Here is a 144,179-nt window from a genome sequence, read left to right as displayed (position 1 = left end):
CTTTGTCAACGTATCCATCGCATTCTCGGAAGTGTGAACTTAGACTTTGTCAACATATCAATCGCATTCTCGGAAGTGTGAACTTTCTCAAGCAGTAGTTTAACAGAAGAAACCAATTCCCTGATCCTGTGGAGCCTCACATTTATGTGTTTGGTCCTTGTATGATACACCTGGTTCTTTGCCAAATAAATGACACTCTAACTATCACAATGAAACTAAACTCCACCTTATTGAATACCCAACTCCTTTACCAATTATGTAAGCCACAAAACTTCCTTGGCAACCTCAATCACTACCATATATTCTGACTCAATAGTAGATAGTGCAACTAGAGATTGAACCATGGACCTCTAACAAATAGCTCCCCTCCCCACATGAGTGAATACATACCCTGTGATAGACCTCTTGTCATCCAAGTCTCCTGTATAATATGCATCCACGTATACCACAACTAAAGGATCACCCTATTGTCTGCTAAACATGATGTCATATTCTGTAGTACCCCTCAAGTATCTGAAAATCCATTTGATTATATCCCAATGGTGTCATTCTGGATTTAACAAAAACTTGCTCACCACACCAACAACTTGTACTAGATCCGGTCTTGTACAAACCATAACATACATCAAGCACCCTACTGCACTAGCATATGGAACCTTTGACATGACTTGAACTTCATCATCTGTCTTTATGCACTGGGTGGTAGACAATTTAAAATGATTCGTTAACGTGGTACTCACTAGTTTTACATTATCCATGCTAAACCTCTCCAAGTCCCTCTCAACATAGCTATGTTGAGTTAACCACAATCTCCTGGAAGCTCTGTCTCTGCAAATCCCCATCCTAAGAATCTTCATGGCCGCACCTAACCACAATCTCCTGGAAGCTCTGTCTCTGCAAATCCCCATCCCAAGAATCTTCATGGCCGCACCCAAATCTTTTATGTCAAATTCTTTGCTTAACAGAGTTTTCAACTTATTGACCACACTCATACTCTTCGCAACAATCAACATATCATCCACATAAAGCAATAGAAAAAATAAATGAACATTCATCAAGGCTCTTCACATAGACACAACAATTATACTCACATTTCTTGTAGCAAATCCTGATCATGTAGGAGTTAAATCGCTTTTACCACTACCTCGGAGATTGATTCAGTCCATAAAGTGATTTTCTTAATTTACAAACTAAGTGTTCCTGTCCATGCTGACTGAACCCTTCTGGTTGTACCATGTAAATCAGCTCCTCCAAATCACCATGAAGAAACACTATCTTTACATTCATATGCTCCAAATGCATATCAAAATGCACTACCAATTCCAATACTACCCTGCTAGAAGTGTGTCTGACCACAGGGGAGAAGATCTCATCATAGTCAACCCCTTTCCTTTTTGAGTAACCCTTTGCTACTAGGCAAGCCTTGAATTTTTCTCCTTCTTTTTCTAATACTGCTTCTTTCTTCCTATACACTTATTTGCATCCTATCGCTCTCTTTCCCCTTGGAAGTTCCGCCAATTCCTATGTCTGGTTCTTATGCAGAGACCCCATCTCCTCCACCATAGCACTCATTCATCTACTTTTCTCTTGGCTGTGCACTGCCTCTTGAAAAGTAGTAGGATCCCTCTACTAGTAATGAGTGCATAAGAAACTAGATCATCAAAGTCATACTTTGTGGGTGGCCTTATAGTGCGTTTGTGCCTGTCTATAACTATATTGTGATGCTACTAATCTCTTGAGCTATAACTCGTTGCATTATGAACATTGTCTTCTCTGCCACGAATCTCTAGCTCCACCTGCACTACATGCTCATTGTTGCTGCAATTTTTTAGTACCTATTTCTCTTCTTCATGAGTATGTTGCAAAATGACTTTCTCATAAAAAATCACATCTCTACTGATCACCACCTTGTTTGCTTTTGGTCCCTAAAACTTGAAACCTTTCACCCCTTTTTGATACCCCAAAAAGATACACTGTCTATACTTTGCATCAAGTTTCGATCTCTCCTTGCTTGAAACATGCACATAGGTTGGACATCCAAACACTCTCAAACTAGAGTAGTATACCGCGTTGCGTGTCCACACATCCTCTACTACTTTCCCATCTAGTGTTGCCCTTGGTGAACTGTTAATCAAGAAACACACATATTCACTGCTTCTACCCAGAGGTTCTTTGCAAGCCCTACATTCAACCTGAGACACTAAACTCTTTTAGCTATTGTTCTGTTCAACCTTTCTATCAAACCATTTTATTGTGGTGTCTTGTGTATTGTGAAATTTCTCTTAATACCATGTTGCTCAAACAACTCCATAAACCTTGAATCTGCGTACTCAAAACCATTATCTAACCTGAGGCATTTGATCTTCCTCCCTGTCTGGTTTTCCACTTCAGTTTTCCATAACTTGAACTTAGCAAACGTTTCTGACTTGTGCCGCATGAAGTACACCAAGACCTTTCAAGAATAATCATCGATAAAACTCATGAAATATGTATGTCCTCTCCATGATGCTACCCTAACTAGCCCTCAAACATTTGTATGAACATATTCAAGAATTCCCTTCGTCTTATGTGTGGTTGTCTTAAACTGCACCCTATTTTGTTTCCCAAGAATACAATACCTGTAGAAATTCAACTTGCATGTTTTGACACCCTTCAAAATCTTTCTTTTATGAAACTCTGTCATCCTATGCTCACCCATAGGACCTAATTGCATATGGCCACAAAACTGTAGTATTTGACTCACACTTTGCAACTGCAGCTCCACCTATAACTATGGTACCTAGTAGTGTACAAATATTTCCTGCTAATTTTTGCCTCTTTATTATTGTTAAGATACATTCACTCACCTTCATTACTCCACTTGCAAACTTGTGATCAAACCCATTACAATCTAAAGTACCCAATGAAATCAGATTTTTCTTGAATCCGATATATGCCTATCATCACACGACATTCTAACAACACTATCAAACATTTTAATTATGATATTCCCTATTCCGACAACTTTGCATGATGCATCGTTACCCATCAGAACAAAACCAGAATTTACTAACTTGTAGGTGTCAAACTAATTTTTATTGGGTGTCATGTGATAAGAGCACGTTAAATCCAGGATCCAAGAATCCCTAAGATAATCTGAACTAGATGAAACTAAAAACATACTCTCGTCACCGCTCTTTGAGTCTCCTTCTTTCTCTATATTCATAGATTTTGATGAACCCTCTTTATTCTTTGCATTTCCCTTCTTTTTCTCTAGATAATCTTGTTTTATGTGCCCCTTTCCCCCGCACTAAAAACACCGTATATCCTTCCTTCACCTTGTGAATTCTCATCACTAGCTTTCTTTCTCTGATGAAAACCTAATAGAGCACTTGTGATCTCCTCCAATTCGAGAGTTTCTTTTCCCCATATTAAAGTTGTAACCAAATTTTCGTACGTAGGAGACGTAGGTAGGGAGTTTAGTAGCATCAACGCGTTGTCTTCATCTTCGAACTTCACATCAACTAGCTTCAAATGACAGATGATCTAATAGAACGCGTTGATGTGCTAGTTTAGATCTAAACTTTCTGACATCCCGAGACCATACATTTTCTACTTAAGATAAAGCTTGTTCATCAACAAATTAGACATATACCGACTTTCTAGTTTCAGTCAAATTGCTGCCGGTGATTCCTCATCCATGACGTGATACATCACGTCATCAACCAGACAAAGTCTAATAATTGTCGCAGCCTTCGCTCCTAGTTCCTTCCAATCAATGTCGTCCATACCTTCTGGTTGCCTTCCGTATAACGCCTTCACCATGCCCTGTTGCACTAACAAATCCTTGACCCTCCTCTGCCATAGTTCGAAATTTCCCGATCCATCGAACTTGACAATGTCGTACTTTGTAGAAGAAATCTCAGTCATCGTAACCTATGACTCTAATACCAATTATTGCGCGAATGAATGCGAAAATGATCATGCAGTGCATCAATCACTATGGATAATATGGAAACATACACAGATTAAGGAAAGCAATAAAACACACACAGTTTAACGTGGTTCAGCATAATGCCTATGTCCGCGGGAGCAAGCAGCCATAGAAATTCACTATCTATCAAAACCATGGTTACAACATTATATTTATACTAACCCTACACATATAGAGGGATTAGAAAATTTTTAAAATGCCCCTGTATCAATTTTCGGAGGATTTGCCTTCGTATCTCTAACCTATTGATCTTCCCAATTCAAATTTCAAAAATAACGCCGAACAAAACCATTAACGTTTTCATCAAACCATTGACAATTTCTTTCCTAATTAGCTTCTGCCTGAAACTCATCAATGTATGATGCAAATCGTCGACCTTTTTTTTTTTTTTTTAACCTATTTTAACTTCCAGAAGAAATCGTCGACGTAGACGTCAACGTACTATGCAAATCGCCGACGATTATTCTTTAGATCAACTTCCTTATTTTTCCACAGTCTACTTTATCTACATATGTGTTCCACTCAATATAAGTTACATACTACAACAATACACTTATCTACCAATTCCTATTATTCTTTAAAATTGAAAGCCAAATCAAAGCGTAAGCCAATTTCATTGAAATGGCAGCCTTTATTGAAGCTTGAAAGCAGAAAACTTAAGTGGATCAAAATTTAAAATCTTGGCCATAATATTTCTTAAGAAATGGGTAAACCAAAAACACACGTCTCTTGCTTTTCATTTTCATTTCCATTTTCACCTATCCCATCCATGCCTCGCATGAACTGTACCTGTGCATGCCCCAAAGGATGGGGACAGCTTGACCAAGCCAATCCTTACAAATTTGGGCGCATTCTCTGAAGCCATTTGTACCTAGGACATGACCCCCACCCGACTGCCCATTCTTTTTCTCCTAATCAATTAAAGCCTTCGACGACCATTCCTTGTACAAGCCCATCCTTTATTTTGGGTTGTTGTAGTGTCACCACTTGTGCGTAGGTAGCCCGCCATTCGCCTATTATGGCGCATTTAATTCGTGATGTCCTTTCACATTCATAATATTTTATTATCAGTCCCTTTCTCTGAAGAAAAACAAAATTGTTTTTTTCATTTTTGGCTTTTCATATAAAATAAATTTATAAACGTTCATGTTTCCACAAATTAGGGAATCGAATACAGTAAACACCTTCACTAGTTTCAAATATAAATCAATGTGCATAAATGAATTGAATAAATAGAGCCCTAATTTAAAGGCAAGTCATATGGTCTTCCTTCTCTAGAATTCTGACTCATTGTTGTAGTAAATAATTATTTTTTCTTTTGTAGTAATTTTAAAAATGGCCTTTTCATTTTTTACAAGTGGAAGATTAAAAGAAAATTTTTCATAAAATTGTAAAATTATATTAAATTTTATTCAAATTCATTTAAATTCAAATCCAAGATCTTCAATTTATGCACCCAAACATGGATTTTAAGATATTTACATAAATTTAAATAAAATATAATGTAAAAACATGTTAAATTTTGTTCAAATTTATAAAAAATTAAATTCAAGGCACAAAATTCAAACTCCCATACTTCACATGCCGCAGAGAAATAGTTTGCCACCATAATATAATGCTTCACTATCACCGACAAATAAACACTTACAATAGAACATTTCACAATGGGGATCTCTCGCTCTAGGGTATTTATTAATTAATCCCCAACAATTTGCTTATTTTCACCAGGCACTCCACAAATTAAAGCCCATCCCAATCAAAATAACTCAACAATTAAAGAAGATAGCTGCAGCGCATGCAGAACCCATTAATGGTAATGGTTGACTACCCCATTTTTAAAAAGCAAAAAATATAGAGAAGAATATTTGTGGTAAATGTAAAATAATATGGTTGAAGCTTAGGCATCTGATCATGAATAGGAATGTAAAGTGTTCATCTGAGGTTGGAGCAGACTTGGCCATGGAGGGGTGCGTTCCTGAATGCGGCGGGCGGCGGAGGAGAAAGAGGAGGAGCTGGGTTGGCAGCAGCGGCAGAGTCGGGGATCTTAAAGGCGAAGTCATCAAAGCACTCGTCCATTGTGCGAAAGGGGTCATCAGGGTAGAGAGAGGTCACCTCCACCTCGCTCTCCCCATCTATTGTAAAATTAATTTGGCACCCTCTTATGAATATTTCGTGCGTGAATGATGCCACTATGCTCTCCGGGATCCGATTCTCTGCATATGTACATAAAACATATATATATATATATATATATATAGAGAGAGAGAGAGAGAGAGAGAGAGAGAGAGAGAGAGAGAGAGAGACACATTCATTTTAAAAGAGATAAAAAAAAAAAAGTGAAAATTTTAGAGAGAATTTTTTGAATATTATACTGTATACTTGAATTTATGACAATTATCAAATTTCATTGAAATAATTCGTAGAATGAAAAAATTAAGTGGAGGGGTTTTTCTGTCAATAAAATCTAACTTTAGGGCATTTTTTATGGTTAATAAAAATTCAAGGAATAATAAAAGCTTAGAGATAAATAAATAAATAAGAAGGGACAACAAAAAAAATGGATAAAGTTTAGAAAGATTTTTATGAATATGATATATTACCCTTCAAGTTTCTAGCAACTACCAAAATTTTCTATCGAAATAATTTGTATCACAAGAAAGGTTGTTTTGGCAATTAAATCTAATCTTAGGGTTTATTTGGTAATTGTTAGACACTCAAGGGTTGGATATTGAGTAGTTGTCAAAAACTTGAGAGATGGGTGTCATATTCAAAAATTTTAAGAAGTGTAAAATATTTAAAACACTCAAAAGCGTAATCTTTAAATTTTATTCAAAAAAAAAGAAATTTGTTACGTATTTCCAGTTTTGTATATTGGTCTCTACGTCGATCCCATGCAGATGGGATCCTCATTAGAGTGCATGGTTCATTGTTGCATTTATCAAGCTTAAGGGACAAGATACAACAAAAATAACGAATGTCACGACCCTTGATGTCGCAAGCCGACATGTCGTCATTGTTATTGTTTATTTATATGTAAGAAAATTATTTAATATTACGATGTAGAAATAATAATTGATTAAACCTTTAGCTATAGCTAGCAAGTCATCTTCCTCGATGGTGACTCTGGGGAGGGTTCGCCTTATTTTCTTTTCCCATAAAGACGCAAGCTCGTTCATGTTAAGAAAGTTGGACGATGGCCGAAAATGAACAATTTTATTCCGTGTTCGAACGTCATCTACCACTTTCATTGTGAATTTTCCAATATCAGTCCCCGCAACAAAGTATGCTGCATGTCATAGGTCAATTATGTCATGATACAGTGTCATGTTGACACTTGAATTCAACAAGCAATAAATGTACTTACCCTTCTTTGAGAGCATACGAACTTTAGGTGTAAGATTTGTGCAAATTTGGATAAAACGTTTATAGAATTTCTTTCAAATTTAAATACAAACCTTAAAATTCATGCTCTCAAACACTGGGTGTAAATTTTTTTTCTTGAATGACGATTAGGATCCCACATGAAGGGACCATATATCCATCCTCCTAAATATTCCTCATTACACTCCCAATTAATATGAGGCCCAAGGCACATACAAGCACACAAAATACTACTGAATTAGGACAAGCATACATATGGGGAGATAGACATAGTTGTGATTTGAATTTCTATGCAGATGTTTCATCTAAATCTGCTATAAGAGTTCTTTTTATGTTGAGGCAGGTTTATTTAACTTTATTTCAGAACTTGTGTCCTTTCTTAATATCATAATTTATTATTTTATTTATTGATTATTTTAAAATATTATTCAATTCACATATAAAAATCTGCACACTATCCAATAGCTTAATTTTCAGGAACTATTTTTGTTTTCCCAACCCTTATTGCCTTAGTTGTTTCACATAAGACAGATTGTAAAATATACAATATTACACTAATTTTATTATGTCATAATGCTATTTTTTTCACAAAACTTATACTCTTAGTTTGTATAGTAATACATATATATATATATATATATATATATATTGTCATTCACTAATGTCGCACTTACTTACTAAACTTCATAATTTTTCTTACATACTACTTCAAATAGTTGTACCATATATAAACTCACTGTTTTATGGGTATTGTATAGTATAATTATTTAAAATAACGAGTAAAAAAAAGTGTAATATTTGATTGGTAGGTGTACCAATTAGAAATATTCCTCCCTCACACGAAAATTAATGATCGCTGGTGAATTTATTCTCTTGCGAAAAAGACCTGAGCATTGTGTATTATATGTTGGAGGAGCGCACAACACCCACCTTGTCCTCCCCAAATGAAGGGTAGGAATTCAAAAGTCGGCATGTGTACGTATCCTAGAGAAAGATATAATATTTTAATTTCCTGGAATGTCTTTTCCTTGGGATGGGTGCGCGCATATGATTTATTATTAGGGTGAAGGTCAGCAGAAAGTCCAAGTAACTTGCCTATCGTGTTCGTACAATAATAGGTGGCTGTCATAATTGAAAGGGGCTGCTCAGTCTCACTACCATTTCTCAGGCTCATGGCTAGCATTAGAAACTCCAAATAACTTGTCAATTGTGTATGCACAGTACAATAATATCAATTGTGTATTGTACAGTACAATAATATCAATTGAAATGGGCTCAATCTCACTATCTTTTGTCAAAAAGAGAGGAGGATGTGAAAGCCAATCCATGTGGAATCACTGAAATTATTTTGTCCTCTGCTCCCCATTCCATAATTAAATACCCAAAAAAAAATATCTAAAGAAATCTTGAATTGTTAAGAATGAAAGGCTCAATATTTAACTTTTAAACATTGAAATTGAGGGTATATGTTAGGTTTGAATTTTAAACTAGTGTTTAGAGCATATTTTTGAGGCTTTAATTTTAAATTTATGAAAATTTTAATGAAAATTAGGAGAGATTTTTTTCACTTTTGTTGTACAATTCAGACTCCATAGACTTTTAAATAATTATTATAATAATAAAAATAATAAGCAGAAGAAGAAGAAGTACCTTTGATGCAGCCATCACCATAAATCTGGAAGCAATCGAGGGGAGGGAGGAGGTGGGAGGGGTGGGTGTTGTCGAAGTAGGGCCAGGAAGCAATGGAGTTGCAGCACACATAGGTGTAGGGCACCCCACACTCCTCTATGCATCGTCGGACCCGGCGCTTCTCCTTGTACATGGTCAGCCCTGGCTCCACTGGGTCTGCTCTGTCCACATCGTGCCCAAACTCCGATGGTACAAATCTCTGCTCCATTATTTATTCTATTTTCATATATATACTACTCATACTTTTCAACACACACACACACACACACACACACGCACGCACACTATTTTGAATACCGTGGCGCAGCGCCAAATCGGGAATGAAAGTGCTTGTCCATTGACGCACCATTGGTAATTCACGAACGTAATGCCTCAAGAGGAAATCGAACCTGTAACCTTGGAATCACCAAAGTTACAAGTGATTCTTACCAATTGAACTGACTCGACTAGACCTTTTTTATTTTTTGATAACAGAAAGAATTGATCGACCTACTATATATGTGCTTAACCATAGGATTTTAGTTTTCCCACTATTAACCAATCTCAAAATGTCCAAAAATCCAAAATGTCTGAATTAAAGACTCGTCTGAGAATTGGGAAGGAAGTGATTAAACATGTCATCAAATACAAGTACAGGGTACGTACCTTGATGGTACCAACAGCTCGAATGGCATGCACAAGGGGAAGCTGGTCCAGTATGTTTTCACCACCCACAGCTGCGATCACGGTATCTATCTCATTCTCTTTTAGCACCTTCTCCATGAATTCTTGGTCTTTTATCGATCCCTAAGCCAAATTCTCCATCACTTAATCATTAATAATTAAATTTCTTCACCTCTTAAAAAATAATTAAATTTCTTCCTTTAACAACATATGAGTATGTGTGTGTGTGTGTGTGTGAGAGAGAGAGAGAGAGAGAGAGAGAGAGAATTATATATAAGGATACTTACATGGATGATGATGGCGCCTTTGTGTTGGAGAGCTTTGATCGTGTTGGACTTGGAGGTGTGGCGATCGACGGCGGAGGGTGGGCGGAGGATGAGAAAGGTGGGTTGTGCGGCATTGAGACTGGCCTCCGCCACGAACTGCCCGATGAAACCGGTGGCTCCGGCGATCAGGACCCGTCCCTTCCCCGCAGCAGACGATCCATTACTGCAAGGCGATGACGACAGTACAGTCATGCTTCTTTACTTTTTCACAGTACGCACGTACCAGCCAAGACGCTCGATCGATTGCCTTTTCTTTATTGTCCTATTCTTCCTAATTGCTAGCTTCTTAATTTTCTTCTATTCAAGCCTTCAAGGGTTTGGGGGGTAACTGTAGGGTTGGCTCCCTACTTACTTTGGGAAAATGAACCGTTTTGAATTCGTAGAGAGAGAGAGAGAGAGAGAGAGAGAGACGATCGAGCTAGGAAGGCAGCTGTGAGGGTTGAAATATGCATATGACTAATGTATATATAAAAGATTAAGAGGGAGTGGAGAAAGGGATATGATGATGTTATAATTTCATCTAACTTTCCACTCCGAAAGCTCATACAATTAATTGGCCGTTCGTTTCCCCCTTTGACTAACAGCTGAAATAAGGCAGCCCCGTTCTCTCTCCATTAAACAGCCGCGCGCCGCCCTCTCCAAGCCCCTTATTATTATTATTATTATAAAAATGTAAAAAATAAATAAATAAATAGAGACGATACAGAAATTGACGTGGTTCGACTATGTCTATGTCTACTCCACGGACGGATGGAATCAAAATTTTACTATCACTGGAGAAATTATAATATGATATGAAACCAGTCTTATACAAAATATTTCTATCTTCTTTTTATCTCTCCTCATCTTTTTATATACCATACTTACTTCAAGCATACAAGTGAGTATTCAAGCATGCAATAATATATGTCACAAATGTGAGGGGTAGGGTGCCCTTTTATAGGGCTATATAGATAACAATACATTTATTGGGGTGAAAACCAAAGTGGTGGAAGATGGGGTGACATCCACTTTTCCCATAATCTTATTTTTCATAACACCCCCCCTTAGATGTCACTCATATATCAACTACTTTTGTTAAGATCTTTAATGTATTTCATTCCGATGAGATGAACCAATTTTTGAATGTTGTAGTAGGCAAAGTTTTAGTGAACAAATCTACTAGATTATCACTTTATCGGATCTATTGAACATCTATACCACCATTCTTTTGGAGTTCATGTGTATAGAAGAATTATGGAGAGATATGTTTTGTTCTATCACCCTTTATATATCCTCCTTTTAGTTGAATTATACATGCAGCGTTGTCTTCATATAAAATTGTTGGAATATTCTTGATTGATTGAAGACTACAATTTGTTTGGATATGAGAAATCATTAATCTCAGCCACATGCATTCTCTACTAGCTTCATAGATAGCTAGTGTAAGAACCTGACCCGGGAATTTTGAATTTAATAAATAAGAAAAGGGGAAGAAAATTTAAAAGGGAAAATCAGTAAGGCTTGTCGACGAGGCTCCTTCTCTCGTTGACAAAGTCTCTTCTACAGCTCAGCGACGAAATTCAGAGGTCCATCGACGAGTGAATAACGAGAGATTTTGGGAAATCTGAAATCTCAGGCTCATCGATGAGGACACGCCATCGTCGATGAGCTACCTTGTCACGCCCCGAACCGGAAAATGGGACCCGAGGGTGAGAATGTAATCTAACATGTCCCTGTATCTGATAAAACATCCAAAGATACAGTACAATGGATGAGAGTCCGACCCCGTGGGGTTCCCAGGCACCCTAAACACATCCAATCACAACATATACGCAGCGGAAAAACCATATATACATATGCAGTACCATACCAGAGTCTATACAAGAGCAGAACATGGCTCTATCAAAATGTACAAACTGGGTGCCCAAATACAACTCAAAATGGCAACCCAACCAAAAATACAGTCCTAACACTTACCCAAGTGCTAAACGCAGTACACCGGCCACTACGCTCGATACACTAGGACACTAGTTCTGGTTACTCGAAAGACTTGTAAAAATGTATGTACAGCAGGAGTGAGACACCTCTCAGTAAGGAAGAACACAGGTTATATTGGTGTGTGGCATTTAAGTGTTATCATGATACAACATACACGCTGTTGAATGCAATCCAGTACTAGTTCACACAGTGCATACACGCACACACGCACACATATTATCAACAACCCGGTGTCGTCACACCCTTCGGCCCGAAGCCAGTCCGCGACATCCGGCTTTGGACCGGCCAGCCCTCGAAGCACGGCACCACCAGCACATGGCTAGTCCCCGACTCCCATGGCATCGTACCAGCGCTAGCTGGTGGATCCACACCCTTCGGCCTGATCTTTCAGTATAGGCTCACGCCCTCGGATATAGAGTCGGACACTCTTGCCTACGTGGCAGGCGATAAATACACACCCTCGAATATAGAGCCAGACACTCTCAGTACCTGGAACAATTTCAGAACCTAGTTCCTACTAACATTTCAACATATCACACACACATGCATGTTCATATAACCAAACAAACCACACCCATTTGGTAATCTAAATCATGGTTTTTCAAATAAATACAGTTTAAACAAGTCAAAGCACGGTCATCCTAATCACGCAGTATAAATCAACATATACATAGGTTTTCATCAAAACCCGGGATTCAGCCCGTCGCCCCCTTTTCCCAAAACTGTAATAATAAAAAATCCATAGTTTTCCTCGTTAGATCCCCTCAAATAAGTAATCAAAACACACACAGGACCGTGCACCATAGTTCCATCGAGTTCGATTTCAAAAATAACCAATATAAACATAGTTCCCCTTACCTTTTCCCCAAAAAGCAATCTTGAACTCCAAGGCCCCTAAACAGCGAACCGAGTTCCAAAACCTACAAATCACAATACAGAATATGCTCACAAGACCATTACCTACAAAACTATCGGATCAGAATTGAAAACCGAGCCTTATCTCAATTTTTTGCCGGAACCCGAAAATCCCTGAAACGAGATTTCGATCCGTAGAAGTTGTAGAAAATCCTTCCACGATCCTCATGATAACTTCAGATTTCTGATTCCATCAACGATCGGCGAAGAAATCTAGAGAGAGAGAGAGAGAGAGAGAGAGTAGGAAGAGGTTTAGAGAGAGAGAGAGAGAGATAAAATCTAAGTTTCTTAATGGTTAAACAATGAAATTTCTATTTACAGCACCTTTGACCCGGGCAATTTCATCTACGAAATAGTGTTCTCGTCGACGAATCTTTCACAAACTTCGTCGACGAATCGATAGCCTCGTCGACGAATTTGAGATCACCGGTTTTTCCGAGACTCCTCGGCTTCTCCTCGTCAATGAGTTTCTAAATTTCATCGACGAGAAGAACAAAGGCTTCGTCGACGAAATCTGGCTTCGTCGACGAAATCTTCCAAATTCCCAATTTGTCCCTCTCTTATTTATTTTACCCATTTATCAGGATCCGGGTTCTTACATACCTTCTTCTACTCGTCAACGACTCTGGCCGAGCCAAAGGTCTATAAGTTGAATTTTTGGTTGCTTCATTGCTAAGAAACAAAAAAATCCTCTCTCTCTCTCTCTCTCTCTCTCTCTCTCTAGAACTCGAACCACTCTCTCTCTTTCTCTAGGGTTTCGGGCCGTCTGTTACCCGAATCAACAATTTGACGATACCACGTGGATCAAGAGGAGAATCTCTACGTTTATAATGGATCGAAATTTCGTTTCGAGAATTTTCAAATTTTATCCCAAAATCGAGGTAAGGGTTCGATTTCATTTTTGGTTCGGTAGATATGTAGTAGATAGAATTATATTGAAGTTGTGTTCTCTAATTATTAGGTTTTGGGAACTCAGTTCGTTGTTTTGGAGCCGTTTAGTTCGTGTTTTGGTTTTTGGGGAAAGGTAAGGGGTTTTTGTTTATATTAGTTATTTTTGTAATCTGAATCGGTAAAACTATGATTTACTATTCTGCGGATGTTTTGGTTACTTATTTTGGAAAATCTATCAAGTGAAATTATGGAATTTTCGGGTTTACAATTTTTGAAAAATTGGGAGTTTCGGGTATCATCTCCGTTTCTGTTGGAAAACTATATAATTGGTTAAACTGTAATATAGAGATGATCGTAACTTTGATTATTTTAAATTGTATTTTTGGAATACCTGATATGAGATTGTTTGTTTACCCAAATAAAAGTGGAATGAGCTGGTATATATTGAATGATATGTTTTGTGGAAAAGCATGTCGGTTAACTACCGTAAGTTGTGAATGATTTATTTTGTAGAAAAGTGTGTCAATTAACTACCGTAGGCTGTGTGTAATTGAAATGAAATATAGGAACGTGAGTTCCAAAATGTTCCAGGTTTTGTGAAAATGCCAAATCGGGATAAAACCAAAGGCCTAGGACAATCGAAGCATGCTGGTTAACAACCGAAGGCTGAGATATAAGGCGTGCCAGAATAATACCGTAGGCGAAGATGTCCGGCTTGAGGTTAAGGGTGTGCAATACCACCTATGATTCTGGTTGGTCACCGAAGGGTATGAGTTTGTACCATGTTTGCACCGGTTGAACGTTGTGGGGCTTAGGCTACGCCAGGTTACCGGGGGCGCTGTGTCGAGCGGGCGGCTTTGGCCAAATAGTGTGATGACACAAGACCGAGGTGTTTTGTGAGATGTATACTGGAACTGTTTTTTGAAAATACTGGAATTGTGAAATACTTATGTTTTACTATTGAAATAAAACTTATATGTCACACACTGATATAATATGTTTCTCCTTTACTAAGAGGTGTCTCACCCCTATCATATAAATGTTTTTCAAGTCCTTCAATTAGCTGACACTAGCGTCCTAGTGGTTCAAGAGCGTGGTGGTTGGTTAGTTGTATAGAAGTACTCGTGTAAGTACTGGTCCTTTACCAGGTTGTCATTTTGGGTTATGTAGACACCCAGGATATGTTATGTATTTTGGGGAACTAGATCATGTTTTGTATAGACTCTGGTATGGTTTTATGGATGTATTAGGTTGGTTTTTTCCCTATGTATATACTATGTATACGATGATGGATAAGGTATACATGAACCCTACAGGGTCGGACCCTTATGTTATATAGTATCATGGACTATTGTATGATGTAGGGATAAATTAGGTTACTAAATCACACTCTGGGACCCATTTCCGGGCTCGGGGCATGACAGCTTGGTATCAAAGCTAACCAGGTTGTTAGGTCTTGTAGACTTGGTTAGGCGTGATTCTGTGAACATACCAAAGTATAGGATGCAAGGAATGTGTAGAGTAGGTCGAGGGTTGTCTTGTAGCTAGACAGGGATTCATTGACGGTGTTTTGTATTTTTTCCTAGAGTGAAAATTTCAGTAAAATCACGACAAACCATTGATAATTTTGTGTTTATATGGTAAGGCAGACCTGGACCTGAGTGTCTAGAAGTTAACATGATTATCCTACAATGATTGTGTTAATTGTGCTATGATATAGGAATGCTAACTTATTCCTATACTATTTTCAGAATGGAGCCCAAGGATAGCAACTAGGATAGTAGTGTTAGCTTTACCGTGATCCCAAGAGGGAGGGTGAATTGGTATTTTAAAATTTATCTCCTAGGTATTCCTCCTAACAGCAGTATGTTCACAAGCCTATGGTCAATCTAGTGCAAGTAATATAAATATATCATAAATTAAGCAAAGTGGTTTAATTACTCACACAAGCACCAAAAAGCAATAAAGAGAGTGTGACACGCAAACATGTTATCGAGGTTCGGCCAACTGCCTACGTCCCTGCCTTGGCTAACCAGCACAAGGATTACAACAATAACTTGCTCATTTAAACAAGTGGAGCGGCACCTATACAAACTAGGTCAAATTAACACAGGGCTAACCTCAACCTTTACACCAATCCTTACCGGGCTAGATTACCACCCCCTCAGGCCACGCCTAAAATTTGAACGCCTAAAATCACTCAGATATACAATCAAAAGGTACAATATAGGTGTGCTTTTACGTAAAGCAGATTTGTACCCCAAATGCTCACAATCATAAACACCACAGATGATTTAAAATGTAAGCTCAGTGTGGTCTAAATAGTTCAACTCACAAATGTATTTTCTATCAGTGTAATATGTACGTGAGAGTGTCAACGACAATCTGTGTATTTCAAGGTATTCAATCAAACGTGTTAGAATTGGTGTATTCCCAAGAGGGGGGGTAAATTGTAATTTTCAAATTTATCACCTAGGTTAAATAAAATACTCGTATAAAACAACCTAGGGTTGGTCTATATAATTCCAAATGCGCAGATATAAGAGATATGTGGAAATTTAAGTTAAGAGCATCATTCACATAATAACATACGCGTGCGGTAAATGTAAAGCGCAGAAATGTAAATAAACACACGATATGTTATCGAGGTTCGGCCAACAGTGCCTACGTCCCCGCCTCAAGCTCGCAAGCTAGAGGATTCCACTAATAGCTCACTTAAGGGTGGAGCGGCACCGTTTACAACCAGGTCAAATTAACACAGGGCTGACCTCAACCTTAACCAGATCAATTAGTTGGACTGACCTCAACCTACACGTCTTAACAGGACAACGCACCTAGCTTTCCTAACCGGGTCTAAGCCAATCCGGGACTATTCCAGGGCTAGTCTCCCTCTTCAAGCCCGTGCCTGGAAATACAACCAAAGTGTATTACAATCAAATGGTACAGTGATTGTGCTTTCGTGTAAAGCAGATATGTACTCGGATGCACGCAATAACAAACACCACAGTATGATTCAATATGTAAGCTCAGTGTGGTTTATGATGTCTACTCTCAAATAAATTTACTATCATGTAATGCGTACGTGAAAGTGTCAATCAAGCAGTCTTTGTATCACAAGATATTCAGGCAAGATGTTCATATAAAGATACTAGCCAAACAAAATATATATGTATTACAATGAGCGGATTTTCTCAATCGTATTATGCTCTAGTAATGTATATGTTTGGTTTGCAAAAGATATCTAATCTTTGTATCCAGCAAATAATATGTAGGTCAATGAATATTGCAACAAAGATCAATATCAGATAAACAAATATCTTTTCAAAGTTATATCAAGATAAATCCCACAAGATATTTGGAAATGTTTTGAAGAGATTTTGCAATCCAAAAACAAATACAAACTATTCAAGATATTGCAATGAGTGTGCAATACTTGGAAGTTTAATATAAGTCTTCTTAGGAGAGACTTATTAACAAAGTCACCTAAGAATACTTGGGTTGGCTCTCAATTAAAATCGTTACAAACAACTACCACACTTGGGAGAGCAACCCTAGAAAACAACAACACTTAAATCACACTTACAAAGTATATTTGAGTGGAAGATCTGGTAAGAATAAGTATTGGAGACTCAATAAATGAGTATTATAAACTTTGGGATTTTCAGAGAATTTTTCTTAATTAGATATCCTAATCTCTTATTAATTTTCTCAAATGAACTTGTATATATAGGCAAGGGAGAAAATATGACCGTTGGGGACCTATTGGGTATTATTAGAGAAGTTTAATGGTGTTTAAGGCATTTTAACCCTGTTTAAAAAAATATTAACCACGGTAAAAATTGGACCAACCCGAGAGGTCCGGTCGACCAGAAATGGTTCGATCGACCAGGACTCAAGTGGCTCGGTCGACCAGGGGCATTTTGAACTGAGTGGCCGGTCGACCGGGCAAGGGCGATTTTCTAAAACTCCGAGGTTCGGTCAACCGGCCCTTTTTGAACTACATGGCTCGGTCGACCAGACCGTTGGGAATCCTCCCAAGACCCCTCGGTCGACCAGGTAGTTGGAGTACAAATCTGGTCGGTCGACCGGGAGGTCAAACTGTTGACTCCCAGGTGGTTCGGTCGATCGGGCCTGGGTCAAACAGTTGACCCGGACCGGTTTCGGTCGACCGGCGTTCAATTTGGCCCGGTCGACCGAAAGTGCACCAAGTGTGCATTTCGGTCCCGTATCGACCCAAACAATCCCTATTCAAGTGCCTAACAAATATATGTGAATATGTGTGTGTCCTAAGGTCACTTTGGGTCCAATTTGAGAACACTGAAAAAATTCGGTGTCGGTCGACCACCCTAAGGTCTTTCTACAGTCCTCTCTTATTCATGGTTCGGTTTGAGCTTTCGTAGTAAATCATACATTTGATGTGCGTGAGCTTATTACAAACCGAATGCCCTAATTACTATTACAGACCAATATAAATATATTACAAAGAATATGATTTGGTCTTCAAGCTTTTCTTGCTTTGTGCACATCTTGATCTTATCATTTTTGATTCCTGCACAAAACCTCAAACGTTCATTAGATACAATGAGTATTTGTCATAATCAAAACCGGGCGTGACCAATCAGGTCAACAAAACGTGCTCACACAAAATATCAAACAAGCCTCAAGAGTATCGATCAGCAGAATATCTCAATCACATAAATATGTATATGCTTGGACTTGCAAAATATATATGATCTTTGTTTTCAGCAAAAAGATATGAGTGAATAAATATTGCAACAAAGATGTTTCACTTCAAAAACAAATGTCTCCTCAAATGATTTTCAAAATAAAGAGCAATAGATATTTGAAAATGATTTTAAAAATATTTCGCAACCAAAAGCAAATACGAGCTTCTCAAGATGTTGCAATGAATATGCAATCTCAGAAGATCTAGTAAAGTCTTCTTAGGATGAACTTATCAGCAAAGTCCCTTAAGAATCATTTAGGTTTGGCTCTTAATAAAAATGGGTCAATCTCACAACAACGAGAGAGCAAACCTTCCTATCTAAACACTCAAGAACACTTACAGATGATTTAATGAGTTTTGAATGTAAGCTAGAGTGTATTTGGAAGAGTATGAGCAATGAGAAATATTTTGCTTGAGAGAGAATTTGATTTTCTATTTTTTCTAATCCACGCTTAATTCTCCCAAATGAAAGAGTATATATAGAAATACCAAATTTTTTTATCGTTGGGGACCTATTAGAGATTGTTAGAAAAGATTAATGACATTTAAAATAATTTAACCCCGTTTAAGACTTTTAACCGCGGTAAAAAATTAGGTGCAACCCGAGAGGTCCGGTCGACCAGGGAACTTTTGAACTAAGGGCTCGGTCGACCAGGAGAGGGCGATTTGTCAATTCTCTGAGGTTCGGTCAACCAGACCATTTTGAACTGGCTGGTTCAATCGACCAGACCGCTAGGATTTCTCCCAAGGACTCTTGGTCGACTAGGTAGTTGGAGTACAAAAAGGGTCAGTCGACCAGATGGTCAAAATGTTGACCCAGGGAGGTTTCGATCAACCAAGGCCTTGGTCAACTATTGACCCAGGCCTGGTTCGGTCGACCAGGGCAGAATGAACTGCCTAGTTCAGTTGACCGAAAGTACATCAAGTGTGCATTTCGGTCCCGTTTTGAGACATTCAAACCCTAATGAAGTGCCTAATAAACATATATGCAAATGTGTGGGTCTTAGGGTCACTTGGGGTTCAATTTGAAAACACTGAAAAAGTCCGGTGTCAGTCGACCGAAGAATACACCCTAAGGTCTCTTTGTGGTCACTTTTAGTTCGTATTTGGTTTTAAGCTAACAAAATAAATCATGCATGTGTTGTGGGTGCTTATTACAAACCAAATATCCTAATTAATATTACAAACCAAATAGATATAAAATGCATTACAAAAAGAGAATTGGTCTTCAACTCTTCATTTTCTCCATGTGCATGTGCATTATGATTTTGATAGTTTTGGTTCCTGCACATAATCTCAAATACCCATTAGATATATAATGAGTATTTGTCATTATCAAAACCGGGCGTGACCTATAAGGTCAACAAGTAGCTCGGAGGGGATTTTGAGTGAAGGGTCACCCTTCGTGCTTCGAGGCTTGACCAGGCATATTATACAAGAGATCAAGAGAAGTGTTAGGGGACGGGAGTGTTCACTTACGGCTGCAGGCTGCACCATTGAGAAGTTCACTTGCATGCATCCTCCGACATTTATTGGGGGATTCGACCCGATTGTAGTGGAGAACTGGGTGCAAAAGATAGAAAAGATACTGAAAATTCTGCATTGCACCGACGAGCAGAAAGTTCTCTGTGCTACATTTTAGCTGGCAGGAGAAGCTGAGAGGTGGTGGATGGCAGTGAGTCTGCTTAAGGAGCAGAGAACTAATTCATTGGGGATGACGTGGGACCGCTTTAAGGAGGTATTCTTCGAGAGAAACTTCCCGGCTTCCTCCTACCATACAATGTCTCGTAAGGTGTCATCCTGATGCTGGCCTGATAGCTATTATTATACGCAAACTCAACCAGCAGCATATACTTAATCTAACTACCCCCAAAATCCAGCACACATGCTCGAAGCATATCCTCAAGTACCCAAATAGTCCTCTTTTTCTACCCATCAGTCTGAGGATGAAAAGTTATGTTGAATGATAACTGAGACCCTAAAGCCTCCTATAAGCTTCTCCAAAATCGTGATGTGAAACGCAGGTCTCGGTCTGAAACTATAGATACTGGCACTCCATGAGGTCGAACTATCTCCGGAATATATATCTCTGTCAGTCTGTTCATAGGGTAGCTGACTTTACTAGGTAGGAAGTGGGCAATATTCATCAGCCGATCTACAATTACCCAAATGGCGTTCTAGCCATGCAGTGTTGGCGGCAAACCTGTGATAAAATTCATAGATATATGGTCCCACTTCCACTCGGGGATGTGGAGTGGTTGCAATTGTCCTTCCAGCCTCTGGTGCTCAGCCTTTACCTTCTAGCACGTTAAACACTGCTCCACAAATTTTGCTATCTCTCTCTTCATTCCACTCCACCAGAAGGATTCCCGAAGATCCCGATACATTTTAGTACTGTCAAGATGAACTGTGTATAGGGATCTATGTGCCTTCTCTAAGATAGCTCTCATAATCTCAGCAACTGTAGGAACGCATAGTCTGGTATAAAACCATAGGACCCCATCATCTGATATATTGAACTCCTCTCCCTGTTCGTCCTACAGCTTTTCTATCAACTCTACTAACTCTGCATCATTTATCTGAGCAGCTTTAATTCTTTCTTACAAGGTAGGTTGTATCACCAAATTGGCAATAAATGCTTGGTGACCACCCTTTACTAACTCTACACCGAGCCTTTCCAGGTCCATTCGAATTGGATGTTGAATCTCCACTATTGACAATGTTGCTCCCACTGACTTTCGGCTCAGTGCATTAGCTACCGCATTTGCTTTCCCTGGATAGTAGCTGATAGTACAATCATAATCCTTAATGAGCTCTAATCATCTTCTTTGCCTCATATTCAATTCTTTTTGGGTAAAGAAATATTTCAGACTTTTATGGTCGGTGAAGATTTCGCATTCCCCACCATAAAGATATTGCCTCTAGATCTTTAGAGCATACGCTACGGAAGCTAACTCTAAATCATGTACTAGGTAGTTCTTTTCATACTCTTTAAGCTGCCAGGAAGAGTAGGCAGTAACCTTTCCACGCTGCATCAATACGCATCCAAGTCCCTTCTGGGATGGATCACTATATATAACAAACTCATCCTCTCCTGATGGTATAGATAACACAAGTGTCGTGATCAATCACAACTTTAACTCCTGGAAGCTCTAATCACAATCATCTGTCCATTCAAACCTCACATTCTTCCTCGTAAGTCACGTCAATGGACAAGATAATCTGGAGACGTCATCCACAAAACGCCGGTAATACCCTGCCAAACCTAGAAAGCTCCTAACCTCCTAAACATTCATTGGTCTCACCAAACTCACTACTGCTTCAATTTTACTCAAATCAACTAATATGTCATCCCCAAAGATCACATGCCCGAGGAAAGTGACATGCCTCAACCAGAATTCACATTTCTTGAATTTTGCATATAATTTCTTTTCCCTTAACACCTGTAAGACCAGTCTCAGGTGACCCTCATGCTCCTCAAAACTCTTCGAATAGACCAGTATATCATCAATAAATACTACAACAAACTAGTCTAAGTACTAATGAAACACTTGATTCATTAGGTCCATAAACACTGCATGCGCATTAGTCAATCCAAACCACATTACTAAGAACTCGTAGTGCCCATACCTGATTTGAAAAGTTGTCTTCAAAATGTCATCTGCTCTAACTTTCACCTGGTGGTATCCCGTTCGAAGGTCAATCTTGGAGTAGACCTAGGTCCTCTGGAGCTAATCAAATAGATCGTCAATTCTGGGAAGAGAATATTTATTCTTGACTGTCAGTTTATTTATTTCTCTATAATCTATACACATCATCATAGTCCCATCTTTCTTATTCACAAACAAGACAGGTGCTCCCTAAGGCGACATGCTGGGCCTGATAAATCCTTTATCCATCAACTCTTGTAGATGGTATTTCAAATCTTTCAGTTCAGCTGGAACCATTCTGTACGGCACTTTAAATACCGGTGTCGACCCTAGTAAAAGATCCACAATAAATTCAATCTCCCGATCTGGTGGTAAACCAAGTAATTCCTCTAAAAAGACATCTGGAAAATCTTTGACTACCTAAATATCATACTGTTTTAGTTCTTCTTCTGGCATCTCCTTTATATATGCAATATAACCCTGGCAACCACCCAGAAGCAGCTTCATCGCCTGAATTACCGATACTAACTGTGGCAAGGCGTGCACCCGTGAACCCATAAATCTGAATTCTTGCTCACCTGGGGGTCTGAAAATCACTTCCTTCGATCACAATCTATGCTGGCGTGATTAGCTATCAGTCAATCCATACCTAATATCACATCAAACCCCTGCATGTCTAATACCACAAGATCGGCTGATAGTGCTTTCTCCTAAATGCCTACTAAAAAAATTTTAAACACTCTCCTACACCTCATTACTGATCCAGTCAGTATGGCTACTAACAATTCAACATCTAACTGTTGTGCCTCAATCCCAGATAACTTAGCATACCCCGACGACACAAAAGAATGGTGATTAAGCGCTTAAATTGTGTAATTAGGTGTTTTAATTCATACATTGAGACTTATATTTTTAATTAAATACCTAATTACTCTCAATATTTTAGCACAGTGTCCTATTTATAACATTTTGGTTTTATTGAGTAAATTATGAATTTTTGATATTTTTTTGAGTTCTTTAGGAGTGGCTTTTTTAGGGAGGGGCGTAGGGGCAGCAGCTGGGCTACCACTTCTACACAGCCAGCACTCTCCTCTATCTTTTCTCTCTCTCTCTCCCTCCCTCTCTCTCTCTCTCTCTCTCTAAATTTAATAGTGTAGAATTAATTTTTGTTAAGAATTTAGTTTATTTCAATTCTAAGCAGAGATTAAATTTTTGTTTAAGTTCGTTCTTTAATTTAAGAATATTATTATTAGATAAATCTTTACTCCATCTCTCTCCTTTTCTCTCTCTTTCATTCCCTCTTTTCCTTTAAATAATCGTTTAAGTTCATCTTACTTATTTAAGTTGTATTTTAATTTAAGTCTTGAAATTTTTAATTTCTGTCTGGTTATTATTAAAGTTCAGTTTTAAATTTACGTTTTGTTAAGATTTTGATTGTATTAAAAAATTTATTTTTGGTTGTGTTAGTAGTTGATTGAAGATTTTAAGGTTAAATATTTCATTTGCGTAATAAAGTTTTTATTTTTAGGCTTTTGTTCGAAATTTCAATCGTAGGTTTTATTCCCTGTCTGAATGGTTAGATGTAGGATTATTTTTCCAGAGTTAATTTGTTACCACCTATTTTATTGTGCTTTTCTTGTCGTTAATTTAGTGCATGTTAGGTTCATAAATTAAATTTCATGTTGTTTTAATTTCGTTTCAAAATCTCAAAAATTTCAGGAAACTGAATCTAAATTATGTTCAGTAAATTCTTCTTTTCTTAATTTCTTTTGGAATTACACGAGTGTGGAATTAAATTGTATTCCCTGATGAGACGATTTGACCTTTGGGGTGAATATTACATGACAGAACTCCTATACTTGGGATAGCTTTCAAGCTGCTCATTTTTTGAGTTAGTCAAATGGGTGGCACCTGTGTCAAACAAAATAACAACTTTATATGGTAAAGCAATAAATATACCTGTCACGACGTCTCCAGCAACCTCAGCGTCTCCCAGCATAAATGCATAGACCCTCACCGGTGCTGTATTCTTCAGCATTTTAACCGAAGTGGATTCGTTGTTTGGGCATCGTAGGCACCATTCTAGGATTAAGGTAAGGGGAATAAATTATGTCAACTTATTTTTTAAATTTAACCAATTAAAATTGAGATTATAAGTACAGAAATATTGTATATATGATTTTCTGAATGATTTAGGCATATGGAAATTGATTTTTATATATGTATTTGGGAAAAACCAAGTAAGTAGGGTAATCATCTCATTTTTCCTGAAAAATGTATATTATGGGTTAAAGTAAAATAGTGGAGATGATCATACCCTTGTTGTTAGAATTGGTGTATTCCCAAAAGGGGGGATGAATTGGAATTTTAAAACTTTTTCACCTAGGTTGATCTATGCAACAACAGTATATACACAACCTAGGGTCAGTCTATACAATTTCCAAACACGTAGATAAATATAATGTGGAAATTAAGTTATACGCATCATTCACCCATAACATACATGTGCAATAAATATAAAATGCAGAAATATAAGCAAATACACGATATGTTATCGGGGTTCGGCCAACTGTGCCTACGTCCCCACCTCTAGCTCGCAAGTTAGAGGATTCCACTAATAGCTCACTTAAGGGTGGAGCGGCACCGTTTACAACCAAGTCAAATTAACATAGGGCTAACCTCAAGCTTAACCAGGTCAATTAGCGGGGCTGACCTCAACCTACACACCTTAACAGGATGACGCACCTAGCTTTCCTAACCGGGTCTAAGCCAATCCGGGACTATTCTAGGGCTAGTCTCCCTCTTCAGGCCCGTGCCTGGATATACAATAGATGTGTATATAAACAGATGGTACAGTGATTGTGCTTTCGTGTAAAGCAAAAATGTACCCAAATGCGCGCAATAACATACACCACAATATGATTCAATATGTAAGCTCAGTGTGGTCCAATATTTCAACTCTCAGATATATATATATATATATATATATATATATATATATATATATATATATATATATATTTACTATCAGTGTAATGAGTGCGTGAAAGTAACAATCAAGCAATCTTTGTTTCACAAGATATTCAGGCAAGATGTTCACACAAAGATGCTAGCCAAACAATATATATATATATATATATATATATATATATATATATATATATGTATGTATATTTCAATGAGCGGGTTTTTTCAATCATATGATGTTCTAGTAATGTATATGTTTGGTTTGCAAAGAGATATTCAATCTTTGTATTCAACAAATAATATGTAGGTCAATGAATATTGCAACAAAGATCAATATCACATAAACAAATATCTTTTCAAAGTTATATCAAGATAAATCCCACAAGATATTTGGAAATGTTTGAAGAGATTTTGCAATCCAAAAACAAATACAACCTTCACAAGATATTGCAATGAATGTGCAATACTTGAAAGTTTAATATAAGTATTCTTAGGAGAGACTTATTAACAAAGTCCCCTAAGAATACTCGGGTTGGCTCTCAATTAAAATCGTCACAAACAATTAACACACTTGGGAGAGCAACCCTAGAAAGCAACAACACTTAAATCACACTTACAAAATATGTTTGAGTGGAAGATCTAGTAAGAATTAGTGTTCGAGGCTCAATAAATGAGTATTATAAACTTTGGAATTTTCAGAGAATTTTCCCTAATCAAAGTGGCTAATTACCCATAATTTTCTCAAATGAACTCATATATATAGACATGGGAGAAAATATGACCATTGAGGACCTATTGGGTATTATTAGGAAAGTTTAATGATGTTTAAAACATTTAAACCCTGTTTAAAAAATATTAATTGCGGTAAAAATTCAGGGCAATCCAAGACGTCTGGTCGACCAGAACAAGTTCGATCGACCAAGTCTCATATGGTTTGGTCGACTAGGGAAATATTGAACTAAGGGCTCGATCAACAAAGAGAGGGCGATTTCCCAATTTTTCGAGTTTCAGTCGACCAGGCCATTTTGAACTGGCTGGTTCGGTCGACTAGACCACTGGGAATTCTCTCAAGGACCCTCCGGTCGACTAGGTAGTTGTAGTACAAAACTGGTCAGTCGACTAGATGGTCAAATTTTTGACCCAAGAAGGTTTCGGTCGACTAGGGCCTTTTGAACTACTTGGTTCGGTCGACCAGGTGGTCAAACTTTTGACCCAAGGAGGTCTCGGTCGACTAGGGCCTTTTGAACTACCTGGTTCGGTCGACCAGGTGGTCAAACTTTTGACCCAGGAAGGTTTCGGTCGACCAGTGCCTTTTGAACTACCTGGTTTGGTCGACCAGATGGTCAAACTTTGACCTAGGGAGGTTTCGGTCGACCAGGCCAAAATGAACTGACTTTGCTGGTTGACCGAAAGTGCACCATGTGTGCATTTCGGTCCCGTTTCAAAACAAACAAGCCCTATTCAAGTGCCTAACAAACATATGTGTAAATGTGTGTGTCCTAGGGTCACTTGGGGTCCAATTTGAAGACACCAAAAAAGTCTAGTATCGGTCGACCGAAGGGTACACCCTAAGGTCTTTCTGAAGTCATTTCTCATTTACGGTTTGTTTGAGCTTACGTAATAAATCATACATGTGATGTGTGTGAGCTTATTACAAACCAATCCATATTTACTATTACAGACCTTTCCGACTTAAATATTACAGACCTGAATATAAATTACAACAAATAAATTATATCTAGGGTCTTTAAAGTCTTTGTTTTCCTCCGGGTCTTCGAGTGTCATCATAGGATACTACCAACATAAACCTGCACATCAACTCGGCAGTCATTAAATACCTGAGTATTTGTCATAATCAAAACAGGGTATGACCCTATAGGGTCAACACTTGTTTTCACCAAAATATATTTTCTTGGGCAATTTATCGGATTATAATTTAAGCATTTAAATTGTGTGGCATGAGAATAAATGGTTATAATTGTAGAAATAAATTGGTTGGAATCTTTTGTGATATTGTATAGAGAAATTGTGATTTTATGCAGAAATGTGATTTTATACTAAGTTATGTTTCTATGCAAAGTTGAGATTTTATACTGAGTTGTAATTACACACAGAAATGTGAATTTATACCGAGTTATAAAAATGACGGTTTAATACTGAGTTATGGATATGATGTTTTGATACCAAGTTGCGAATTTGATAGTTTGATACGATCTCGTGAATGATTGGAAATTGTAGACATACTGATGTTTGTTAAAGTAATTGCGGAGAAAGGCAAAGAGAGACGGTGATACAAAATGCCCCGATTCTCAGGATTTTAGCCCCGAGGGCTTGCTGAATTGGGGGACGGCGATACAAAATGCCTCAATCTCAATGAGTGCTTGATATGAATTGCTGAATTGGGGGACGACGATACGAAATGTCTCAATCTCAGCGAGTACTTGATATGAATTGTTGAATTGGGGGATGGCGATACGAAATGCCTCAATCACAACGAGTGCTTGATATGAATTTCTGAATTGGGGGATAGCTATACGAAACGCCTCAATCTCAGCAAGTGCTTGATATGAATTGCTGAATTCGGGGACGGCGATATGAAACGCCTCAATCTCAGCAAGGGCTTGATATGTACGGATCACGGAAATTGTTACGGTGATGTACGAATCATGTCATTTGTAGATTTATATAAATGGGGTCAAGTATGGGCTAGTTTTTACAAATGGAAAAGAAAATATGTGTTTTTCCAATTATATAGGTGTGAATATAGTTTATAAATGCTATTCATTTAAAGTTAATTAATGGATTTATTATGCTTATAATAAAATTCTTTTTCCGTGCACTGATAATAATTTATTTCATCTTACTGAGAGGTGTCTCACCCTAATAAATATTTCAACATTTCAGGATCACCAGGAAAGCAAGCCTAGGAGCTCAGAGTCGGGGTGTAGATATTACAAATAGGGTAAGCGCTTATACTAAAATTCTTTTGCCACGCACTGATAATAATTTATTCCATCATACTGAGAGGTGTCTCACCCCAATAAATATTTCAGTATTTCAGAATCACCAGGAAAGCAAGCCTAAGAGCTCAAAGTCGGGGTGTAAATATTACAAATAAGGTAAGCGCTGATATGAATTGGCGTATATAAATATTTTTGGTAATTTTTGGGTTATAGTTCTGGCTTAGGAAATGGTATAGTAATGGTTGGGAGGTAGTACTCTAGTATGTATAGTTTTGGAAAGGTCTATTTTTGCTTCCGCAGGCAATGGATGGATACAGATGTAATATTTGAAATATTATAAATGTATGTTTTATGATTTTTATGAAAAATGAAAAAGAAAAAAAATGGGGACATGACAGTATGGTACTAGAGATGTCATGTGATGACGTTATTGTTATTATTATTATTATTATTATTATTATTATTATTATTATTATTATTATTAGTATTATTATTATTATTATTATTATATCAGAGCATATTTTGGGAGGAGTGCATCAAGTGTGTTGTATGATCTTAGAATATCCTTAAAATTAAAAGGAAAAGTTTTATAAAATAGTCATAAGGTCGGCTATGCTTTATGGTTCAAAATGTTGGGCAATTAAGAAATAACTTGTACAAAAATTGAAAGTTGCTAAAATGAAAATATTAAGGTGGATGAGTGGTATAACATTAAAAGATCAAGTAAAAATTTAACATATACGCAACAATTTAGGCATAGCAACAGTTGAAGACAAGATATGAAAGGGGCGGCTTAGATAGTTTCAGCATTTAAAACGCAAACCTTGTAAAGCACTTGTGAGGAGGAGTGAGTTAGTTATTATTTTTGGAATGAAAGAGATAGTAGTAGATCTAAAATAACTTGGAATGAGATAGTAAAGAAGGATTTAATAGGCTTTAATCTAATAGATCGAGGAAAATACCCTTAATCGGGTGAAGTACTGGCATAAAAGAATTCATGTAATCGGCCCCTACATAGTGGGACTTAAGGCTTGGGGTTATTGACATTCTGTTTGGGTTAACCAAGTTGTGTTGTTCTTCTCTCCCGATTGGTAAGTGCACACCAACTAGAAGAATTGTTGTATCATGGAAGTAGACGCCAACGAGTCTTCTACACCGTACTAAAGAGGAAAAATCTTACCTAAAGGCAGTATTACACACATCTTAATCAATATTCTTTCTATAATTTATTTTTTGCATCCTATTTTCAAATACAAATTTATATAAATTCAAATCTAAGACTTCTACCACAAGGTAAAATTTTTGAAAATTCAAGATGCTTTGAATAGCAACTTTAACGATACAAAAGGTGACATTGTACGCTAGGACCTCACTCTTCTGGAGTATTCTCTTCCTATATAGCCTTGAATTATATTTGAGAGCAGTAAAAATCTTGTTAATTGGGAAAACAACATATGGTTCAAGTACAATACAGACAAGTAATTTTCATGACTTTGCTGGCGGTGAAAGATTGGTTTAACTTTGTCAAAAGTCAAACAATCTAAAGGAAGAACACTAGATTTCCCGTGGAATTCAGCGTTATAGCCTCTGGAGAGGCCGATTTTACAATAATAGCGAACGGAGTTTGGTCGCCATCGCCATCGCCGACTGCAACCCACGGCCCTTCGCTGATTCAGCATCACTGTCTGCCTGCCCAGATCTAGTCACTCGCTCGCTCGAGTCGCTAGAGCCACTCAGAAGCACCGAAGCAAAGGTTGCAGAGGGTTGTCTGTGACGTTTTCGGGATTTGCAAAGGAGGTTTTCTTGTGACAATGGTGGCGAGACGATGGAGAGTTTGGGAACTCTAGATCTCGCGACGACGACAATGGGACCCTCAACCCTTGCGACGACGGCGACTAGGTGCTGTTTGGGGTTTCGTAGAAGCGAGTCAGATGGTGCCATTTTTTAGATTTGCAGAGGAGAAATCCCTAGCCTACTCCTGCTATGAGAGTTTCGCTAGAGAGAAGAGTCATCAGCTGCAACTACGGTACCCACTTCGCCGCCTGCTGGTTTTCCAGGGCTTTGAATTTCGGCAAGCTTTCTTCTGCCGATATCATTCTAAATCAGGTATGTCTCTCTTCAATTCTCGTTGAAGTAAGATGCCTACTGTATAGGAGTCAATGGAAGCGCCTACCAGCCCTCTAGGTGATCCTCCACTAGTGGGGCCTCTTTCAAAAGGTTGTTCGGGACCTTTGTCGTATGCCCATGTAGTATCACGTTCTAATGCTAATGTTGTTAACCCATCGTCTTCCTTTTTCAAACTAGCCATGAAATATCCAGTTGATGTTGATGGAGATATTGGTTTTATATTCTCGAAGGCTGAGAAGAACAAAGTGACAAAAGATTTTTGGTTTGCATTGGTTTTAAAATTTTTGCGATCTAGACCATCTATTGACGTTATCCGTTTGAATATCATAAATTCGTAGGGCCTTTCGGAGATCTCTTATGTTAGTTTGATGGATGATTTTCACATACTGGTTCATATGAATAATGAACAAGATTTTCTTCATGGATGGTCTCGTGAAGGAAGGATTTTGGCTGGATTTCCGTTTTGTCTTTTTCGATGGACAAAGGATTTCAACCTGAACCAAGAACCATCCTTGGCCCCTCAATGGTTATTTCTCCTTGGTATTCCGATGCACATTTACAGGCCTGATTGCTTGCAAATTCTAGCCACGAGGTTTGGTCGATACCTAGGAACTGACAATGCTACGCTTAATCGAACTAGGGCTACGGGTGCGATAATGTGTGTGGAGGTGGATTTATTGGCAGATCGAGTGGATGTTTTCCCGAATGTTGTTTCTGAAAATCAGAAAAATTTGGCAGGAAGTGAGGTATGAAAAGTAAGGATTTTATTGTGAGAAATGTCATAGACAGGGGCATTCAAAGGTGGTATGCCGAGGGGTGAAAGGAAACAGAAAATTAGGGATAGAAGTAAGGATACGGAAAATGGTAGACAAGAAAATCGACAAAAAGTTTGGCATGTAAAGAAATTGGATAAAGGGAAGGAAGTTCAGAGAGAATTGATAGATCCATGCATTGTGAAAGAACCTGTAGAGGGGGCTCAGGCTCAAGACGGTGCAACGACATCACAAATTTTTCCAGTGGTTGAGACAATTCTGCAACGTGAGATAGAATAGGGGGAGTTTGTTCCTCAAGATCCAAGGCCTAAAGTGGAGACTTTGCAGCGAAATACAAATCAGTATGAGATTGTGCAGAGGGAGGAGAGTGTTGAACCAGTCTTGGGTGCTCCTGACACTGATATTCTGATAGTGGAAGATGGCATAGTAGTGCGTGATCAGTTGATGACATCTAGTAATATGGTTACAGAAATTATGGAACAAGAGTGTACCTTCATGGCCAAGTGTGTTCCACATAATTGTGAATTGGATAGGGAGATGGAGACAAATACTTTAAAGAAACTCCCACTGGAAAAAGGTTTTTGTTCGGATGATGATTTACATGTTCCGATTATTAAGTTGAAGGATATTAATGGACAAATTGAAAAGAAGTCTCAATGAGTTATTACCCACCCAAAGAAACTTGATTTATGATTAATACAATTCCAATGTGGAACGCGCGGGGTTTAGGCACGTCGAAAAATCGTTTACATAAGTTAATAAGGAATTTTTCGCCTTCTATTTTGGTTCTTTCAGAGCCATTTTCTAATGAAAGTCTGATGTTGCAATGGGCTGACTTTCTAAATTTTTTGAATTTTTGTGCGAATGCTTCAGTGGGGGGTAAAATTTAGATGTTTTGGGAAGAGGAAGTGCACTTTGAGTTACAACATATGTCTGATCAAGTTATTTCGGGTATTTTTAGTTATGTGGATCAGATTTTCTTGACTTCATTTGTTTATGCTCAATGTCATCAAACAGATCGCCGGGAACTTTAGAATGATTTGGAGTTTGTAAAGAGGGATGATTTCCCTTGGTTAGTGGAGATTTTAATATCATCTGTTCATATTCAAAACGTATTGGTGATCATATGAGGCCGTTATTGGCTATGGAGGAATTTAATACTTGCTTGAACAATTGTGGTTTTATGGATTTGGTTGGTATTGGCAACAACATGTCTTGGTGTAATGGTCACAGTGGTAAGTATCGAAGTTGGGCAAAACTGAATAGGGTGCTCTATAATTCGAATCTTCTCCAAGTTTTTCCAAATATTTATTTTGAGTATGAAAGGAGGAGGACTTCAGATCATAACCCATTGATTATTCAATTTCATAGAAATCTGCATCGGTATGGTCCTTCTCCCTTCAGGTATCAGAATATGTGAAGCACGCACCAGTTTTTTAAGTTTTGCGTGGAGGAAGCCTGGAGGGAGGAGTCTCATGGTTCGGGCTTAGTTAGACTTTCTGGTAAATTGAAACATACGAAAGTTGCAATTCGAAACTGGAACAAATAGGTTTTTGGACATGTACAGCAGAACATTAAAAAATTGGAGGAAAGTATGGAGGCTCTAGAGGCTCAGCTTCAGGAAGGGTATTCGCTAGAAATGGAGGAAGATTTTTTCCTTACTAAACTCGAGTTGGAAGCATGGGAAAATAGGGAGGTGATTTGTATTTCTCAGCTAGCCAAAAAGAAATGGTTGGAGGCGAGGGATAACAATACAAAGTTCTTTCATGCATTTTTGAGCCAAAAAGGGAAAAAGACTATGATTCATTCATTGAAACTTCCAAATAGATAAGTGTTGGATTCTATGGAGGCTATTCATGAGGGTTCAGTAAGGTATTTTCGAGCTTTCTTAACAGGTGTAGGCCCCAGCCGAACAGCTAACCTTCTTGATATAATATCTCTTATGGTTTCCGAAGACGAGAATATTGATCTTTGTCATGAACCTTCTGAGGTAGAGGTAAGGGATGCTATTCTTTCTATCCCGAGAAATAGTAGCCCAGATCCGGATGGTTTTGGTTTGGCTTTTTTCCAAGATTGTTGGGATATTATAAAAAAAGACGTGATCGATGTAGCTAGAGATTTTTTTTGCTAGGTCTCCTCTTCCTATATTTTATTCTGCATCTTACATTGTTCTAATCCCAAAAGTTCAGAATCCTCAAGGTTTTGACAAGTTTAGGCCTATTAGTCTTTGTAGTTATCTACAAAAATTTTTCAAAAATTATTGTTACAAGGATGACAGGTTTATTGTCTGCATTAATTTCTCTGGAACAGGGAGCTTTCATTTCTCGTAGAAGTATATTTGAAAATATTTCTTTGGCACAAGAAATGGTTCATTCTCTACATAAGAAGTCTAATGGTGGAAATGTAATGATCAAAGTGGACATGGCTAAGGCATATGATAGGGTCGATTGGAATTTTTTTAACTTGGTTCTGAAAAGTTTTGGTTTCTCACGAAGATTCTACAGTTTAGTGGCGGAATGTGTTTCTTCTCCTTGGTTCTCCATTATGATGAATGACACTTATAAAGGTTTCTTTAAACCTTCTCGAGGGCTTCGCCAAGGAGATCCTCTATCTCCTTATCTATTTATTATTTTATAGGAAGTTCTCTCTCGTCTTCTAAAGAAAAATTTTATGGAGAATAAGATAGGGCTTACTATCATCCTCGTGGGGCGCCTTTGGTATCTCACCTTCTCTATGAGGACGACATTCTTATTTTTGCCAATGGCAAGAGAAGCTCCGTTCGAATGCTTATTAAGACTCTAAAGAAGTATGAGGATTGGTTTGGTTAATTGATAAATAAAGAAAAGTCAAGTATTTTTTTGTTAAAGAGAATTGTTTTTGCTCAGAAGAGATCTCTGTTAAGGACGACTGGCTTTGCGGAAGGAGGTTTCCCTGCTACATACTTGGGTGTTCCTTTGGTATCAGGACGTCTTATGGCCCGTATTTTAGAGCCCCTAGTTGATAAATTAAGGAAAAAGATAGCAGGTTGGAAAATTAAGCTTTTATCTCAAGGGACCCGCCTAATTTTAATTAAGCATGTATTATCATCAATGGTGGTTCATCAATTGGCGGTATTGGACATTCCTAATACTGTCTTCACAAAGATAAATTCTATGTTATCGAATTTTTTTTGGAGTGAAGTAAATGACAAAAGGAAAAAGAATTGGCGTTCCTAGTCTAATATATGTAAGTCTGTTTGTGAGGGTGGTTTGGGTGTTAGGGATTTGGAGGAGGTAAAAAAATCATTGCATATGAAGTTTGTGTGGAGATTGTTAACTATGGATAATTTGTGGACTCAATTCTTTAAATTCAAGTATTTGTATAAGAAACATCACTTGAGAGAAATGAAACTAGATAAAGGAACCAGATTTTGGAGATCGATTGTTCGTGTGATTCCTGAAGTTTTAGAGCATGTCCGTGTTCGAATTAAAGAAGGGTCGGCTTCTTTTTGATTTGACCGTTAGTTAGCCTCTGGTCCCCTTTGTGCTAAGGTTCAAGAAATCAGTAACCATAAACTACGAACTTGAGATTGTTGGGATAGAGATGGGTGGAATGTTGATTTATTAGTGGATCTATTGGGTGAAGATCGAGCTGAGGAAGTAATGAACTCTGCTATTTCTTGCAAGGAGGGTCCAGATACAGTAATTTGGGAACCTTCAACATATGTGAAATTCACCACGGCAAGTCCTTGGGAAATTATAAGGGAGCATAAAGAGGAATTCTCAGTTGCAAAATGGATCTGGCATCCTATGTTGCCAAAAAGGGTGTCAATTTGTATGTGGAAGTTTTAGTTCTCTTGTCTTCCGGTTGATACTCATATTAAAGAAGTAGGTGTTCACATGGCCTCTCGATGTGATTGTTGTTCAAATGACAAGATTGAATCTCTAGACCATGTGTTTTGCACAGGATCTTTTGCTTAGGAGGTATGGAAAAAAGTAGCAGTGGCGTTGGGTGTTAGTTGTATGGCAACGAGTACTTGGAAAGGTAGAGTTAATGTCTAGTTTAGTTGTGCAAAACAGGTCTCACAATTAGGCATTTTGGTAGGTCTTATACCTAATCTCATCATTTGGAGACTCTGGACTCGTCGATGTAGGGCCAGAATGGAATCAATTCATGATTCGGTGAGAACTGTGTGGTTTGATATTAAATATTGGTTGAGATCCATTTCAGACAAGTAAAATAAATGTGCACCTGCTTCTTGCACGGATATTGCAGTCTTTCATGCTTTGGATATTCAAGTAAAAAATGTGGGGGTTCGTCTTCCTCGTGTAGTCAGATGGTGTAAACCTAGGATAGGTTGGGTTAAGTTGAATGTGGATGGGAGCTGTAAAGGTAACCCAGGTAATTGTGGTGGTGGAAGCATGATAAAAGATGAAAAAAGTTTATTTAAAACAACTTTTTCCTCATTATTGGGTTATGGAACAAATAACATGACTGAATTGAAGGCGATTATTTTAGGGATTAATCTGTGTAAAGATCTCGGATTTGATCAAGTGGAGATTGCATGTGACTCTGCTTTGTTGGTTCAGTGAATAAATTCTAGGAAGTGCTCGGTTTGGAACTTATGGGAATTGTGGGAAGAGCTTATGCTAGCATTAAGAGGCATACAGTTCAAAGTGGAACATGTTTACAGAAAGGCAAATAAAAGTGCAGATTTCTTTGCCAAACAGGGTGAATCTGGTATTTCTCGATCATATAGTTGTCAGAATGATCTTCCTCAGCAAGTCAGGAGAATGATTCGATTGGATTTGTTGGATTTTCCCTCTTTGCGCTCATGATGTTATTGTGTTATCTTCTGGAGTTTTGTTTGTTTTCCACTTATAGTTGTTTAGTTCTTAATTTTTTTGTTTGGTTTATGTTGGTTAAGTTAGTTTTAAGGTCTTGGAGTTTGCTTTTGTTGTCCTAAAGTCTCAAGATTGGAATCACGATATTCCTCCGTCATGAGGGGTTTTCTAATAAAGCTAGTAGGTGCCGCCCTCTTTTACCAAAAAAAAAAACGTTGTCAAAAGTTGTCAACATGGGGCAAAATCTTTATTATCCTATGCAGAGCTTTGTGGGGCTAGTCTAGAAGATGGCAATCACCTCCTCTTCAATTGCTCAACCAGTAAACGGATGTATAAAAGAGTTTATGCAAATCTATAATCGCTCAACCGCTAAAGAGATCCATAAAAGAGTTTATGCAAATCTCCACAAACTGGGAGTAAAATATCATATGGTTTTCTTCTTTTGGAGATCTGATGAAGTATGCAAAGTGCTAGAAACAGTATTCTAATGTCAAACGAAAAAAAAAAAAAAAAATGATGAGGAACTCTCTTCTAAACTAATTAAGCAGATAGAATCTTGAAGGAAATATATGTACATATGGTGTGAATGGGCCATGGAATGGTTAGGTTTTCTAAAGTGGTTGCATGTTGACGACCAGATTATTGTTTCTTCAACAATAATTTGTCAATAAATTAATTAAATAAAACAAAAGATATGACAGCATAGCATAAAACGATGTGCAGGCGTGGCATCCAAAGCAGGACCACGCATGTACGCAAGTTAATTATTTCGTGAGGGTTTTATATATGTTTAAACAATTGTTTGGGCCACGCCGAGATCATATGTCGGTGATGTTTATGTTGTTTTCATCCATTACTTGTATTTCTCACACCCAAATGATAATGTGAGATCTAATAAATTGTACAGTACGTGTTCAACAACTACCAACAAGAAGCGAAGCAGGATTCTTTTCTTTTTCCTTTTTCTTTTTTTCTTTGCTTTGCATTATGGAGTCTTTTGGCATTGTTAAGGTGAGAAACTCGTGCATTTAACAAACTAATCCTGTAATAATTTAAAGAATGGCAGAGGGCCCCGCCTCGTACACCAGTATTTCCAAATTTAAAAAATGGCAGAGGCAAATTACCAAACAATTTTAAACTTTCAATGCTAAACATGTGTGTCTTAAGCAAGACACCAGCATTGCAGTAGCATGTACTTATGTTCAATACTGTACTAAGGTTCATTTATTTTGTAAGTGATTGTTCATTAAATTAATTAAATAATATCCAACTACGATAGTTACAATAGTTATCTTGCATTAATATAGAATAATTTCTAGACATTGTTTGATACAAATTACATACCTTGACACAAAATATGTAAATTTAAGAGAAGGAACAATAGAGATGTTAACCTTCCAAATTTATGTAATATTGTGCTCTCCGTTACAATTTCAATTTTTTATCCGTTAACAATTACAACTTACGCTCCAGACACTGGTCATTCATGCATTTTATTTACCATATTTTATTTCTAAAACATGCATTTTTACGTCTTCACAAATCAAATTGCTAATTTTGGGCCTCAAAATTCTAATCCAAATCCAAATCCACCCTTGATCCCCGCTTAAAGCTCCAAAGAATGTTTTCAATTGCGCTTTCATCCTAGTTCAAGCATCCCACAGCAATCTTCTTGTGTCCATTGGAGCATAAATGTTTGCTGGCAAACAATAGAAAATGTTGGAAACAAACCACAATGTGAGCCTTTGGATTATAGGAGTAGAATAAAATCGAATCACCTACATGATTTCTACGTGTTCTAGATTTAAGACAAAAATTTTTAACTCGACTACATTCTCTTAGGCAAACCAAGCCATGGCATACATCAAAGAGATCCCTCAAGCGACTGCCTACTGCCACACCGAAGCTACCTCCATCAACTTTGCAACAAATCATTTTCTTCAACCTTTTCATGTTCCAGTTCAGTGCAGCAACAAAATCTGGATTTTCTTACAAGCCAAATTTCTGATAGCCCTTCTCACTCTTGCCCACCCTCTAATATTCCAAACTGAGATACCAACCGAGACACTGCACAACTGATTGCAAGGGACTTGTAGAGCCCAAGATCCCATTAAGAGAACATCCCTAGAATTCCAATCTCTAATCTCCATATCGCCCAAGAAGATTGTCCCGCCTGTCCCACCTGAGATTAATTTCCCAGAAAATGATAATCCCGATATCTTTCACAACTTCCACGTGCAACTGGCTTCTAAATAAGTCTGCTTCTAATCTCGATATCCCACATGAACCTAAGTTTGGTTCACGACTATATTTGCACCTCTTGATTTTCTTCTTCATATTGTTTCCTCAAGAAGTCATTGGATGTGCTTTTTGAAACTGCAAAGCATCCCCTTTCTTCTCTCATATGTTTTTAACCTGATTCAAAGCAAGATTCCGACACCTCATCAGATAAAATTTTAGTCAATTAGATTCTCCTGGTCTTCAGAAATATCATTGCAATGCTGGATGTCAACTTCTTCAGGATAAGTTGAGAGGATACTAGCAACATGCCATGGTCTCGAATTTCAGGTAGGCCTCTCCGTTTTGAGGAAGATGGGCTTCAGCCATAATTTAGATGGTCTGCTTTTCAGGTCCACTTTTTGCTCTTCCATTTGAATTTATATTCAAACTTACCATTCCACACTGATCGACACATGAATTTTCAATCACCCCTCTGCTCTTGCAACAATTATAATGCACTTCCCATTGGAGTAGGTGGTCCAATGTGAGCCGTCTCCACTCAACTCCCCTCTTACACCAGATTTGGGAGGAGGGCTGTTCCATTGTTAAACTACCACGTTCAGACAGCCACTAATCAGATCAGAGTAGTTGGTAGCTTTTAGAATTCCATGCTCCGTAAAGCCTTAATTTCCTCCCATTACCATCATCAACTAAGATAAAATTCCCCCTCATTTCTTTTAAACTTCTATGAAACAACCAGGAATTCATGCATGAAGCAGAATCAAAGCAACCCATCCAACAAAATCTATATAGAAGACCACTTATGGATGCTGTGGCTCTACATCAACAGTATCCAGCCCTTGTCTACAGAGGTGAACACCTTTCTCCCCCAATGAATCTGACTTCCAGGATAGACACACCTTCCTTGAGAATATTCTCTAAGCTATTCAATTAAGCCAAAGGATGAGCTACTGATACTGCTGATTTACCGTTGCAACTCCAAATCTGACAAGTCAGGAGTAATGATATCTAGAGGTTGGGCTAGGGACCATCTCATTTGGCACTGCAGCAGACCCTACTTCTCAATATTCTAAAACAATAAATGCATAGTGGACCATCACTCAACCCCACATTAGTTGGGCTAATGGGATTTTATGAACAGCACCTGAGAAGCCTCGACTGTGTCAAATCTTTCTAATGAAATTCTCCCCCAGCCATATGTTGCAACACAGAAAGTTTACAGCCCAAGAGAGAAAACCCATAGCATTCGGATACTCATACAGCATTCTTTGTTCAACCGAAGACTTAAGCGCTAAAGTTGGACAAACCAAACTTGGTTTTCTTTCATCTTTTCTTGCCTGACCATTGAAAATATTCCTCAACAATCTGTAATCAACGATTCAAGGTTCTCAAGGGGGGTATCCACAAGCGCTGAAACCTAGTTATCATTTCTCTCCCTTCAATCAGCCATGAAGCAGCTTATAAACTTCTGATAGGCAAACAAAAAGTGCAGATTGAGGAAGCATTATCGATTGCTCGGCAGAAGTTAACCAAATAATCACCTAACTACCACCCCATAATTTTATAAAATTTCTTGAATTCCCAGAAAAGAAGACCCATAGCACCAGAAACAGTTTGAAGGCATCACAGATTACAGAGCTTCCTTCTGATGGACATGGCCCACCAAGCTTAGCCAGCATTTCTTCAATCCACAGGCAGATTGATATATATGGCCTAGTTTCTTTGACGTAGAACCACCACAAGCTTGCTACCTGAACTATTTTAGAGTGCCTCCCTGAGATGGAAGGTCCTAGATATATCCCTGGCTTTATCATATTCATTGAGCTCAACAAGCATCTTCTTCAATCGCCGAGCAAGTCCACTAGTTTCATTCTCAGTCATACCAGAGGCACCCTTTCTCTCCAAAGTCTTCCCAAGTAGTAGCACATAATCTACCAGCGGTTGCAACTTGTGACTGGGAAAAAAAAAAATCAAATGAAAAACACTAATTTAATAATAAGAAAAAAAAATCACATTAAATCAGAAGTGGGGGAATATGAAATTTCACTCATATAAATGATCATGTGCTGACAAAACTGCAGTCAAGATGAATGAATGTTAAGATGGGTGAACAACAAACACTGAAATATGAAATCATGTTTATATTGGAGAAAAAACAAAAGGTAGGGTAGAGAAGTAAGGGGAAATCAATTAAAAGTAGTTTAGGCACAAAGAGAGGGTGGGGGGATGAATGTAGCAGGAAGAAGTGCTTGATTACTTTAAGATCACAAAACAGCAAAGACCATGGGTTCAGGCAGTCAGAAAAAAGTTGATAGTCAAAAGTTTAACCAATAAAACTCCATTTGTTCAAGAGAAATGGGGGAAAAAAAAAAGTATTCATGCAACTGATGACAAGTACTTGGGCTTCAAATGTTTTATATATATAATTATATAAATATACATATGTGTGTGTATATTCTTATTTCTATTTTTTTTAATTCCTAATATATATCTTTTCTTCAATTAAAATGTCAAAAGGTTTGTTGTAGATTAGCATTTTGTTGTTAACTTAGTTGTTTTTCCTTTTCTAATTTCATTTTTTATCAATAAATAAATAAGTCATTCCACAATTAGAGAAATGTTTGAAAAAGTATCAAAGTGCCCTTAGAAGCATTGGAGAAGTGCCATACATGAAACATATATTTTTAAAATCTTGGACATGTTTAAGAAGCATTGTTTAGAAGTACTGGATGCATGTTAGAGAAGTGTCCAAAGAGTGTCTGTTTTTACAAATACAAATAAATATGACAGCTTCATTTAAGTGATGATACAATAATTAAAACATATGATACATATAACACAATACTGAAAACTTTTGTTTAAATCAAAATCTAAGAAAGATTAAACTTGCGTTCACCTAAATTTACAAGTTAAAAGTTTAATCCTTATTTTTATAAAATTATAATAGAGTTAATATCTAGCTAGTTTATGCACATTTTAAACCAACCGATAATACCTTATTGTAATTATACTTATACCTTATTGTAATTATACTTATTTTATATTTATAACATATATACTAATATATCACATTTTTTAAAAAATTAAATTTTTAAAAGGAAAAAATTATGTAATATTTTAGACAAATATATCATATGTAAGTCCTTTATAAACATGAAAAAATTCAAATGAAATTAGTAACAATATGTATAAATATAATAAGATATTAGAATAGGTGTGCACATACAATTTTTTAATACGTGCAAATATAATAAGTTGTTATATAAAAGGTATGTGTTGGAAAATTTATGGGTATTAGTCTAAATGATGTTAAAGAAAAAACATGTAATATATTTATACTTTTACAAACATTTTGGAGTTTTTTCTATGATACAAGTGTGCTACAAGTGAAATATTAGTGAATGAGAATTAATTTAAAATTTTTTGGATGGATAAGATGAAATTAATTTATTGTATAAAGTTAAATATTTTATAGGAAAAGTATTAACTTTTTTCCATCGTGTGTCTATTAGCCATGCTTTTGATCTACAAAATATTGAAATATTTTTTTACATGCTATAGTGGTATACAAATTGTCATTCATTTATTATAATATTTATAGCTCAATTAGTGAGTTTCTCATAATTTCAAATAAAATTAACTTTTATTATCTAGAGGGTACTTATGTGATCTTATTCCTACTATTTATATTTAAGAAGTTAACAATTATCTTATTTAAATTACAAGCTTCACAGTAGTTTGACAAGATGTTAGAAGAGTTTACCTATCCTACATGTATTTTAGTATATACTTCTTTGTTTAACATTTTTTTTTATTAATTTTTATTTTTCTTTTCAACCAAATGTTAAGTGCTCTTACATCAAGTACTTCTTATTTAAGTAATAATCAATTCATGAGTTTCCTCCAATTACAAATAGTTAGGCAATTTAGACCTTTGTTATCAGAAGGGTACTTCTAGGTGTATGATTTTATTCCTAATATTTATTTTAGTAAGTTATGTTAATATTCATCTTAATGATATTAGATAATAGTTTTAGATGCTACTAGAATGATTTTCTTATTCTTTATTTAGCATTTATAATATTATAATTCTCATATTTACTTCTAGATCAAATGGACATTGTTTTTTCTTAGGTTCAAATCAACCTATCTCAAATCAACCTTCTAAATACAGTTTTCTCTATAATATGAATGTAACTCTTATTAGGAATAAATTGTCTTCAAAAATAAAAACATGTTTTTAAGCAAAGGTCCATGGGTCCACATACAATACTAGGAAGGGATCTTGACTACGTTGGGAACATAATTTTTTTATATCCTATTTACTACTTGAATTTAGACTCCAATTTGATAATGGGTGGCACCCAATCAATGCAGCCAAAGCTAGAGTTCTTTTAAAATTGACCTTAATTCTCAAAAAGATACTCTAATTTCACTGTTTTGACTAGGCTTTACCTAGAATTGAATGGGAACTGAATTTAATACTTAAGATTTAAGTTACACTTTCAATCCAATAATGGGGATCCCTTTTTGTGGTTCCATGTGGACCTTATAAATATTTGTTCATATAAGAAGAATTGGCTACAAGATGAGCCTTGACCCAATGGTAAGGATGTTACATCCACAATGGTCAAAAGTTCAAGTCATGGGAACAATCTCACCAAATGTGGAGGCAAGACTGTACTAGGAAGCACTAATATTACACAAAACAAGGATACAACACGATGCTAACACGGTGATGCGACAATTTCAAACAAATGAGGATACAAAATCGCAGGATACATTAGTTAATATATTTAATATATTACATTAGTTAATATATTTAATATATATACATATATATATATATAGGCATGTATTTTCCTTTTAGATGACAAATATTGTGGCAATTTTGATTTAAAATGAAAAATAAGCACCATTCATGCAAAATTAGCAATTATGCCATTGTGACTTGGTCACCACAAAGGGCACAAACAGCCTTAAAATACTTTTCCATGTCCCAAAAGTCTTTGAGCCTTGCCATTTTGAATCCCATTGAAGAGCTGTGGTTCCAGGACTCAAATGCATCTGTAGTAGTCAGGTGCTATACAATCATCAACTAAATATTATAGAATACTGGTCCAACAACGAAAAAAACAACTCAAGGGCATGGCTAATGGTGGGCATTAGACATGGCTATCAAAAATTAATATATATTTGAAAAAAAAAAGAGAAAGGATTAACAGAGGACAGCGAATTGGGGATGGCTTTAGAAAGTAGGGAGAATTCTAGGGGCTGAGTGGTCCGATGGTGCTCTACAAGGCTGGCACAGTGGCACTAGGGCTCCAAGGTCCAACGACTATGATATGAAAGAACCTCTTAGCTCTTAGACACTCAACTTCTCCAAAAAAAAAAATTTGGACTTTGTTAGTAGAATCAAAAGGGGTCACCAAGACGCAGCCTTTCAGTACAAGTGTCTTAGAGACATCCTCACCATGTCAGAAAGTTTCGGAAAGTGTCTCAGCTGTGTCCAAAAATAAAAATTAATTAATTAATTTCCTACATGCGTTAGAGTATTGAGCAGGTGTCAGTATCCAACAAATGTCAGGCACTGACACTTAAGTTTTCAGGCTTCCAGAAGTGTCAGCATTCCTAGAACGTACATTGTGCTGTCCTCATAACCTCAATGGCATGGAAGCCTTGTGCCCCAAGTGTCTTACATTGTATTTATATAAGGCATTGGTTTACTTGCTCATAACACCACTGTTATGTGTATGCCTCGTGATGGAGAGTCACAGCCACTTAGGCAGCAAGTTCAACACAATTATTTCAGGCATAGGCTTGGGAGATTAGAATTCATGTCTTAAATTCTAAAAACTCTGTTTTATATTTTTAATAAGAGGTTATTGAGTAATTATGTGTTTTAATTAACTATAGGATGCATATATATGGCAGTTGTGCGAGTGAAGTAGTTTTAGACAATTTGAATTGAACCACAATTCCTACACAACGCTCTACACAACAGCCCATCTCTTCTTCTTCCTCTCTTCTTCAAAGCAAATTTAAAGTCACATCTATAATGATCATAGCACTGTTCATCATCGGGGAAAAGCCAGAAATTATAATCATACCCCTCATTCCCTGTGAAAGGCTCATCCCCAAATTTTCAATTTATTCAAGGTTAGATAATTAGGAAATTAGTAAAATTGCTTGGTCCCAAGTTTCTTGCATTTTTAAAAAATTAAGCATAAAAATATAATAAAATAAATGCTCCCCCCCCCCCCCCCCAACTCTCTTCTTTTCATATGAATACCTTTTGCGTACTTATTTGCTTGCATCCTTTCTAAAGTCTAGGTTTGAAGAGGTAGTTTTGATAATCTTGACAATGCCGAGTACCAGCATAATCCTAGATACCTTCCACACTCACCAAGGCCTGACCACAAGAATTTAAATGATATCACTAGAAGGATCATGGCAGATGTGCACACATACAATAAAAAATTATATCTTAGTTCTTAGATTAGATAGTGGAGATGGACGATTATTTTGAGTGGTATCATATGAGATATAAAGAGAAAATACATTTTACTAAAATAAAGTTCGTTGGACCAATTAAGAAATACTGGATCAAAAAATGCACAACAGATTAGATTAGTTAGGTAGGTTGCTGACAACCAACGTAAAAATCGTCAGATCTATATCTCATGAAAAAGCATGGAAATAGTGGGAACAATGTTTAGAAGGAAAATTAACTTAATTTGCCTTCAAGAGACAAAATGAGTAGGGGAAAAAAGTGAGAAATTAAAAAATCATGATTTAAATTTTCATACATTGGAAAAGAGGAGCATAAAAACAGGATGGGAATTATTGTAGACAAAGACCTAAAAGGGAATGTAGTAGATGTTAAAAGAATAAGGGATATGATCATTAAAAGCAAGATAGCTTTAGACCTGGAGATAGTAAATGTCATTAGTGTGTATGCTCCCTAAATAGGCTTGGCAGAAAATCTGAAAAGACAATTTTGGAAAGATATGGATGGTATTTTACAAGGGACACCAACATCAAAGAGACATTCATAGGAGCATATTTGAATGAACACATTGTAAATGATAATATAGGTTATGAGAGGATTCATGGAAGACTTGGATTAGGGGATAAAAATGAGATCAGTGATAAAATTTTAGATTTTCACACGTCTAACAATTTGGTTATATTAAATACTTGTTTTATAAAAGATAAGAACACTTAATAATAGGGGTAAGCATAATTTGGTTAAAACCGAATTAACTGAAAAAATTTGGCCAGTTCGGTTTAATTTTCATTTTCGTTGAATTTCGGTTTTCAATTTTCGGTTTAGTTTTGGATTCGGATAATTTGGTTAACTAAATTAACCAAATACTATAAATTAATAATAAATAATTATATATATTATATACTAAAATATTTTATATATTATATACTAAAATTTTATTTATTTTTTATATATTATATATATTATTTATATTTTATATATATTAAAAATCTATATTTTATATATATTAAAATATTAAATCGGTTAAAATCAATTAACCAATTAACTGAAATTCAGTTCGGTCGGTTTTGAGTTCAATTAAATATGGAATTTGGGATGGTTTGTTTAATGAAATTTTTAACCGGAATTTTTTAATTAATTCAATTAATTAACCGAATCGACCCAATGCTCACCCCTACTTAATAACTTCCAAAAGTTGACAAAATTAAAACCAAATAGATTTTTTCTTAGCTAGGAAGGGGGATCGTCTATCCTGTTACTTGAAAGGATTGTAAAGTTGTTCCAGGTGGTGGAGCTTGAAGGGAGAAAATATAGTAAAATTCAAAGATAGAAGGGGCAATGTGATGGTAAAACTAGATATGGCTAAGGCTTATGACAGAGTGAATTGGAACTTTCTTCTGGGGAATCTTAAGGCTTTTGGCTTCTCTGAGAGGTTTTGCAAACTCATAAAAAATTGTGTGGAGTCCCCGTAATTTTCCATTATGATGAACGGAACCTTCAAAGGGTTTTTTCAATCGACTAGAGGCTTGCAGCAAGGGGATCCACTTTCTCCTTATTTATTCATCATAATGGGGGAGGTTTTGACAAGGTTGCTTAGGAAAAACTATGAGATAGGTCATACTGGACAATTTAATCATCCGATTGGGACCCCTTTGGTTTCGCATTTGCTTTATGCAGATGATATTCTTATTTTTGCAAATGGTGGGAAAAGGTCTATTAGAAATTTGGTTTACACTCTAGAAATGTATGAGAAGTGGTCGGGTCAAAAAACTAGCAAGACAAAGTATGCATTATTCCTTTCGAAATACATTACTCCTACTCGGAAATGTGGTTTATTGAGAATCACAGGTTTCATGGAAGGTAAATTCTCAGTTACGTATTTGGGTGCGCCTTTGCTTTCTGGAAAATTGTCTTCCACAATCTTAGAGCCTCTTGTAGAGAAGATAAAGAAGAAAATTGCAATGTGAAAATTTAAGTTGCTCTCGCAAGGTGGAAGATTGATTTTATTAAAACGTGTTGTCTAGCATGCCTATACAAGTTATTAATGTTTCGCAGGTCACATTTTCTCGCATCAACTCTCTTCTTGCTAATTTTTTAAGGGGAGAGGTGGAAGGTAAAAGGAAGATTCATTGGCGCTCTTGGGGGAAAATTTGTAAACCTACCTCGGAAGGGGGCATGAGCTTGAGAGATCTTAAAGAAGTCCAAAAATCTCTTCATGAAATTTGCCTTCAGATTGCTCACTTCTAACAATCTATGATTAGGTTTTTTCAAGGCTAAATATTGCAAAAATGATCATTTATTAATAAGAAAGGGGACACCAAATGACTCTCGGTTCTAGAGATCAATGATGGCCACCATTCTAGAAGTTATGGATAATATTAAAATTTTGGTCAGGTGAGAACTCTTCTTTTTGGTTCGATAGGTAGCTTACATCAGGCCCGTTAGTTGTGCGCACTGAGGATATTTCGAACAAGAAGTTGTGTATTAAGGATTGCTGGCTGAATAACAACTGGAACTCTGATTTATTACTGGAATTGCTTAGGGCCAACAGAACAAGGGAAATCTTGCAAAATGTGTCAGCTGGTAAAAGTGGTTAGGATATATTCATCTGAAAGCCTACCCCTGACGGTAATTTCTCTACAAAAACGGCATGGGAGGCAATGAGGAGCAGAAGTGATAATTTTGAGTTGAATGACTGTTTTGACATTCTTTATTGCCTAGAAGAATCTCAATGTATTTATGAAAAGCCTGGTTCAGATGCTTGGCAGTAGATGATAGAATTCAGGCCAAAGGAATATCGATGGCTTTGGCTTGTGATTGCTGCATGCAGAGAAGTCAGGAAAACACTGATCACATTTTTTCTTTAGGCAAGGTGGCTTCAGAGGTTTGGCATTGAGCTAGTGTAGTGTTGGGGATTCCTTTCCAATGGTTCCTTCCCTGAAAAGACAGAACTGCAAACTAGTTCCACTATGCTTGAAAATCGTCTATTAAAGATATTTTAATCGGACTAATTCCATTTTTGATTACGTGGTTCCTCTGGAATCAAAGATGCAAAGCGAGAATGGAAGGAGTTTATCAAAGCGTGGATCAGACGTGGAGAAGTGTTCAATAATAGGTTAGTTATTTAGCTGAGAGCTATAATTCTTTTAGAAAATTGAAGATGTCGAACATTACGATTTTGAAGGAGTTTCAAATTCAGCATCAGGGAGTTTGCGCCAAGCTTGGAAAAATTATTTTGTGCGTTAAACCCCCAACAAGGTGGATAAAACTTAATTGTGATGGGAGCTGTAGGGGCAATCCGGGTACTTCAGGAGGTGGAGGAATTATTCGGGACTGCCATGGCATGGTGAAAGCGGCTTTTTCAAGCTATTTTGGCAATGATACGAACAATAGTGCGGAATTAAAAGCAATTCTGGAAGGAATTCATTTATACAAACGACTTCATTATTTTAATGTGATTATTGAAAGTGACTTGCGAATTGTTGTTGATTGACTTCAAAAAGATAGATGTACCTTGTGGTATCTTTGGGATTTTTGGGAGGACCTCGTGACAGAGCTAGAAGGAGTGAACTTCATGGTGATCCATCAATATAGGTAAGGCAATAGTGCAACTAATTTTCTCGCTAGAAAATGAGAAATGAAAAACAATGTCATCTACGAACAACATCATCTTTTATCACGTGCTCTAAAAGGTATCATTTGGATGGATAGGTTGGGTCTCACTTCCTTTCGTCATTAGCTCAGTCTCTCAATTTTATTTTTTTTATGGGTTTAGATTTTTTTATTTTTTTATTTTTTTATTTTATTTTATTTTATTTTATTATTATTTTTTAATAGGCCTTTTTAGATTTGTTTCTTAATTAGCATTGTTTAGATTTGTAGTCCTGGTTTGGATGGTTGTTGGTGTTGTTTTTGGGAAGACTTCAATTTCTTTATCTGTAATCTCCCAATGGAGGTCATGCCTTGGTGCGATGGCAAGTGCCTCCGCCTCGGTGCAGGTGGTCTCAGGTTCGAGACTTGGGAGCGGCCTCTCCAAAAATGGGGGTAAGGCTTGCCGACATCTACCTCTCCCAGACCCCACTCAAAGTGGGAGCCTTGTGCACTGGGTACAGCCTTTGTAATCTCCTAATGCTTGTCTTGTAACCACGGTATTCCTCCGCCAAAAGTGAGAGTATATCAATAAAGATTGCATTTTAAAAAAATAAAATAAATAATAAATAAAAGATCAAAGAATGTGATTGGACAATAGCATGTAAGGCAGATGCCAATACTACTTGAAATAAGATGGCTAACTCTATCATAAAGATAGCAAAAGAGATTTTAGGTGAGTCCAAAAGAAGATACTTGGATAGTAAAGAAAGTTGGTGGTGGGATCAAGAAGTCCAAAGAGTCATTAACACAAAAAGAAACCGACATAAAATATAGCAAAGTTGTAGAAATATAGAAAACCTTAAAACGTATAAATAAGCAAGAAAAAATGAAAAAGAAGACCACTAGTAAAGCTAAACATAGAGCTTATGATACTTTATAAAATAAACTAGATACAAAAGAAGGAAAAATTGACATTTATAAACTTGCTACATCTAGAAAAAGAAAATGCAAAGATTTAGTTAATGTAAAATGTATAAAGGACAAGAATGATAATATCTTAACTAGAGAAGAACACATAAAAGGAGAGGTGGCGAAAATATTTTGATAAGCTGTTTAATGAAAACCAAAATAAAAGATAGAACTTGGAAGTGACAAATGATGACATCTATAAGACTTGATAACATACCAATTGAGGTTTGAAAATTTTTACGAGATAATGGAAGAATAAAGTTGCCTAATCTATTCAACATTATTCTAAGAACCAAGAAAATGCCGAAGGAATGGAAGAAAAGCACATTAATACCTTTATACAAAAGCAAATACGATATTCAAAATTGTAATAACTATTGTGGAATTAAGATTATGAGTCATACAACTGAACTTTGGAAAGGGCAATTGAACAAAGAATAAGACTAGAAATGGGGGTTTCAAAGAATCAATTTTGTTTTATGCTAGAGAGATCGGCAACAGAAGCTATTTATCCTTTAATAAGATCAATGGAAAAGTTAAGGAAAAGAAAAGGGACTTGCACATGGTTTTTATTGACCTTGAGAAACCATATAATAGAATACCTAAGGAAGTTCTTTAGTGAGTCTTAATAAAGAAGGGAGTATGAAGTAGATATACTAAGGTCATTAAGGACATGTATGATAAAGTAATGACTAGTGTTAGGATTGTTGAAAGGGAATCTAGAGAATTTCCAATCACAATAGGTATACATCAAGGTTCTACTTTGAGTCCTTATCTTTTTACTTTAGTATATAAACTCACTAAGAATATCCAAAACGAGATCCCTTGGTGTATGTTGTTTGCAGATGATATTGTCTTGATTGATGAAAGTAAGATAGAAGTGGAATCTAAGTTAGAACTTTGGAGAATCACTTTAGAGTCTAAAGTTTTAGGATAAGTAGGAAATGTAATTTCAATAATATTTGTGATAGAAAGAAGATTAAACATCATAATCAAGAAATTAATAACACTAATAGATTTCGATATCTTGGATCTATTATGCAAGCGAAAGAAAAAAAAAAATGAAGAGGATATAATACATAGACTTAAAGCAAGTTGCATAAAATGAAAGAGTGTGTCAGGCATGTTGTATGATCATAGAATATCCTTAAAATTAAAAGGAAAGTTCTACAATATGACTATAAGGCCAACTATGTTTTATGGTTCAGAATGTTGGGCAACTAAGAAATAACATGCACAAAAAGTAAAAGTTTTTGAAATGTGAATATTAAGGTGGATGGGTGGCATAACATTAAAAGATAAATTAAGGAACAAGCATGTACGCAATAATCTAGGCATAGAACTAGTCGAAGATAAGATAAGGGAGGGGCAGCTTATGTTTTGACATTTGAAAAGCAAGCTTAGTAGCGCACCTAGGTGGAGGAGTGGGTTAATATTGTTTATGGCATGAAAAGGGATAATAAAATAACTTGAAAAGAGGTAGTGACTCTAGTGAGGAAGGATTTAATAGCACTTAATCTAGTAAAGCAAATGCTCACAATAAGGTGAATTGGTGGAAAAGGATTCATGTAACCAACCCCACCTAGTGGGACTTAAAGCTTCTTCTTGTTGTTGTAAAATGCACAACAAAACCTTTAGCATTGAGTGGGAGCTCCCAATCACTAAATGGGAGACTAAGAAGCAAAGGTACTAACATGGCGCACAAATATGACATGATACCAACATGGCAATATTGCAATTTCGTACAACATAATCGAAATATGTTAACTAATGTAAAATCCCATGGGCGTTGCCCCATTCCCCAATCAGATGTTTGGATGTGAGCTATACTCCGCAAGGGTTATGCCAAAGCCCTTAGTGGTGCACTAGAATTCGAAGTGAATTTTTTTATTTGCTTGTTCCACCCCCCCTCTTTCCCTCCCTCTATGAGCTATACTCCGCGTGGGCTCTCTCTCTCTCTCTCTCTCTCTCTCTAGATACGCGCGCGCGCGCGCACTCTTATATATGCATGTCTAGCCACGATTTTTCCTTTTCAATGAAAAATGCAAAGATAATTTTAGTTTAAAATCAAATATAGGCATCATTTATGCACTTTATACAAATAAGTTCCATGTAAAAACTCTAATTACACATCAATTAGCCAAATTCACATTAGAAAATAATTAGCATTTGTTAAGATTTGATTAAAAATGAATGACCCAACTTGATGATAGGTCTCCCCCTCTATTTATAATACAAATATAAATACATTATAGTGACAATAATACCCTCACTAACTCTCACTAATTAACATACTAACACACTCAATAATAATATTAAAAGACATATATAACCTCTAACACTCCCCATCAAGCTGGAACATAAATGTTATAAGCTCCTAGCTTGTCACAAATGAATCTAACAAGAGCAACCCCCAACGCTTTGGTAAACAAATCAGCAAGCTGCATGTCCAACTTCACATAAGCAGTTGTAATGAGCTTCTACACAAGTTTCTCCTGAACAAAGTGGCAATCAACTTCAATGTGCTTTGTCTACTCATGAAAGACCAGGTTGGAGGCAATATGAAGACCAGCTTGATTATCACACATCAAATTCATAGGCTGAGAATGCGGAAAACCCAATTCTTCCAACATGTTCTTCAACCAGACAAATTCACTAGTGTGAGTCACAACTCTATATTTTGATTCAGCACTTGACCTTGCCGCCACAGTTTGTTTCTTACTTTTCCAAGGAACCAATTTACCACCAACCACGATACAATAATCGGTAGTGGATCTCCGATCGGAAGGTGATCCAGCCCAATCTGCATCTATATATCCATGGACACAAGTGTGACCCCGATCACGATATAAAAGACCTCTCCCAAGTACACCTCTGAGATATCTTAAGATGCGAATTATTGCGTCCCAATGACTTGTCCTCAAAGAATCTAGAAATTGACTCACAACACTTGTTACAAAAGATATATCCGACTAAGTAACTATGAGATAATTCAACTTTCCAACAAGTCTCTGATATCGTCTAGGATTAGGTAGCAAATCACTCATATCCAACACAAACTTGCTGTTAGGATTCATGGGTGTATCAACCGGTTTAGATCCTAAAAAAACCAGTTTCATCTAACAAATCAAGAACATACTTCTTTGTGACACAATAGTTCCAATACAAGATCTCGACACTTTTTTACCCAAGTATTTCATCGGTCCCAAATCTTTGGTCAGAAACTTAGTCTATAGAAAAAGTTTGAGACTCTAAATACCTTTATCATCATCACCTATAATAATAATATCATCCACATAAACAACAAGAAGGATCCTACCCGATGATGTATGACGATAAAATATGAAATGATCCACAGCACACCGTCGAGGACCAAACTCAAGTACTACAGCACTGAAATGACCAAACCATGCTCTAGGAGACTGTTTTAAACCATATAAAGCCTTCTTGAGCCAACACACTAAGCCTAACTCCCCTCGAGTAACAAACACAGGTGGCTGCTCCATATAAACCTCCTCCACAAGGTCACCATGCAAGAAGGAATTTTTTACATCTAACTGATGCAAAGGTCAATGACAAGTAGTAGCCAAGGAGATGAACAAACGTACTGATGTAAGTTTGGCAACCAAAGAAAAGGTATTAGAATAATCCAAACCATACACCTAAGTGTATTCCTTAGCAACAAGATGAGCCTTTAGATGAGCCACAGAACCATTAGGGTTGACCTTCTGATTACGTGTCAAAACTGCGTAATTGGGCACTTTAATCCGGTCTTTACGGCGTATATTTTTAATTAAATGTCCAAATTTGTCCAATATATTAATAAAGTACCAAAATTATCATTCTTGAGTTTTATTGTGCAATTTATGAATTTTTGGTAATATTTTACCGCAGGAAAATTTCCAGGAATCAAAACCGACACATGTTTGTATTTCGTGCATAACTTCTCCGTACGAGCTCCGATCGAGACGATTCAAATTTCTATAAAAATAGGAAATGATTATCTACAACTTTCGTGTTTTGAGTTTCGGGCGAAACAGGCTCCAGAAGGGTCAAACTTGGATGTGAACAAGGAGAACAAAAATGAAGAAAATAATAATAATAATAAAATACAATTAGTTTCCTTTGATGTGACCCGGCCATGCATGGCCGGGTCGAGTCTTCTAAATGGGTCGTGGATCCAGTGCCGGGTCTAGGGCTTCTCCCCCCTATCCTTTAAATTCCCTTCTCTTCCTCCCCCTGCGCAGGCAACCAGAGGGCTCCCCATTCTCTCCTTCTCTTCCTCTTCTCCTTCTTCTTCTTCTTCTTCTTCTTTTTGCTATCTCTCTTTCCCTTAGCTTCTCTCCTTTCTCACTTTCTCCTTCTCTGGTTTTGTTTTTCTCTTATCACTCTCTCTTCCTCTCTATCCCAGTTACCTTCCCCTCTCTCCCTTGAACTCTCCTCTGTTTTCTTGCAGCACGACACCAGCCAACTGAGTCTCTTTTCCTCCCCTCAACTCTTCCTCCCCTCTTACTCTGTTTCTCTACAATCCGTGAGCCCTCTCCAGCAGCTGCTCCACACACGAGCCTCCCAAGCACCACGAACCCCAGCAGCAGCACCCAAGCATCACAGCCTTCTCCGCCGGACTTCCTTGTTGCTGCCATACCAGCACAGCCCGAGGCCTCTCCACGTTGCAGTCTACCACCAGTGCTCCTCTCCTCTGCCACAAAACTCTTCCACAGCCCTGTTCCAGTAGACTCTCGTCCAGCAACTCCATACCAGCAACCAGCTTCCACGGCCAAACCACTTTGCCATGGCTCTCTGCATTCTCTCTCTTTATCTCTCTGTTTTCTTTTTTTCTTTCTTGCTCTCTCACTTTTATTTATTTTTGTTTAGTCTTTAAATACTGAATAAAGTTTAGTTTTTTTTTTAATGTTATTTGAAATTTCTTTTTAAGTTAGACATTGTCAAGTGTTTAATTCTTGTTAAAATTATTTATTTGTTTATCTAATTAGGGGAAGTTTTAATTTAGGTTTTTTAATTAAGTCTGGTTTGATTTCTCGTGTTTTTAATATTTCTTTTGTTATCGTTTATGTGTTAAATTTTTGTTTGTTTCGTGTTTAAATTATGATTGTGGTTGAGTTATTGCTCGGTTAAAGATCCAATTTTTAGTGTGTGTGTGTTAAATCTGATTAAGTTTCCATTGCATATTTTTCATTCCATATTCTAGGTTGTCATTTTTAATTAACGCGTGTTTTGGTGTTTCCTTAAGTAGACTAGGGTTTCCATTGTTGCTATTTAATTCCATGCATGCTAGTTTTAGGACTTTAATTTGCGTGTGTATTTAATTTGAGTCTCCACAATTTTGAAAATACCGAATCTGAACCAAGTTCAGTAACCTTTTTGTTTTCGATTGGAGAAACTTAAAATCTGAGATTAAAACGCATTCCCTGAGCAGACGATCTAGCCCTTGGGCTTAATATTACACGACAGAACTTCTATACTTGAGATAGCTTCCAAGCTGCTCATTTTTCAAGTGAGTCACCTTCATAGTGTAAACCCAGCGACAACCACCACAGACTTGTCAGAAGGAAGAGTTACCAAGTTCCAAGTACAATTGTCATGTAAAGCATTCATCTCTTCAACTATAGCATCACTCAACTCTGAATGGGCCAAGGCTTCCAAAACAGATTTAGGAAGGGTAATAGATGATTAAGCAATGACAAAACAATAATAGGAGGGTGATAAGGAGTCATAAGAAACATAGTTGTAATGGGGTGTTGAGTACATGTGGGTTTACCTTTCCGAACAACAATAGGAGGATCAACATCATGGGAAGTATGATCATCAAACATGGAAACCAAAGTTGTGGTAGTAGAAGCTAGAGGGGAATCTCTTCCTTGGAACCGTCGTCGTGAATACACCTGCAAATTAGGATGATCAAGGCAATGAGAAGGACTAGAACTACATGGAGACTCAAATGGTTGGTTGGGTAAGGACAGCAACGTAGAATCAGGAAGATTAGGAAAAGGAAGAGACTCACTGAGCTCAGAAGTGCTCAGTGACTGGGTGTAATAAGGGGTAGACTCAAAAAGGTAACATTGGCTCAGTCCCAATTCCCTTGACTGCAATGATGGATCCATCGGCAAGAGTAACACAAGGTAAATTTACAGGATATTGAAGAGTAGAGAAAAAGATAGGTATACCAATGATATGATCAATGGTAGCAAAGTCTATAACCCAAAGACTAGGACGAGAAGTACTGGATGACAGGCATATTGTATGCTTACCTGATTAGGCAAGAGATGCAGTGGGAAGAGAATCTTGTTGTGATGCTTGATATTGTTGGAACTTGGAATACTCTTCCTCTAACATAGAGACAGTACATTGCCCCCTACTCGACCCCAAAGGTGAGAAGTCGGTGGTGGCTGCATTGACTGCCCCCAAAGGTGTGAAGTCAGTGGTGGCTGCATTGGCCACACGTGAAGGTCTGTCGTGAAGATCCCAACACTGCTCAATACTATGATTATTCCGTCCACAATGAGTGCACCTGCAAGGAGTACCTCTGCCTCGTCTATCTCTACCACTACGACTACTCGAACCACTGCGATAACTTTTGCGGTTGTATGGTAGAGAACTGGAATCACTCTGTATAGCAAAGGTTGTCCTCTCAGAGCCAGATGCAAGAATAAGAGAATGCATGCTAAAGGAAGCACGAAGGACACGAGAATAAACATCAGCAAATGATGGCAGCTCGGCACTGCTGAGTATCTGGGACCAAACTGACACAAACTCAAGTCTCAAGCCTACTAAAACACGAGGAACTATCATCTGCTCCCTCTGTTTCTGCATCTCACGAACGTTGGTAGTTATAAGTTGCACAACGTTAAGCTCCTCATGAATACGCTTCATCTCTCCAAAATAATTTGCAATGCTCCTATCTCCTTGTTGTAACAAAAAGTGCTCCTGGGATAAATCATACATACGTGTAATGTTACTGGAGTAAAGAAGTTTGACATAATCCCAAATCTCCTTGCACGTATCTAGATGCATACACATCCGTGCAATTTGTGGCTCCATCAAATTCAATAAAAGGGAAACAATCAAGGCATCTTCCTAAACCCACACGTCTTTTCTCTTCTCATCAGAAGACTCAGATTGGAGCAAGTGGTCAGATTTCCCTAATCCTGCAAAATAAATCCGAACAACTATCGACCATTGAATATAGTTCTTTCCATCCAACTTTTGAGTCATTATTTGCAGCAGCAATGTAGGAAACAAATTTTTGGGATTCATAGATTCCATCCCAACGCTCACAAATCAACAATCATACCAAGAACAATCAAAACTAATTAGGAAAACACAAACTACGTGAAGCACCAACAGAACGAAGAAAAAGGTGAACAACTCACCGATGGATATAGCGCTGCCACAGCACTCACAAACAGCAACCACACCAAAAACAAGAAGAACAATCAATAATCGGAACAATCACAAACCATGTGAAGCACTAACGCAACCATGGACAAGGTGAACAACCCACCAACGGATATAGCACCACCACAACCTCACAACTGAACATACAAACACTGCCACAGCTCCAAAAAACTCACAAGGAATCCTTCACAAACCCTGAACATAAATTAACGGAATTCCAGGAGCGGAGGGTATAAAAAGGTTGAATTTTTTTAGCAAACAACTGGCCTAACAGCTTTAATATGGTCTAAAGAAAGAATCGGAACATGGCAGAAGAAGAAGAAGAAGGAAAAAAAAACAAAAAAAAAAAAAAGGTAACCAAAACTGCTCTCACCTGTCGGCGCATGGGGTCAGTCCTGTGTGAGGGGCGCGTGGGAGGCCTGGGTTGTGTGGGGTGGGTCGTCAGGGGGACCTGATTATGGGTATATGGCTGGTTTTGTGATATAGTATGGAATGGAGGTGGATTAGAGAAGAACAGCTGCGGGAATGGTGTTTCCGGAGACGGCTGAGGGAAATAGGGTTTAGATAGATCATGCTCTAATACCATGTTAATATTTGATTAAAAATGAATGACCTAACTTGAAGATAGGTCTTTCCCTCCATTTATAATACAAATTTAAATACATTCTAATGACAATAATACCCTCACTAACTTTTACTAATTAACATACTAACACACTCAATAATAATAATACTTAAAGACAAACGTAACCTCTAACAGCATTAAAAACATCATTCCCAAAAAAAAAAAAAATTCACAGAGAACATAGAGAGGCAGTCAGGCAGTGAGCAAAGATGCTCTTTTGTTGCATATCGCTAATGGTGGGAGACGGCTCATCAAGAAATTTAAAAATAAAAAATAAAATTAGAGTGGCTGATGTCTGGTTGGGAAGAGAGAGGGAGGGAAGGAGGGAGACGAGAGAAGCTCAGCATACCAATTAGCACAAACTAAAGAAGGAAACTCATCCTCCGATGACGCACTCCTGCTGCCTCACTGGTCACTGCTTCCGCAGCTCCTCTTGTCGTAGTTGGTCCAATAGAAAAAGGGAAGCTTGGGAGTTCCAGTGATGCAATGCGGCAAAGGGGTAGGGCTCAAACTTATCATTTCTACGCCTCTCAACCCTCTCACTTTTTTTTTTTTGGTTTTGTTCTATTTGACAACAATATTAAACAGAGAAATGAAAGATGGGTCCCAAAGGAGTCTAGCCATGTCTCAAACATACAACAATAACAAGCCTTAAGTCTTTGGTGGGGTCGGCTGCACGAATCCTTTTTTGCCAATTCACTCGATCAAGAGGATTTTCTTCCTCTAGCTTAAAAGCTATTAAATCCTTCCTCACTACCTCATTCCATTGTTAGTTTAGGTCTACCCCTACCCTTTTTAATACCAGAAACAATAACTCACTCACTGCTCCACACAATTGCGCTTCTACGCCTGCATTTCAAATGCCCAAATCATCTAAGCAGCCCCGTCCTTATCCAGTCCTCAATTAGTGCTATGCCTAGTTTATTGCATACAAGTTTGTTCCTTAATATACCAATCATCCACCTTAACATTCGCTTTTTAGAAACTTCTAACTTTTGTACATGTTGTTTCTTAGTTGCCCAACATTTGAATCCATAAAGCATGGCTGGCCTTACAGTCGTCTAATAGAATTTTTTCTTAATTTTAAGGGTATTCTACGATCACAAAACTCGCTTGACGCACTCCTCCATTTTACCCAACCTACGTTAACTCTATGTATTGCATCCTCGTCAATTTCCCCTTCCACTTGCATAATAGATCCAAGATATCAAAATCTGTTAGTGCTATTAATTTCTTGACTATCAAGTTTAATCTTCTCTTCAGTACTCCCCCTCGTATTAGCGAAATTACATTTTAAATATTCTTTCTTGTTCCTACTTATACTAAAATCTCTAGACACCAAAACGGTTCTCCAAAGTTCTAACTTAGACTCCACACCACTCCTACTTCCATCAATCAAGACAATATCATCTATAAACAATATAAACCAAGAAATTTAGTTTTGGATATTCCTAGTGAGTTCCTCACATGCTATCTCATTCCAACTTATTTTAGGTCTACCCCTATCCCTTCTACAGTCACAGTAATCAGCTCACTCCTCACTAGTCAATACTACACTATTTAGCCTACGATGCAAGTGCCCAAACCATCTAAGCCACAACTCCAGCTCTCTCCTATCCTATCTTGTTAAGTGTCATGCCTAACATACCGTGAATATTCTCATCCCTTATTTTATCCGTTAACATTATACTTGCATTAATACCCCTACCACAGCCACTTACAGTAACCAGCTCACTCCTCACTAGTGCGCTATTTGGCCTATGTTGCAGGTGCCCAATCCATCTAAGCCACCCTTTCACCCCTCCATTATCTTGTTTTGTAAGGTATTATGCCTAACTTACTACGAATATATTCATCATTAATCTATCTGTTAACATTATACCATTCATCCACCTTACCTTAGCATTCTCAGTTCAGCAACTTATACTTTCTGAATATGTTGTTTCTAAGTTGCGCAACATTTCGATCCATATAGCATAGCTAGTCGTATAGTCATCCTATCAAACTTTCCTTTTAATTTCAAGGGTATTCTACAATCATAAAACACGTCCAAAAAATATTGTGTCACATCTTCAATTTATCCTTCAGCTTGCATAATAGATCCAAGGTACTGAAATCTACTGGGGCTAGTTATTTCTTGATGATCAAGTTCAATCTTTTCTCCAATATTCATCCTACCATAGTACCATGACTAAAATTACACTTCGTACATCTTTCGATTATAAAACTTCTCTTAATAATTCTATATCTAACCTATATTCTACTCCACTCCTAGTTTCATCAATCAAAACAATATCACCTGCATCTATAACTAATAGAAATGGGATTTTCAATTTCCTAAAATGTCTCTATAACTACTTATCTTTTTTGTCAAGTAAACGAGTATAATAGAAAAAAAAATAACAATATAATTATTTCTAAACTTAAAAAGACAAAATTTGGACGTCGTGGAGCGCACATTACTTGATATGAAAAAATAAAAATATAAATAAATCTGAATTTAACCAATTCTAACATTGTCACAACAGAAGCTACTATGTATCAATCTATGGATTTCCCATTGCCAGGCCCAAACCCCACCTTAATGTTTACAGCTTCAAATTTTATTTAAGAGTTAATTGTACTGAAGCAAAGGAGAGGACAAGAACAACGAGGGAAAGAATCCGAGGACTACAATTTCAAAACGGATATAAGTTCGAACTTCAAGCTTGCCTCGAGATATCATATGGGTAACTGAGCATACAACGGCTAGAATATACATAGACAAGGTAGAACCATCAAAATCATCTAGAAAATAAAGGAGCACCAAAGTGCAAACAACATCACATTGGCTACCAAGGTAAGCCAGAATCTAAAACTTTACAATGCAACCTTAGATTTCAGAGCACACACAGCTTCCAAGTAGATAGATTTTAGATTCAACAAGAAAACAAATGCATGAAAAAAAGCCAAGGCATGAAGCATGTATCCAAGGCGAATTTTTTTAAGCACAGAGAAAATATTTAAGCATGCACAATCAATTATATCAAAACTAACAATACCTGTGCTCTCCTGGGACACTTGGACCAGCCCAAACCCCAGATAATGAAGCAACAATCCTTTCTGTTCTCGTGACTGCATCATGAATATTTGATGTGATGCTTCGAATATGAGGAAGAACTTTGCCACTCAGAAGCTCATCAAGGGCAAGCTTCTCCAGAACGGGCAATGCGAGGATATCCTTCCATGAGCAGATATTCCTCATCAAACGAACAGACATGCCGAAACGATATGCTGCAACTCGTGCAGCATTTGGCACAGCCTGCATCACCAGCGGACTCCATGTTGGGACCTATAAAATGGAAATCACAGGAGAAACAATGTCAAAAGCAACGCTAATTTCACGCGCACACGTGTGCCCACGTACAAAGGAACACAATACAATAACAGGTGCATCAACGTTAAAATATGTACCATGAGATTGCTAACAGCATCAGCCAGACGAGAGCGAATAACAACCATTAATTCCCCAAGAACATCACTAGAGGCTGGGACATAATTAATAACCAAGCTTGTGGCAGAAACAGCATTCTTCGTTTCACTGGTACTAAACATATCCCAGCAATGTGCAATTTCATGATGGAGAAGAGGAAGTGCTATCTTTTCTACCAGTGTGGGAACAAGGTCGGCATCAGCATCATCAGGGTTAAAATCACTTCCATTTTCTGGCAAACCATAGTTGAATAGCAACGAATGCCTGAAATAGTAGGGATGAGGGAGGAAGAGAAAGAAATTATTATCAAGGAATATATGAAAGTTAACAAGGCACCACAAAAACATACACTTGGAAGTTGGATATGCCTCAGTAGCATAACTCATAGAGGAGGCATATACATGTATGCATGTGTACATCGAGTATTCTTACATAAATATAGGATACTGCATTTTATCCAAAAAAATACATATAGGGTACAGCATGTGACAACGTACATATGTATGTAAGCAAGCTCTGCATCTTGTGAGGTTCAAAAAGCAATTGTTTTATCGCAGTAAATTGCATTAGAAGTTTAAAGTAGTCATGGCATACCATTTCATATCATCAAACTCTGTATCTTCATAAAGTGGGTCCCACTTTAGAAGCTCCAGTCTCACATAGGGAGAGAAAATGGCAGGTATACTTAGTGACATGTACGCATCGCGATAGCTCAATGAGTAAAGTTTTTTCCATCGCTCAAACCTTTCTTTAACCACTGATAGTTGGGAATATTCCTCAGCTGCATCACTGAATATTTGCTCTGCCGTCTGGAGTAACATGTCACGGTTTGACTGGTAAGCTGTACTCTCAGTATCACTCTCATCGGTGCTTGACTCTCCTTCTATTTTCTGATAGAATTTATCGATTTCCATAGATGACAATCTTTTGGAATCAGATTGGGCTCTCCTGCGTTGCCGAGCCTCAGCTCTCCGTGTCATATCCATTCGTTTTTGCAGGTTCATATCTCTACCAAATTCATCTAGCTTGACTGGTAGGTTTGAATGCTCTCTCATACGGGCAGATGCAGCCATGGCTACATTTGTCGCAGCTGCAACCATTGCAGCACTACTACCACCCTTGCTAAAAACTGCCATTGCTGCACTAACAGCTGCTTCCACTTCCATCATTTCATCATCATTATCAGCAGCTCTTCTTTCTATGATAGCCGATGCACGTTCTTCATGAAGCTTCTGCATCTGTTCTTCAAGTTCCTCAATAAAAGGAGCTTTATGCTGAAAAGAGAATGTTGCAGCACTGATAAGTAAAGATCAGCAAATTAGCACTGACCTCTTTAGAAGAGGCGGTGCAATTGAGAAAGAATATGAGAAACATATCAATAAAAACATAAAACAGTTCGTAACAAGCTTAAGCGCATTGATTGGGTGTATTGAAAAGCACCTACTATATATAACCATCTGGAGAAAAATTACTGCAAATGTTCACTTTTGCAAGTCAGAGGTTTCAAGTTGAAAGTGATATGGGTCCAAATTTCTGTCTTCCAGAGTTTCTAACTTTCAAGATATATGGACAGTGAACCCTTCAAATTCCATCTTAAAATAATATGAACAAAAAATCTACCATTTTCCAGAAGAGGCAAAAAGTTGCATCTATTAGAACCTTAGGGCCTATTTATTTGTGGAAAAGAGTTCTCATTTTTTATTTATTCTTTAAAATAGTTGCAAAAATCCCACCTTGTTTTCCAGTTTTCCAACATTTGTTCAAGAAAGTTGGAAAATATCTTTTTGTTGTTTCCCAAGTTCTCCTACAATGATGTTTTCTATCTCTCCAATACAAACGTCGGAAAACTGGGAACAGTGTCCCATTTTTTTACTTCCTTGGAAAACTGGAAATGGAAAATCAAATGGTTCTCCACAAATAAACAGGCCCTTGGAGCTTTTGTACCAATATCTTCCCTTTTTTATGAAAAAAGAAATTAATGAGAGAGAATTAAGTGCAAACTTTAGCAAACAAAGACATCCTCTAAAAGGAAAGCTAAAAGTAATCACAGAAGTGCAATTCTCCAATCCCTTTGGAGATTTGGACAAAGAACTCCTCCAAGAAACTCCTCAAAGCATGTGCCCAAAAAACAAAGCAAGACAACTCTATCCCACAAAAAATGGAAAGATGTGGTTCTGTCACTAAAAATCCTCACAATCCTCACAAGCAACGAAGTCCAAGAAATGGCATACGCCACACAGTTCTGCAAAATCTTCCCTCATTTGTTTCTCCCAGAGCCCCAAAACTGCACCAACATGAACCATCAAAACTTCATGGTGTTACCCATGCTTCACTAAAAACAAAGAAAGTGTAACCCAATGCAGTCTAGCCACCCAACAATGTAGAAAGAGATGTGAATCAGTCTCACTCAACTCTAAACATATCGCGCAAATATCTTGGCCGGCTATATAGATCAATCTCCTTACTGCAAGAAATTCACATGAAGTATGTCATGAGTTGAAGTCTGAGTGGATCCCCTAATCCTAATAGGAACCCTTAGGGCCTGTTTGCTTGTGGAAAACAGTTCTCATTTTCCATTTAGCTTTCCGACTTACAAAACCACCTTGCTTTCAAGTTTTCTACCATTTGTATATAAAAGCTGGACAAAATAAAAAGATGTTTCAACTGAAAAACCATAAAACGATGTTTCCAAAGTTTCTTATACGAATGTTGGAAAAATGGAAAACAAGGTGACAGTTCTGTAATTATTTGGAAAATGAAAATTGTTTTCCAACCTTTAGTCACTTGCTCTTACCACCATCCAATCTAACAACTTGACTTAAACAGAATCAGAAAACTACAACCCCCACCTGATCCACCATTTTTGAATGTCAACATCCTTTCAATAGGTCTCCACTGCAGACAAAAATAGTGTTGGCAAAAATATCATCCCCATTTTGAGCAATATCATCACTCAATAGGAATACCTTCCAAACCATTGAGCAGAGTCACTGGCACAAGACAAATATTTATTTTTACCCTTTCAATGATGGTGGACCATCCCTCCAACATAACTCAATCTGCCAAACAACTGGAATTTCTTACAATACACAAATGCCCCTCAAAAGTTTCCGAAAGAAATCGAAATCCTAAGAAAGAAAGCCCCTCTCAAATAAAAGGATATGACTGGAGCATTATGAAAAAGGGAGCCTAAAAAAGAGAGGCATCAAAACCTTCAATGAAACCTCACCCTGCCCAAATCTTCCCAAAACCGAATCTTATTGCCACTACCAACTTTAGATCCAAGCCCTTAGACTATATATATGCTCTCTAAGCCCAAAGAAAAACATGATGATATTGCTATAACATTTGCCCATACTTCTATTGTTAATCTCTCTATAACATCTCAAATTTGTACACCTTCCTCAAAGAGGGAAATAGACCAAAACTCTTGTGCCTTAGTTTGATAATCTTCTAGCGATTTTTGGTAATCACAACTGCTCTTCATTTGTAAATCTTCTCCTGAGGCCTTTTATATCAAAATCTGGTGGTGTCCTTGCCCCCATCAAAGCAAGGGGTGTAATTAGTGATCTTACATCTGTAAAAACAAGGGGATTTGTTCGTGGAACCTCAAGGCAATGGGGCCTTGAGAGAGTGAACGTGATCTTGGGATAGCTGAACCACCATAAAAGGAGTTTGCATCTCTATCCCGCTTTTTATTTATATTTGTGAGGATTTGCTTAAGTTGTTGAACTTGTTTTAAATTTTGGTAATCAAGCACTCAATGCTAATTGCCCCCTCCCCCGTTTGCCACTTGGGACAACAATTGTTGTGAGAGCAAAGGCTCTAGTTTAGTTAGACTTAACCATCTTAGGGAGATCCATGACAATCACCAACGTCACCATTTCCATTGAGGGGGTATACACCACCATTAGACCACCATTCTTAAATGGAAATGGCTTTGCCTATTCGAAACTAGAATAACCATTTATATTCAATCCCTTGACTTTGAAATTTGAGAAGTCATCCAAGATGGATATAATCCCCAACCATAATGGAAAGACTAAGCCAAAATCTGGAAATAGGTGGGCTGAAAATGAAAGACGCTTGCACACGATAAATGTTAAAGCCATGAATACCTTAAATTTTGCACTTGACCATGGTGAATTTAATCAAGTTTCCGGATGTTACACCACTAAACAAATTTGGCACGCACTTCAAGTCACTTTTGAAGGAACATTTAGAATAAAATTGTCTAAAATCAATATGCTTTTGCATGAAAATGAAATGTTTGAGATGAAACAACATAAAATCAAGGAAATGTTTATTAGATTTACAGATATTATTAATTCCTTAAATTCTTCTGGCAAGACATATGCTAACTTTGAACTTGTCACCAATATTCTTAGGTGCTCGCCGAAAGAACTCATGCCAAGACAACCGCCATCCAAGAATCAAAGAACCTTGAAGCACTATTGCCAAAGGAGTTTCTAGGATTGTTATTTGCGAGTCCAAAGAGGATGGATACTAGAGACAAGAAGATTAATACTCTTGCAACAACAAAAGAAAAGGAAGAAAATGAAGATAGTGATAAGGAGCACTCATTCCTACAAAATTCAAGAGATCTATTAAGAAGAAAAAAGAGAGATGAGAAGAAAAGAGAAGCAAACAAGAAGGATTTTAGCACTTTCCACAAATGTAAGGAGTCAGGACACATCTAACCCGATTGCCCAAACTTAAAGAACGACAAGAAGAAGACCCTTAATCCAATATGGGATAATAGCGACCCCGACACCATAGTTGCAAATCTCTACCTCATGGGCATTGAGGACAAAGAAGAGGTACATCATAATTTTTCCAATGAAAATCCTTCCTATGATGAGTTATTTAATGCCTTAAATGAATGAAATATATGTTCACTTATAGGCATCGAGTATAAAGAGCTTAAAAAGAAATTGAATCTCTTGTCCAATGAAAATGAAGTTTTGAGAAAGCAAAAGGAGGACTAAATAGATAAAATTATGTCTAGTTCTCCTACCAAATTTGAGATTAGAAAATAAAATTTCAAAAAAGAAAGTTGAAGATCTCAATCATGTGATTTCAAAATTTAGCCAAGGAAAGGAGAACTTGGACAAACTATTAGTAAATCAAATGTGTCTTGGATAAAGCCAGCATTGGGTATAACCATGCTCAAAAGCAAAAATTTTATAAAAACTACTTAGGAAAATCTACACAATTGGCTAATCCATTTGTAAAATGCAATTCTTATAGAAGAAATTAACATTATTCTTACACGTGCTCAATCAAAATGAGGGATACCAAAGGAGACCAAAACAATTGCACAAGGTAATATCCTCAAATTTGGAACTTGATATTGTTCATCCGAAAAATGAAATTAATTGTGCTTTTAAAATAAAACTTCTTAAACGCAGAGTTATTGTCAACCCAAGGTTTTCATCGTAGAAGATGAAAACAATTTTGATGTATCATCTGATTTATTGTTTGCAATTATCTAAATTCGTATCACATGGAGGTGTATGCTCAAATGAATTCTGTGAAAATAGCTTGGGAAGTTGATATCTTGATGCAATGCTCACATCAGGATGTTATGGAAGTTTTGACAAATGATAAACATGTTTTTTTATGGAAAAATAAGAATTTGTTAAGAAGAAGAAGGAAGCATAACCAACCAATCACGCTGCAGATTAGGAAACAAACCCCCTTGGTCCAACAGCAAAACCCACAAATGATGAACATGTTGATTAATTTGTGAATTTCTTGTATTAAAATGTTTATTGTGAAACTATGTTGAAAATTTGAATAATTTTGAACACTGGACATTATAATATGCGCACTGAAATAACTAATCATGTATAAGGGAATGTTCAACTTGAATGTGCCTGCTGAAAATCAACTTTCTAAGGCATTTGGTGAGGATGGGTACGGGCTCCTTTGTGATCGATTGGTAACAGGTTCGAGTCCAAGGAAACACCCTCTCTGCATAAAAGCAGGGGTAAGGTTGCATATATTGTGATGACCCTCCCCTTACCCTCCCAAAACAGGGAGCCTTGTGGCCTGGGGCACCCTTAGTGAAGATAGATTTTACACAATGACGAGAGGACTTCATGTGTATGTCTAATTGATCTTCTGGTGCAAAGCCTTTGCTATGTGCTTTTTTTCCCTGTGTTTTTGAATATTTTGTGTGCTTCGTCTCTTGTTTTCTTCAAAACTCCCTCCTTGGACTAAATTTTGGACATATTCAGAATATGAGAGGAATCGTTGACGAGTCTAGGATCCCCAATCGACAAACGCAACCAAAATGGAAGGGCAATCGACCACCCGCCAAGGAACGGTCAACTGGCCGCAGCAGAGAGTTGCCTGGTCAACTAATCCCTTTGGGACAGTCAACCGACTGCACAGCAAAGGGAGTTTTAAAGTTTCAAAAATCACATCTTTTCTCATTTCCCTCACTCCCTCACCCAAACCCTTGAAACCCTTTGTCTGCCCTTGATCTACACTTCCATGCCCTCATTTTCTTCCCAAATCTCTCCAATTAGAACCTTCTCATGCCCCTCCTTTCCATTTCTACCAATCGAGCTATAATAGCTTCTACAAGCTGTGACCCAAATGGAGGATGTTACAAAATGATGGCTTTAAAAAACCCTAGGCGCATAAAAAATCCCTATCTGACATCTTCCTCCTCCAATCCCTCTCCTCCTCATCATGATCCTAAAGAGCAACGACATGCTCCCTTCAACACACGTCCTTTAACCCCACGTAGTCCTATTATCCTCCCTCGATTACGCTTGGGGTTTTAGAATTGTTCCAAAGAATTGGTCGAGAGCAATTTCTCCAGCTTTTGAAGAATACGAGCAATCCCCTAACCCGTCAATTTTTACAAAAAACTGTCTCTAGGGACCATAAAGACCATAATTATATCTCATCTAAGGTCAAAAATAGAGTTTTTATGGTAGATCAACTCCTTCTCTAAGCCCTTTTGGGTGTCTGACTGTCTTTAGGGACCATAAGTATATCTCATCTAGGGTCAAAAACAAAGTTCTATCACTCTTTCATTGGAGGATTCACTAACCCCCTTCCATCCCATGACACTGTCTATGCTCAATTTAACCATGTGAACAAGACCACACAGCTTTCCAAAAAATATCGTATTGTCACACTAATCATTGCCCACAATGTGGTTCCTCAAGAGGCCATTTGGATACTCTCACAGGGTTTCCAGCCAAGGTTCTCTATGCCCAAATCCATCATACTCCCTTGAACTAAGGTTACATTATTTTGAAATATATCATCTACGTCCATCAATCTCTTTTAGAGAAAACTCGTTGCTTGCGGTATGGGATAATTCTTACTCGTATCTTTAGGCATTTCAAGGTTCTTGAGGTTGGTTAAACTAAGAAACCATTGAATGCCCTTGAATATACCACTCCTTAGATGCATCATAACTAACTAGTACCCCAGCCTAACCTAGAGGACCTTGGAGCAGTACGCACCAGATCTGACTCTGATGCTAACGATGATGATGATGATGATGTGAAGGAAGAGCTTGTTGGTCTGAGCAACAGGGTGAAGGAACTAGGCATTCACATGGGACAGCTAGATGAACGTATGGACAATGTCAGTGTCCAAGCCCTATACATCAGCAAACATGTAGATGAGTTACGCCACACCTTGGTCTCCTTTCGAGGCAAGGTCCATAAGTCCTTTGATTCTTTGAGCTATCAATTGGACGTGACGCGCCGTCAACAGCACCAATTTCAACAGATGGTGCAGTTCCTAATGCATCACCACCCGCCTTCGCCACCTCCTCCTATGCGAGTGACTCGTGCAATTGTGTTTTGTGTACTCAGGTCAATGTTGGTTTATGCTTGTTTGTTTGTATTTTGAATATGTAAATTGTAATTGCACTATGATGGTTTGCAAGTTGAGCACTGGTTATAAAATGTTAATTGCCTATTTTTTTTCCATTCCAACTCCCATACTTTTCTGCGTTTTGATGTTTACAAAGGAGGAGAAAGTTTTAGAAAAACAAGTCGGACTTTTGAGTAACTCTAATGCATGGAAAACTGTACATTTAAAATGAGTGAGTACAATGCATTGTGGAATGAGATCACTAGAGAACGCCTTGTGGATTTGGGAAATATTGTTAAATACATAAGCATTTTTTATAACAAAAATGAATATATTAATGAAGAGAAAAATTACAAAGAATGGAGGATAAGAACTTCTCTCAGCAAAACAAAGAGCTAACAGAGACAATTACCTTAGAAAATGTAAATTTTCGGTTTCAGTTTCAGTTTCAGTTTTGGTTTCCAAAATATAACCGAACCAAAATACCAAAAAAAAAATGATTTAAATTTAAATTATATGTATAAATTAATATAATTACTTAATTAGTATGTTAATACATGATTGGTCCATTTAATAAGTTAATCCAGGGTTGCGCCACACTGGATCCGGTCCCTTAATATGTATGAATCTGGGGCCTAGGGTTTGATTCTTTCACACTTCACAGTTTCACTCTAAGACTCTCAGTCCCCTCTTCCTCTGCCCTCTGTACAGCTGCACTACGCCACAGCTGCCATTGCCGCCCTACCTCTGCCTCCCTCCCCAGTCCTCTCAGCAGCTGAGTTACAGTTCGCCTCGCCAATCCCCTCAGCAAAACCCTCCCTATCTACAACTTCCTGTTTCAAAGTGATTTGCTACACAAAATTCGACTAATAAGGTATGACCTTTAATTTTATCTACAATTTGCTTCACGAATCACGACTCGTGATTCGATTTGTTAATCGGCTAGGGTTTGTGTTTTATGATTTTATCAGTAATTTTCTCTTTTATTTTGTGGATTTTTTTTCTCTATTGCATTTTTGTTGTGTTTGATGTAGATGTGTGTGGGCAGAGGGAATGTGATGAATCTGATGATCTTGGGAGAACATTTTAGGTTGACAAATTCCATGCTACAGCTTTTGATTATTTACTTTATGGAAATGTTGTGAAAAAATTGATGCTCAGATGATGGATTTCTTGCTTCAGCTTCTATTCTTTCTGCTTTATGAGGAAATCATGAAAAGGAATGGTTCTAATGATGAATTTCATGCTTTGGCTTTTGATTGTTTGCTTTATGAAGTTGTGAAAATTTGATGGCTCTAATCATGAATTTCTTGCTTTCAGCTTTTGATTATTTGGGGAAGAAGCATTTTTTAGTTGTAATCGTTGTTGGGAAAAAATCAATTTTTAAGGCTCATGTTTCATGATAATTTAATTTAACACTATTCGAGTTTGAATATAAAAGCATTTTGTGAAAAATCAAATTATAATGCAAAAAATTATAGGTTTTTTAAAATATGGCCATTATTTTGTACTGCTAGGGTTTGAAAATTGGGAAAAAATCTTGTGGCAAGGAACAGTTTTTATGCCAAAAGTCATTGATTCTTCTAAAATATCATTTTTACTTTCTGTTGGGGACCCAATGTTGATAAATTTTAAGAGAAGCTGTGATTTATTTTTATTTTTATGATGACCTAGACGATTATAAATTTTTTTCTCTTTAAATATATTTCAGGATTCTTAAAGTTGAAAAACTGAAAGAAAAACAATGATAATGTGAAGATAAACATGATGAATTTTTATATATTGTCACTATTTTTTTGGCTGTCAACAATGTTAAAAAATTTTGGGCAAAAAAGTGGTACCTTGATTCAAAAAAATAAATGATGATTAGAGATTTGTCATGATTTGTCATATTCGTATATTGATATCAATAATTTAATTTAATAGTTGAAAGCGCTTTCGCAGTAAAGGTTATACTTCAACAAATAAGTTGGACATACTAGTTGCGCTAGCTTCTCAAATATTATAGAGAATATTAGTTTATTAGAGTGTGAATTTGTGAGTGTTTCAATATTAGTTTATGTTTCAAATCTAATGATTTTGCAATTATACATTATTTTTTATAGATGTCTGAAATTGGGGACAACGCAAGTATCAATACAAATCCTTGTTCGAGCCCAAACCCAAGTCCAAGCCCAAGCACAAGCACAAATATAGAATCAGGAAATAATGTTGCTACTTCAGGAATAAAATCGGGTGAGAAGAGGAAGTTTAAATCAAGATCAGAGGTATGGGACCATTTTACTAGATTATGTGTCAATGACACTCAAGAGGTAAAAGCTCAATGTAAATAATGTCTGAAAGTGTTCTGTGATGATTCAAGAAGAAATGGAACAAGAGTTTTGTGGAATCACTTGAATACATGTGCTTAGTATCCCTATAGGAGACCTCGTGATTGTAATCAATCACAAATTAACTTCAAACCAGAAACAAAAATGGAAGAAAAACATTTAACATGCCAAAAATATGATGCAAGTGTTCTTAGAAAGGCTTTAGCATATATGGTGATAGTGGATGAATTACCTTATAGATTTTTGGAGGGACAAGGTTTAAAACATTTTTGTAACCTCATGGAACCTAGATTTAAGGTTCCATCACAAGTGACAGTGGCAAGGGATTGTCTTCTTTTACATGGAGAAGAGAAAAAGAAATTGAAAAAAATTTTGAAACATAATTGTCAACGAGTTTGCCTTACAACAGACACTTGGACTTCTTTACAAAATGTTAGTTACATGTGTTTAACTGTGAATTTTGTTGACAATGAATGGAGGTTACAAAAGAGAATTTTGAGTTTTGGTCCAGTTCCTAATCACCGAGGGGAAGTGTTAGGTTTTGCTATTAAGAAAGTTTTGTTAGATTGTGGAATAGACAAAGTTTTTACTATTACAGTGGACAATGCAAGTTCTAATGGTAAAGTCATTAGTTACTTAAAGAGGAGGGTGAACAATTGGAAGGGTAGTGTGCTCAATGATGAGTTCTTGCACATGAGGTGTGTTGCACATATCATTAATTTACTTGTGCAAGATGGATTGAAACTCGTGGGAGATTTGGTACTTCAAATTAGGCAAGCAGTAAAATATATTAGGCAATCACCTAGTAGAACTGAAAAATTTAAAGAGTGTGCAGACAAGGAAAAGGTTAATTGTAAAAAAACATTTGTGTTTGGATGTGCCTACTAGATGGAGATCCACATATATGATGTTGGACACTGCTCAAAAATTTCAAAAAGTTTTGATAGATATGATGAAAAAGATCGAGATTTTGCACTTGATCTTTTGAGAGACGGTGGAAAAGGAAAGCCAATGGAAGATGATTGGGATAATGCGAGGTGGATGATGCAATTATTAGAATATTTCTATGAATTCACCTTGTGTGTTTCTGGTTCTAATTATGTGACTTCTAATACTGTTTTCAATGAAATTTGCATGGTTAATGCTTTGTTGGAAGACTGGTGCAATAGTGATGATTTTGAATTAAGCGAAATGGCATTCAAAATGAAACATAATTATGATGATTATTAGGGGAATCTTGAAAAATTGAACATGATGATGTTTGTTGCCACAGTTCTTGATCCTCAATACAAGTTAGAGTATGTGGAGTGGTGGGGCCTTTCTCAACTGTTTTCTCCTCCTACATCTTCAATTTTGAGTAAAAAAGTGAAAGATGTTATTTTTTCCATGTTCGATGAGTACAAAAATGGGGGTAGACAATGCAGTGGACCGGGTGGTAAAACTTCTGAAATTGGCTCTAGTTCTTCTAGTGGTATGGTGGATGTTGAGCAACCATCAATGGAGATAAGGATGTTTATGGTAGATAAATTCAAGAGGCATAGGTCAAAAAAAGGTGGGGAAGGCAAGAGTGATCTTGATAGGTATCTTTCTGAGGACCTTGAAGAGGCTAGTCATGAATTTGATATTTTAGGACGGTAGAAGATAAATAATCCAAGGTTTCCTATCCTTTCATAAGTAGCACGTGATGTTTTGGCTATTCCCATAGCTACTGTTGCCTCTGAATCTGCATTTAGTACGGGAGGTTGTGTTCTTGATTCTTTCAGGACATCATTGACTCCCAAGATTGTGGAGGCTCTTATATGTTCTCAAGATTGGTTGCAAATTGCAAAATTCATCATTTCCACTTAACTATGAAGAAAACTTTGAAGAACTTGATAAACTTAAGAAAGGTAAAAAATAATTTCTTACAGCATCTTTTTCACATTTCCTAGTTGTTTTATTCTAATTATTGTTTTGTATTTATTTTCTCTAACTTATTGACTCTTTTTTTTTTTCATTCATTTCATGATTTGATAAATTTGGCCTTAATTCTTCTAGTATTGACACGATCGATGATATATTGATAAGATTATGCATTCATCTCTTTTTATGAACATTGATCATCAATTTAATTTTATCTTGTTATACCTTTCATATTGTTTCATTTTATTAGGAACCATGAATGATGCTTGTATGGAGATTGGAGAATTGAAGCTACAATCTTGAAGATTGAAGAATATGGATTGAAGAATGTGGATGACTTCAATTCCTTAAAATTTAAAACCATTGATTTTCTCTTTTGGTGAACAATTTTAATGTCTGTTTTTTATTTGTAATTTGGGATATTTCATATTTTCTTTGTTTATTGTGAATGTTTGTTTATTTTGGGTAATTAGAAATAGATAAACCTAATTATTAAAGTGCCAAAGAATTTGCTTGCTTGTTTTGTGAAATTAGGGATAAAGAGATTTAATTATTAAAGTGCCCAAAGATTGGGACAGTGTGGTTAATTGATATGTAAATAGCATTATGATGGTTTGTAGGAACAACTAAGCTAGTAGGAATTAGGAACAAAAAGAAAAGGTCCAACATGACCATCAGGTTCTCAGCTATCTAAACTATTTAACAGGTTTAATTTTGTTAAAATTATGAAACATTATGATGTAGGAAGGAAGAGGGCGGCCTAGTCCTACAGTTTCAACCCTCACACAAGCACATACGCTCAAGACACTTTGATTTAAGAACTCAATTAACTAAACATAAACACAATAAATCAAGCTTCATTTCACATGTTGAATTTTTAAACAATGTATGATGTTGTTCAGAAATAAATCCCAAGAGTTTTTTCACAAAGGAATCAAGTTATATGCAACAAATATGTTATTCAAAATTTCAAGAATTTAAGTTCTATTGTTAGCAAGCAATATTCCCACAATTGATTTTAAACTAGCAAGTATCAATATTGCAATCTATGGATTCAAAGGGCTAATCAAATATGGAATTTCAGATTTCTAGCAAAGGCTTCAATATAAGCAAGGGTTTACAATATATAGCAAGGATTCAAACACAAGTACTTAAATTACCAAGAGAATTGTTTGGATGACTTGACATTGTTCAACACAAGTCTTAGACCATGCCAGAAAAATCCTTGGAACAAGCTTTAAAACACCGAGACAAAAGCAGCAGTGTAATGGAGGGGAAGTGGAACTGCTGCAAGTATGTAATGATCCAAATGAATGCTGAATTTACCAATCAAAATGAGGGTTGACTTGACGATATTCTACACAAGATAGAACTCTCCTGAATTCCTTCTTGCAAACTTTGAAATATGGATATGTATGCAGCAAATGAAATGATGGATTGGTGGCCTTAGGGTGTAACTTGGTGATGGCTGTGTGGGAGATGGAGGAAAGTCGTGAAGGTGGGATAGGGATGGAATCACTGGATAGAATAGTGGTCTCTCACCACTCGATCTCCGAGGAGAACGACGTAGCCTCTCACTACACAATCACAACGATTGGACAAAACTTAACAAGCTTCAACAAAGGAATTTCCTTTCAATATCAATACTTTTCTCTCTACATAGTTCTTACAATGAAAGGGTATATATATAGCTAGCATGTGGGGACAAAGTACTAATAAGCTTAGCTAGCTTTTTTGGGGGGGGGGGGGGGGGGAAGGCATTAAACAACTAACAATTCCTACACAAGCATGGGAGACGCAAATAATAAAGACACCAACTTACTAGACACATTAATTACTTTTACAAGTTACTAACAAAATAAATGCTCCAACTTTCTAGACACAATAAATACTAAGCACACCTTACTAACACTCCAACTCACTAGACATACTCACACAATTTCCTAACATACACATGCAAGCAAGTTGTCTTGCATGTTTACAAATTAAATACAAACAAAAGTCAAAGGGAGGCCCAATTCCTGTGGGCCCAATGGAGCCATGTGGGGCTCACATGGGTCCTGAACTCATACTTGCTTCAGCATCTCTACTCAGGTCTTTCTCACACTAAAAAGTCTTCAAAACAAGTCTTCAAATAATCCATTCGAAATCTACAAACAATTATGAACCGATGTGAACATCGGGAGGTCGTCCACGTGTCATCATGTCGGCAAAAGAAATGTGGACATCGAGATGCCGTCCACGTGTCACAACATCTGAAAATGACATGGGTAGGGCATGCTGATCCCCATCACATTATAAATAATCAAAATGCCCAATAGATTCTCAACAACCCTTGTGAAAACAATTGTTGCATATTTAGAAAATCGGTTAAAAACCGTAACCAAACCACCGAATGTTCGGTTCTCCAAGAGATAATTAATTCGTTTTGATTTCGGTTTGGTTTGGGAATACTAAAAAACGCAAGATTTGGTTTGGTTTTCGGTTTGGCCCATAACTGAACCGTAATGAACCAATTACACCCCTAAACATGAAAGTCCAAACGAAAGCCTGAACGTTAAATGAACCCTTTGCTTTCCAAGCAACTTTTTTAACAAGAAAGGGCTACGGTTTGTGGGTTTTGTAAAATTTAAGAAAAAAGACTTTGAAGAGGACCCTAAACTGTCCCCAATCCAAAGCCCCTTGTGCCCATAGTAGTCAAAGGCGCGAGGCGAGCCGAGGCGCAAAGGGTCTTTGAAGCCGAGGTGCGAGGCGAAGGCACGCGCCTCACATTCAATAATTAAAATGGTGCAAAATGTCTATTTGGGGTAATTGATATATGAACATATGAATATCTAGTAATATTAGAATTTAAAAAACAATCTATCATATATTTCAGGCAAATTAGGCAATAACTCATTTTGTATTAGTAGCTAATAGCCGAATCCAGGCAATAACCCATTTAAAATTTAAGACTTATATAATGCATTTCCAAACAAATTAAAAAACAGTAGCTAAATTTTAATAAAAAGAATAAAGACTATGTATTAGTTATAATTTATAAACTTACATTAATTAAACTAAATATTACAAATTAAAAAACAGTAGCTAAATTTCAGTAAAAAGAACAAATATTATGTATTAGTTATAATTTATAAACTTACATTAATTAAACTAAATATTTAATTAGTAATTACATATAAAGAAGAGTATCTAAATTTCAATAAAAAAAATAAATATTATGTATTAGTTATAATTTATAAACTTACACTAATTAAACTAAATATTACAAATTAAAAAACAGTAGCTAAATTTCAGTAAAAAGAATAAATGTTATGTATTAGTTATAATTTATAAGCTTACACTAATTAAATTAAATATTTAATTTATAAGCTTACATAAAAAGAAGAAAAAGAAGAAGAAGAAGAAGAAGAAAAAGAGAAGCAGCAGGCAGCAGTCAGCAGCACGCAGCAAGCAGGCAGCAGGAAGAAGAAGAAGAGAAGCAGCAGGCAGCAGGACGCAAGCAGCAGAAGAAGAAGAAGAACAAGAAGAAAGAAGAAGAAGAAGAAGACTTACGAAGGTTCGAAGGCTCAAAGACGAGCTCGCTGCTGGTTCGAAATGTCAAAGACGACGTGAAGAACTCACGGCTGGTTCGAAGGCAGGCAGACGAACTCGCAAGGGCTCCTGCTGATTCAAAACGAAGTCGCAAAGGGTCGTGCTTCTTCAAAATGTCAAAGACAAACTCACGATCTTGGTTCGAAGCTCGAAGACGAAGTCGCAAAGGCTTCCGGCTGGTTTGAAGGCTCGCAGACAAGTTCACGCTGCTGGTTCGAAGGATCGTGAAGGCTCCTGCTGGTTCGAATGTGCAAGACGAACTCACGAAGGGCTTCAAAGGGCCAAAGGGGGCTAGGGCTCTGTTTCTTCGAGTCGAATGAGGGCTACAGGTCTGGCTGTGGCTATTTCTCTCCTTTAAATGACTAAAAATTCACAAGGCGCGACTCAGTGCACCTGTCACCCCACTGCGCCTCGTCTCGCCTAGCGTCACCTCTTGCAGGTCACCTCGCCCCACCTGGTTTGGGGCGCAAACCTCCTCGCCTCACTACGCCTAGGTGCGCCTTAGGCGCGCTTTTAACTACTATGTTTGTGCCCTCCCGCAAATTTGGCAAGAAAGAGTTCAACACACTCAGCAAGCAAATTAACTCATCAATCTCTCTTTTGTTGAAACTCCTAATTGGAAATTCCAAGAAAAAGCCTCCCCCCCCCCCCCCAGCATTGAATTAAAAAGCTGAAACTGGTGCCTATGGACAGCTCCAACAAAGACTCACCAACCCTATCCTCCCAAAAATGAATTTTATCCCCAATCCCCACTTTGAAACGAGTAAATGGAAAGAAAAGCTACTTGTGAAACAAACTTCCAAGGGCTTGCATAAGTAGCATTGCCACTTCCTTTGGAATCCACCCATTCCTATGCAAACCATATTTACTCTTTATTACTCTATGCCATAAAGAAGTGGGTTCTAAAGGAAACATCCATAACCACAAAAGAACAAGCATTATTCCAACCCTCCAATCTATTGCCAACTCTCTCAATCACAGAATCCCAAAAAATATCAGAAAGAGGATTTCCCTCGAGAGAAAGACCAAGATATGATAACAGCCAAGAAAGGGGATCACAACCTACTAAAAGATATGATAACGGATGTGCCTATTTTTAAAGGGGGCCTTTGACCCTATTTTTGAAAAGGAGTTTGTCGTCATTGATTTATTGGCTCAGAGAAAGCGTATGATAGTGTACCTAGGAAAGTTCTATGGTGGGTTTTAAAAAAAAATGGGTGTATGTGGTAGGTATACATATGTCATTAAGGATATGCACAATGGAGTAATGACTAGTGTAAGGACTATAGATGGAGAGACTAGAGAATTTCCAATCACAACAAGTATACGTCGAGGATCTGCGCTAAGCCCTCATCTTTTTGCTTTAGTGATGGACCAACTGACTAAAAGTATCCAAGATGAGGTTCCATGGTGCATGTTGTTTGCAAATGATATATTGATTGATAAAACTGGAGGCGGAGTAGAGGCTAAGTTAGAATTATCGAGAGAAGCTTTGGAATTTAAAGGTTTTAGGATAAGTAGATATAAGACAGAATATATGAAACGTAATTTCAATAACAGTGGGAGGAATATTGGAGACAAAGTTAAACTTTATTTTGATACCTTGGATCTATTATGCAAGTTGAAGGAGAAATTGAAGAGGGTGTAATGCATAGAGTTAAAGCAGGTTGGGTAAAATGGAGAAGTGCTTCAAATGTGCTTTGTAATCGTAGAATACCCTTAAAATTAAAAATAAAGTTTTATACGACGGCTATAAGACCAGCTATGATATATGAATAATAATGTTGGGCGACAAAGAAACAAAATATCCAAAAAGTAAAAGTTGTCAAGATGAGAATGCTTAGATAGATGAGTGGTATAACACTGAAAGATAAATTAAGAAATGAACATATTTGTGGTGGGTTAGGTGTTGCTCCTATAGAAGATAAAGGAGGGACGACTCAGATGGTTTAGGCATTTGCAATGTAGGCCACATAAGAGCGCCAGTAAGGAAGAGTGAGTTAGTTACTATAAGGGACAGTAGAAGAGGTAGGGATAGACCTAAAATAACTTGGAATGAAATAGTAAGGATTTAATAGCCCTGAATTTGTCAAAAGAAATAGTCCATGATCGCATAAATTGGCGGAAAAGGATTTATGTAGCCGACGCCATCTAGTGGAGCTTAAGGCTTAGTTTCTCATCATCAAAAAGGGGGCAGACTATTAGCCCCAAGATTTTTAGCCTTTGACTCTATTTAAGCAGTGATTTAACAGGATTTCAAGACATTAGAATTGGACAATTGAGAGATATTAAAGACCCTTTTATTTGTTCATTTGTATTTGTTTAACTGTAATGTTGTGTATACTAAAACTCCACGGGACTCGCGTATTGAGGCACAGCAAATAAAATCAAATGAAAAGGAGTCACATATGGGCTACTCTGCCTAAACCAGTCAATCATCCTTAAGGATAGGCCTAGCCTTTGCAAAAGTTGCCCTCGACATCATGTGTCTAATGACTCGTGAAAGGCCAACCAGCCAAGAGTATAGGTCGACCATTCATACTGCTCGACACATTCTAATGAGTTGAAAACAACTAGTTTGACTCCAAATACTATATATATACATATATATACCCTCTAGCCTAATCCCTCAAATTTATTCATCTTCTCAATGAGAGAAATACACCAAAACTATTGCGCCTTAGTTTGATAATCTTCAAGAAAGTTTTTGCAATCACAAATGCTCTTCATTTGTAAATCTTTCCTTGTAAGGAGTATTTCTATTGTATTCAAATGTCCTTGCCTCCATCAAAGCAAGGGAATTTGTTTGTGGAACCTCAAGGTGGTTGGGCAAGAGAGTGGACGTAAGCTTGAGATAGGATTATAAAAATATAAAATGCAATCAAATTTTCTCCACCAAACATATTTTGAAATAATTTCCTTTGCATGCATAGCTTTCCCAACATCTTCTTTACAAGAAGCCCATTCATCACTAATGACCATGACTTGGAGGCTTCTCTTTATCAACTCCAACCTATTAAGCATAACTCTACCACCGAACCAGGCCTAACATCAACTATGACAAGCAATTTTAGTGTGACATACTCATTGAAAATTGCTAATCTCATTGAATAATTTGTCAAAGAAGTGCCAGTAAAAGAAGCAGCCTTCGTAACCCTCTTATCAAATTATATTCCTGATAAGCAACATCATTTTATGGCAGTTACATTCTTCATGGCAAGGTTAATGGTGTGCACCACACATGATTAAACTCCACAAATTGACCTTGCAGCCTTCATCACAGTTGCATTATAAGTAATAATTTGGACCACATATTATGGTCCAACCTACACAACAATAATCGAGCAATGTAATGTTTGTCTTGCATTCCCCTATGCCATCTATTGGCTAAGAAAATTGGATCCCACCTTGGTATAGCCATAAAGTTAATTATTAGCCTACTTTGCGGATTGTCCACCTATATTATGCAATACACATTCCTTTTTTCTCTCTGAGTGTCCTTAATTGTTGCAACATTCAATTAATATGTCCCTTCTCTGTTTGTAAACGAGTTCTTCTTAAAGTATCAAACTTTGGAGAAACAAAACCAACAATAGGATTGTTGGTTGCATAAGTAAACACTTCCACATAGTATGGATTTCCAACAACGTGGAAGGATAGACCACCTAAATAAAACACCCTAGTTATCTAGCTCTTCAAATGATCCCTCGCCTTCATTTGAAAAGCCTTCAACGACGGGGAATTTCCAGCCACCTTCTTTCCTCTTAAACAATGATGAACCGAATGTGGTAGATTGGCCACGTGGTGGTCGAGTTGGGCAAGGCAACAACTTTTCCTCAATTTTGTATTTCTGCTACACTTTCTAATCACTGCATCTGAGCAACACCTTCCCTAGACGCTCAAGGACAGCCTTTATATCTACACCCAGAATTTTTAGAAATGTTCCTTTACCCTATAGAATTGAACCCTTGTAAACTTGCTGACAATAATTGCACTTAAAACTAGACGCATCCCTCATTTAATCTTCATAGTTTAGAAACATAAGCCCAAAGAGGTGCATTATCATCCAACGCACCAAATGCAAATTTACCAATGATAGAAGTAGAAGATGATGAACTCTCTAAAGTCATAATAATCACAATAAATTAATCACAGATTCAGTGCACCTACGATTGATTAACTATTTAATATTACCAGTTTACCACATAAATGAAAAATAGAGCTTGGTGGCAGATTGGCAATCAGGCATCACCCACTAGGCATCCTGAATCTCAAATTTCTTTTTTTTTTTATACCATAAGAAAATCTATTAAGAAAGAGAATGTGCAATCATATCGAGGATACTAAAACCTCAACAAAAAAAAAGGGGGGAAAAACAAAATAAAACTCCCAAAAAGAAAAAGAAAAAAATAAAAGCAAAACAAAAGAAACTGCCAAGATCAGCCCAAAAAAACCCTCTTCAATACCTTCCCATCATAGTTCACTAAACATTTCAAATTAGCTAGTTCTCTTTGACCCTTCTTCACCTTTGATTTTCCCCCGTCAAGCCTAGCTTCATTTCCTCCTTGATCAGACAACTTAAGGCCCAATTCATCCAACAGACACTGAGTTTCAATGTCTTTCCTAGAGATTTCACGGACTGGAGTTGGTAAAATTCCATCCTCAAACCTTTTGCTCAACTCTATTAACCTCATCATCAAACATTAATTCCCTCTAAGCCTTCTAAAGGAGGAGACGGCACATAAGATAAATCGCCAAGGCGATCAATAGAAGAATCAGAGGGATATCCATACTGATCCTGAATATGATCCAAAATTAAACCTTTTTTGCATTCAGAATCTCTACTCCCTACACTATCCTCAATCGTAACATCTCCCCATCTCTTCCTATCCTTACACCGTTCAGCCCTCTCACCAATTGACTCCTCCACAATACTTTGAACACCTTTGGAATCTCTCTTAACAATTTTGTGTTTTTTCACCTGACAAACCGCACACATCTCCGTTACGAATCTCAAATTTCTTAAAAGGAAGGGGAGAAGAAGAAAAATAGAGGAAGCGAGGCAATCAAGCGAAGAGCCAAGAGACTCTGTCTTACACTAATGATCTACGGCTTATCAAGGAATTTATTTAAAAAAAAATAGTGGATGTTGGTCCGATTGGGGCCAGAGGAGAAAGGGAAAGGGAGAGAGGAAGAAAAGAGAAGACATACTGATGGCGTCAAACTAAAGAAGGAAAATCTTACTACAGCAACTCACTCTCTTGTCTACTTGTACGAGCCCTCGTCACTGCTGATCTCGCGGTGCAAGAGAATCCTAGGAGGTCCAGCAATGCGCAGCAGCGAGGGTGCTAAGGCTTAAACTCGAAGTGTCTGGATCTCTTGACTCTCTCCTTATTTTTTTTTCCTCTGATTTGTTCCATAAAAAAGGATAAATTTAATAAAAGAAAACAAACACAACGTTCTGGTCCAGAGATGTTCCAGCCTTGTCCCAAACATGTCAAGAAATGTTTTTTAAAAATTTGATTTAATTCCGACATGTGTCCACTGTCCAACATGGTCAAGGTTAGTAAAAGTCAGTGATGGCAAAATTCGGGTCTACCCTTGTATTTACATGATAGAATCAAGGTTGACAATTGAAATGATGGTCAAGTTAAGGTCCAGATGAGACAACTAGGTCAAGGTTGGTTGTTGAAACAAATGGACGGGTCAAGGCTGGGTTCACACAATAGGGTCAAAATCGGCAGTTGAAGTGAATGGCAGGTGATGCAGTAACAACATCCAGTGCTTCAAGACTATTACAAGTTTACAACTACTTTAAGAAACCAAAACAAACCAACATACTACTCTTTAAAATAATAATAACCTAGAATCTTGAAGTATCACCCCCAATAAAAATATCTAAAATTAAGAAAAAAAAATTACAACAGAACTAAGTTATTAAAGTAAATAGACCCATCTTGCATGTTGCATCATTCTCCCCAAATTAAAAAGAATTTGACCACGAATTTTAAAAATTCAAAGGATTAAAGAATCTAGAACATGAACAGGCTTTAAGGGTACCAATATAATGTACAACTTCTTAGCATAATAGCATTATATGATAAAACAGACTGTCGAATTGTAGCTGGCAAGGTTGCTTAGAATGATGAATTAAAGAGGCTAGAGCCAAGGCTCCCAATGTAGTGGTTCCTTGATCTCAATAGTAGCTTGCTCAACCACCTCTTCTTATGGGACTACTTTAAAGGGCAGGATGGAGGCCTCTTTTCTGCTTCTTTAAAGGGCAAAATCGACCACTTCTTCAAAGAATGGAAACAAGCTTGCTCATCCTAGACTCCCAAATACTCCTCGTAAGAAAACCATCCACCAGCACCCCTACTTTCAATTCCTCAAGAAATAAGATATTATGACCAAAAACTATTCTATCGACTAACTCTTCACTACTCTACACTTTCCTCCCTTTCATAATTAACTAAGGAGGCAAGTCTACCTAGCTCTTTGCTCATTTCGAGGTCTTTTTCCTCTTCCCAGTATCCCCTCTGCCATTCTTAACTTCCCCCTAAGGTTCACAAGACTCAGGCTGAACTCATTAATCTAGATTGTCCCTCTCATTTCCTAGCAGGTCCACAACATGCAAGTCCCCCTGTTAACCCCTTTTAGCATAACAAAGAATTTAAATTAGCAATAGGAGATACCCAAATGGGAAGAATACCTTCAAAAATAGCAACTCTTGTCAAAGAAGCCCCAAGAAGTTCATTACCTGGATTATGAACTACGCTATCTGGATAAGATAAGACTTGGGAGTTGAATTTGGAACCACAAAAGGTGAAAACACCAGAATTAAACCCTAACTAAATCTAGCTAGGCTCTTCAAACAGAACTATATTCGTGCTTCAAACTCCCTTGACAACAGTAATACAATATATGTTAAATACTGAGGTCTTAAGATTCAGTCATTCACTATGATTCAAGCCCATCTTCATCTCACAAGTTCTCCTTGCTTTGAAAATCCAAGACTTCCTTGCGACAAGTACCGGACTGTCCTCAAAAAATTATAAGACTGAAGTGACTCATCGTCCTCATCATCTTCTCCAAAAAGAGGCTTGAAGCCTTGAATTGATTAGATGACAGGTACCCCTCCCCCTTCCTCTTCAATTCATCCCACCAACCCTCATTGTCAACCTCATCTTAGCATGGACCTCCAATACACAACACAACACCATGTTGGAACCTAACATGCCTCCTTCAACGCATTGAAAAAATGCTCCCTTGCATCTCCTCTCTTCCTCTTACCTTCCGACTTCCCTAGTTCCAATTCAGGACTATTCTTGCATTGCATATCCTGCTAATGGAGCTAATTGTCGAGGAAGATGTCCTATGTTCAACTGCTACCAGCCTGTGTTGCTCTCATTCAACAAGGAGGATTCTAGGCCCATCCATAAAAGGCCCATCAGCAGGAAGCTGGGTGCTCTTCAGAGGGGTAGCATCCTTAGTTGGGCTTATAATAGTTGACCCAATACCCTTTGAATTAGGCCTGCCCTTACTCCCATGAATACACCCTAAATGAGTCTTTGTTGCATCATCTTGGGCCTAATACTGTGAAGAGGACCTTATCTTTGTACCCCTAATATTGAAGAACTTTCCCTTGCTAGGCAGAAAATTATCGACCCCAAAGATATACTCTTGCCTTCTCCAACCATAACATTTGAAAAATCACCCTCATAGAAGAAGAATCTTGTGGCAGCATCCTTGATTTCTTCCCTTGACAGAAGTTGCATAGTCGGACGAGCCCTTGCCTTCCTTGTCTCCCCTTGCCGATAAACCTCCATCATTGCTCCCAAGGAGCCTATAATCTATTGAAAATTATCAGTCCCACCCTTATAAGCATTTTAGGAGACTGTAACCCTCGGCTCACATTCATAAAACCATTGTCCAAACACCAAGGCTTCACATCTCCCACAACCTCCTAAATCACATCCCTTCTTCAACTAAATTACTACCCTTTGCAAGACCCTCCACCATTATAAGAAAGTTCTTCCAACCGCAAGGCATCCTTACTGTCCAAAAAGCAAATCATTTGAATTGCCCCCTAGTTTTTCCCAAATAAAGGAATCAACCATAATTATTAGCATTTAAAAATAACAAAATGAAATGGTTTAGTGCCTTGAAAGATCTCAATCATGGATTTGGAGTTTGGTGAATAAAAAGGAATTTAACTCCTTCATAAGCCAACATTGTAAAGTCAAAAAGAATTCGGTATAAAACATGGCAAAGTTGTAGAAATATAGAAAGTCTTAAAAGGTATAAAAGGCAAGAAAGGATGCAAAAAAAGGCCATTAGTGAAGCTGAAGCTAATGATAATTTATATGCTAGACTATATACAAAAGAAGGGGAAGTAGACATATATAACCTTGCTACAGCTACAAAAAGAAAGTGCAAAGACTCGGGTAATATAAAATGTATAAATGATCAAAATGATAATGTCTTGGTTAAAGAAGGCATAAAAGAGAGGTGGATAAGATACTTAAATAAGTTGTTTAATGAAAACCAAATCAAAATCTTGAACTTAGAAGTGACAAATGAGGAAAAGACTAAAAATATGATATTTATTCACAAAATTTGAGTCACTGAAGTCAAGATGGCTTTAAAAGAGATGAAAAGTGGGAAAGCTATAGAACCATATAACATTCCAATTGAAGTTTGGAAATGTTTAGGGGATAATGGAAGTATATGGTTAACTAATATATTTAACACTATTATAAAACCCAAGAACGTGCTGGAGGTGTAGAGGAAAAGCATATTATTGCATATATGCAAAAATAAGGGTGATATCCAAATTTGTAATAACTACCATGAGATCAAACTTATGAGTCATAGGATAAAAATGTTGGAAAGAGAAATTAAACAAAGAATAAGATTAGAAGTAAGGGTCTCAAAGAATCAACTTGGTTTTATGCCTAGGAGATCAACAATAGAAGCTATTTATCTTTCAAGAAGGTTAATGGAAAAGTTTACGAAAAAGAAGAGAAACTTGCATATGGCTTTTGTTGACCAAGAGAAATCCTGTCACAAAGAACCTACAGAATTTTTTTGGTGGGTTTTAGAAAAGAAGGGAGCAGGGCTAGTGGGTAGTACATATACTAATGTCATTAAGTTTACATATGATAGAGTAACAACTAGCGTTAAGACCACAGGAGGAAAGTTTAGAGAAGTCTCAATCACAATAAGTGTACATCAAGGTACTACTTTGAGCCCTTATATTTTTGCCTTAGTGATTGACAAACACACTAGAAATATCCAAAACGTGACCCACGGTATATATTGTTGCACATGATATTGTTTTGATTGATCAAAGTAGGAGTGTAGTAGAATCTAAGTTAAAACAACGGAGTGTTCTACTTTAGAGTCTAGAGGTTTCAAGATAAGTAGAAGAAATGAGACAAAATATATGAAATGTAATCACATCCAAGAAGGAATATTGAGATAAGATTAAACTTGGTAATCAAGAAATTAATAGCACCGGTTTAATTTGTTACCTTGGATCTATTATGCAAGTGGAAGAGAGATTGAAGAGGATGTAATACATTGAGTTAAGCCAGGTGAAGTAAAATGGAGTAGTGCTTTGGGCATGCTCTGTGATCGTAGAATATACTTAAAATTAAAAGGAAAGTCATATAGGGTGGCTACAAGGCCAGCCATTCTCTATGGATAAGAATGTTGGGCAACTAAGAAACAACATAACCAAAAAATAAAAATTTCTGAAATGCGAATACTAAGGTGGATGAGCAATATAACATCAAAGGATATTAAGGAATGAACATATCCGCAATAAGTTAGTCATAACACGTAGAAGATAAGAAAGATAGGGGCAACTAAGGTGGATTGGGCATTTGAGACATAATTCAAATAGTGCATTGGTGAGGAGGAGTGAGCTAATTATTTTTATTGGTAGGTTAGACCTAAAATAAAATGGAATGAAATAGTGAGAAAGAATTTAATAGCTCTTAAACTAGCCCATTACCTTGATTGTGCGAATTGGCATAAGCCAACCCCACCTAGTGGGACTTAAGGTGGTGGTTGTTGTTATTGTTGTTGTTGATAAACCAATGTTGTTCTTAATGAATGAAAAAGATTTGTGAAACAATGCATAACTGATGAGTAATGATTTGATATTTTTGTCATAAAATTGCTAATTGTCATCGAAAGAGTAAGCACATCAAATTTGCAAAGCTGCCACACACACACACACACACACAAACAGAGAAAGCAGGAAATTTTCTTAAAAGATAAACAGAATATAGGAAAAGGCATAGGTTGACAATTGTAGATTTAACAAGGAACAAATAGGCTAGCGATAACTAGACGAATCCATACCTGCAAAAGGTCACATATAACAGAAACAAAGTCACGAAGCTTTTGCATAAACATGAACTTCTCACCAGCTGCAGATAGAGAGTTTTCAAGAGCAGTGATATTCGAAAGTGAAGCAGACAAATTTTCATCAGTCCGAGTCAGTGATGACATGGTTCTACCATGAGAGTCCTAAAAAAGGAGAAATAAAAAAGAAAAAGCAAAATTATGTATACTGCAATATTTAACGCAAATGAATTCAAACATTTGGCAAACTTTATAAGATATACATTGTCACCAAGTATTGCACACATGGGTATAGAAATATAGAACACACAGCAATCTTTATAAGTTATTTATTTAATGTTGTCACTTTATTTTTAATACCTGCTGGTTATCATGTAATTAATAAACACATTTCGTTATATTATCAAAGAGGCTGTTTGCTTCGCACAGGCTTTTAATGATGTCAGTTAACTAGCAAAAACATAAAATAAAATGAGTGGAATGGAATGTATGTTTGTATTTCTTATATGCATAAACAAGAAAATAGGTCAACAAAGAATGATATTAAAAGAGAAAGTGCATAGGTACAGAAAAGGAGGATTATGTGTACTCCAGTAGAGAGAAAACAGGTCAACAATAGAAGAAAAGAAAAACAGCACCTGGACAGAAGAGGAGTAAAAGAACCATTGAAGATTCTTGATTTGGGCTCCAACCAAATGCACTAAATCGCTACAAAGGTAGCACTTTTCCAGAAAGCTTTTCTCTTCTTAGCTTTGCCAATACTCTCGAAAGAAAGAGAACACACGCCCTCCAAGGAAAAGGGCAAAACCATTGCTCCTCAAGAATACCAAACAAAATTGTTCCCAAATTCCCAAGAAAAAGGACCATGTTTCTAAATTCCCAGGAAAAGGGACCATGCAAGAACAAATGAAAAATATCACCTTATTGAAACAAAGAGCACACACATACATAAAGCTTTAGTTGATCTTCTTCTCAATAATACATCATTAGAATAAATTCTTTCAAGGACAGTAGATCAGAATAAACCTCTGATTTTGGAGGGAGCTTTAGACTTCCAAATAAAAAGGATTAGAAAAGAAAGAAGCATCATTGGAATTATGAATTGAATGAGCAAATAATAACTTAAAAGAAATTTTTTTTTCCAAAAGAATTCAAAATCCATATCAGCCCCCCATAAAATGAAAGAAATCAAAAGCATTCAACAGCAAAATAAGATCATCAGTCTCCCTGTCATTCAAGTTTCTAGCAAATGAAAACCCATCTTCCTGAAGGCTGAAAGTGCCAAAGATTCTAACAATCTAACACATACTCTACGTCAGTGAGGATAAATTCTTTTCCTTACATAACAAAGATACAAAATGCTTACATTTCTACAAAGATCAGGAGTTGCCAGTCTCTAACAAAATTTTTTAAAAAGTTATGCAGGCTAATCCCCACAGTTATTTATATTATAAAGAATTATGCAGACTATTTAAATGCATCTTTTTGAAGTTACAACATAAAGCTTGGCAACAACAACCAACAGAGTCTCTAACATCTAACAGGGATAGAGGCTCTTGGCCCAGTTCTTCCCATTTGGTCATTTAATATTATAACTATGTCCCTATTCTATACTCCATTTGCGGCAGTTGAAGCAACTAGCTTCCCTTCTCAGATACCACTAATATAAAATTCTGTGAAAAAAGCAGCAGCTCCCATTCTTCACCTCTAACTGCTAGCCTAGTTAAAAACTTCTAAAAGTATTTATGAATTCTGCAACTAATTAGTTACTGCCAGTAAAAGTAGTATCTTTTTGGACCTTGAAATTAAGTAACAAGTAGAATGCCAAAAAGGATTTAAATCTTCAACTTACAACATAATGCATCGTAAGTTATATATTCTTTCTTCCGCAATATGAATATACTTAGATTCAAGATAACACAGAACAATTAAACCATTTTTTCAGCATCATATATTTCAAGTTCATGCTCCATTTAATTAAATCATTATCATTTATAAGTAGAATGCCAAAAAGGATTTAAATCTTCAACTTACAACATAATGCATTGTAAGTCATATATTCTTTCTTCGGCATTATGAATATACTTGGATTCAAGATAACACAGAACAATTAAACCAATTTCTCAGCATCATATATTTCAAGTTCATGCTCCATTTAATTAAATCATTATCATTTATAACCCAAAAGCTAGCCCATTCATTCGTCTAATAAAACAAATACAGACCACTGATTCCCTTTACCATACATTTGTGTCACGGGTCATGCTTGTTCAAGGCATTATGCTTGCCTGTGACTGCTTGTCTTGTGTGCATAGGACGGGTAACCATCATGCATATAGTGTGGGATTTCTTTTATTAGGACAATGACTTGGCAAAAATAGTGAATATGACTCCTCCGTAGCTTTGATATTTACTAGAAACAAGTGAAAATAGCATAGAAATCTTGTTAGGGGAGGGTGATCATCAATCATTGCAAAACTCACTAGTGTAAACATGTTTAGCTTGTTTGCCACCCTCGCTAAACACATGTTGCATATGAATAATGAATCTTTACAGTTTACCAAGTGATTCTTGTTTGCATTCATGTTTGCTTACTACTTCCGCTTCATTTACATGGCTATGATTAGTTAATGTGTGGTGAAACCGCAATATTCTTTAAGCTAGTTTGCAATAACTAGTACCGCACAGCACTTCACAAGATGTGAAGTGTTCAGCTCATGATAGTTGAGCCATGCCGGGGTATAGTCATGCGGATGGATCCTACACAAAGATGTACTCCCACAAAGGAGAATAGGGCACTCTAACAAGGATGTTAGAGATCACAGAGTATGTCATGATCCTATGGATGTGTACTAGGGAGAGGCTCCAAGCATGTGAGGCACATTTTATAGGACAAAAGCATGAGAGAATAAAACCGTGAGGCCAATGGGCCAAAGTAGGCAATACAATTGGGTCGAGACCGTTACAATTTGGTGCATAGGATGGAAAGAAAATTGAATGGAACATGATTGAATTTATCACTTGATACAGCAAAACTAAGCCTTAGTCCCACTAAGTGGGGTCAGCTATATGACTCCTTTTCTGTCAATTTATGCGATCATGGACCATTTCTTTTGATAGATTCAAGGTTATTAAATCCTTACTCACTATCTCCTCCCAAGTTATTTTAGGTCTACCCCTACCCCTTCTACTGCCCCCCACAGTAACTAAGTCACTCTTCCTCACAAGTGCACTATAAAACCTACGTTGCAAGTGTCCATACCATCTGAGTCGTCCCTCCCTTATCTTATCTTCTATAGGAGCTACACCTAACTTACCACGAATATGTTCATTCCTTAATTTTTCTTTCAATGTTATACCACTCATCCATCTAAGCATCCTCATCTCGACAACTTTTACTTTTTGGATATTATGTTTCTTTGTTGCCCAACATTTCGATCCATATAGCAAAGCTAGTCTTATAGCTGTCCTATAAAACTTCCCTTTCAATTTTAAGGGTATTCTACGATCACATAACACACTTGAAGCACTTCTCCATTTTACCCAACCTGCTTTAACTCTATGCATTACATCATCTTCAATTTCTCCTTCAGCTTGCATAATAGATCCAAGGTATCGAAATCTACAAGTGCTATTTATTTCTTCATCATCAAGTTTAACTTTGTCTCTAATATTCCTCCTATCATTACTAAAATTACATTTCATATATTCTGTTTTATTTCTACTTATCCAAAAGCCTCTAGATTCCAAAGCTTCTCTCCATAATTCTAAATCAGCCTCTACTTCATCCCTAGTTTCGTCAATTAATACAATATCATCTACAAACAACATACACCATGGAACCTCCTTTTGAATACTCTTAGTCAATTGGTCCATCACTAAAGCAAAAAGATAAGGACTCAAAACAGATCCTTGATGTACACCTATGGTAATTGGAAATTCTTTAATTTCTCCATCTATAGTCCTTACCTTAGTCATTACTCCATCGTACATATCCTTAATGACATTGGTATACCTACAACATATACCCTTTTTTTCTAAAACCCACCACAGAACTTCCCTAGGTATCCTATCATATGTTTTCTCAAGGTCAATAAATATCATATGCAAGTCCCTCTTCTTTTCCCTAAACTTTTCCATTAATCTTCTTAAAAGATAAATAGCTTCTGTGGTAGATCTCCCAGGCATAAAACCAAATTGATTTTCTGAGATCTTCATTTCTAACCTTAATCTTTGTTCAACAACCCTTTTCCATAGTTTCATCATATGACTCATAAGTTTAATTCCATGATAGTTATTACAATTTTGAATATCTCCTTTATTTTTATATATAGGTATTAAAGTGTTTTTCCTCCATTCATCTGGCATTTTCTTAGTTTTTGCAATTGTATTAAATAAATTAGTTAACCATATAATTCCGTTATCACCCAAGCATTTCCAAACTTCAATTGGGATGTTATCTGGTCCCATAGATTTCCCATTTTTCATCATTTTTAGTTCAAACTTAACTTCGTTAACTCTAATTTTGCGAATAAATCTTATATTTTTAGTTTTTTCCTCATTTGACAACTCTAAGTTTAAGCCTTCTATTTGATTTTCGTTAAACAACTTACTAAAGTAACTTCGCCATCTTTCTTTAATATCTTCGTCCTTGACCAAGACAATATCATCCTCACTTTTATGCATTTTACATTTCCTAAGTCCTTGCTCTTCCTTTCTCTAACTTTAGCAAGTTTAAATATATCTCTTTCCCCTTCTTTTATACCTAATCTATCATACAAACTATTAAATGATCTATATTTAGCTTCACTAACGGCTCTTTTTGCATCTTTTCTTGCCTCCTTATATTTTTCAAAGTTATCTCTATTTCTACATTTTTGTCATGTTTTATACCAAATTCTTTTTGTCTTTATGATTTTTTGTACATCTTTATCCCACCACCAACTTTCTTTGCTATTCGAAAATCTTCCCCTTAATTCACCTAAAATCTCTTTTGCTATCTTTTTAAAAGAACTAACTAATCTATTCCAAAGAGTATTTGTATCTATCCCATCCTCTAAGGTCCAATCCTCATCTTTGATCATTTTATCTTTAAATTTTATTATATTTTCTCCTTTTAGGTTCCACCATCTAGTTCACCTACACTGATTTATTTTATCCATTTTCTTCCATTTTTTAATACATATATCTAACACTAAGACTCTATGTTGTGTGGTTAGGCTTGCAACTGGAATAACTTTACAATCCTTGCATGATAAACGATCTACCCTCCTAGTTAAAAAAAATCTATTTGCCTTCTATTTTGTCCACTTTTAAAGGTTATTAATTGTTCTTCTCTCTTCTTAAAACAAGTATTCATTATACAAAAATCATATGACATAACAAAGTCTAAGATCATCTCTCCTGACTCATTTTTGTCTCCATATTCATATCCTCTATGTATCCTCTCATAACTTTTATTATCCCTTCCAACGTGTCCATTCAGATCTCCTCCTATAAATATTTTCTCAGTCCTTGGTATGCCTTGTATAATATTATCTATATCTTCCCAAAATTGTCTCTTAAAATTTTCTGCTAAGCCAACTTGAGGAGCATAAGCACTAATGATATTTATTATCTCTTGTCCTAATACCATCTTGATTTTTAAAATTCTATCTCTTACTCTAGTTACATCCACAACGCTATCTTTTAAGTTTTTGTCTATAATAATGCCTACTTCATTGTTATGTTTTTCTTTTTCAGTGTACCAAAATTTAAATCCTAATTTATCGATTTCTCTAGCTTTCTCCCCCACCCACTTAGTTTCTTGAAGGCAAATTATATTAATTCTTCTTTTAATCATTGTATCCACAATTTCCATGCTTTTACCCATAAGTGTCCCTATATTCCAAATTGCTAATCTAATCCTAGTTTCCTGAACTAACGTCTTTACCTGCCCACGTCTAGAATGATGCAGGAACCCTCGCATATTTGACACCGTACCCAGGTGCTGACACGACGCGTCGCTTCGGGGCAATGACCTAGCCCACCCTCGCCCACTTTTCGCTACACCCGAGTGGTTCAAGTGCAACGCATCGCTCGTAGGGGACACCCCAGTAAATATTCGGTAAGGATTCATATCATAATGATCTGACAAATTTTACGCTGGCTGTCAACTACCTAACGCAACCCTCATCCTTAACTCAGGCTTGGGATCGGCTGTGTGTGAAAAAATTAGGACATTAAGTGCATCACTGGCAAAGTTAATTTATCACTTGATATTTACATATTTTTCATTCAATTCCATTCCATTCCCATCCCATTCTATTCAACAAACCAAACATAACTTAATATACGTATGAGTCTATCACTTTAAAGAGGAAATTTTCAAAAAAAGATATGCAGGAGACATCCATGAAGGATGAGGAAGACAAGGGAACTGGTTTTTGGTATCTTTTTTTTCCTGTATTTCCCTGTCACGTAAATCTAGAAACTTGATTCTAAACATTAGAAGAGAAAAAAGTAATAAAAAACAACCCAAAACATACATTCACTATTGAAATTTAAGCTATTGAACTTTGCATCTAATTGAAGTATATTACTACATGCAAAAAAAAAAAAGTACTGTGTGGGATTCAGATATCAAGAATGAAATAGACCAGGAAAATAGAATCCATACCTGAAGCCTCCTCACATTCTCTTGCAAAGCTTTCCTCGCGAGCTCAGCCTGCTGAGAAATCGGCATCCCATCCAACCCATGCAATGATCCAATCGCCCCACCAATGTTTGGAGGGATGGCTACACTTGACTCCGAAGAATGCACCACTGCGGGGTAAATAATTTTTTGCTGCTGCGTAACCTGAACCACGGGAACAGCACTACTCATTGCTCTACCGGACCCATCATCCATTCTCTTTCCCAGACCTTTCTTAAATTGCTCTTCTTCCCAAATCTTCTCCTCCTCATCTTCATCCTCATCCTGCCTCTCTCCACCCTTCGTCAGACCCACATCCTTCACTCTTTCATCAACGTCCTCAAACACACCCTTCTTCCCGCTATCCATTTGCTCTCCAAACATTGCAATTCGCCCCTGAAACTCCGGTTCCTCATCACTCAACCCATCCAAAGCACCATGATTGCTCCCTGCATCCAACGATATGTAGTCCGGGGCAGCCGCTTGCCGCTGCCGCAGTCGTTCCCTCTTTGCCCGAATTGCATTTATTGTAGCTTGATCCGGAATCAACGACCCGGATGAATCCCGTTCCATCCCAATTCCCAGCATACCCAATCTCAACCGGGTCTCGGAACTTGCTCTTTCGCGCTTAATTTCATCTTCTTCCTCGAAATCCCCATCTTGTCTTTCTTCATCTGCAATATTCTTGCTATCCACGGGCTTAACTAGGCCTTTCAAGACAATGACGGGTTCAGAGGAAGGCTTAGGATCGGGAGGTGGAGGAGGTCGAGAGCTAGCAAGGGTTTTAGTGTTCTTCTGGAGCTCACGAAGGGCTTCTTTGGTGTAAGTACCAGCTTGGGGCTGAACATTGGAGGGGAGAGATGACGAGGAAGGCGGGGGGCGGCTTTTGACGGACGTCATCTTGTGGGACGAAGAGGGCTTGGATGAACGAGAGGAGGGTTTTGAATCAGACAAGGATTTGGAGGAGGGGCGACGTGATGGAGATTCATTTTCTTCGTCGTCGGCGAAGCTGAGGAGCTTCGGGGCTTGGTGGTGGTGCTTCTTTGGCTTGGTGGCTAGGGCTGGGGTTGAAAGCTTTAATGAGGATTTGGTGGCTGCGGCGGCGACGGAAGGCGCCTCGCTGCCATTGACGTCGTCATTTTCGTCGTCATCGTCGGCGCGACGGCGGAAGTTTCTGGATTTGCTGCTCATGTTTGGTTTGACAGTTGAACTGACAGTGGAGGAGGAGGAGAAAGAAGAAGAGGGAGATTGGCAATGGAGTGAGTCGGCAAGGTGATGCGATTCTGTTCGTAGTCGGAAAACTGGAAAGAGGGCTTGCGACTAGACCTGGCAAAACGGGTCATGACCCGACGGGTCATCCGTGACCCGTCCGGTTAAGACGGGTTTGGGTCTAATCTCCTATTTCTTATTCTCTTACTCTTACCACTGCCCTCTGCCAGACTCCCAGGACTGCACGCCGCACCCCATGCAGCCCAGCACTGCAGCAGCAGCACGCCCACGCCGTCGCCGTTCGCCGTCCCTCTCACTCCGCCGTCGCCGCACGCCGTCCCCCTCCCTCTCACTCTCATTCTCCCTCGGTCCCCCTCCCTCTCAGTGTTCTCACGATCTCACCCTCAGGCAATCAGGCCTCAGTTTCCCTCGCCGCTCGCCGGTCCCCCTCCCTCTCACTCTGTCTCCCTCACCCTCAGTCCCTCTCACAGTCTCACGATCTCCCCCTCTCACTCTGAGTCTCCCTCTGCTCCGAGTCTGAGACCCTCTCTCGGCGAGTTTTTTCCCGATTAACTTTTTTAAAAAAATATATATTAAATAATACCTCTTTCAGATAAATATTTCCTAGAATGAGACGTTATCTCGCTAATCGGAGTAACGAGATTTACTTTTCAGAGAAGGGGCTAGTCTCAACGTGTGGCAAATCTCGCTGAATGAATCAGTGAGATTTGCTTCAGCCTAAACTTAGTCGTTCTTCCTTTTTTTTTGAACGAACTGAGAGTGGTACTTATTTGCAGAATGACGAGGAGGAACAGAGCTGCAAGTTACCATTGAAGGACAGGTCGGACGTTGGCGCAGGTGACTGTTGCGACAAGTGGGGTTCAAACCATTGAGGACGTGTGTATATAAACTTGAGATGGGATAAGACACATTCTCAATGTTTCATTGTTCATAAATTTTGAAATTAATTTTGTTTGATCAAAAGCTTGTTTGATAATCGGAATTGAAATGAAGAATAGCTTCCCAAGAGGGGGGGTGAATTGGAAATCTTTTAATTTTATTTGATTTTTAAGTTTTCTAATTTTAATAACCCAGCAAAATACAATATATAACAACACTTAAGAAAACTGGAATTTAAAATAATAATTCAATCAACGTAATCAATCAATCAATAACATTTAGGCTTCCATCGCTTTCCCTGTAACCTTTTATTATTCACTTTACTTGATTAAAGATTTCCGCAAATTAATCAACGTACTCCCCTTTTGGGTTTCCGCAAAAGATTAATCAAAACGTACTTTCTATTGATCAAGAACTTAATTTAAATCCTGCAACCTGCACTCATAAATTTTATAACAAAAGCGAATAAAGTACGTAAATTAAAGTAGGGAGAAGTAGACAAGAGTTTTTACGAGGTTCGGCTTCAACACAGCCTACGTCCTCGCCTTTGGCAAAAACACCAAAGGATTTCACTATCTCAGTTCCTTTACCTGGTGGAACAATACCAACTTACAATGCACTCCTTCAATTAGGCTAGAGCCCGTCTCTCCAAATAACAACCCCTTATTTGGTTTAACGATTCAACAACTCAGAATCGTTTAAGAAAGATAACGAAGAATATGTGTACAAAAGAAAACTCTCACAGTAGAGTGAATTAATACACCAATCAGCTCACTTTATACCTCAAAGTAATTTAAATATAAGAAATTTCAAGCTCAATTACTTGGTATGGATTGTCAAATAATTTTCCAAAGAAGATAAAAATTTTGATCGTTGGAAAATTTAATTTCAGAATGTAAATCGATCTCAGATCAGAGAATTTATCTTAAAAGAATTTCATATCCTTTGAAAACAAAATTTTGAATACTTGAAGATTAGTTGATTTAAAACCTTTAAAAAAAAAACTTACTTTGATCTAAAAGTTTTGAATATCTCTGGATCAGAAAAGTTGTTGAAAAGCACTTGATCTGGAAACTTTAGAGGATTTCTCAATTTCAAAATTTTTTTGAATATTTCATCAAAGTTCTTTCTCTCTTTCTTTGTACTTTCTTTTCTCTAATTTAAAATGTTTGAGATTAGAACTATTTATAGAGTTTTTTTTGAAATCATCCATTACTCCCAAGAATTTCTAAAATTCATTTCCAAATATTTTGAAATAAATATGTTTAAAAGCATGGTTTAAAAAATCTTCTCTTTTTAAGCCATTTTTATTTATTAAAAAAAATACTTTTTAGAGTATATATGTTTAAAAAAAAATTTTATTTTCCAAATATTTTGAAATAAATATGTTTAAAAACTTCATTATTTCAAAAAAAAATTTCTTTTCTTAAACCCTTTCTTTTTATGGATTTAAGCAATATTCTTTTGAGTATATATATAAAAACATATTTTTGAATTTTTATGAGCTTCAAATTTCTTTATACTTAAGATTTACTTTAAAGTTCTTACATTTGAAAATATCCTTAAAAGTATAATCTAGTCTTCAAAACTTGTTCTTCCACCATCTTTGTAGTTGCATTATTTCCTTTGAGCTTTTCACAATATGACTTCATTATTCATACTCTTTGTAATCCATGAACTTTCTTATACAATTGAGCTCTGTTATTTTCCTGAACACTTTTACTTGAAACATATTAAATGTATCATTTGATTTGTTATCATCAAAATAAGAATTGTAAGCCTTATTAGGCCAACAGGAATTGATTGAATTTAGAGTGCTAAAAGCTTCGTTCAGAAGCACTAAGGTTAGTATTTGTATTTTTGTATTTGAACTTTTTTTGTTTATGATACTGCCCAAAACATGAAATTTTTTATATTAACAATTTTATATCTGAATGCATGTTTTCATTAAGTTATAATGAAATACATGTTGTTTCCCGAATCTCATTGGATTTTGATGCTCTCTTATAATATAATATGAATCAAGAAAAATAAAAATAATAATATTATCATATATATTGCATATATATTTATATTTAAAAAATATAGGATGATAATGTATATATATATATATATAACAGACACTTATACATATTACTATTTACATATAATATATATGCATATATATATATAAACATTTACATAAATACATATAAATGCATACATATAATTATAATAATAATAATAATAATAGAAATATATATATATATGCTAATATGCGTACCTACACGTATAATACATATATTAACAAACTAAAATACATACATATATATACATACTACTTACCTAATGTTAAATAATATACACAATAATACTAACCATATAAATATTAGATATAAACATATTGGTATATGAATATGCCTCTTGTGCATAAGAATAAATATCATATCTTGATTGAGCATATTGGATATATGACGTTTTGTGAAGCATATTCAATTGTTTGGTGTGTTTGTTGAGCTTATGGAAATTGAACTTGCTATTAAGATTGATTGAATATCTTACGATTGAAAAAAATTGAGCATATTGAAATATCTTTGTGAATGATTTTATGAATTTGAGCATAATGTTAAGATTATTAAACTAAAGAAATATTGAGTATCTTGTGCCTTATATTAGCATAGCATTTTGATTAAGACTTTTATTGAGTATTCTGTGCCTTGTAACCTTCCCTTTTATCCCTCCTTTTCAATTATTGCCCTCCCCTCCATTATCTATGATCTCGAATTTTATTATTTGCATATCTTCTTTTTAAAAGTTTTTAGTATTAATCTATGTTTCAAACCTGTTGGAGTTATTCTATCTTGTTTTTTTTCTATTTTAATCGAAATACCTTCCCGATTATTTTTATTACAACTTGATGGTGAAGATTTTTAATTCATGTATTTTTATTTTTATTTTGGTTTTATCTTCATTTTCACTTTGTTTGGATAGAATATATTAATATATTATCATCCAATTGGAAAAATCGGAATAATAACAATGGAAAATTAAATATGGCCCAAAAGAGTTGAAAATATATTGGCCAAGTTGTCCATCACCTAGACTTTTCTTTGGGCAACAATAAGCTTGGCCCCTTCAACAATTGTTACTTTTTTTTATTATAATTATTTTATTACATGTACAATTGCATAGTTTTTAATTTTGATTTAATATTGACTATTTTTGTTAAGTTCAATTTTTGACTTAATTTAAAAAAAAAAATTGATCTGCGAATTCTAACCGATTCAATAAAAGTCTTAATCAAAATGGATGTAGATAGACTTTTTCTAATAATAATAATAATACTTTTTGTGTCTTGTATTCAAAAGTGAAATATTTAAAATTGGGCTGCAGAATAGTATAAAAATGTATGTATTTTGAAAAATAAAATATTGTAATTATAGAACAAGTTATATTGTAAAAGTTTCTATTATTCTATCATGAAATAGAATATGATAAAATCCATATTCCAATAAATTAAACCATTTGAAAAGTATTAAATTCATAAAACTTATAGGCTTGTGGTATGCTTTATGGATAAAATAAATTAAGAGAATTGGGAATAATTATTATTATTTTTTCTAGCTAGTTGAGAGGCTTGTTTACGAAAGTTTGCATACTTGTCATGGATGGTGTGAGTCATGGGAGTATTTTCTTAAGAGATGGTGAAGTTACCATGTATGACATACTTATGGGAAGACATTGATCATATGGTAGGCATGTAATTCATGATAGTCATGGGAATACTTGCACCTTAAAAATACATAGAGTGAAAATTTTACTTTTACCAAGGAGGTGGCAGTTTTCAAATACCAAAGAAGAGGGCAATGACATTTTAACTTTATCTAACTTCTTTAAAGGAAGTGCAATTGTGTACTCGTTAATAGCTAAAAGAAAGGGATTTATCTTTATAGTTCATAATAGGTTGGAATATCTCTTAATGCAATTTCAAGATGTTAAGTCGGAAGATTTACTAGGTTGCCTCCTTTAAAAGACATCTACATAAAATTGATCTTATTTTAAGTGTTACTCTTCTTAACAAAGCTCATATTAGTCTTATAGAGCATGAAAAGCTAATCAAAAGTGGTGAACTTATTTTAGAAAGGGCATACAAATGAAAGCCCGTGTCAAACTAAGAAAATACAAACACGCAAAAATATGTGAATGACTTGTTATGTTTATATGTTCCTTGTCATTTATTGTTAAATTGGTTTGGATATTTTAATAATATCGATAAAAGTGATTAGGTGATTAATCATTTGAGTATTGTTATAATCAGTTTGAAAGGTGAAATAAACCTAAAGTATTTATTTCGTTAAGCTATAAGTAACACATATCACTTATACATACAATCTTGTTTTGCATAGGTTTTTTTTATTTCCCGATCGTTGATCTAAATAGTAGGAAGCTCAAGTAGTGCTCCGGTGACGGTATTATTATATACAGGGGGGGACATCATAATCGGATTAGATGGTGTTAGGTATAGTAGTCTGCCAGTTTGACCTATTCGAATTGGCCATAGGTGTAAATTAAATAAATTATATACGAAGATATATAAATATTTGCATATTGATCCAAATCAATATGCATTGCAGGTGACCACAAGATACCCTTTGCGAGGGTTAAATAATACAGCCTTCTACGAGGTTGTTCCCATATCTGATGATTATGGGCTGCGCATTGTGTTGGACGCACACTACGTCGGTGAGACACATTTAACAGTGCAATTGTATGTCGAGATCATTCCTCAAATGGGTGTAATAGCGGTTAGGCAGCCAGACGCGCCTACGGAGCATTTGGATGAAGTCAGTGAAGACACCGAACAAACACATCATCTCGATGTTAGTGCGGAGGTTCGTGGTATGTCTACGGTCGATTTTAACGAATATCCGAGATCGTCATTCGAGCCGTCGGCGTACGAAGCACCTGTTCCTAACACGTTTCAGCTGGGAGGTTGCGAAGACGTCCTGAGTGCGGGACCAGCATCGTTGTTCACCATTGCGAACGACGCATTGGACGAGGGCATGAACATTATAAACGATGTTCATCTTGAAGATGAAGACATGCACAAGCACGAAATAGGTGAAGGGTTAAATGATGTCCCCGATGATGTGAACTTACCCCACCGTGATATGGATGATGCAACATTTGACACCCAATTCATGGGCAAGCTTCCGATGTACGGTCATATTGACCTAGATGCTGCAGATTTAACTGCGGTGGATAAGCTTCCTATACGCATGACTCGTTGGGATGAATCATTTGAGTTGAGTAACGGGATGCTCTTCGGATCGAAGGATCAGCTGATCGCCGCAGTGCGAATATATCACGCTCGCACCCACCATGACTTCCAAGTCATGCGATCTATTCCAGATTTATGGGTTGCTAGGTGTAAGGACCATGATTGCGTGTCATATATTGGATGATACACTGTTTATTCGAAATCACCCAATATGGTGGTCCGCACTCGTGTCTGAATGAACTTCTGTCGCAGGACCATAGCCAAATCACGTCGTCCCTCATTGCTGGGGAGATAGTGAATATGATAAGGGGAGATGCGTCAACGTCGGTCGCTACATTGAAGGAGTTTATAGATCGTCGATTCGGCTATTCAATCTCTTATAAGAAGGTTTGGTTGGGCAAATAGAAGGCAATTGCCCAAGTATTTGGCGATTGGGAGAAATCCTATGAGACGTTATCAAAGTGGATGGAAGCGATGTGCGCGTACAATCCTAGGACTATAGTCAGGTGGAGGTGGACTCCTGTTCTAGGTAGCGAGAACAGCGTAACTTTCGTATCTGTATTTTGGTCATTCGTAGCATCTATTCAGGGTTTTCGTCACTGCCCTCCCATTATATGTGTGAACGAGACACACTTGTACAGTAAGTACAAGGGCAAACTCTTTATTACGACGTGCCCGGATGCAAATAGGCAAATATTTCCCCTTGCATTCTCTATTGTGCAAGAGGAAAGCCTCGACACATGGAATTGGTTTCTGTGTTGTCTGCGTTCCATTACCGACAGGGACGACATTTGTCTCATATTAGATCGGCATCCAAGGATTCTCGCTGCAGTGCAGCGCAATCCTGATTGGCAACCACCACGTACGAACCACCGATTCTACCTTCGACATGTGATAAGCAACTTTAATACGAAAGTGCGGAGTGTCAATCTGAAGCGAATGACTGAGCGAGCGGGAAGGGAGCATCAGGTGAGAAAATTTGACATGTGGATGGAGAGGATATTCGATGAGGGTGGAGAGCCAACCAAGTTGTTCTTCGATCAAATCCCTCCTCATATGTGGACTCAGTGCCATGACAGTGGAAACAGGTATGGGAACATGACCACTAACCTAGTTGAATGTTTCAACGTCGTCTTAAAAGATGCTCGTAGCCTTCCTATAACGGCCCTTGTGCAACTAACATTTTATCGCGTTGCATATTATTTCAATAGCTGACGGAAGGCTACTTGTAACGCAATATACGTTGACTCCGCATATATTACTAGCGATGAAAAGAAGGAAGTTGAAGGCGATCGGACATCGAGTCACGACGTTCAACCGGTCTATGGGTACTTTTAGCAGTACGACCGCGCAGTTGGGACCCCATAAAGAAAATAATGTCCAAACTTTGAGCATCTAGAGGAGCAAATGCTCCTGCGGGAAGTGGCAATCTTTACACTATCCTTGTTCCCACCTTCTCGCCGCTTGTGCTGAGACACGGCTAAATGCAAGCTAGTATGTTGAGCCATATTGGAGCACTGCCGAGCACTATGCGACATATGCTGCGGATTTTCATCCGATTATGCATAAGGCATATTAGCCAGCTTCCTCGTTGCCGAATTTGCAGGAAAATCCTGCATATGCTCGACATAAAGGTTGACCTAGGAGCTCACGTATACACAACGAGATGGACGCCAGGGAAGGTAGGAAAAATATTACATGTAGCATATGTCATCAAGAAGGACATAACTGCACGAGATGTCCAAGAAGGACACAACCTAGGGATGCAGCTGGACCTTCGCACTGACCTATCACTTATAGGTTAAATGATGTGTCCTACACATTTAATTGCCATAAGAGGGGCGAAAGAATGATTATGGGTGCTGCCACATGTCAACCATAAGATAAAAGCATGCTTAGGGATACTACCACATTTCCAAAAATCTTTGTGCCATACTACTTTCTATCTCTTTGTTTCACACACGTTCCATATGCAATAGATGAAGAAATTTGCCTATTTGTAGCCCCATAATTTCAACAAGTTTTCAGCTGTCATACTACTTCCTCCTAAACAAGGCGATTTTTAAGATCAACTATTTTTTTTTCCACAATTGGGAAGCATCATGCTTAGCCTGTACATCCCGAAACGGTGAGTCTTTAAAATAAGTTAGCCGCATCCATTTAGGCCAAGATTCCTGATCTTGGGCTCGGGTAAGGAGAGCCTTATTCCTAGATTCCAAATCTAAAATCCTCAGGCCACCTTCCTTTTCGATGAATACATCTCCTTCCATGCTATCGGTTGCCTTGGAGCAATTCAGTCACTCTGTTCATCAATGGGGAATAGTGCGTCTTGAGAAAAAAAAGTTAGGTGGGATATTTTCAGTTGTACACATCTAGGATCAAACTTGAGATTTTCGTTCAGTTCCACCCTAGAAAGCAGCCATGACAGATACTCAATTCTGATTATTTTTATGTTGACGCTTTAACTATGCTATCTTGTTTGCAGGATCGATCTAGGGCCGTCCGATCCCAGTGTACTGACTATGGGCGATCATCACCGGTCTAGTAGGGTGTGGACCGATTCGCACGCTGATGTGTTACATTGTCGAGGGGGCACTTAGAGCGTACACGAGAGGATAGGCGCGGATCCTCACATTGTTGATTGGATACGAGAGGCGGGCTTAATGGGATATATCAGATTGGTTATATCCAGTTGGATTGGCATCTCGTGACCGCCTTGGTGAAGCGATGGAGGCCGGAGACACACACATTCCACTTGCCGCACATGGAGGCGACTATCACCCTACAGGATGTGGTGGTGTTGTTTGGAATGCCGATTGATGGGATGCCCATCACTGGTCGTACTCTTGGACCAATACAAGAGGGAGGCACCGGTCAGGGGGGAGCACTCCACCGTATGTGCGAGAGATTGTTAGGAGTGGTGCCTCCAGATGGTGAGTTTGTTGGTGCCCGCATTCGCATGCGGTTTCTCGAGGGCGAGATGTTTCGCTAACTCCCGGTAGCTGCCGATGATCACACAGTAGCGTGCCACGCATGTGCCCACATGCTGCGATTGATATGTGGGACGCTGTTTTGCGACCTCTCGGGGAGTTATGCACACTTGATGTTCCTTCCACTCCTCACGGAGCAAGTAGAGATACTACAGTACAGTTGGGGCTCTACGACGTTAGCGTGGCTGTACCGGGAGATATGTCACGCTGCTGATGTTTCCCACTCCCAAATTAGAGGAGCACTTTGCTTATTGCAGGTTTGGGTGTGGGAGAGATTCATATTGTTAGCTCCTACGCGCCGTGGTCTTCAACGTCTTATTCAGAGGGACCAAGACGAACGCCCGATTGACCCAGCTCCAATCGCGTGGAGGTTAGTAACTCTGCTTACAATTCATTCCTTGTATGAGTGCTATGAATATTGAGTCGTAGTACGTACTAGTCGTTACACCTTTTTTGCTTACGTTTTATTTTGTACAGGTGGAGGGATTAGTTGTTGGCGCCTAATGTTGCGTAACATATGTTGCCCTGGTATAGATTCGAGCTAGACATGCACCGAGAGCATAAGGTAGTCTCAGTCATGTGTATTGACCATATTTTGCATACTTTGTAGATATCCCTACCCACCTCTTACATTTGCCATATGTTTACGCGCAGTTTGTATAGGTGCCATACACGGATGACATTTTAGCCGACCTACCGACTGATTATGCAGTTGGGTCCAACCTCTAGGTTGCCCGAGTGCCACTCATATGTTTTCATATTATCGAGTGGCATCTCCCAGACCAAGTGATGCGTCAGTTTGGCTTTCGACGGGGCATCCCAGACTGCTTCTCTACGTCGGGGGTCGATGTACGTGGGGAAGACCTACACGAGTTGATGGTCGCGGTCGGGGGAACACAGATTGGGCTGCCGAGCACGCAATGTACGTGAGTATGTGGGGACATAGGCGGGACTACATCGTATAGGGAGTGGAGGCGAACGACCCGATGGGTTGGGAGGATCCGTATTACACGTGGTACAGGTCGATCACACCTCGCTTCGTAGATAAGACCGCAGCAGTCTATATGAGCCTCATACAAATACTTAAACGCATACCTTATTTGTTAACCACTATTTTCGTATGTTGCAGACTGACTTATTACACCAGGTTGACGTACTATTATCAGACCCCACTGTGAGTGATTTAGCGAGAGCAGGTTTGGACATTGTTTACAAGGACGGGCGACGGATCCCTACCCCACGTCGGGCCCCAGCACCACGAGGAGGTCGAGCAACTCCAGTACGAGGTGGTCGAGCAGCTACCTCCAGTCATCCGTCGAGTCCGACCTTCTCACCACCCGTTATACATGCGGAGTATGTATTCGGGCTGTTCGCACCGTATGCCCCATCGACAGCTACCGATATTGCGGGCCCCTCCAGTAGACCGGCGGATTATCGATCGGACTCTGCCGCCACCCCGTTGATGTCGTACCTATTAGACAACCCTCTCGATGCGGAGGAGGTGGACGCACCCGCGTTGCCACCTCAGACTCGTCCAGAGACTTTATATGACATAGTTCCCCGGCCACTTCACGTGGAGATAGATTATCCAATATGTAAGAACCCGAACTATGATAAATGGGTTTAAATAAATAAGAGAGGGGTAAAATGGGTATTTGAATAGGCTTCATCGACGAAGCTAGAGTTTGTCGACGAAGGCCATGCATTTCTCATCGACGAAATTCAGGGGCTCGTTGAAGAGGAGAAGCCAAGGAGTCTCGGAAAAATCGGAGATCCCAAACTCGTCGACGAGGCCACCGATTCGTCAACGAAGGCAATGGAAGATTAGTCGACGAGTGTGCCATTTCGTCGACAAAGTTGCCCGGGTCAAAGAGTTATAAATAGGAATATTCTTTACTTCCTCACTAAAAAACTTCAAACATATCTCTCTCTCTCTCTCTCTAAACCTCTCCCTACTCTCTCTCTCTCTCTAGATTCCTTCGCCGATCGTTGATGGAATCGAAAATCTAAAGTTACCACGAGGATCGTGGAAGGATTCTCTACAATTTCTACGGATCGGAATCTCGTTTCGAAGATTTTCGAGTTTCAGCGTAAAATTGAGGTAAGGCTCGGTTTTCATTTTTGATCTGGTAGTTTTGTAGAGAATCTTGTGAGTATATTTTGTACTGTTATTTGTAGGTTTTGGAACTCGGTTCGCTGTTTAGGGGCCTTGGAGTTCGGGATTTGCTATACGTGGTTAAGGTAAGGGGAACTGTGTTTATATTGGTTATTTTTGAAATCGGACTCAGTGAAACTGTGGTTCACGGTCCTGTGTGTGTTTTAGATACTCATTTGGGGGAATCTAACGGGAAAAACTATGGGTTTTTCATTATTACAGTTTAGGGAAAAAGGGGGCGATGGGCTGCATCCCTGGTTTTGATGAAAACCTATGTATATGTTGATTTATACTGTGTTTTTAGGATGGTCGTGTCTTAACTTGTTTAAACTGTATTTGTTGGAAAACCATGATTTAGATTACCAAATGGGTGTGGTTTATTTGTTTATATGAGCATGCATGTGTGTATGATATGTTAAAATGCTAGTAGGAACGGGGTTTCGAATTGTTCCAGGTACTGAGAGTGCCCGGCTCTATATCCGAGGGCGTGTATTTATCGCCTGCCACGTAGGCAAGAGTGTCTGGCTCTATATCCGAGGGCGTGAGCCTATTCCGACGGATCAGGCCGAAGGGTGTGGATCCACCAGTTTAGCGCCGGTACGATGCCATGGGAGTTGGGGACTAGCCATGTGCCAGTGGTGCCGTGTTCGCGGGTTGGCTACGGGCCAACGTCGTATGTCGCGAGCCGGCTCCAGGCTGAAGGGTGTGACTACACCAGGATTGCTGATCATGTGTACTATGCATTGTGGAAACTAGTACTGGATTGCATTTAACTGCGTGTATGTTGCATCATGATAACAATCAAATGCCACACACTGATATAACCTATGTTCTTCCTTACTGAGAGATGTCTTACCCCTGTTGTACGTATATTTTTACAGGTCCTTCGAATAACTGGAACTAGCGTCCTGGTGTAGGGAGCGTAGTGGCCGGTGTACTGTGTTTAGTGCTTGGGTAAGTGTTAGGGCTGTATTGTGGTGGGTTACCATTTTGAGATGTTTTTGGGCACCCGTTTGTACGTTTTGATAGAGCCATGTTTTGCTCTTGTATAGACTCTCGTATGGTACTGTATATTGATATAGAATGACCTTCATCCGCTGCGTATATGATTATGTTTGGATGTGTTTAGGGTGCCTGGGAACCCCACGGGGTCAGACCCTCATCCATTGTACTGTATCTTTGGATGTTTTATCAAATACAGACACATATTAGATTATATTTTCACCCTTGGTTCCATTTTGAGGATTCGGGGCATGACACAGTACCTATGGGCGGAGACGACGGACATGCAGCACATCGATGTGACCGAACGCCAGACGTGGATGAGCAGTCAGGTGAGGGCAGACACAGACGGCAGCCACCCCGACACCAGAGACGACCTCCCTGTGGCACCAAGTAGGCGATGATCATCGTATTATTTCACTTGTACAACATGTATATGTTCATTTTTCATTTGTACATCATGTATATGTTCATTTGTACATCATATATATGTTCATAACTTCATTTGTACATAATGTATTTGTTCATTACTTCATTTGTACATAATGTATTTATTCATTACTTCATTTGTACATCATGTATTTGTTCATTACTTCATTTGTACATAATGTATTTGTTCTTAATTCTGAATGTATAGAGGACCCATATGTAAAGTGTAAAGCATGTTAATTTGTTCATTTGAAGAATGTTTTCTTTGCACAGGTGCGTGGATGGATATGTTCAACTTGTAAACAAGACTCTGCTGAAATTATTATAGTATTTTGATAGGTTGAATGTATACGAAACTTGTGAATGTAACGTTATGAACATACTGGTATTAATTGTATTTGAAGAATGTTTTCTTTGCACAAGTGCGTGGATGGATATGCTCAATTTGTAAATAGGACTCTGCCGAAATTATTATAGTATTTTGATAGGTTGAATGTATACGAAACTTATGAATGTAATGTTGTGAACATACTGGTATCAATTGTATTTGAAGAATGTTTTTTTTGTACAGGTGCGTGGATGGATATGCTCAATTTGTAAACAGGACTCTGCCGAAATTATTATAATATTTTGATAGGTTAAATGTATACGAGACTTGTGAATGTAGCGTTGTGAACATACTGGTATCAATTGTATTTGAAGAATATTTTTTTTGCACAGGTGCATGGATGGATATGCTCAATTTGTAAACAGGACTCTGCCGAAATTATTATAGTATTTTGATAGGTTGAATGTATACGAAATTTGTGAATGTAACGTTGTGAACATACTGGTATCAATTGTATTTGAAGAATGTTTTTTTTACACAAGTGCGTGGATGGATATGCTCAATTTGTAAATATTACTCACGCTGTCTTATTATAGTATTTTGATAGGTTGAATGTATACGAAACTTGTGAATGTAACATTGTGAACATACTGGTATTAATTATATTTGAAGAATGTTTTCTTTGCACGGGTGCGTTGATGGATATGCTCAATTTTTTAAAGAGGACTTTGTTGAAATTTTTTTAGTATTTTGATAGGTTGAATGTGTACGAAACTAATGAATTGAATTTTTATATGCTCAATCTTCTTAGAAGATATATTACTTTTGTAATATAGCTCCTAAGTATAAAACTAAATTGCTTTTTTGAAACCTTAGCTTTTAACCTTAATGCTAGTTCCACTAACTTTTACCATAGTTCCATTCCATGAGTCATAAACGTAATTGCAGAGTAATTAGTACAATTGTAAATATATTCTTTATTTTTGTTTATAGGTATTAAAGTGTTTTCCTCTATTCGTTCGACATTTTCTTGATTTTTATAATTGTATTAAGTAAATTAGTTAACATATAATTTCGTATCATCTAGGCATTTCCAAACTTCGATGTCTTCATAATTAATAATCTTAGGTATCAAGTCCATTAGCTTCCAATGTCTTCATGATTCTAAGCCTCTTCACTGTGTTGAGAAACATCCTATACACAAACCAACAAGCATATGTTTACCATCTAAATTTCCAAAGACAATATTGTCTTTTTCAACGACATAGGCCTCTGCCTGTCCAAAGAACCTAGGAACTTGAATGAAACAGGCCTTAAAAGCATGATCCAAAATGTTTAATATTACGTTACTAGTAGTGGAGCTACTGCTCCTACACCTTAAAATGTTGCTCGAAATAGACCAACTAGTCTTCCACAAGGCTAGTCTTGTCATTTGATGGGATGCCATTTAGGGCGTAGTAGTGCATATACAAACATCAGTCATAAATATGTGTATATATACACACAAAGACTCATTCACAAAAACATATATACATAAGTATAAATATATTGCACTAGTATAATCATTTAAAACGAAATGAAAGGTGCATATTTCCAAGGAACATCTCGTACGAGCATCAAGTCCCCCTCCTTATCTTCATAAGTGAGCACAAATTTGGATGATCCATTTAAAAACTTGGTGGCATTTCTTGATGGCTCACTCTCTCCACTCGAACCTAATTACACAATCATAATTACATTTTAAAACTAGAAAGGAATTATCTATGCAACTCATTATTGTCCTAGTCCTACTAATTTGACCTTGATTATCAAAATGTTTATGTCATCTTAAACCACTTGGTTCTAAAAGTTAGTCGTTAGATTGAGGTGCAACAATGATTTAACAATAGTTTCACATCAAAACATTTAAGATCGAATTTATAGAAAATAAGTAAATTATACATTACTGATAAAAAATATAAAAAAGAAAGATTACACTCACGAATGGAAGTGATGCTTGTGGTTGGATTAGCGAACATGTCCTCCCGTGCTGGGGCTAAAGTCGCATATACAGAAGAAGCATTTGGATCCACTTTCCTCCTTATTGACAATCCATCCATGTTAACCTTAACAAACCCAAGATGTCCTTTTTTCTATAGCAACAATATTGTTCTTATTGCTACCATTGTACACTTGTTTCTTTGAAGTTTGCTTCAATTTATCATCCTCATATGTCTCGTCTTCTTTAGAGGTCAGAGTCTTTACTTGGTTAGCCAAATTGTTCATCCTATAAGCCATATAGGCGGTTTCCTTACCTGGTTAGCCAAGCAAGTTGTTCATCCTATAAGCCATATAGACAGTCTTCCCACAACCTAACTGCTCCCAAGGAACAAAATTAATTATAGTAATGACTAATGAGTAATATATTAGTTGACACATAGAGAGACAAAATAATGGAGGCAGCCATGATCTCAATCCTTTAATAATCCAAATTAATGGAGGCATATCCCAATCTTTTAGTTATTTTCATGATCAACATTTTATTCTCTACTCTTCATCATTCCAATTTTCTCAGTAATTTTTTAAAAAAACGATTAACCCTTAATAGAAGAAAATCGAAACACCCATATCAGCAAAATAAAAATGACATTATAATTTATAGAGAAAATGGAGGAATAGAAACAGAGAGAGAGAGAGAGGACAATAAAGGAACAAACACAAAATACGAAATGTGAGAAATGCGGAAATTAAAATCTTAACTTCATCAAAAGGAACAGTATGATAAATTGATGGATCATCGACTCTCTTTGTGCTAGAGATAGCGGCAACAAAGGGAACATGTTAATATTTAAATATTTCCTACTCAATAAAATAGATAAAGATTTCTCTATTTAATTAAATATAATTAGTGTATATTTATAGTGTATGACTGTTATATTAATTTTTTTTGATAAAAAAACATTTTCAAATAAATTACAAACTGTAAATTATAAGTGAAAATTTAAATTAATAATTGATTCTTCACTCAAATAGTTCAGAAAATAATTTAATTAATAATGAAAACTCGGTGCACAGAAAATTTCGCTACTCCAAGTAGCGAGATTTAAATGACAGACCCATTCTCGCAAAGACGCGTGGTTCTTAATGTCAACACGTGGCAAATCTCTTTACTCTGAGTAGCGAGATTTGTTTAAATCTCGCTACTCCAAGTAGCGAGATTACGTCAGAGTCATTATGAGAAATACTTCCCAGAAAGGGGTATTATTTAATATATATATTTTAAAAAAAGTTAATCCAGGAAAAAAAAAATCCTCCCTCAGCTCTCTCCGTTCGAGTTTTTTTGCGTTTTATCTTTATTTAAAAATAACATATTAAATAATACCTTATTTGAAAAAATATTTTCCAAAATGACTCTAAAGTAATCTCATTACTTGATCGAACAAGATTTAAAGGTCAAGACAGTTGAGACGTCGACATGGGACATGCAAATCTCGCTGGACCATTTGGCGAGATTTGCTTGAAAATAAATTTTTTGTCCACTCAGTCGTCCTCCTTTGTCAACAACATTTGTAAGGAAAAAAAAAAAAAGGACATGGGAGTGCTAGAGGGGCAGCAGGAGAGGAGAGAGAGGGGAGGGGGTCAATTCTGTCGGATCAAAGTGTTAGCAAAAAAAAGGGATGGGGGTTGAGTGGATGTGTGTGGGAGGGGAGGGAGGAGAGAGAGGGGAGGGGGAGAGGAGAAATGATAGGAAAATAAGAATAAAAAAAAAAAAGGTTGCCAGGATGCAAATGGTGGGCTGAGAGGAGAAACGATGGGAAAATTTTTATAAAAAAAAAAAAAAAATGGTTGCATGCATGGAAATATATGAATTAAATTATAATAATTAATAAATTTAATTATTATTATTTTATATAAAATTAGTTATATTTTATTCAAAATTTGTAATGCATAATTTTTAAAATTTTTTTGTTATTAGCAGTTTTAAATTTATTTAAAAATAAATAAACACAAGTTAAATTTTATAATTAAAAAATTTATAATTTTATAAATTAAAATTTTCCTATTTATTCAAAATCCTTAATTTTGAGTCTCGAATATTTTTAAATTGAGTCCCGGACATTTTTAAACTGAGTCCTGGTGTAGTGATCCTAAAAATAATAATAAAAAAAAATTTAAAAATTATAAAAATATATATTTAAATTAAAATTAAAATTAATTTTTTTAAAAAATAATAATAATTAATTAATTATTATTATTATTAATTAAATAATATAATATAATACATATATATAAAAGTTAAAGTGATCCTGAAGGCTTATCCTTCAGAAAACATAAACAAATGTTTCTGTTCTTCTTCTTCTTCTTCTTTCTCACTCTGCGTAGAGGCAGAGCTTCGTGTCCCTCGTCCCCTCTCTCAACTCTCCTCTATCTCGTCTCCGATATTTGGCCGATCGAAAATCTGAAAATACCATTGGGCTTTATACGCCGCCACCGACACTTCTATTAGAGCGGATCTGTCGTGGGAGAGACGTAGACATATCTTTTGGGGTAAGGTTAAATCTCAAACTTATCTCAATTTCTCTTAAACTATAAGCCCCATTAACAAACAGAAATTGTCAGGAGACTCGTGGGGAGATTCTCTATTGAAACGATCCTAAATTTCTTAATATAAAATGTAACATAATAAATAAAATGGCCAACCTGAACCCGTGGGTAACAGAGACGCCTGTCAATCACAGCAAAAACCTAAACAGCAATAAGTATAAAATCTCATCCATCCATCCATAAAGCATAATACCAGAGTTATCTACATTCCTAAAATATTGTATTTATTTACATTCTTTCAAAATATTTCAAAATACATTTAGGATCCCATAACCAAAATAATTCTGATCCTAGTACATTGCTTACCCTCTTAATGGGGTAACTTAGTAAACTCAACGGCGATCACGACCCGCCGGTCACTCAGGGTTTCCTAAAAAAATATATTAAGTTCAAGGGTGAGACACTTCTCAGTAAGGGAAAATAAACTAAATACAGCTGTGTGGCAACATGAACATTTAATACAATTATACATATATAGTACATTTCATGTATCGGTAAACATTTATCATAACATACTAAATTCTCATATACTTTCATATTTATTAATAAATCATAATGTATATAAAACATCTGTTATAACTGATAATACTGAAAACATACCCACGATGAATAGCTAGCTAATGTCATGTATTACCCCCCATGACGGGTTGTGCGGCCCGAAGGCGGGACTCGACTATGGTTGGTCGACCACTGCCGAGTAAAAAATATATGTCTGTAAGTACGATGGGCCTGTCATACACTGGTCTGGACTGCTAGGTGGATGTCCACAACTCTACACTGAAAGTCACATCGACTATCCATCTCCCACCCCCTCATGAGGTGGTTAGCACTAATCTAAACATAGATATCTTATCTATACAGCTACAGTACCGAACTCCTGAACTGAACTAAACTAACATCCGGGTTCTGATAACGTATAATACATAATCATATAGCATCTTTCATAATTGCATAAATATGGCCTTGCGCCAAATATTTCATATATCACGGCCTCGCGTCGAACATTTCATAAATTATGACCTTGTGCCGAACATTTCATAAATTACGGCCTTACGCCGAACATTTCATAAATTACGGCCTTACGCCGAACATTTCATAAATTAGGGCCTTGCGCCGAACATTTCATAAATTACGGTCTTGCACCAAACATTTCATAAATTATGGCCTTACGCCGAACATATTATAATATCATTCTGAAAATAAATCATTTAACATGTACTTCAACATTGTAATGTACTGTACTTTTTCATAATTTCTCAAAACATATCTCATTCGTATATTTTTCATATCATGATATTCTTCCATATAAAATCATATTCATGCCACACATTTGCTGTATAAAAACCATACATTGTATTCTGAAATCACAGTTGCTGGTATCTCATACATATATATACATTTTAACATAGTAATAGTATTTTTCTCAAATGTACATTTCCTTCGCAATATACAAATATAATATATACTTTTCCTGAAAATAACTTTTCTCATAAATAATAATAATTTGCAAGAAAGTAACTGCTTTAGTTTATTCCCTTACCTGACTACTGAGAAAGCCCCCTAAAATATCCTGGTCTAACCCCCATAGGATTTCCTGATCAATACCCTGAAACTGAAAACTCTCAGTATTAAACTTAGTATTTCTATGTGTACATCATTTCTTATAACTATCATAAGACCAAATTTGGCTTAAAAAGCCTTACCTCAACTTAGGGATGATTTCCAACTTGCTTTCACTAACGATTCGCTCCGGCAGATTTGGAGAGAACTTCCCCAAAAGCATCGTGGTGACTTCGGATGGTCGATCCGGCGTAAATCTGGCCCAAAATCGATGAAAGAGAGAGAGAGGACCAAAGAGGAAAGAGAGAGGAGAAAGTTTGCTTAAGGATGAAGTTAAAATTCGGATTTTTCATATTTATAGAACTAGATTCGTTGACGAGCCACGTCATTCATCGATGAATTTTTCAATAATTTCGTCAACAAAATTCAGTCCTCATCGACGAAATTCAGTCGACTCAAAACTCTCTCGGTATTTCTTCGTCGACGAAATTTAGTCTTCGTCTACGAATTCTCTTCTACCCTCGTCAACGAATCCCCTGTGTTCGTCGACGAGTCCTCTGGGTATTTCCTTTCCTCTTTATTATTTTAAATACCATTTTTTATTCGGGTTGTCACATCTACAATCTAGCTGGAGCAGGTTTTCGAATTTGAGCTCCGGGGTACCAATCCTAAATCGGGAGTAAGTTTGATAATTTAGGCTTTTATTAGACTATTTTGGGTATTCAAAACCTAAGGGAATTTTAGGGAAAGTTACTCCAGGAATTGTGACGAATAATATGGTGAAATTTGAATTTCAGGGCTCGGGGGTTTTTGAACACCTGGGGCATAGGCCAGGGTGTTATTGAACTTTTTCAGGAATCAGGTAAGGGGATTAAGTTAAGTAAGTAATTTTATGAAAATTGAATCAATTTAATTGTTATGTTTATATAAATATGTTTATTTATTTATTTATTTATTCATTTGGGAATTTAAAGGTTATTTTGAAAACCAACCGTTCGAAATGGATTTTACAAATCTAGGATATATGGTATGATATTTTTGAATAAAATAAGCGGTGGAAAGTTTGTTTATTTATATGGATATGTTAAAATGTGAAAAATTGTGTGGCAGATGATTTAATTTGTATGGATTATTGTATATCTGGATTTAGAATTTTGAAATACTAAATTGTTTAAGAAATACTGGAACTGTTTTGAAAAATACTGGAAATACTTGCGAAAATACTGAAACTGTTTATGAAATGCAGGAGTTTGAACTAACGGCCAATGGCCGGGTATTGTTTGATTGGCCAAGGGCCAGGATTATTATTTGATGGCCAAGGGCCGAGTTTTAATTGATGATTATATGTCAGATTGTATTTTTGGCTAGGGGCCGGGTTTTTGAAATAACAAGAAATATATGTGAAATGATGTTTTAAATGATATTTTCTATTATATAAATTGCATGATATGTTTTAGGAACCCTGGGGACCAGTGTAGTGTGAGCACGGTATCGTTGTTAGAGATTTATTATGTGGTTGTGTGTGCCCACACCTGTGTTAAGAGGTGTAGGGTGGCCTTGTCCGATTTGCCTACGTAAGGCAAATGCACCCCCCTGGGTGAGGGCAATTTGACCAGTAGTTGGAGATGCATGTACCCACGGAGTATGTTAGCAGAGAGTATAGATGACTACTGTCTGGATGGATACATTAGTCTAGCCTTCGGGCCGCACAACCCGTGCCATGGGGATGTAAATGGCGTGTTTGTCATAGGGAGTGTCTTATATGCATGTCTCTTAATTTATGTGAATACGGTTAATTAATAAGATAACTTCGAGGGCTTACTGAGAAAAGTGAGTGCCCCAGTAGCAGTAATGGTACTAGAGCAAAGGGAAGCTACTTGTATGGGCGGGTAATCTTCCCTATCCTCAGCTAACTGTGTGTGTGGGTGTAAAATAAGAATGTTTTCATAAATGTGTTTATTTGTTTAGTGAACTGGTTATTTTCTGTACACTAAATGCATGCTGGCCACACACTGATATAAACTTAGTCTTTTCCTTACTGAGCTGTGCCTCACCCTTACTTTACAAACTGTCTTTTCAGGAAATCCTATAGATCGAGTCTAGCAGGCTAGAGGAACCGGGCTAGTGGTATGAATTTTATGTAGGTATTATGTAGATAGAGATTTTATTTTTGTTTAGTTTTGTGGTATGTAATTATGTGAAAATTGATATATTTGTGTATAAAGATAATTAGAACTCTGGTAATGTAATTTGAGGATTTTATATTTTATTACCGCTGCATATGTGTGTTTTATATTTGATGAATAAGGTATCAGGTACTTAGACTAGTTTGTTATTATGTTCATAGATGATATTTTGGTCTATTCGAGGAGCTCTAAGGAGCATGAAGTTCATCTGAGACTAGTACTTCAGGTACTCAAGGAAAAGAAGTTATTTTCTAAACTTAAGAAATGTGAATTATGGCTAGAGCAGGTTGCATTTCTGGGTTATGTGGTATCCAAGGAAGGGATTTCAGTGGATACGAGCAAAGTAGAGGTTGTAGTTGACTGGGCAAGGCCAAAGAAAGTGCAGGAAGTTAAAAGTTTTCAAGGTATTGCCGGATACTACCGCCGATTTGTCGAGCGATTCTCCAGATTATCAGGGTCTTTGACATGATTCATAAGGAAGAATGTGAAGTTTGACTGGGCCGACGAATGTGAGCGAAGCTTCCAGGGGTTGAAGCAGCGTCTAGTCACTGCCCCAGTGTTGACTCTTCCATCGGGTGAGGGTGGACTTGTATTTTATAATGATGCATCACAAAAGGGACTTGGTTGTGTTCTAATGCAATAGGGGAAAATCATGACATATGCATCTCGTCAGTTGAAAGAATACGAAAAGAACTATCCTACGCACGACTTGGATCTGGCAGCAGTTGTGTTTGCATTGAAGATCTGGCGACACTACCTTTATGGTCTAAGGTGCGAGATCTTTACTAACCATAAGAGTCTTAAGTATTTCTTCACCCAAAACGAGTTGAATATGAGGCAGCACAGATGGCTCGAGTTGATAAAAGATTACGACTGCATCATTAGTTATCACCTAGGAAAGGCGAACGTGGTAGCCGATGCATTAAGCTGAAAATTTGGGGGTATGTCAGCCTCAGTAGTTATAGCTTCTCACCATATCGTGATGGACTTGGAGAGGTTGGGTGTAGAATTGGTAGAAGGGAATCATCAGACTTTCATTTCTAGTCTGGTGGTTCAACCGACTTTACGGGAGAGAATCAAATCAACTCAGTTGAAAGATGCAGAATTGATGGAGATAGTAAAGAAGATACAAGATGAACAGCACACAGACTTTAATGTTGCTGTAGATGGAGTTCTCAGATTTCACACTTGATTGTGTGTTCCAGATGACGCAGAGATAAAAAGGACGATTCTAGGGGAAGCTTACCATTCTCTTTATACTATTCACCTAGGTAGCATGAAGATGTATAGAGACTTGCGAGAATTATTTTGGTGGAGTAACATGAAGAGGGAAATTGCTAAATTTGTGGGTCAATGCTTGACATGTCAGCAGGTGAAGGCAGAACACCAGAGGCCAGCAGGACCACTTCAACCACTAGACATCCCTACGTGGAAGTGGGAGCATATCTCGATGGATTTTGTATCGGGATTGCCTTCAGCGTTGCATGGGCGGAATGCCATATGGGTAGTGGTTGACAGATTGACGAAGACTGCCCATTTCATTCTGATTAGAACCAGTTATTCCATGGATAAGTTAGCAGAACTCTATGTTCAGGAGATAGTCAGAATACATGGCGTGCCCATGTCCATCGTTTCAGATCGGGATCCGCGGTTCACTTCCCATTTATGGAAGAGTTTGCAGGGAGTGTTGGGTTCTTAACTCACTTTCAGTACTGCATTTCACCCTCAGACAGATGGACAGTTTGAACGAACCATTCAGATTCTCGAGGATATGCTACGGGCATGTGTGTTAGATTTGGGGGGCGGTTGGATCCGATATCTGTCGTTGGTTGAGTTTGCATACAATAACAGTCACCAGGCCAGCATCGGAATGACACCATATGAGGCTTTCTATGGTCGCCGGTGCAGATCTCCATTATACTGGGATGAAGTAGGCGAGCGGCAGATTTTGGGACCAGAACTTGCTCAGTAGGCCTCTATAAAGGTCAAACTTATTAGGGAAAGGATCAAGGCAGCCCAGAGTCGGCAGAAGAGTTATGCGGATACTTGCCGAAGGGATCTAGAATTCGAAGTAGGTGATATGATATTCTTGAGGATTGCTCCGATGAAAAGGGTGATGAGGTATGGAAAGAAGGACAAGCTAAACCCTAGATACATTGGGTCGTTTGAGATTCTAGAGAGGATTGGTTCAGCGGCGTACATGATAGTGTTATCCCCAACGCTATCCAGGATACACGACGTGTTCCACGTGCCTATGTTGAGGAGGTACATTCCAGACCCCTCGCATGTGATCAGTTATGAATCGTTGGAGATCGGGGATACTCTGGCATACGAGGAGGTACCAGTTCAGATTTTGGATCGAAAAATACAAGAACTGCGTACTAAGGATATACCATTAGTGAAGGTGTTGTGGCGAAATCATGCAGTTGAGGAGGCTTCTTGGGAGTTAGAAACGAAAATACGCTAGAAATACTCACAGCTATTCAGCGAGGGCTAGTGCCAAATGAGTAAAAGTGTGGTTGCATATAGAGGAATTAGAGTAGGTTGTGTAGTTAATTGTTGGTAGTTTTAATTATGGATAGTCTTTGGGAAACTTTGTTATGATTATTGTAATTTTCCAAAGGCAGTATTTTAACCATGGTACTCCTCCGCCATAAGTGAGGGTAGTTAATAAATTTGGGACGGGGCCGTTATGTGGATGGCTGCCGACTCTTCTGCAGATAGGGATTGTGAGTTAAAAATGTGATTGCTAATAGTTAACAAATTTCGAGAACAAAATTTTTGTAAGGATGGGAGAATGTAGTGATCCTAAAAAATAATAATAAAATTAAAATAAAAATTAAAAAATATATATTAAAATTAAAATAAAAAATAATTTTTTTAAAATAATAATAATAATAATAATTAATTAAATAATATAATATTATATATATATATATATATATATATATAAAAGTTAAAGTGATCCTGAAGGCTTATCCTTCAGGAAATAGAAACAAATGTTTCTGTTCTTCTTCTTCTTCTTTCTTACTCTGCGCAGAGACAGAGTTTTGTGCCTGTCGTCCCCTCTCTCCCACTCTCCTCCATCTAGTCTCTGATATTCGGCCAATCGAAAATCTGAAAATACGTCGGACTTTATACGCAACCACCGACACTTCTGCTGGAGCGGATCTGTCGTTATGGTATGATATTTTTGAATAAAATGAACGGTAGAAAGTTTTTTTATTTATATGGATATGTTAAAATGTGAAAATTGTGTGGCAGATGATTTAATTTGTATGGATTATTATATATCTGGATTTGGGATTTTGAAATACTGAATTGTTTAAGAAATACTGGAATTGTTGCAAAAAATACTGGAAATGATTATGAAAATACTGGAACTGTTTATGAAATACAGGAGTTTGAACTGACGGCCAGTGGCCGAGTATTGTTTGATTGGCCAAGGGTCAGGATTATTATTTGATGGCCAAGGGCCGAGTTTTAATTGATGGCTATATGTCGGACCGGGTTTTTGGAATAATAAGAAATATATGTGAAATGATGTTTTAAATGATATTTTATATTATCTAAATTGCATGATATGCTTTAGGAATCCTAGGGACCAGTTTAGTATGCACACACTACCGTTGCTAGAGATTTATTATGTGGTCATGTGCGCCCACACCTGTGTTGAGAGGTGTAGGGTGGCCTTGTCCAATTTGTCTACATGAGGGGAATGCACCCCCCTGGGTGAGGGCAATTGGACCAGCAGTTGGAGCTGCGTGTACCCGCGGAGTATGTTAGCTGAGAGTATAGATGACTACTATCTAGGTGGATCCCCCAGGACATTAGTCCAACCTTCGGTCCACACAACCTGTGCTATGGGGATGTAAATGACATGTTTGTCATAGGGAGTGTCTTATATGCATATCTGTTAATTTATGTGAATACGGTTAATTAATAAGATAACTTCGAGGGCTTACTGAGAAAGGTGAGTGCCCTAGTAGCAATAAAGGTACTAGAGTAGAGGGAAGCTACTTGTATGAGTGGATAATTTTCCCTATCCTTAGCTAACTGTGTGTGTGAGTGTAAAATAAGAATGTTTTCATAAATGTGTTTATCTGTTTATTGAGCTGGTTATTTTCTGTACACTAAATGCATGCTGGCCACACACTGATATTAACTTAGTCTTTCCCTTATTGAATTGTGCCTCACCCCTACTTTACACACTGTCTTTTCAGGGAATCCTATAGATCGGGTCTAGCAGGCTAGAGGAGCCGGGCTAGTGGTGTGAATTTTATGTAGGTAGTGTGTAAATTGAGATTTTATTTTTATTTTGTTTTGTGGGATGTAATTATATGAAAATAGATATATTTGTGTATAAAGATAATTAGAACTCTAGTAATGTAATTTGAGGATTTTATATTTTATTACCGTTGCGTATGTGTGTTTTATATTTGATGAATAAGGTATCAGGTACACGTCACTAAAGTAGCACTCCGGGTCCACATGGCGGGTCGAGGTCATTACACCCAAACCTTTTTAAATCGAAATTCGATATTTTTAAATTGAGTCCCAGACATTTTTAAATTTAGTCCCGGATATTTTTAAATTGAGTCTCGAATATTTTAAAATTGAGTCCCGGACATTTTTAAATTGAGTCTCGAACATTTTTAAACCGAGTCCCGATTTTTTAAATTGAGTCCCAAATATTTTTAGACTAAGTCCCGAATATTTTTAAATTAAGTACCGTATATTTTTAAACTAAGTCCCGGACATTTTTAAACTGAGTCCCAATATTTTTAAATTGAGTCCCGAATATTTTTAAACTAAATCTCGGGTACTTTTAAATTGAGTCCTAGACATTTTTAAAAACTCCGATTAGTTTTTCCAATTTTATCTTTATTTTACATATATGACAAATAAGCAACAGAAACTGTTCTTTCTATACATATATTGTACCATACTAGAGTCTATATAAAAGGAGTCTAAGCTTCATAATACAAAACATAACCCAGGTCTCAGGCAAAATCCAAAATGACAACCTGATAAAGTCCTAGTACTTACACAAGTACTTCCTATAGTACACTGACCACTATGCTCCTAACACAAGGACGCTAGTTTCGGTTACTCGAAAGGACCTGAAAACATATATGTTCAATAGGGTTGAGACACTTTTCAGTAAGACAGATCTAGGTTATATCGGTATGTGGTATATGAGTGTTATCATGACATAAAACATACACATTTAATACAATTCCAGTATTTTCACAAAACAGTTCTAGTATACCAACGATACAAAGTAATACGATCTGGTGTCATCACACCCTTCGGCCTAAGCCAGATTGTCTGGTGGTATTTCACACCCTTCGGCAAAAGTCAGTTGTCTGGTGGTATTTCACACCCTTCGACAAAAGTCGGTGCCCCGGGTAACCTGGCATAGCATAAGTCCATAACATTGAACCGGTGCAGATCTGGTGTTTTCACACCCTTCGGTAAAAATTGACCGATCTAGTGGTATTATGCACTCTTCGGCAAAAGCCGGATATCAAAACTTGGAACAATTTGGAACCCCGTTCTTATTTCATTTCATCAAAACACAACTCATGCATGTTCATATAACAATTCAATCCACACTTATTTGGTAATCCAAAAATCATGATTTTCCAAAAAATACAGTTTAAACAAGTCAAGGCATGGTCATCTCCATAACATGATATATATCACAATATATTCACGGTTTTCCAACGAAACTAGAGATGCAACCCCATGCCCCATTTTCCCCAAAACTATAATATGCAAAACCCATAATTTTACCCATTAGATTTCCCTAAATGAGTAACCAAACTACACATAGGACCGTGAACCACAGTTCTATGGAGTCCGATTTCGAAAACAATCGATATAAACAGAATCCCCTTACCTTTCCCCGAATATCCAAACCCAAACTCTACGTCTCCTAAACAACGAGCTGAGTTCCCAAAATCTACAAATCACAGTACCAAACATACTCACAATTCCATTCCATACAAAACTAGAGGAACGAGAATGAAAATTGAGTCTTACCTCGATTTTGAGTCAAATCTCGAAAATGCTCGAAACGAAGATCCGTTCCACAAATTTCGAAGAGAATCCTTCCCTCATCCTCGTAGTAACGTCGGATTGTCTATTCTAGCAACGTACGACGAAGAAATCTAGAGAGAGAGAGAGAGAGAGTTTCGAGTTCTTAGAGAGAGAGAGAGAGAGAGAGAAATTAGCTAACTTAGCTAAGAAGCAACCCAAATGGATATTTATAATACCTTTGACTCGGCCAACCTCGTCGACGAGGCAGTGTCTTTGTTGACGAGTCAATGAAGGGTGTTCATCGACGAAGTGGTGGCTTCGTCGACGAGCCTGAGATTTTCAAATTTCTCGAAACCCCTCGGCTTCTCCTTGTCGACAAACACCTGCATTTATTCTCCGAACAACATAAGAGACCTTGTCGACAAATTCCAGCTTCATTGAGCTTGCTTAATCACCATTTTACCCTTCTCTTGTTTATTTATTCCATATATCACGGTTCAGGTTCTTACAGCGTAGGTCACATAGTGTTCTATAGTGCTGTAGTAGGGATCCACGAACTTGACAGGATTCAACCGTGTCTTAGCATATGTAGCTAACAGATGGGAGTAGGAAAAGTGTAAATCTTGCCACTTCCCACATTAGCATTGACATGTTTGGATTCTCAAAGCTTGAACATTATTTCCTTTATGTGGCCCTTGTTGTGTCGTTGTTATGCTAAAGGTACCTCTTGATCGGTTGAGCGTCATGACCCAAAGTCCAGTGGCCTTAATATTTCTTCTTTCCATGCATAACATAATGTGTGGAGTAAATGCATTTCCTCCAACAATCACCTTATAAGCTACCTCCCATCGGTTATTAAAATAATGTGCGACACAATAAAATTTCAACTACACAATGGCCGTTATTGGTAGGCTATTCACTCGTTTAAGCACGACATTGAAACACTTCACAAGGTTAGTGGTCATGTTCCCATACCTCCGTCCACCTTCATGGCACAGAGTCCATATATAAGAAGGGATCTAGTCAAAAAATGACTTTGCTGGTTGTCCACCTTCGACAATTATCCTCTCCATCCGCTTGTCAAATTTTCTTACCTAATGCTCCCTCCCCACTCACTTCGATATATGCTTTAGATTGACATTTCTGACTTTGCTATTGAAGTTGTTGACCACATTATGAAGGAAAAATTGGTGGTGGGCACGTGGTGGTTGCCAATCAGGATTTCGTTGCATGGTAGCTAGCATGCCTGCATGTCTATCTAATATTAGACAAAGGTTGTCTTTATCAGTAACAGAACAAAGGCAATATAGAAACCAATTTTGTGTTGAAACTCTCCTCTTCGACAATGGCGAATGCAAGGAAAAATATATGCCTGTTTGCATATGGATACGTAGCAATCAGTAGTTTACCTTTATACTACCCATAGAAGTGTGTCTTGTCTCTACATATAACAAGTGGGAAATGATTGAAACTCTTAATTAACGCTGCAAATAACCAAAATACAGATACTAATATTGCTGAATTTTTGTACTATGGAATAGTAGTCCACCTCCACTTAACAATAGTACCAATATTCTACGCGCACATCACTTCCATCCACTTCGGTAAGGTTTGATACAAGATCTCCCAATCGTTGAAGACTTGAGCAATGACATCTGTTTGCCCAACCACACCTTTTTATACGATATAAAATATCTTAAGCGACGATTTATGAATTATTTCAATGTAGCAATTGAAGCAGATGCATCTCCCTTGATCATATTCATTATCTCTCCACAAATTAGGGATAATGTAATTTGGCTATGATCTCGTGATAGCATTTGATTTAAACACATGCGCAGTCCACCATATTGAGTAATTTCAAACAGATTGTGTTTCTTTTGCAACATAGCACACAATCTCTATCTGCGCTCAGACTCCTCCTTACACTTAGCAACCCATAATTGTGGGTTAGACTGCACCACGCAGAAGTCATGGTGCGTTCGAGTATGATAAATTTGCACCGCAGCTATCAAATGATTCGTTGACTCAAAGATCATCCCCTTACACAACTCAGACGACTCATCTCAATGAGTCACCTGCATAGGGAGCTCCTTTTGACATGTCACATCTGCAACCTCCACATCAATTTCAACGTACATTTGAGGTTGGTCCATAAACTGTCTATTATGGATGTCATTATTCGTTTCATTGGGGTAGGGTTGTGATTCATCGCGGACAACATAGTTTGTATAATTGGTGAACTCATTTAACCATTCAGTAGTTTCTTGCTCAACGTTTTCCTCAACTTCTAAATTAACATCATTTGTAATGTTCATTCCCTCGCCCAACGCAATGTTCATAATGGCATACAAATGAGCGGGAACATTTGTGAGCCTATATTGCTTATCCATGTGACACACAAGCATTCCATAAGTAGGCGGCTGGAATAACAATCCCATGCCTTCACTCAAATCAACATTAGTCAAATTATCCTCACCAAATACTGCACTTTTGTACTGTTCATCCATACCACACATAGCCATTTCATAATGAGGTGCCAGTTGGGTGTCCTTTTCCACTTCAGCAACTTGTTCGCCAGGCATCAACATATGCCTATCCTCAACGACACCAACTTCCGCATTTGATGTTTGAGGGATGGTGTCCACATAAAACTCCACAGTGTAAATATTTAGGCATAAGATGTGTGCGTCCAGCACAATGCACTGCATGTAATCATCTTATATAAGAACAACCTGGAAGAGTACTGTATCATTTAGCCCCTTCATAGGATATCTCGCAGTCACCCGCAATGCATACTGATTTGGATCAATGTATAGATATTTATATATCTTATCATACAATTTGCCTAATTTTGCCCTATTGCCAATTCAAATTGCTTTAATTGGATGAGTACTATAACCAACTTCATTTACTCCTGTGATCATTTTTCCCCCCATGTACAATATGACGGTCACCAAAACATTGTTTGAGCTTCCTGCCATTTAAACCAGTACTCGTGAAATAATAAAGAAGACCTATGAGAAATAGAAAATCATATTTTCAAAATTTGCTTAATTATCTATTGTCTTACATACATACATAATTATAATTGTTGTCAATTAGGCATAATTACTGTGAACTTATTGCTATGAAAATAATGATCATTCCATAAATTGGAAATCCTTGATTGAAATTGTTGATTTAACTACTAATAATATTAATAATTTAAATCAATAATCAATACTCCTAGTCCCAACAATAAATTTATTTATTTTATTTAATTGTAGTATATTAAATAGCTCCAATCTTGCAATAAATTAGAATAATATTTTTTTTATAAATTTAATATATAAATTAACATTGTACTCATTTTTTATACTTCACAAAAGTTTTTTAAATGGGTCATGAAAAATACTATTCGATTACTTGTACAGTCCATTTTGATCCAAAACTCAAACTAAATAATTTCCTAACAATTTATTTAAATTTATTATTTATTCTTTCAACTCTACAGGTCATAGAAATTATGAAAAAAATAGGACAGAACATGGTAGTCACACACCATTCAATGAATACATAATTTTATCGTTAGGTATATAATATATGACAATTATTATTTTTTCAGCATTTGTATAAAAATTTATATTAAAAAAAATGTCAAAGGCAAAGGAAGAATGTATAACGGTGAGTGCATAAGAAGGAGAGCATGATTACAAAAATATTGAGTCCATTAAGGTAATAGAGAATCTAAAAGGAAAACACAACAATTATAAAATATATAAGAATATAAATTGAGAATACTAAAATAAGAACTTGATTATATTAATTTTATTAATTACTATATTTTTGAATTCACATTTTGATGCTTCAATAATAATTCTATTGTCCATGGTAGTAAAAAAAAAAACTTTTGGAATGATTAAGTACCTTTTTCAAAATTTTAAAAAGCTTACGAATATGTTTAATATTTTAATTTTAATTAATTTTCAATTAATTTGTCATTTTATATCAATTATAGTTAATAATTGTTTACAAAATTAAATAATTTAACAAAAAAAATTCATTTTAAATATTAAAACATAACAACTAAAAACCATAAATTTTGATTCTTTTTAAAAAAATTGACTGCAAAAATTAAAAATTAAAAACACAAACAAACATGTTGTTTAATATTTTTTAATTATTTTACAATTAATTTGTCATTTTATTTCAATTATAGTTAATATTTGTGTATAAAATTGAATAATTTAACGCAAAAAATCAATTTTGAATATTGAAACCTAACAACTAAAAATAATAAATTTTGGTTCTTCTTAAAAAATTGACTGCAAAAATAAAAAATAGAAAACACAAACAAACATGTCGTTTAATATTTTTATTTTAATTATTTTATAGTTAATTTGTCATTTTATTTCAATTATTTTTAATAATTATGTATAAATTGAATAATTTAACACAAAAAATCAATTTTGAATATTAAAACATAACAACTAAAACCTATAAATTTTTATTCTTCTAACATTTGACTAAAAAAATAAAAAAATTTAAAACACAAGAAAACATGTTGTTGTAACTAAAATAAAAGATAAAAAATACAAATGATATTATATAATTCCATCATATCAAACACAAGTTCATATGCATTCATCATTTATTCAAATAAATTTAATATGCTTTCATCATTTATACATGAAAAATTCATACATGAAAAAAACCCTAACCTCAATTTGGGAGGTTCTATAATGATACTTCAAATCACCAAATTAACTTCAATATAACTCAATTCAAAATGTAAAATACCAATTTTTACTACGAACTAATAAATATTTCAACTCTAATTTCAGAATCTCAACTCAAATTGCAAACTATAAGAACTAGGTTTTAAACAACTATGGGAAAACATACCTTATTTACGTTCCTTATATACTACTCTCCCAACGTTCACTTGTACATTGTGACCAAACGTTCGGATTACACAATCCGAATGCAACGTTCACCTACAAAAATGACATCAGAGTTCGTCTGTCTTGCTTCTCGACTCTCTCCGCTCTCTGCCTTTTGCAAATCTGTTGGCTTTTTGAGTCCGATCCCTATTTTGATACTGACAAAACACATGTTTCTCATGTGTGTATTTAGTTTGTGAACAAGTCTTTAATTCAAACACACACACAAAGGGAAGTGGAAGTCAGGTGGAACTTCAAGTTTATCATCATTCTAGCACTTTCCATGAAGCTTTGAAGAGTAAAGACGAAGACATTTATTTTTTCTATTGTATATGCAATTAAGTTTTTATTATTTGGTCTGTAATAATGCATACATCTGCATGATATGTTTGAAAGCTCAGAACCACCTTAAACTGACCTTAGGGCACCTACACTTCATACAAAACATTTTCATAAAAAGATAAAATCTTACAAAGGTTTAAAATATATCTTCGGGGTCAATTTAGGGACTTACAAAGGCGATTGACCAACGTTAGATTTTTTGGCTTAATTTAAAAGCCCAGTCGACCGAACCTCTCTAGTTATAATTATCTCGGTCGATCGAATATATCGTAGGCTGAAAGTCAAATTTTTGACTAAGCCTTAGTCGACTGACCTTTGGTGTTATAAATGCCTCGGTCTACCGACAAAGTAGGAAGTCAAATCTTTGACTTGCCTTAGGCGACCGACCTAGATTTGAACTAATTTTCTATGGTCAACCGAACCTTAAAGCTGACTTTTCTACCTGTCCTGGTAGATTAAATTATCAGTTCAAAATATCCTCAGTCAACTGAACATACCATCTTGGCAAACCGAACTCCTCATCAGGCGACCAAAACCACGAAGCCCTAGGAAATCGCCCGACTTAGCCGACCGGCCATTGGCCACGGTCGACCGAACTAGAAAGTTGCCTCTGTGCCATTGTGAGTGTTTGGGCGATCGACTCTAAGCGTCGGTCGACCAAATCTCTCAAGTTGCCAATTTTTTACCGCATTTGGCTAAGATTAATTTTAATTAAATAACATTAATCTTTTTTCAAAATTGACCTCCGTGTCCCTAACGGTCACTTTTTCAGAAAAAGTATAAATATTGATTTCATTTGTTTAATAAGTAATTTTGATTAATTAATAAATCCTTTCAAATTATTTTGTTAATCAAAGTTCCCCAAAACCTTTTTTAATGCAAAAATATTTTCTTTGGGGCAAAATATTTTAAACTCTCTTATACTCTCTTTCAATCTTTATTTTAAAAAATTCTTTTGAAGATAGTATAATTATTTTTGGGCATACATATTGTTAATCCATAGTTTTACTCTCACATAGCTTTAATTTTAAAAATTATTTTTGAGAGTATTGCTTGAGTTTCTCTCAATTATTTTCTCGATAAATATTTTTCGAGAGATATTATTTATTACATAAATATTTTTTTTTTAGCATAACTCCTAGCTTCTCCAAACATTTTCATTGCAAACCTTTTATTGGAGAACATACTTGTAACAACTTGCTTATTTACCACATTTTTTTGTTCATATCATAGTATAAAAAAACCAATATCACAAAACCAGTAGATCATAATCAACCTGAACCCGTGGGCACCGGGGATACATCAGAAGTACAGTACGGAAGCCTAAGCAGCAGGAAACATAAAATCATAAACATCTCAAGATACCATATACACAGTACTATCTATCACACTACCAAAGTTACCACATCCATTGTAATCATATTCATGTACAACCCAAAAGAGACCTAGGGTTACTTTTCACAAAATCCACTTAACCTTATCAAAATACATACCCTCCAAAAAGGGCAGATCAGCTATATCTATCTCAGCGGAGCTTTATCCACTCTCCTATCAGGGGCTCCTGAAATGATCGTATAATTTGAGGTGAAACACCTCTCAGCAAGGGAAATAAACTAATACTAGTGTGTGGCAACATGAGTTTATCCGTGTTATACATAAAAAGCATATATAAACATATCTAGTAAATATGTCTGTATCATTTCTGGGAAAAGCATGCATAATCATAACATGGCAGAACATACTGAATTTTCATAACATAATCCATATCATATAATAATAATACGAAAGAGCTCTAGTAGGTTAGCTGATTGTTGTCATGTATTACCCCCGCATGACTAGGTTGTGTGGCCTGAAGGTGGGACCTGACAATGGTTGGCCGACCACTGGCAAGTTAAAAGTACAGTCTGTAAGTCCGATGGGTATGCCAAACCTGGTCCGTACACCAGGGGCATCCACACTTCTTATAAATCACATCGACTATTTGTCCTCACGCCGCCCTGTACGACAGCGTTAACACAATATCATGATGATTATGAACACATAGCATCGGTACCGTGCAAGTGCTAGCTTAAACCAAGCCAACCAAGTTTTGATAACATATAACATATAATCAAACTGTGATACATGGATATTTCATATTAATATTTTCCAAGTTAATATCATCACATCATTTTGCATATGTAGATACATCATGAAAATCATCTACTCGTACGTCGGCATTTCATATTTTACCATAGCTCGTCCCGTACGCCAGCAAATCATATCCATAGTTTCGCCCGTATGCTAGCAAAACATATCCATAGCTTGGCCCGTACGTCGGCAAAACATATCCATAGCTCAGCCTGTACGCTGGCAAAACATATCCATAGCTCGCCCCGTACGCCGGCGAATCATATAAAACTCTCGGCCCGTACGCTAGTTTTTCATATTTAAAACTCTATATCATTCTCATGTTCCCAAAAAACAGTAATTTATAACAAATTCTACTCATGCCACACAAAATGGGTGGTACATATATTTAGAACATATCGTCATTTACAATAGTATTTCCTAACATAATACATACATACATACATATATATATATTTATACATATATTTTTCTGAAATCAAATGCTATAAAATCATACTTATAATTTTCATAAACAACTAACTTAGTTTATCCTTTTACCTGAATCCTGAAAAGCCCATAAGATAAATAGTCATGCACCCGTAGTGTTCCCCGTTCAATAGCTTGAAAATGATATTTCCCAAAACTAAACTTCAATATTTTTATGCGTACTACGCTTTCTACAACTATCGGAAAGTCAAATACTAAGTAGAAAGCCTTACCTTGGATCTGGGATGGATTTCGAACTAGCCCCACCAACGATTCACTCTAGTAGATTTGTAGAGAACTTTCCCAAGAGTGTCATGGTGGCTTCAAATCATCGAACCGGCAAAAGATCGGCCTGAAATCTTAGAGAGAAGGAGGGAAAACTGAAAGGAGAGAGGGAGAATTCCTATGGTCAAAATTAGCTGAAAAATCGTGTTTAGGGCTACTTATACACTGGCCTTCATCGACGAGCCGCATCACCTCGTCGACGAGGTCAAGAAGACAATTCGTCGACGAACTCTTCCCTCGTCGATGAAATTCAGAAATGCCCAAAACATCCTCTCGGTACTTTCTCGTCGACGAAACGCTCCCTCGTCGACTAGCCCCTCATGCTCTCTTATCGACGAACCCCCTGATTTCGTCAAGGAGGCCCTATTTTCTTTTTCCCTTTCCCCCTTCTTTTATAATTTAAATATTATAATTTCTCTAGGTCACTACATTCTACCCTCCTTATAAAATTTTGTCCTCGAAATTTGTTATTCATGTGATTCATCATCCCTTAAAAACAAAATGGTCTACTTATTTTATTACTTACCCTCACTTATGGCGGAGGAATACTGTGGTTATATCCTGAGTTCTGGGAAATTACATACACAAAAGAAAATTCCCCCAAAACAAAAATGCTACCTACTAACTATTACATGTACCTACAAAATAAATATTACCTAACTACTTAAGCTTCTTGAAATATTTGCAAATACTTCTACTTCATCTGCTCCTTGGACTCCCAAGAAGCCCTTTCCACTGTATGATTCCTCCACAAAACTTTTACCAAGGAAATCTTCTTGTTACATAACTCCTGCACTTTCCTATCCAAAATCTGTACAGGCACCTCCTCATAAACCAGCAAATCACTAAACTCTAATTCACCATAACTGATAATATGAGAAGGGTTTGGGACGTATTTTCTCAACATAGAAATGTGAAATATGTCGTGTATCTTGGATAAAACAGAGGATAAAGCTAACATGTAGGCAACCGGCTCCACTTTCTCTACAATCTCAAATGGGCCAATAAACCTATGGCTAACCTTACCCTTCTTTCCAAACCTCATAACCCCTTTCAACGGAGCTATCTTCAAAATATATAATCACCGATGTCAAACTCCAATTTCCTACGGTGGGTATCAGCGTAACTCTTCTGTCGGCTCTAGGCTGCATTGATTCTATCTCTGATAAGCCAAACTTTATCATGCACTTATTGAACAAGCTCTAGTCCCACAACTCGCAGCTCACCCACTTCATCCCAAAATAAAGGAGAATGACATCTCTTGCCATACAATGCTTTAAACGGTGCCATGCCAATGTTGGTATGATAACTGTTATTATATGAAAATTCCACTAGTGACATAAATTGAATCCAACTATCCCCAAAATCTAATACGCATGCTTGGAGCATATCCTCTAATATTTGTATCGTCCTCTCAGTATGCCCGTCTAACTGAGGATGGAATGTTGTGCTAAAAGACAACTGAGACCCTAGAGCTTCCTGCAAGCTCCTCCAAAAACGTGATGTAAAGCGTGGGTCTCGATCTGACACAATATATACTGGCACCCCATGTGAACAAACTATCTCTTGGATATAAATCTCCGCCAACCGGTTGAGGGAGTAGCTGATTTTGATAGGTAAGAAATGGGTAGTCTTAGTCAATCGGTCAACAATCACCCAAATGGCATTCTGGTCGTGCAACACTGTCGGCAGTCCTGACACAAAATTCGTAGATATACGATCTCACTTCCACTCTGGAATAAATAACGGTTGCAACTGCCTTGCCGGCCTTTGGTGCCCAGCTTTTACCTGTTGGCACGTTAAACACTGGGCTACATACTCGGTAATCTTTTTCTTCATACCACTCCACCAATACGACTCTCGCAGATTCCTATACATTTTCGTACTACCAGGATAAACTGTGTATAAAGATCTATGAGCCTCCTCAAGAATGGTCATATCCACATCGGCAGGAACACATAATCTAGAACGGGACCGTAAAGTTCCATCATCTGCAATACTGAATTCCTCTCCCTAACCATTCTGCACTCTGTCCATCACCTCTGCTAATTCTAGGTCTTCTTTTTGGGCAGCTTTAATCCTTTCCTGCAGAATAGGTTGCACTACCAAATTGGCAATACATACCTGAGAATCACTCTCAACTAATTCGATGCCGAGTCTCTCAAGATCTATCATGATCGGATACCGGATCTCCATAGCCTCCAACACTGATTCACTAGACTTCTTGCTCAACGCATCAGCTACCACGTTTGCTTTCTGTGGGTGATAAAAGATGGTACAATCAAAATCCTTAATTAACTCCAACCACCTTCTCTATCTTATGTTCAGTTCCTTCTGAGTGAAAAAGTACTTTAAACTCTTGTGGTCGGAAATGATCTCACACCACTCGCCATACAGGTAATATCTCCAAATCTTCAATGCATGTACTACTTCAGCCAATTCAAGATCATGGGTAGGGTAGTTCTTTTCATATTCTTTCAACTGCTTGGAAGCATATGCCACTACCCTACCATGCTACATCAATACACAACCAAGTCCCTTCAAGGACGCATCACTATAGATAACATAGCCCTCGCCCCCTGACGGGATGATCAACACTGGCGCTGTGACAAGTCTCTACTTTAACACTTGAAAACTCCACTCACAGCTGTCATCCCACTCAAATCTGACATTCTTCCTAGTCAGTTATGTTAGAGGCTTTGACAATGCTGAGAATCCCTCAACGAAACGACGGTTATACCTAGCTAACCCCAATAAACTCCCAATCTCCTGGACGTTCCTTGGTCTAGCCCAATTCACTACCGCCTCAATCTTACTAGGATCCACAAAAATACCATCACCTGAGATAATATGCCCCAAAAACACGACTTTCTCAAGCCATAATTCACACTTACTGAACTTAGCGTACAACTTCTTTTCCTGAAGCGTTTGCAGAACCTGCCTCAAATGCATCTCATGCTCCTCATAGCTCCTCGAATAGAGCAGTACATCATAAATAAAAACAACAACAAACTGATCTAAATATGGATGAAAAATCCTATTCATCAAATCCATAAATATATAAGGAGCATTCGTCAGACCAAATGGCATAACAAGGAACTCGTAATGCCCGTACCTAGTCCCGAAGGCCGTCTTCGAGACGTCTTCCCCTTTCACTTTCACCTAATGGTAGCCTGATTTGAGGTCGATCTTAGAGCACACCCGTATACCCTGGAGCTGGTCAAATAAATCATTTATACAGGGTAGAGGATACTTGTTCTTGATTGTCACTTTATTAATCTCCCTATAATCTATACACATCCTCATAGTCCCGTCCTTTTTCTTCACAAATAGAACTAAAGCTCCCCACGGAGATACACTAGGTCGTATAACTCCCTTATCAAGCAAATCTTGCAGCTGATTCTTCAATTCTGCCAACTCTGCTGGTGCCATACAATAAGGTACTTTAGAAATTGGTACTGTACCCGGAAGTAGATCAATAGGAAAATCTACCTCACAATCAGGTGGCAAGTTTGGTAACTCATCTAGAAAAACATCTATAAAATCTTTTACTACAGGCATGCTAGCAAGTTTCAATTCATTATCTGACATCTCTTTCACAACAGCCACAAAACCCTGACAACCACTCAGTTGTAGTCTCCTCGCCTGAATAGCTGAAACTAGCCGAGGCGGGGATTGCACTCGTGACCCTACAAACCTGAATTATGTTCTTCTTGGAGTTCTAAATATCACTTCTCGTGAATGAGAATCTATACTGAAAAAATTAGCTGTCAGCCAATCCATGCCGAAGATTACATCAAACCCATGCATATCTAGCACTATCAAATCGGCAGACATAATTTCCCCTTGAATATTAACTGGGCAATCCCGGAGTACCTTACTACACCTCACTACTGACCCAGTTGGTGTAGACACTAACAATTCAGTATTCAATAACAATGTTTCTGCCTCGCACAATCTAACACACCCCATAGCTACAAATGAATGCGTGGCTCCTGAATCAAAAAATGCAATAACTTTAAAAGAAAGCATACTAACCATACCTGTCACTATGTCACCAGTCGTCTCAACATCACCCAGCGTCAGAGTGAACACTCTGGATGAAGTCATATTCCTCTGTTGGCCTCCTCGTGGCACCTGATAACCTCCCTAGTATGGTCTAGGAGCAAGAGCTACATCTGGTGGTGTAGGGCAATCTCGCACCATGTGTCCCTCTCTACCGCAACTATAGTAGACAACTCCACCTACTCGACACTCTCCCCAGTGTCTCCTCCCACAAGTCTGACAGACATGAGAACCTTACACTGCCTGATTTCGCGACCCCCAATCTCCTGCCTCTGTCCTCTACCATGATTTTATCTCCTCCACTGATTCTATCTAGGACCCTGCTGGTAGCCCGAAGATGCAGATCTCTTCCTCTGTCCCCAGTCCTCTGCATCCATACGCTCACCAACCTCTGCCAAAGCTGCTCTGTCAACTAACTCAACAAAATCCTAGATCCTTAGCACTACCACCTGCTTGAATATACTTCGCCTCAAATCTCTTTCAAATTGTCTTGCCTTCTTTACCTCATTAGGGACATTATATGGAGCGAAGCGAGAGAGCTCTATAAATCGTGTCGTATACTGTTGAACTGATAACTATCCCTGCTTCAGACTTAGGAAATCTTCCACTTTAACCTCCTTAACAGTAGCTGGAAAATATCTATCGAAGAACAATTCTTTAAATTGGTCCTAAGTCATGGCTATCGGCGTCGTCTACTATTGCTCTAGAAGTCTCACAACAGTCTACCACCTCTCGGCCTCCCCCATCAATTTATAGGTGGCGAAGAGGACCCTCTATTCTTCAGTACACTGTAAAACGACCAAGACTTTCTCAATCTCCTATATCTAGTTCTCAGTGGCTACAGGATTGACTCTCCCTGAAAATGTTTGAGGATTCATCTTCGTAAACTTCTCTATGGTACACCCATGGCCTGCAGATGGACCACCCTGCTGTCTAAAATTCCTAGCGATCTTAGCCATAACCTACTGAGCCACGCTACGTAGTACTGCGTCAGAATCAGTCCCACCTACAGCCGAGGGCCCCGCTCCATCACTGGTGTAGACACCCCATTTTTACCCAGGCCCAATATTATTATTATTATTATTATTTTTTTTATTATTATTTTCTTTATATTATTATTCTTATTATTATTATTATTATTATTATTATTTTTTTCATTAGTATTATTATTATTACTTATTTTTACTTCTATTATTATTATTATTTATTATTTTCATTATTATTTTTATTATCATTATTATCAGTGTTTTTTATTACTATTATTACTATTATTTTATTTGTTATTATTACTATTATTATTTTTCGCTAATCTTATTATTATTATTATTGTTATTATTATTTTCTTTATATTATTATTCTTATTCTTATTATTATTATTATTATTATTATTATTATTATTATTATTATTTTTCATTAGTATTATTATTATTACTTATTTTTACTTCTATTATTATTATTATTATTTATTATTATTATTTTTAATTTTTATTATCATTAAGGTTTTTTATTACTATTATTTAATTTTTTATTATTATTATTTTTATTCATTATTATTATTACCTTATTATTATTATTATTGTTTCCTTATAACCATAGTGGTAGTATATCTTATTTCCAAAAAAGAGAAAATACCAAAAATTGAAAAAGGAAATATTGCTAGGGTTTTTTTTCAAAAAAATTTTATAAGAAGGGGGATCCGGCGCTGCACAGAGTGGAGGCGGCAGAAACACAAAAAAAAAAAGGGGCCGGAGAGGCCAAAGGGCATAGCGCACAGCCAATAAAAAAAATTCTGGATTGTTTCTTGTGGCTTCTTCTTTCCCGTGAACCCTAGCCGCCTCTCACCTCTCTTCCATCTATCATAGCACACACGACTCCCAGCCACCATAGCAGCTCTTCGCTGCTCCCAGCAAGATCCGGCAACACGACAACAGCCCTGCAACTCTCCCTGCAGCGAACTCCCCTACTCCTTCTCTGGCTCACGGTCCACCATCTCCTATCCATAATCATCCCCTGCACCGCCGTCCACCATCGTCTCTCCCAGCTTCACCAGCCTGCTGGCTCTGGCCACAAGGCAGCAGCTGCAGCACACCAGGAAGGCTTCAACTCCAGCAGCCATCTCCGGTGGGCAGCAGCAGAGACCTGCACACAGCACACACACTGCACGCACACACACTGCACACATACACACAGCACACACACTGCACGCACACACTCTGCACACACACTGCACAGCACACACACACACAGCACACACACTGCACGCACACACTCTGCACACACACACTGCACGCACACACTGCACACATACACACAGCACACACACTGCACGCACACACTCTGCACACACACTGCACAGCACACACACTGCACACACACACACTGCACACACACTGCACAGCACACACACACACAGCACACACACTGCACGCACACACTCTGCACACACACACACTGCACGCACACACTGCACACATACACACAGCACACACACTGCACGCACACACTCTGCACACACACTGCACAGCACACACTCTGCAGACACACACTGCACACACACACAGCACACACACTGCACACACACACACAGAGCACACACACTGCACACAACACACAAACAGCACACACATCACACACATAGCACACCCACTTGCTCTTTGCAATACATATATATACATATATATACATTTTTTTTTTTTGTATTTATTATTATTACGTTTATATTATATATAGTATTATCATGTTTAGTTTATGTATTATGGTGGTTTAGTATCTTAGTTTTCATTATATATATATTATTGTTGTCATCTTGATTATTATTGTGGTTATCCTTTTTTTTTTTTTTTCTTTTTATTATGTTTAGTTTATTGTGTGATGCTTATATTTGTTATTATGTGTTGGTATTATGTTTATATTTATCATTACGTTCATACTTACTATTGTGTTTTTCTTTATTATTATAGTATTAATTGTGTTTATATTTATTATTATGCTTACATTTACTATTATGTTTATGTTATTATTACGTTTACATCCATTATCATGTGTAGTTTATTGTTATGATTCTTTTTATTATTGTATATTATGGTAGTTTATTGTTATGATTCTTTTTATTATTATATATTATGGTAGTGTAGAGTTACGTATTGTGTTATTATGTTAGTTTAGCATTTTAGTTTATTATTGTATTATTATCTTTATTTTAGTGTATTATGTTTGTATTTACTATCATTTTTAGTTTATTATTAGGGTATCATTATTATGTAGGAAGGTAGTTTACTATTATGGTATTTTATTAATTACTATGGTAGATTGTTATTATGTAATTATTATTATTGTTTATGGTAGTTTCTCATTATGGTAGTGTATATGTATATATATGATATTATGGTATTTCAGTATTATTATGTTTATACTCAGTACTATATATTATATTATTTTTAGTATTTTAGTACATTACGGTATTTTTATTATGGTATGTTTAGTATTATACATTATTATATTAGTTCATTCTTATAGTAGTTTATTATGTAGTTTATTGTTGTGATATTTTATTATGTATTATCTATTATTATTATTATATTGTTATGAAGTTTTACGACATATATTAGTATGATGTTATTATGATATTATATAGTATTGCATTGTATTATTAATATAATATTATTAGTACAAGGTCGTTATTATATTGTTTTCAGTGTTGTTACTATTATTTCTGTTTTATTATTACTAATATTAAATATGTTTAGTATTTTTATTTCTTTGGTATATTTATATTTTGTGTTGCTTATTAGGGTATTTATTTTTATAATTTTTTTTTTCATGTGTGTATATCCCTATGATTTTATTGCGGGGGTATGAGCCTTCGGGCTTCACGTACCTTAAGCTCTGAGGGAATATATATTTGTATATATTTATTTATTTATTCATTTTTCATGTGTGTTCATTAATTCATAAAAGGAGTAGTTTAAAGACTTATTAGATTAACTTAGGGATAATTTAAAATTAATTAGGTACCGTTCGTAAGAACGGGCGCGTAGGGGGTGCTCGTACCTTCCCCTCGCGTAACCGAACTCCCGACCCCAACTCTGGTAATGTAGACCGATTCTACCCCTAACGGGGTAGTAATCATGTGTTCTAACCGCACTAAAGGTTAGTGGCGACTCCGACATTCCATGTTTTCCCATGAAAATATTAAAATTGATTTTAATTCCTCTGCCCGGGGCACACGCGCGCCCGGGACGCCGCGACAGCTGGCACTCGCATAGGCACTACGTCCTCCTAGATCCATCCTGAAAAACAACAAATGTAACTCAAAAATCCTATCCTTATAATTTACTTACCCAACCTAGCCTCTTATCTCAACATTCTTAACTTATCTCTAACCCCAGTCCAAAATTCTAGGAACATAATCCGATAATAGTTTACTATGGTTTTCCTGAAATCGTCACCCCAGGAAAAACGCAAAAACTACCATGGAAGTCCTGGCTCTAGACGGTAGAACAAAACCTTAAATCATTTTCCTATACTCTGGTATCGTTTCCGCCGCACTCTAAAATCTACAGAACCTAGCAACCTAGGCTCTGATATCAAACTGTAACGACTTGCTTATTTACCACATTTTTTTTTATATCATAGTATAAAAAAACCAATATCACAAAACCAACAGATCATAATCAACCTGAACCCGTGGGTACTAGGATTACATCAGAAGTACAGTACGGAAGCCTAAGCAGCAGGAAACATAAAATCATAAACATCTCAGGATACCATATACACAATACTATCCATCACACTACCAGAGTTACCACATCCATTGTAATCATATTCATGTACAACCCAAAAGAGACCTAGGGGTCACTTTCCACAAAATCCACTTGACCCTATCGAAATACATACCCTCTAAAAAGGGCAGATCAGTTGTATCTATCTCAGCGGAGCTTTATCCGCTCTCCTATCAGGGGCTCCTGAAATGATCATATAATTTGGGGTGAGACACCTCTCAGCAAGGGAAATAAACTAATACTAGTGTGTGGCAACATGAGTTTATCCGTGTTATACATAAAAGCATATATAAACATATCTAGTAAATATGTTTGTATCATTTCTGGGAAAAGCATGCATAATCATAACATGGCAGAACATACTGGATTTTCATAACATAATCCATATCATATAATAATAATACAAAAACAACCTTGGTAGGTTAGCTGACTGTCATCATGTATTACCCCCACATGATTGGGTTGTATGGCCCGAAGGCGGGACCTGACAATGGTTGACCGACCACTGCCAAGTCAAAAGTACGGTCTGTAAGTCCGATGGGTTTGCCAGACTTGCTCTGTACACAAGAGGTGTCCACACTTCTTTTAACCCACATCGACTATTTGTCCTCTCGCCACCCCGTACGACAGCGTTAACACAATATCATGATGATCATGAACACATAGCATCGATACCGTGCAAGTGCTAGCCTAAACCAAGCCAACCAGGTTCTGATAACATATAGCATATAATCAAACTATGATACATGGATATTTCATACTAATATTTTCCAAGTTAATATCATCACATCATTTTGTATATGTAGATACATCAGGAAAATCATCGGCCCGTACGCCGACATTTCATATTTTACCATAGCTCGGCCCGTACACCGGCAAAACATATCCACAGCTTGGCCTATACTCTGGCGAAACATATCAATAGCATGACCCGTACGCCGGCAAAACATATCCATAGTTTAGCCCGTATGCTAACGAATCATATAAAACTCTCGGCCCATACGCCAATTTTTCATATTTAAAACTCTATCTCATTATCATGTTCTTAGAAAAAACAGTAATTTATAACAAATTCTACTCATTCCACACAAAATGGGCGTTACGTATATTCAGAACATATCGTCATTTACAGCAGTATTTCCCAACATAATATGTATATATATATTTATATTTATACATATATTTTTCTGAAATCAAATGCTACAAAATCATACTTATAATTTTCATAAACAATTAGCTTAGTTTATCCCCTTACCTAATTCCTGAAAAGTCTCTAAGATAAACAGTCCTACACTCGCAGGGTTTCCCATTCAACACCCTAAAAATTATATTTCTCAGAACTAAACTTCAGTATTTCTATGCGTACTACGCTTTTTACAATTGTCGGAAAGTCAAATACTGAGTAGAAAGCCTTACCCTAGATCTGGGATGGATTCCGAACTAATCTCACCAACGATCCACTCCAATAGATTTGGAGAGAACTTCCTAGGAGTGTCAGGGTGGCTTCAGATAGTCAAATCGACAAAAGATTGGCCCGAAATCTTATAGAGAAGGAGGGAGAACCGAAAGGAGAGAGAGAGAGAGAGAGAGAGAGAATTCCTGCGGTCAAAATTAGCTAAAAAATCGCGTTTAGAACTACTTATACACTGGCCTTCATTGATGAGCCACGTCACCTCGTCGACGAGGTCAAGAAGAAAATTCATCGACGAACTCTTCCCTTGTCGACGAAATTCAGAAATGCCCAAAACATCCTCTCGGTACTTTCTCGTCGACGAGCCCCTCATGCTCTCTCATCGACGAACCCCATGAATTCGTCGAGGAGGCCCTGTTTTCTTTTTCCCTTTCCCCCTTCTTTTATAATTTAAATATTATAATTTCTCTAGGTCACTATGAGCTTTGTCATCCTTCCTTTAAGCTTTGCCTTTTTCCTGAAAAACTTTCACTTGAACCACATTAAACATATCATGATTTGTTATCATCAAAATAAAAATTGTAAGCCTTATTAGGCCAACAATATATAAATTAGGTTGATGTGACCTGGCCATCCAGGCTAGGTCGGTTCCTACCAAACAGGTCTCGCATAGGGTTTCCCCTTCCCCCTCTTATTTATTTCCCTCTTCTCTTTTCCTCCAGGAGGGGTGCCTCCGCGCACCCTTCTCCCCTATTCTCTTCCCCTCTGCTCCCCTTTACAATTCCACCACAGAGCCACCACATAGCCTCCCTCAGATTCCCCTCTGCAACTCTCTGCAGCAGCCCCTTGTGGCCACTTCAAGTCCAGCCGAGGCAGCCATCTTCAAGACAGCAGGCACCTCGGGCCACCTCTGCACAGCCTCTGCGGCAGAAAACCAGCCACCCGAGCAGCTCCACACAGCATCCCCGAGCCTCTGTAGCAGTCCACAGCCCACGGCCAGCCTCCTGCAGCTTCTCTCTCTCTTTCTCTCTCTCTCTCCTCTTATCTCTTTCTTCTTCTCTCTTTTTATTTTATGTTAAATGTTATTTCTTTTTATACCATTGGATTTTATTAAAGACTTGGTTCTCTTATTCTGTTATTTATTTATTTATTATTTATTTAGATGCTCATTAAGTGTAGTTTCTTTTTAGTATTTAATTTTATTGAACTTATGTATTTAATTAAATGAAGTTCAGTTTGGTTCTAAAATAAAAAAAAAAAGGAAAAAAAATGTTCTTGTTTTGAAGTTTTTTTCAAAAATCTAATCTTTTTTAACGAAGCTCGGGTTAGTTAGGATTGGTTTGATTAAAGTTCGTATTTTTCTTATGTTTCGTTATCGTTCAAGTGTTAGGTTTGTTTTAATTTGTTGTCTTTCATTTTATTGATGCAATGAGCCACCGTGGAATTAATTTGTCTCAAAAATTGTGGATTACAAGCATGAGTGGCTAAGTTCGGTAACTCGGGTTGTGGTTCAATATCGTTTGCTTTCCATGGTTTGTTAATTCTCCAATGATATTATTGATAAACTTTTATTTGGTTAAAACCGAAAATTGAAGGCATTGTTAATAAAATGTTGGCTCTTATTTATTGTTTTGTTGTTGACGTTAGGCACATCAAAATCTTGATTTAATTTAGGATTTTCATCAACTAATTTTTACATGACATTCAATTGATGCTTAATGAGAGTTTTTATTTTCTTCCGTTCGGATGTGACAAATTTACTCGAGTTTTAGTAATAAAATTTCATCTTATTAATGCTTTGATTGGATTAACAAGAAGATGAGTAAGATCTAGGGAATTAGTAAATGGTGGAAACAAACAGACGTTGAACTCGTAACCCGAGTGTTTGGTAAAATTGTTTGAGTTAATCTGTTTAGTTTTGGTTGTGTTTTTAGATTTACATTTTTTGAAAATTGATAAAATTTCAGTCTCATTTTGATAGTTTACTCAAGCTTCTCCCACTTTGTTTACTGTTTTCAAAATCATAAAAGATGAAAAATATTTTCAAGCGACATTTTACAGCAACAGGATTTCACTAACCTTTCATAAATACTTTGATACTCAGTGGTCCCTGTGGAATACGATCCTGGACTCATCCTTGATACAACTTGACACTTTTGCACTTGGAAGCACAACTCAAAATGAGTCACTTTACAATACTTATCACATTCAGATATTTGGACACACTTATTGCATATTTCATTTTTGAAATCAAAGATCATATGAATTTTTGTGTGCAAAAAATTATTTTTGAGAAAATCTTATTAGGGTTTAAATCTTTGAAGCATTTATTATATACATTATAATTCAAAGATTGTATATATTATTCTGAAAACACCCTCACTCTACTGAACATTATTTCTTATCATATTAGAGAGTGCATTGAACTTTAATGTGTACATTTCTGTTTATATTTTTAGAAGCATTTTTTATGTACAAAAATGGTTGTAATGTATCGGTTGGGTTCATCCCGTTAATTGAATTGGGGAGTCTCAGCTCCGTAAGTAAGATTGATTGGGTTCAGCCCATAAATTGAACTAGAGAGTCTTAGCAATGTAAGTGAGACCGGTTCAGTTCAGCCTGATAAATTGAACTGGGGTGTCTTTGCCCTATAAGGGAGACCGGTTGGGCTCAAACTGGTAATTGAACTGGGGTTTACCTCGCCCCGTAAGGAGAAGTTGTAACGGCTTCTACTCCACCCATTTAAGTGAATAGGGTTAGTGGAATACTTAGGGGGTATACTCAATACGGGGATGTAGGCTGATTTGGCCGAATCTCGATAACAAATATTGTGTGTTTCTCTCTCTCTCTCTCTCTCTCTCGTTAAATTTACGTACTTTAATTTTCGCATATGTATGCTTGTTCATTTATCACTATCATTACTTTTGCATACATGCCCTTTATTTAAATGAGATATGCGTCTTACGTGTATGTTTACTTTCATTGCTTAATCATTTTCACATACACGCTTTGAAGATTAAGTGGGATATGAAGTGGTGATTATATGTAAGTATTTAATTTACTGAGAATGTCTTATTTGGCTTAAATATCTGCATACTTGATTAATTAGGAATGCTTAGACAGACATTAAGTTGTGAAATACTGATTGCGAATTGAGTTCAATTTAGGAGAAAATTTTAATACCCAATTCACTCTCCTTGAGAATACACAAATTCCAACAAAATCATAGACAAAGCGGAAGGAGGAAGACGAGATTTCAACGAGCAAAAAATGCAATTTGGAATAACGTTTTTTAACCACCATGTGTCAGCCGGTGGTGGAGCTCGCCCATATTAAAAAATGCTGGACCCTCGAGAATTTTTAATTTTTATTTAAAAATGCTTTACTACATAACGTGTTTTTAGACATATCAAATTTGGAAATAAAAGTTGTATTTGAACTGTTGTCAAATAATTATAATTAAAATAAAATAAAAATGGGAAAAAGTCATTGTACGCTTGAATACATAAAACGCAGCAAATGTTTCTTAATTTTACATTTTCACCCTTCTGAAAAGTATCATTTCACACTCTTTCATCATTTCAATCTTTTCATAATGATGAAGTTTCGGCGAGTTACAGTGTTAAATCATTACACAACTATTAATGCTCTTTTGGCCCACAACCTATTGTTGATTTTTTTAACTAAAAGCACTACACAGTTGATGCCGCTGTCGAGAGCGCAAGAACAGC

General features: G+C 37.0%; 2 protein-coding genes across 2 annotated transcripts; both read right to left on the bottom strand.

The window, feature by feature from the left end:
* Nucleotides 1-5,571: 5,571 nt before the first annotated feature.
* LOC131153426 (leucoanthocyanidin reductase-like) lies at nucleotides 5,572-10,501 on the bottom strand. Its single transcript, XM_058105717.1, has 5 exons — nucleotides 9,994-10,501; nucleotides 9,689-9,829; nucleotides 9,005-9,242; nucleotides 7,056-7,259; nucleotides 5,572-6,186 (listed from the first exon to the last, which is right to left on the bottom strand). The coding sequence occupies exons 1-5, from the start codon at nucleotides 10,222-10,224 to the stop codon at nucleotides 5,906-5,908; spliced, it is 1,095 nt and encodes a 364-aa protein (XP_057961700.1). The 5' UTR covers nucleotides 10,225-10,501; the 3' UTR covers nucleotides 5,572-5,905.
* Nucleotides 10,502-37,564: 27,063 nt separating this feature from the next.
* Nucleotides 37,565-95,083, bottom strand: LOC131154168 (transcriptional repressor ILP1). The gene is made up of 6 exons (XM_058106745.1): nucleotides 93,379-95,083; nucleotides 86,718-86,885; nucleotides 61,267-61,946; nucleotides 60,654-60,936; nucleotides 60,242-60,531; nucleotides 37,565-40,042 (listed from the first exon to the last, which is right to left on the bottom strand). Exons 1-6 carry the CDS (start codon nucleotides 94,582-94,584, stop codon nucleotides 39,850-39,852), a joined length of 2,820 nt encoding a protein of 939 aa, XP_057962728.1. The 5' UTR covers nucleotides 94,585-95,083; the 3' UTR covers nucleotides 37,565-39,849.
* Nucleotides 95,084-144,179: the final 49,096 nt, after the last annotated feature.

This window comes from Malania oleifera, chromosome 4 (assembly GCF_029873635.1).
Source record: "Malania oleifera isolate guangnan ecotype guangnan chromosome 4, ASM2987363v1, whole genome shotgun sequence".
NCBI lineage: Eukaryota > Viridiplantae > Streptophyta > Magnoliopsida > Santalales > Ximeniaceae > Malania > Malania oleifera.
This window is presented reverse-complemented; position numbering and strand designations above follow the sequence as displayed.

Coding starts and splice junctions, on each gene's coding strand:
- LOC131153426 (XM_058105717.1), bottom strand. CDS start 10,224: ATGACTGTACTGTCGTCATCGCCTTGCAGTAATGGATCGTCTGCTGCG. Junction 9,243..9,688: donor GAGCTGTTGGTACCATCAAG/GTACGTACCCTG, acceptor ATAATGGAGCAG/AGATTTGTACCATCGGAGTT. Junction 7,260..9,004: donor TGGTGATGGCTGCATCAAAG/GTACTTCTTCTT, acceptor TATGACATGCAG/CATACTTTGTTGCGGGGACT.
- LOC131154168 (XM_058106745.1), bottom strand. CDS start 94,584: ATGAGCAGCAAATCCAGAAACTTCCGCCGTCGCGCCGACGATGACGAC. Junction 60,937..61,266: donor GAGTTTGATGATATGAAATG/GTATGCCATGAC, acceptor CTACTATTTCAG/GCATTCGTTGCTATTCAACT. Junction 60,532..60,653: donor ATGCTGTTAGCAATCTCATG/GTACATATTTTA, acceptor TCCATTTTATAG/GTCCCAACATGGAGTCCGCT.